Source organism: Platichthys flesus, chromosome 10 (assembly GCF_949316205.1).
Source record: "Platichthys flesus chromosome 10, fPlaFle2.1, whole genome shotgun sequence".
Lineage (NCBI taxonomy): Eukaryota > Metazoa > Chordata > Actinopteri > Pleuronectiformes > Pleuronectidae > Platichthys > Platichthys flesus.
The window spans coordinates 16209430-16331384 of NC_084954.1; the positions used below are offsets into that span (position 1 = coordinate 16209430).

Here is a 121955-nt window from a genome sequence, read left to right on the forward strand (position 1 = left end):
GTGTGGCATCTGAGGGCCTCTCCTGCAGCTCCTCGGCATGGGGATCCGTTACGAGATTAGTTGAGCCTGCAGGACCTCACAGGAGACGTAGTGATCAAATTAGCAAGAAGGACACAGTAACTTCTAGAGGGCTGTGACTGTGAGAACTCCCAAGACCACCAGTACAGAGGTTGTAAAAAGACAAACCCTCATCCCTGCAGTGCCGAGGTGTCCACACCCACTTGGAGATGTGTGTGTGTGTGTGTGTGTGTGTGTGTGTGTGTGTGTGTGTGTGTGTGTGTGTGTGTGTGTGTGTGTGTGTGTGTGTGTGTGTGTGTGTGTGTGTGTGTGTGTGTGTGTGTGTGTGTGTGTGTGTGTGTGTGTGTGTGTGTGTGTGTGTGTGTGTGTGTGTGTGTGTGTGGAGGTGTGTGGTGAAGGTACTGGGTACGGAGGAGAGCAGCGGTGTCACATTGATGGATTGGTCTGCTCATTGCATAGCTCCAGCGATTAGGTCAGCAGCCCAAGAGACACAAAGACGTCTGCTGCAAAATGCTGATGCTGGAGTTACTTATCCGATCATAAGTCGCTGCATCACTGCCGAGCAAAACCTGCACACGCTCACTAAGCGTCAGGGTTCGACCTTACAGAGAGGGGCTATGGTCTATAGAGAGAACCAGGGAGGTTTGGATCTCCATTTCCTTTGTTTGTCCCGCATCAATCATGGAAACACAATCATGCAATCTGGTTCCCACACGTAACACACCACACACGAGGGCAGTGACCACACGGAGCAGTGGGCAGCCAAATATTGGAAAACGCCCGGGGAGCAGTAAAATGCCTTGCTCATGGGCACTTAGACAGTGTGATTGGGAGAGAAGTTTCCATCTGTTGCTCCTCTTGGACATGAACAGATCCATTGCCTGGTCCATCCTCAGGTCCAGGTATCATGTTTGCCAGTCCGTGGTGTCGCACCAGCGGCCTTCCAGTCCGATGTTCCTCTTCTCTAGCCACTAGTTCACCGCCGCGCCCTAGATGGTCAGGTCAGGGGAAGGTGTGAATCTGCTGTGTTGAAAACAGAGAGGCGGTGGACTAGTGGCAGAAACTCGGACTATGGGCAGAAAAGGTCTCTGGTTCGTCTCCACGGAGAAACAAGAAAAAGACAAACCTTGATCTGTCCAAAAATCCAACAGGATTCTCCCTGTCCTGTCTAGTGCCCCTGAGCAAGGCACCTTACTCCCCCAACATCTGCTCCCCGGGCGCTGTACATGGTTGCTCACTGCTCTGTGTGTCCTGCACCAGATGGACCCTAACCCTATCTCCTTTCTTTTTCTCTCTCTGAAGCCATTTCCAGACATGAAACTCTGGAAAGATCTCTGATATTTGGGACATTTTCTCAAGTGTACCTTTTACATATGGTGAACACAGCATTAGATTGTCAGGATCAGATGCATGGAACAGTGTGATTGAGTGAAGGGTGGCGCATGAGAGGAGCATGCTTGTTCTGAACTATTTCACATTTTGAGGATCAAACCTGGGGTCTCTGACTGGGGACTGGCTACAGACTGAATACTTGTCAAGCTGATGATCACTCTGCTTGCACTGTTCTTAGATCAGGTGTGTCGTGCGCACATTATTATACCCATGTGTGCCATGGAAACTGCTCGCGCTTTAGAAAACTACCACGACAGTCTATTCTTCCTCAGTGTTGAGAGGCAGCAGCGGGTAAACGAGCAATTGACACTGATTTATCATCTCTGCTAGTTTGAGACAGAATATTGCTACACAAGTTGTTATTGTTACACACAGCTGAAGCACACACAGCTCTTTGGGAAAATGTCTGAAAACAGCTTCTGTGAGAAAATGAAGTGCGACGGTGAAGACACACAAACACATGAGCCTGTCACCCTCTTTCACAATGGTGCTATTCCCCTCTCCTCAGCAGCCCACTTTCATTTTTCCAGCAGTGAATTCTCTGGCTGTTAAACTGAACGATTGCTTGTTGCTTGTCAAGCTTTTATCTTTTGACCTGATTCATTTTCATTCCCAGCAGGAAAAGGAGGACGGAGGGGCATCCAGTGCCATTATTTTGTCCGAGACAAGCTAATCTCACTGCGGAATCCGAAGACATATCGTCTTGTGTGAGTCATCCCATTGTTTCTCAGAGACACGGCAACATTACTGTTCTAAGAGAGATGATTGCACTACAATTTTATGGACTGTTACAGTGAGAGCACTGGATCAGGTGACCCCATAGTAATGACATCCGTCCAGCCCGCACCACCTGTGTCTAACAATACATAAATGTGATTACAGTGGAAAACTGTTTATTTCTGTCTTATTACCGCACCAGAAATTACATTGTATTCTCTTCCGTAATAACCTCCTTTTCTATGAAATTGACATTTTCAAGTTAAGTAGCTCATCTCCTATAGTAACGGATGGTATGTTTTCAGAATGACCTTTTTGCTGTTTCCAGCATGTTCTTAATGAAAGAACCGCTATGATTTCTGGACATGTCTATTTACCTTATTAGATTCTTTGTCATCAGCGTATTATGAGGAGATCTAAGCTCTTCACCGCTCCCTCTGGTGCACAGGAACCCTCAAACCTTCACTATAATAACTTTCTCTATCCCCACTGCAAGAAAACGATCATGAATTGAACTATACTTCAGGTTTTATTATTCCGGACAATCGTGTGAAAGGTTTTGTGTTCCTGGATATTCAACCGTCCAACCAACTGCTCCCATATTGATGTCTCGATGCGTGGCGACTGCACCGACACAAGACATTAACTCTCCCTGACGGAAAACAAAGGGATGTGGATGCAGTAGCACCATCGCTGCAGAATCCCTAAAGATAAGAACATTGGTGGTTCTCCTGCTCTCCAATGTGCCACTGTGTTGGCTTTTGTCTGAGCACACACACACACACTCCTCTGGATGGATGCCTTTAATGGCTCATGTCACAGAGATATACACTTCTATTTCGCCTGATTGCTGTTGCCTGCTGGGCAGTTATCATGCTATTGTCACTGTTACATTGGTGGAACTAATGGGCCACGATAGTGTGTTTGCAGAGCCCCCCCCCCCCCATACATGTGAATACAATGCTGTTATGTATAGGTTTATGTAGCTTTGTTGTACAGCTGCATGTGTTAAATCTCATAAATAATTGATCACGTCCGAGGGGGTGAAGAAATGATTAACCAGTTTTCCCGAAAAATATGCTGACCAGGCATGTAGCATATTAACAGACGGCCAGTGCTGTGCAAATTAAGGAGGGTTTCGTTGCATTTAGAGAAAACCCACTGAGTGGCCTCCTCCATGTTGAAAAGAAGACTCGTCTGCCCTCTTCAGGCCTAGACGATGGTTTGAAAATTAAGAAAATGCAGGTGATCAGATCCAGCGCTGTGTTCTCCAAATGTGAGAAAATCCAATTAACCCAATGGGTGCAGCAAGCGGGTGTGTGTCACAGTAAGTGTACCCCCCCCCCCCCCCCCTCCCTGTCCTCCTTCAGAGATGCTGGAGGAGAATATCTAAGTGAACTCACTATTTAACTTATTTGCAATTAGATTTGTTTTATTTGCCCCATTTCCCCACCCCCCAACCAGCATCTGGAGCTGCTGAAGCCAATTACTCCCCCAGTAAGAAAATGCAAAGTGTGAGTGTGAGTGTGAGCGAGAGAGAGAGAGAGAGAGAGAGACAATTCCCATCCAGGCTCTGGGGAACACCTGGGAAATTACACCTTGCTCTCACATCATTCCATCTTCTCGGAGCCTGTTGAGCTGCCTACTCCCCTCCTCACCCCCCCCCCCCTCGCTGCAGCTGACACACTTACTTCGACTCTATCTGGCACCGAAATGTTAGAGCAGCCCCAGTTTTTTTGAAAAAAGCCATTTCATCTTTCACTCTTGTCATGGATGTGCAGTAATGGACTCCTCTCTCTCTGCGAGCTTCCATCAGGAAGTCACATCCCGAGCGATTCTCGCTGCCCCTCTGCGACCTCAGACAGCGGATGCAATTATGACAGGCCTGATGCCCTATACTGAACTGCATTGGCAAACTGCTTTTAGCCAGACTGACTGGCACACCCTTCTATAGTACTTTGACTTTTATTTGAATTATGGCAACATTGTAAAATAGGAAGTAAAAAAAAAATAGCAATAATGGTTGTCAAATCAGATATACAGCCTCATACATCCATGATTTATGCAAAATAGAAGCAAGTCCTGACTTCACCTTAGAGAGATTAGCGTTGGATGACTTCATTCATTTAGTATGGCCCTTGATAGGAAAAGGGTTCCCCACCTCTGGCCTCAGTACAGACACACAAAGCCTGGCATGGTTACCATAATGTTGTTTTTAACTTTAATGGAGATTTGAAATGTTTCCAATTAACCCAGATGTGATGGAACCAAAGGGTATTTCCTGCACAGTTCAGCTTCAAATGAGGAGATTATTGTTTTCACTGCTTTGGACAATGCATGGTAATTCCGTTGTTATGAAAAAGCAGGAAACGGAGGTTATGCATCACATTGTTGGAGCATAATTCTTCATCTCAAACAACAATAACAGTGGCGTTATAGTTTACATTGCTAATATAAGCTCATGTGTTTCTGTACAGGAAACAGCAACACACAGAGAAAGTCTACAGTGGTCCTTTGTTGGTTTTGTGTGTGGGTACTGGCCTGTAATCCTCCCTTCATGATGTGCCAGTGAAGCACTGAAATGACACCAGAAAGCAGCATGTGGTCGGGACACATCTTCCAGTAATAAAACCAATATTGCAAGATAATTATCATGGATTTTTACAATACACTAGCTGCATTTCTCCTGCAGGGGGAAACCGTCATGTGTTTGCAGATGAATTTAGCTTTTTATTAGCTCACAGTAAAACACTGCCTTGCTGTTTTAGAAGTAATGCAATGGCCTGGCTTTACAGTCAGGGCAACCTGCGATAAAAAATATATGCATCGGCGATTGCATACTAATGTTATGTGAAACTGAATGCACACTATGCAGTATAAAGAGCCGTGTTGTTCAATGTGAGATGTGTTATTTTATATTTGAGGTATAACTAATGTGAAAAGGGGCTCGCAGTTAATATGCTAGAACACAGAATTAAAAGATGCGCTTGATTTGTAAAGGATACCCTTGTTGATCCCGTATCAACAACTGAAATTTGCAGATAAATAGTGAAATTAAATTGTGATGTCATATTCTGTCAGTTTGCAAGTCATTAAAAATGTAATCCAATTCTATATTTTTTCATAAAGCTGATCAATATCCCTAAGACTGAAGAAATCAGCCCCCGTATGAACAAATAAGCCCTCTAAAGTATGTCACAGAGATTTTTTATATTGTGGTTTTGTTCCTGCACAAAAATAAGATATAAACCTGATATTCTTGTTTGCTTTATTGGAATGTGACTGGACAGTGGCAGGAATGATGTAAGCGAAGAGGGAATAGACATGTAAAGGTTCCTGAGCTGCATTAAAACCGAATTGCTGCCATGCATCACGGGCCAACTAAACAAAAACACTTGTTATCATGAGGAATGTCTCCAAAAACCACATGTGAAGCCAACCACAGGGCAGTTGTAGCTATTTATTTCAACTTTTATAGCAGATACAAATCCACTACCAGCTGTTTACAGCCAGCCACATGTTTCGCCTCAGTTGAATTTACTGCAGGAAAGGTTATTCTGCAGTTTTAGTACATTTTAGCCCAGTATTGTATAACAGTATCGCAGCAGTATACTCCCCTACATTCACAGATGCTACTCTCACCGCCCCCATGCAGCCTGTCATAATGAGCCATGGCAGAGCAGGTGGGATTGTCCCACCATGAAGATGTATGCATTAGGAAGCGGTAAATCCTCTGCCCCCCCCCCATCCATTTGTTTACGCCTCCTGTTTCCCGCCAAACAAACTACTAGATTTCCCACGAGAGTTCCCGGCCCCCAAGGAGCGTCCTCAGTGGACATGCTTTACAGGTGTCACAGCCAGATGGATACAGTTAAAGCATCGTTCTTAAAGAGGTGTGGCTGTGTGGACGGGGTCGAGCGCGACTTAGATTCAGCTAAGTTATGTGCACAAAAACGAGAATCGTGCTATAAATCAGGATGTCGATCCCGCCCGTCGTTCTTCTGAATGCGTGTGCTGATTCATTCAGCAGGCGAGCAATTATGCTCAAATTTGATTTTACTCCATCTCCCTGATCAAAAGCTGCAACACTGGGGGAGGTTAAGAAGAAGTGAGAGCCACTGTAGAAACCAGTTTCACAATACAGTCACAACATTAACATTGTGTAGAGTACAATAGTGTTTATCCAGTAGCTCTATATGTGGATTAGGGAGGTTTTCCACTTTTAGTTTTGCACCATGTTATTATATGTATTAAATGCATATTTTGCTTCTACAACAACAGACTATTTAGTCTGTTTAACTTTTGGATCATTTTACAGTTTTTTTTATTTTTTTCAAATTCAATCATTTCCTTGATGTTCAGCTGCTTGTGTACAGTATTCACATTCTGATCTGTCGGTCTCACTTAAATGAAAAATCCAAAATTAGGGCTTTCCCAGCTGGATTCTGTTAATTAGATGCAGCGACATTGTCAGCACAAGCTCCTCATTTCAACATGTTAAACTGATTGCAGATGGCTCCACTGGGGCTGATGTAGTAGAAACCTTGTGGAAATGTGCGCGAGTGTGCACCTAATATTTGAGTTTTATGTCTCTGTGCCAAGATGTTTTATTAACACGGTGCCTCGCAGACGAGTTGACATATTTCACTAGTGAAGGACATGACCCTGGTTGTTTATTTCCCATGATGAAATTGTCCAGAGGTTGATGACTCCGTAAATAAACAGTTCAGTAGCACTTGGCCTCTGGTTACCAAAGTAATTATTAGTGTGTGATCATCGGAGGGAAGAGGTGGCTGTGCAGGTCTGGGGCTTTTCTGTTGTAACAATTCATATAGGGCCGAGAAGACTGCGTACATCCATCAACAATAAACATTAACAAAAGGAGTGTCTGTCAGTTGCTGCCTATAATTTCCACTGGGGATGAGGAGGAGCGTTTCCCTTTCACATCTTATAATCCATAAGACTATAACAATTCATAACATGCTCCTCTTAATGTATCGTATAATAGATTTTGTAAAGTGAATGTGAAATCTAATTTAAAAATATGCTACAGTTGGAAAACCGTTAAATCGAAAGCAGCAATAAGAGAAAATACATTTGTGTTGACTATCTTTTACATTTTATATTTGTTTTATTTATTATTATTGTCATTATTATTATTATTTTAGACATTCATACAAGCATAGCAAAAAGACATACCGTTTTGGGGACAATATTTTCAATAATACATGTTTTCATTGCAAGGTTGATTTAACTCAATCTCAATAGACTTATAGCATTTTCATTCTAAAAGACCCTCAGATTCCATTGTCTCGTCATCTCCTGAAATTAAATCTCCGCCCTTGAGCCTGCTCCTGCAGTAAAATGCGCTGCTGCCGAGGCGTTCCCTGGTTCTCCTGCACACAATTAATCAGTTTAATATACGACCCTGACTCAACAAGCTACAGCGGACTCAACAGAGATGTCTTATCTCTTGCATCAAAAATGTACCTCTCACCACCAGAGGAGCGCCTCATCAGGGCCTCACAAATCCAGTTACACTCGACAAGCAGAGCTGCTCATGCACAATTTAATGTAATTTACTGGCAATTAATGGACCTTGTGTAGCTGGAGCGCTCTGTTCGGACGAGAACAGCTGAAACCCGGCGTGCAACAGAAACAGGATGTCTGGCATAGACAGCTTTCATTAGTGATTTTCTCCTTGTTCCTTCATAGATTTAGAAAATCAATTTTTACAATGACATCAACACGGCATTCTCATTATCTGCAAATGTGGTCATAATTACAAATCAAATGTGGGGTTCAAGAGTTCAGCATATACAGTTTTATAATTCCCACAGTGTAGATTTTGTGAAATCCCCTTCATCTTACAGTACCTCACTCACAATGCAATGTCTTAATTAAACCCTGTATGCTCCGTTAGTCGCCGTGAGATGTCATTTTCTACCTCAGCCACCTCACCATGCTGTGTCAGCACAATTTACTGCCTATAGATCCACACCATGGACGATCTATAAAGTCGGGTGTGCTCATGCTCACACAGCTGTTAGAAACTGTGTTGCACAGGGAGAAATTAAAGGGCCAAGCAAACAGGGATCCATAAACATATTATGTCCTGTTGTTAATGGAAATGTCATCAACAGAAGTCTCACAGCTCCATTGAGCGATGAGCCAATTTCCCCCGACCCTCTCTCTCTCCAAACCACTCGCATGTAAAACGGCAGGAAAGTACGCAACAGTGGCTCCGGTTTGCCACCAAAAACAAAACGACCAAATTTTCCAACCAATTAAATTTAAAAGCCTCTAATCCCATTTTTTAAAATGGACCAAAGTATAATGGCTTTGGAGAGTGGAAATGGAGAGCGTCTCCTGGAGGACGGACAGCGGCACATAAACATTTACTGTGTGTGGCCGGCCCCCGCTGATCACTGCCCCCTCTCTGCCCTTATAATCCACCGCTCCACATAAAGTGAGTGTTTGTCTCTGAAGCCTGATTCAGTGGCCGACTGGCCGTGACTCGGACCACAGCTCGTCCCGAGGCTGCAGCGCCGCTCAGTCACCGAGATCTCTGAGAGTCACTGAATGTGGGAACAAGGAACCTTTGATTTTGTGGTGATATGAGGTCATGCAGGAGGAACCGTAACATTTCATTGTGAACCATGACTTGTTATCAGAGTGTTCGACTCTCAGATCAACTGTATCGTCACCAGATTACCTGCATATTTTGAAGATTTGTTTCTCTAAAGACTTCTTGAGTCCTTGTCTCAGGAAAGATCGCATGATGACGAAGACAAAAGAGGTTTTGAATAGTTTTACAGCATCTTTACATAAAGATAAACAACATATCTGCACCCGACAAGTGAAGGCAAAGCATCTAAATCCCCCCCCCCCCGGTGGCTGCAGTACAGGTAATATGTCAACCCTGCCTATGTTAGTGGATGGGATGTCAAATAATTTCCAATTGGTGTCCGTCATTTCAGTTCTTATCACAGTGGTGTATGTTCAATTGTTAATTTGTCCAAATGACATCATCCGTAAGATGGCAGTGTTGGTATCTTTTGTATTTAGAAATAATGTCTGGATGTTGGGAAGAAATGGAGATGCCTTTTCCATATTTATAAACAATCAGTCAATTCAATCATATTTGTAAAGCCCATATTGACAAATCACAATTTGCCTGACAGAGCTAAGCAATCTGTGCAAGATGAGACAACTGCTGTCTTTAACCCTCAACAAGGGTGAAGAACATATGTTACAGAGCTCTGAGGCTGTGCTCAGAGCTAAATGAAGGACTAACGCAACATTCAAGTATTTTATGATAAAAATTAATGTATATGAATATCATGAATATGATATTCCTATTGCAACTGACTTAAAATAATATATATATATATATATATATATATATAATATACAAGCAATAAATCAAATTATTTGGGATTTGGTAGATATGCTTCAATATTCTCACACTGCACTTATTATAGCATGAGTGGATGTTATGAACAAAATCCTACTCCTCAGTCCTCATCTTAATGCGGTGTCCTGCCCTCTTGTAACTGAAGTGGTTATTTGTGGCTCAGTTCAGACTCCTAGTGGAGGAAACTGGAAACGCTTCATGTCTCTATTCACTCTCTCTGTTGTTTCCTCTCGCTTCAGATTTAAATTGAGTCAGTGAAGTGCTCTGAAGCTAAACCACTGTTTGTCCTCCGCTCATACTGGAGGAATCACTAGCAACCCTCTGAACGCAGGCGTCTTGATGGAGCGGCCCTCACCTGCACGTAGAGCACGCATGAGATGACGGGCGGCGAACACGGCCAGCGAGGCTCCTTTGTTGACAGGTGGCGTGCGGCCTGTTTTGAATCGCTCTCGGACATTAACCCACTGACCTATATTTCACAACGAGAATGACACTTGAATGGACTGACACCAGTTGGCATGGCAACCTCATGTGAGTTCATGCTGTGTGGACAAAACCTCTGTATCCAGAAAATGTAACTGAACATCAGATAAAAATTCCACAGCTTCTGTTTAGTAGACACACTTTTCGCTGGAGCTATTGCTTTAATGCATAATTATTCATAAGTTTGCATTCCACCATTTATTTGTTTTATTACCCACTTAATCTGGGATCCTTTTTCATATGATTTAATATGATTTTTTCTCATTGGTTTTCTCATTAGCTCCCCTCCCCCTGGAGAAATGGCAAACAAAATATGCCCGGGTGTTTGCTGGTGAAGATCCTGTGTTGTGTTCATGATATCCTGCGACTGTGAGCATCACGATGGGATATCACGATATTGGAACGAATAACCAGCGATGATTGTCCCTCTCCGCTATCTTAGGCTCTGCCATCATGGCTCATGAGGCTTGGGACAAAAGCAGGATTAGAGCGGAGAGGAAAAGGAAAAAAGGGCTTTTCAGACGGCACTTTTTTATCAGGGAGTATCAGAGAGTGTGTGGGAGTGGGTGACAATCTGAAATAGCCAGCAGTTACATGTGAGTGGCTTTCACAGGTGACTTACAGTTTATAATAATCAGGAGAATTCAACGGTTGGAGGTAAATTCAAGTTGTCGATTAACAAACTGCCCACGCAGAGAAAAAACAAAGCCGGACTCTGTTTTTCCCACAGTCGGCCCTGTGTTCTCAGAATGAGCGACAAAGGCTGCGAGTCACATGGACCTTCACCGATTTATAGCATTGATTATTTCTCTCAGGTGAGTTTTACCTGATTTACTCAGATTTATGAACCCTTTCAATTCAGGCTGATTCTTGACAGGTTGTTGAAAAACCAGTCAAGAATAAAGACGTAGTACTTCTGCCTTATATCAGCATGAATCACTCGAGTCGGAATAAAGGGATTGTTCTTTTTCTGAAACTTAGAGTTGATGCCTCTATTTTTAGTTACATAAAAATCCTATTTCACCACTAATGGCTCATTTGAATTATTTGGAAAAAGACATTTACAGTTAACATACACAAACTGCTGTGTTTAGTTTAACATTGGTTTATTACCTCCACCCAGGAAGTTATGTTTTCACCTCTGTCTTGTTTGTGAACAGAATTTCACAAAAACCTACAGGACGGATTCCCACGAAATTCGGTTGAGTATGTGGTTTTGGCCAAGAAAGTGTTTTGGTGGGAATCCAATTCATATCTTAAAGAACTGTTGGGCCTTAGTGGAAATATGCACTCTGAGTTGAAACAAGTGCCTGAGTGTTTCACTTCCATATATTGTCCATTAGGGGGTGCCAGAGTGGAGAAAAAGATAGCTCAACAGTATGTAAGACATTCTTCATAATCAACTATTCTTCATGAATAGATTTGAACTTTAAACAGCTGTGGCTCAACAGTGCTGAGTTTGTAGTGTTCACTCTATGTGACAATGAAACAGGGTTGATGTAATAAAGCCTCCACGCCTTTAATTCTGCAAAAGGATGGCTGATAAGTGAGTTTTTTGGGGGGGGTTCTGTTGTTCAATACTGAAGGACAGCATTTACTTCAGACTGGAATGGGATGGGAGCAGAAGTAAATCATAAAAGAGTGTGAGGTGATGTATAGATGTGTCCCGGTCTGAGCTGGGAGACTTGCATTGCTGTGTTTACCTGCACAGTGTTCAGTAAAAGTCAGTGGGTCAGATAATTGAGTAAAAAGAGACAGATGGCGGCAGCATTTACTGCTGATTACATGGAGGTCATAAAGTGCCTCTCAGTTGCTGGGGGTGTGAGGTCCAGGCTTATAAACCTGCCAGAGCCTGAATCTTCCGGGGATGCAGCTGCACCTGCCGGAGAGTGGATGGCGTTTTAACTGTCGGCCAAGACGCCCGCTTCAAACTTCCAGAATACACACACACACACACACAATATGGATGATTTAACAATGAGTTACGCTTTCATGTCTGTAACGGTGCATGTTGTGTTTTCCACAAACTTCTACATCAATAAATGTTGCTGCGGCCCTGCAGGCCAGGATCCCTCTGGTGCTTTAGAATACTTGATTTTCTCCTCACATCCTTGGAGCTAGCGTTCTGCAGCGAGGGACATATAGCCTCTGTCACTCACACGGAGTCAAATATTCCGTACCAGAGCCTCTAGGCTGCAGCAAAACGGCATTGAGTCGCTGTATGTGCACAATGCAGGAAACATAAATAGTATATGCTGATTTAGGGCCCTGCGCAGTGTCGTGAAATGACAGGAGGACACAGGAGAGGCAATGTTCCTCTGCAGAACTGCTGGACAGTGCAAAAATGCATTATTCTAACAAATGGCCCACTGAATCATCTAAGATCTATAACCTGTATCGTATAAGTCGAGGAGTGCAATGTGCAAATATCCACAGACTCTGAGGTGGAGATGTGGTGATTTCGGAATATTAAAAAAAAGGCCATGTTTTGATTTTAATCAGAAAATTTCAAGAGTCTTGAGGTTACTTAATTTGTTAGATGCAATTATTTCACATGGGTTTATTATGCAGCTCAATATGCAGAACACTGTTAATATGGATTACACAAAGCATTCACACTAATTGAATATATTGAGGTTTACTGCACTGCAACAAGCAGCTGGTGTTAGATTTATATCTGCGGGAGAGGCTGCTTCATTCTGCTTAGCATTCTGTTGCAGGAGCCGCTCGCCATTCATTTACATTAGTCTACTCTATTGGATTCCCTGGGAACGGCTGCAGTGGACACTGTTTACTGATCATTCTGATGTATTTGTCTACCGACTCCAGGTGACAGGCGATCAATATTCCAACTACAGGTAGATTTCCATTCTTGCCGTGTAGAACGGCGGACATCAGTCAGTATCTTTGTCAAAGTGACTCTCAGCACATTTACAAAAAAAGGTGCTGGGAGCAGGATGTGAGCAAAGGATTGACATCCGTGTGGTGCCAGCAAGTCAAATAAGTCAATCATCCAGGCTGTAAATGTTTATCAGGATGTTGGAAACCAGATGGGCGTTGGTAAAATGCAAATCTTCCCCACGACCGAACGCTTGTTCAGCCTGTGATATGTGCGGCTGCAGCCACATGTGAAATTCCCAGCAGACATTTTGACTACTACTTTTTAGAACATTAATGATGGCTCTGTTTTGTTCACGTGCCCCAGTTAATGATCACAGTGAGCTAGGATAAACAATCAGACAGGGCCCTGAAAGTGAAGCAGATACATGTTTTTTTTTTACAGACCTTCTGTATCATTTGTCATTTCTACAGATTCCTTCTGTATTATTTTTTTTTTTTTTACAGAGTCCGTCTGCATTTTTTTTACACACTCGTCTATTTCTTGTGTTCTTTAGACTCCCTCTGTCTGTCTGCCCCGTTACAATGCCCCAATTACTAACAATTCCTATTACAAGTTGGAGGTGAATGTCTCTAGTGGGTTCGATTCTGGCCTGTTGCCCTTTGACGCATGTCACCCCTGTTCTCTCTCTGTCCCCCTTTCACACTCTGTCCTGTCAAATAAACCCCTAAAAAAAAACCTTCACAGCAGCCAAGAGCAATAAGGCCTATTCATGTTACTTACTATCATAAGCAAACATGGCAAGCACAGTGATTATAAGATATTACATATTGTCAAACTGTCATCACATCAGATATCATAGTATGCCACACTATACGGTTAACACTTTCTTCAGCGTGAAACACATGCGGTCCTGCTCAAGTGGGTTTCCCTTTGCTGCGTGGCTGTTGTCAGATGTTGTTAACATGAAGACGACAACATAGAGTGTGTCTCCTCACAGCTGACGTGTGTCTGATCAGCCTGACTGGCCTGTAATGAGGAAACTGAGCCCAGTCTTTTTTACATTTCCCGATGATCGGCCTGCAGTGTCCCTTCACCGCCATCACATCAGAAGCTGTGTCTCTGCGTTCCGACGCTGTCCACGCCGCAGTGAGCACAATCACTTGTGGGTGACCCTGCTAGTGTGGATGGAGGCGCTAATGGGGCCTGCGTCAACATAATCAAGTCCCATGGCTGCTCTGGATGCTGTTAGTCCAGAACGAGCACCGTCCACAGCTCCCCGAGTCTGACCTGCCAGTGCCAGTTTAATACTCTGATCTCCTCCCCCCCCCCCCCCCCCCCCCCATCCACTGGCGTTCACAGCCATTAAAATCCCATTTTGCTTAGCTGGGTGCGACGGACAGTAATGGAGACTGACTCTGCCCGTTTGCTTTGTGTTCCCCCCACCGCCATTAATTTCCCCCCAGCCACCAAATGGAGCGAGGGTGGGGAGGGGTGCTGCTCTCAAAGTCGGGAGGCATTCGTGATCCTCTAGATCACCGGTGCCGGGGCCACATCTCTTCTCCTGGGCTCCCTCGCCCTCTCCCCGGGCACAGATCGGCCTCACATTAAGGTTGATTAGCAGAGTGTGAAGGGAAGTGAGCAAACATTCAGAGAGGGCACTCCTCGCGGATAAATATTTGTTGTCCTTGTTTGGATAGTGTATCGTAATGACCATGTGTATGCATCAGCTCACCAGTTTGCTTTGAAGGCAATTTATAAATGCCCGGTTCCTGTGTGGTGATGTAAAACATGCTAACGCAGCATCCCCCGCGGTTTGGACGCTGGTGCACACATCTCGTGCACTCCTCATTTATAAATCATGGGGCAGCAGGACTTGAAATGATTTCCTCACAGTCTGTAGATGCAGAGTACATGATGCAGAGCTCGGTGAAGGCACAGCAGCAAGGACATTTTGGCTAAACACTGGATGAAATTTGAATTTGACAGCAAATTGCAGTTATCTATAGAATACAGATCATGTGCACACTGTTTGCTCTTCATCATCAAAACAAACAATCCTTGCATTTTCCCTGTTTTAGGATTGGAGAGAGAAACAATGTGCTACACACACTCTGGCGGAGCTACTGTGTGTGAGCAAGGCAGGGATTGGTGCAGAGCTCTGCCACTCAAACAGCAAATACTCTCCGACTTCCTCTGTCCTCCTTTCCTGGTGCAGCCTGGGAGGAGGGAGGGGAATGGATCTTTGCTGTGTGAGTCGCTGGAGCTCCCTCAGCCGGCTCCTGACCACCTGTCCTTGACTTACTGTGCTCAGACGTGACTGAGAGAAAGCAGCTCACTGATCCTCCAGCAGCCTTTGTGTTGTCTGTGTCGATGCCTTTTTTTTTTCTCTCCACCTCTCACTTGGTGTGTGGCTGTGTCTTTCTACCTGTGGTGCCTTCAGTGGACTGGCGTAAAGAGCAGTGTTCATCCTCAGCCGCTGGAGCTCTGATGGGAGGCAGTGCTGGCTCCGGCTGGGACTGGGGATGCTGAACAGGGGGAGGGAGGGCCTGTTCGAGCTGGGACAGCAGCTCCAGCAGCAGGGGGAGTACCAGGCCGCCCTCCACTGCTTCCTCAGCTGCCTGCTGGGACTGAGCCATGTGCAGACCTTCACCTCTCTGCCCAACTGCCTTCACCAGGTGAGCCACATGAGGACTGGGTGCACAGACACACACACACACATACACACACAACCTGTATCTACCTCACTACCTTCCTTTGTCTTACACACACGTTCACTACAACCATCCATAAAACGTGCCGTCTCGTGTTTGTACAGCTGTGTACACACATCTGCATCACTTTTCCTTTGGGGAATCATAAACAGGATGCAGTCAACCTTTAGCTCCAACACCAATGTCAAATCTAACAGCACAGTGCATCATGTGTGCCAGTGTTGACACAGACGATAATATCCGCCTCAGTAGGACAGTGCATGCTGCTAAATGAGGTGTTTCATACTGTCTCTTCCAGTGTGTGTGTGTGGGGGGGGGGGCTATGTTTTGTTAATTCTGAGGTCTGGGACGTTAGTGTTTTGGCACCACAGGTTACACACAGAGCTACTTTACGAGGCTCACCCCACAAAGACAGGGCTACAATTTTCCTTATGTTTAGTGAAGCAACGTCTCTGATGTCAAAACCCGGCCTTTACTCCAGAGCTGTGGAATGCCTGGTATGATTGTCGACTACAGCGACGGTGCTGAGAGGACGGCTGAATTACTTGTTATGACAGCCCATCACATCCTCCATACACACACACACAAACACATAGATACAGGAATCTTGTTGGAAATGAATGATTTAATACTTATCCCTCCCTTGTTTTTCTGTGCTTCACAGATTGCAGAGCTCTTCATCACTGAAAAGAACTGTATCCTTTCTCCGCTCGCCGTCGCACATCCGACACTTTTGCTTTCACCGTCTGGTAAGCGTCAGCAAGCGGCTAACTATAAAACCAGCATTCTATTTCTGAGAGGTGAATGTGCAGAGGATGGTGATGGGAGGCGGCTGCTGTGAATTCCAGCACAATGGAGGATGTCGAGCCTTTATGGGAGGCTGTGTAAAGCGGGAGGGATGAGTGAATGTCTTTGGGCAAGTTCATAATAACACGTTTGTCCCAGAGTGCCGCACGTTTTGTGTGTCGCTCAGGCTGTGTCTGTCTCTTAAGAGGATTTGTAGGCTCTTATCTCCTCTCAACAGAGTGGGAGAGCACTAATTAACCTGTATCGGCACTGACTAGCCCGTGCATCGCCAATTCACTGCCTCTATAAACTAAAGCATAGAGGTAATAGAGAGGCGTTAGGTTTCAGGATAGATTACCTCCACGGCTCCTCTCCCCCGTCACTGAGACAGTCCAACACTTAACTTGCCAGCTCATGTTATCTACCTCGGCGAGGCACTTCCCTCCCTCCCCCCCTCACTGTCCATTTTCCAAAATAGGTCAATTTGCTGAGCTGAGCTCCACCAGTAGCCGTCAGAGTCCCAGAAGGATAGGGTGGCTACTTAAGATGGTCGTCTACCATGACGGGGTTAAATCTTTTGACATACAGTCCAATATTACATCACATCATCAATAGTAATGGTGTCATGTTGGGTCAACTGTGGCGTTTTTTTATGTATGATACAGTTACCAGGTTATGCTCTTTACTTGTAGTGTACTAGATTACAGCCATGAGATTGTAGCCACATCTTAAACTGCTGGATATTTCAGGAGCAAAAAGGAAATATTTATTTATATTTACTAGGATGGCCATCAATAGAGCGTGAAGCTCCGCCAAGGCTAACGCTCTGTCTCGATGTGTCAAAGAACACGAAAAATAATTCCGAGATCGGCCTGTTTTATGTCATTTTTAAGGAAATAAATTCAGTAGTTTTTGCGTAATACTGCTAACTAACAAACACGCAAATAACTACAGATGAATGGGCACTCAGAGATCGCATACCTCAGCTAAGGCTGATGGTCACTTTATCACCATAATGCATGTATATTTATTGCATCAGATACAAACACCATGAAGATAGTACTTTTATTCAAACTGCTAGGGTTAGGGTTACAAGACAAAACCCATGTTAATCACAGCCAACATAACTCTTTTCTAATATAGATGAGATAAATATTTGTAACTATTGAGTAACTGAATAAAGATCACTACTCTAAAAGTACTTAAATTACTTAAATCACATTTTTAGCATTATCAAGATCTGCACAAAATCTTTTCATAGATACCAGCACTCTACATCTGCATCTACTGTTTTTTTCCTATAAATATCTGTGCATTATTTCTTAAGAAATTCACCAAAAATTGGGAAAAGACCAAAATGTCCTCGTACTGTTAAAGAAAGGGAAAATTAATTAAACATCACCCCTGACCCATACCTCATCATCCAACAAGCTTCCTGGTAATCTGTCCAGTAGATTTTGTGCAGTCCTGCATCAAACACACACAAAGTTTGTAATAAATTTAAAAGCAATAAAGACATGAAAAATATGTAATCAGACAACAAACAAGATAATAATATATACAAATAAGATCCTTGCGGATTGATAGTATACATTGATACTGTTGTGTTGTGTTGAAAGATTTGGACCTTTCCCATAAAATGTTTCCTACATTTATTTTAGGAAGTCATGTTGTGATCTTTGAGATGGTCCCTCAGAGAGGAAGGTGAAAGGTTGTCATGCTCAAACTGGAAGCAGGATGTGGGAACTTTGCTGGTTCACAAGAATGTTTACAACAGCTCTCTCTGCAGTGTCTCCTCACATGTCGTCTCTCAGTCTAACCAACGCCACGACCAGTAAACAAAACTGAATCATCCTATTCAGAGAATCTGATTTCATTGTGTTCCACTGGCTTTGATCCAGACAAATAGTTGCAGCTGATAGTGGCCGTGCCCGCTCAAGGTTTGATGTGCTGTTATCAGAGCGGGCAGCTTGTGCACAAGTGACCTCTGTCCAAAGCCAAAATCTCTTTTGAGTGTTTACTGATAGACGTTTCATGGAACTTCAGACTCAAATAAATCAGAATATCCGATAATAGCCTTTACATTTACTACGTTTAAGTCGATATTCATCTAGGAAACTAGTAGAGTGTCAAAAGAACATATATATATATATATATATATATATATATATATATATATATATATATATATATATATATATATAGTTGTCTGACATTAAAGGTCCAGTGTGTAAGATTTAGGGGAAAGGAATCTATTGGCAGAAATGGAATATGAAATACTCCTAGTGATACTTTCACTAATGTGTTTCATCTAAACTGTACAATTTTTTGTTTTCTCTAAACTATAAGGGGCCCTTTATATTTACGTCATTACCTCCTCTCTACGGAGGTCGCTATGTTTTTTACAATCTTCCAAACTGGACAAACTAAATACCTTATGAGTTTTTTATGGCAACTGTATGATAACACAGGTTCTCATCTTTTCGAGGGGAGGTCGAGGTGAGGGGTATTTAGCTGCAGCTTCACCACTAAATATCACAAAATTCTACACACTGAACCTTTAATAATTGAAGACAGATCAAACTAGTAGAGTGCATACTTCCACTAAGGACCCATATTTGAAATTCGCTAGAGCTGGATTTTTATTTGGATCTGAAGCATTTGCACACACTCATAGATATAAGTCCCCTTGGGGTGTCTAAATTTCTCATCAAGATCCATGATCTTCTTGGAATGTGTCCCGTCCTTCCACCAACCATCATCCATTCAGTTATTTTTGTGTAATCCTGCTTCCAAACACAAAAATAACCAACAAACACATGAAAACATGCCCTCATGGTGGAGGTGATGAAATAGAGAAGAGACAGTGAACTCCATGAGATTATACAGCAGATCAGATGTGCATTCTGAAGGTGCCTGTGTGAGTCCCTGTGAAGTTTTGAAGTGCAGTCCGATTACAGTTCCCTGCTGGTTGATTATGTGTATATTTGTGTGTATGTGAGGGCAGCACGGTTCCTGGAGAAGGTTGTGTTAGGTTCCTGTTGTGGCATAGTTTTGATCCAGCCAGGCTAAGAATAGCCGGCAAAAGAAGTGCTCTGACCTTTGATGAAGACTGTTCCTAATCCTCGCTCCCATAGGCTCACACTTATACTCATCTTATTTCGGGGCCGGCAGGTGACTCCCAGGAGCTGCGACCCCAATCATCCTTTAATTTATCTCAGGATTCATTGAAAACATCAGTGCCAGATTTGGGCTATTGTGCGCAATAATGATGTAAATCCCAGGGAGGTTTGTGTTATTGAAAATGCCTGGTTTTCATGATGGGCTGCTCTGACATCTCTTAATGTACTGTACACTGAATTATTCACATGTACATCTACTTTCAACATCCATCCCTCAGCATCCACCTTCTTTTCCTGTGGCGACCCACCATTCACATTATTACCTCCGCCAAGGAGCTAATGGTTTTCCCCATGTCCATTGGTTTGTTGGTTTCATTGCAAGCAAGTAAACCCAATAACAATTTAAGATATTTCCATGAACCTTGGTGGAAGGATTAAGTAAGGGCAAGGGAAGAACTCTTTGAATTTGCTGCGGATCTGGACCAAGGACATATATTTATACTTTCTTTAACATTGTGTGGTTTTCAACATTGCCACCATGTTCCCGGGAATAATTCATTGCCCTCTATAAAAAAGAGGCACATTTAGGGAATTGATATAAATGGGATATTTGATGTAGCTTGATTAAATTAAAGGAGACGGTGAGGCTTTGGCAGAAGTATGTGCAATCTTCTGATTAAATGTTGTTCTATCTTAAATATTACTGTATGAAAAATGTATTTTTCTTTAGGGACCACGTTGTGTGTACAGCTTTAATTTGAGCAGTGTCTTGGTTTCCTTGGCAAGTGTCTGGTCTTCAGTAGTGTAGAGTGCTGACATTATTCTCCTGGTGACACAGTGAAGGAAACCAGCTGCTGTGTTTTTCATCTCCAAGGCCAACTGTTCTCTGAGAGTGGAAAACTACTATCCATCTTTACAACCTCAGTTTAATATTGTAAATATATTGAAGTGCAATTGGCAAGTATGGTCATCCAAAGTGAAGTTCCTCGAATGGAATGAATGTTGCTTTACAGATGAGAGCTCTGGTGCTAAGTAGGACATTTACTTCGGCAGGGCTGTGTTTATTTTAAGCATTCCCCCGTCCATTGGTCTTTTAAATTCACCTGACAAGCATCAAAGGTGTCATTTTACCGCGGCACGGACACAACGTGAGCGAAATGCTTTTGACATAGTGAACAGGCTCTATTTTTAGGTGGCTTTAAATAGTCTTTTAATGGAAACAAAAAAAGAACCTGGTAATGAGATAAATAAATAAATAAATAAATAATTATCCGAATAAGGCTGGACAGAACATGAATAACAAAAGACAGAACCAGGCATCAAAAAGACAGTGTGATATGAGATACCAAATGCAATCAGTAACAACTGTATTGTAAGTTTCAGCAAACAAAAAGTGACAAAAACAGCAGATAATGGCACAAAAACAATGGAGTTAGCCGCCGGATAGAATCTGTGTTTCCTAAATCCAAACCTCAACATCAACAATCTGGGTCACTGTGCTCGCTGCTCGCCCCCAAAGGGGTCCTCCTCCAGAGGGATGGAAACAAAAACAAAAAAACGGGCAGTGTTGGAGTTGGCCAACGAGGCTGTTTTTAACATCAACAACTGACTAATCCCATTGACAACTGAGACCCATCCTTCACCCATATAAACAGATGGGAAGGCCCTCCAGTTCATCCAGGCTGAGAAAATGTTCTATGAGGTGGCACTGATCGAGCTCACAGCTCTTCATGGGAGCACAGGCAAGTACTTCTGACATTATAATACTGATGAATATACTTTCGCGAATATTTGTGTGTAGGTATATTGTTCAGCTTCCGATTAATCATCTTCTTTGAGGGTGCATGTTTATTTACTTTAATTTGAAGAAATTATAGGAAATCATGAGGAAATTATTATAATAAATGGATTATTGATATTTTCGTATAATATTCCTTTGATGGGTTTGTAGCAAGGAAAATGTTCAGGATGATTTTTAAATATGTTGGATCTCACTTTATGTTGTATTTTGAGACTGTTAGTGAAGCTTCTCACACTCTGTTTATATTCGGCAGCTTCCCAGATTCACTTTTAACCTGCTACTACAAACTAACCAGCTAATAACGCACCCGCTGTTTTTCTGTGCCTCCTCCCAAATCTATTCTGATGAACTTATTAAGCGGATATGAAATGAAGTCCCATTTCATCCAGTTCCATCTTTGTGTACGATGAACCTGGTGGAGCTTTAAATGAGCATTCACCGCAAGGCCGCTCATTCATCACCTGCTACTGCCGCCGCTCCAGCCGTCTGCCTCTTCCTCTGTGTCTGCTGCTGAGGCAGCAGTGCAGCGTAGCGTGGGCACAGCGGAGGACGGGGACGGGTGTAGTAGAAGAAAAATGGCCACACTTTACACTATCTCATTAGGGGCCATGTGTCGCTATAGAATACTGAGGCCCCTAATTCAGCACTCACGCAGATTGAATGCTGGACTCCTCCAGGGGCAGAGCTGGCACTGACGCTGCACTTTACAAGCTTCCTTTCTCTCACCCAGTGTATTTTCAAATGCATCCTCCTCCTGTGTGTCCCCACTGACAGCTGTTGTGATTGTCATTCTGTGGTTCTTGTATTGCAAACAAAAGGCTTTGCCGTTTCCCATGATTTATTTGCATTCTCTCTTTGCACGAAGTACAATCCAAACTCATTTCCTCCGTCATTGTGCTTGGTGTGTCCAGTACAGACTGTATGTTTGTGGTGTGTCACCATGTGCATGCATGTGTGTGTCTCAGTGTTCCAGTGGGCGTGGCGAGTGTGTTGTTTGACTCACTTATCTGCTCTCTCCTGCCCTTATCTTTGCTCTCTCAGCTCCCGTCCTCAGTCGGCTCCACTCTGGTGCTCAGGCTTCAAGTCTCCAGGAGTGCACCGACAGGCTTTGCCACATACTCAGGCTTTATTTTTCAAACTCTGTGCAGCAGCAGAGAGGAAATAATAGTGAGGAGCCAAGGCTAGATAGGAAGACTTGAGTGGTTATTGACTGTGTTTCCATGCCCTGCGTGTGCATAACAGGGCCTCAGGAGGAAGCTACGCTGGGCTCTGCAGGATGGACGACCCCAGAGGAGCTGTCGGAGCAGGCCTCCCATGCTCAGCACCTCGAGCGGCTGGCTCAGCTCTGCATCATGAGCAAACAGTAGGTAAAACTGTGTCCTGCTGTAGCTTCTGCTGTACTGCTCAATGGGTTGTTCCATCTTCTGTAGGCTCATTATGAGCACATCTGATGTACATGTTGCCAATTTTACATACGTTTAAAATATAATATGCATACGTGTCTTAGTTACTTTTGACCCTTCGGCATTTCACAGAGCAGAAGTGAATACATTGCAAATTCAGGTGTAACTAAGCAAACAGTATATTGCCTGTTATCAGTTTTATTACGTAAGCAGCAGCTCATTGTGTAATGACAGATAATAAATGATTATATGATACTAAAAGTTAGCATATTAGACATTTATTTTAAAGAAATGTTTTAAAGAAAGACAATTCACCATACTTAAAATAACGAGACAGTTTAAAAAAGATTATGTATATATTTGCTTTTGTTAACTTTTCAAGAGTACAAGTCAACGATGCACTTCACCTGTCACAGATGGGACATTTTGGTTACAGGCTTGTACATCCACACATTTGTCTCTCTGGAGTGGAAATTTTCTGAACTAGATAAACTCCAGCTCCAAGTCTTTTTAGCCCGAGTTGAATTTCCCTGTGGATGTAGAGAAAAGAGACACCGCACTCTACGTGAGTGTTACAGGAGGAACACCTTAACAGGATCTGCTGTCTCCTGTTGCAGGGGTACTTTGTTAGGCTGTAGCATGCGCCCATTTTCTGTGCCTCTGTTGTCATTGTTGAGAATAGGTCATTTAACCTGATTGCCAGAGCGGGTGACAGGGGGCAGTTGGTTTGCTCTGCAGAGGGCTTCACTAATGCATGGAGCATGCAGTAATTAAATGTAGATGAGATGGTTTGAAATACGATTCTGCTCTTTGATTTCTTCGTGTAGATTTTCGAAATTTACCCAGTGAGGAAAGAAAATACAAACTAGGGTAATGGTCTTAAAGCCCTCACTCCCTCCGCCATAATCTTCAGCCATGGTTTTTATTTCCTGCCCACAGGATTCTGTAGGATACTTCCTGAAACTTTCAGCCATGTCGCAGGAAGTGGTTCGGGCTGGCAAAGGGCTTTTCTGTCTTTGCTGATCAGGTGTCCCCTGAGAAAGACCTAAAGCAGCGCAAACTGACACCTGGCCATTACTAATTGAAAGGGAAGTGTGGTTTTGGAACAGCGAAGCTGACATCTGTCCAACTAAACAAAGCTTGCTCTACATCGACAGGCACGTGTGAGGGTGTGAATGTCCTTGGCTGGCTCTCCGGGGCAGATATGAGCAGAACAGCTGGCAAACTCTCAATGAGCCACATCATGTTAACCTAGTTTAGCACTAAGTTGAGGAGTGCTGGAAGGGCACGAGTTGGTAAACCAACCTGTGAGCCCCATGCCTTCTGTTATTCACCCTGGACGGAACACAGGGGCAGCCGGCGCTGGCAGAAATAAACAGTTCAACTTCCTCCGTAAGGCGCCGGGGGCCTGGAGCCCTGCTGTCTGTGTCCATTCACAGCACACACATGTTGAGATTCCTCATGCTGCTGCATTCAAAACAATGCATTAATCGACTTTGAGTACTCAGTATTTATGTTTTCCAATGGAAGAAGAATGTGTTTAGATAGAATCCATCTGATAATCCAGAGTCATCCGTGTTTTAAAGACGGCACATGATTTTACTCCAGCTCCACAGAATAAGAAGCGGTAGTGCATTTGTTTAATGGTGCTATCTTCTATTGTTTTCCTTTCAGACCTCACCTCGCTCTGGAATACAGCGGTAAGGTGCGTACGCTTCATCACCCTCTTCGGACTTTAGAACAAATCAAAGGTTTTTTGCTGCTCAAATATAAACTGGAAATCCCCACGTCTTTCAGGCTACAAAGATCCACCAGAGGGCCTTCGGTAATGATCACCCAATCACAGCCAGGAGCCTGGAGCTTATGGCCACCGTCTATGCTGAGATTGGCAAGAATGAATATTCAGGTAAACACTCAGTGGGTACAGAGGGTGGAACAGCAAACACCACTATCATTCTGGAGTGATGTTTCGACAGGAGGGTGACGACCACAGCCAGACTAATAGACAGTGCAAAACAAACACGGGTGCATGACTCAGAAAATAATAGCAGAGGAGGCCTCTCCCGGCCATTTAACTCCGCTAACGCTCAGTGTGACACATGAAGGGGGGAGAGGGGCGCTTTCCTGTCTCGTGAGGCATGACAATACCAGTACAGTGATGTTAATGTCAAGACCATTAACGTGACCTGTTTCACACAAGTGGAGAACGTTTCTGCTTCAGCGAGCTCCCAGCAGAGTGGGCACGCAGGTTAGTTCCGTTCACCTCTAAACCATGTCCACCCATTACAGTGTTAAATTAATAAACACTGGCAGTTATTGGGGACACGAGTGGTTTTTTGTGCGGAGCAACAAAAAGAAGTGCGACAGTTTGAAGGCGCGGTGCAGTTGTACAGTGCGTGTGTTTGCTTGGCTTGCATTAAGAGAGGGCAACACTGACTCTGAACTTTCTCTGCATTTTTGTGAACACTGCTGTAAAATACAGAAAAAAATGAAAAACACAGCAGTGGGAAGAAACCGTTCTTGTTGTTGAGTCAGCGTTGTGAGTCGGTGGAGCTGAACACAACCTGCTGCGTAAAAAAGACAACTGCAGACACAGATTTACTGCTTCTCCTTGTTTTTCCACCTCACACTCTCCGAAACATGTGTGGGGGGGGGGGTTAGAGAGCGGTTATGGTTGTTGGCGCAGATCAGTCCACACGTGCACACTTCTCGTGACCTTTTACTCTGTATTGTACACAGAGGAATCCTCTTTGACCCACAGTGAGAGGCCTCGACTGAGACGTGTTTACAGCTGTTTTACCCAGATTCCTCTCACTGGGTCAGCCAGCCTCCGTCTGCTGCCAAACAATTTGTGTTTGAATTAGACTCAATCAGTTGCAGTTAGACTGTAATATTCAGAAACTAAGTACCTATTTTAACAGCTGAACATCATGGTTCACCTTTTTAGAAAAGGAAGTCCATTAAAATTTAATGTGGACGTTTAAAAATGTTAACACCATCATTGAAACACGCAGAGGCAACGGGGCAGCATTTAATCACAAAGTACAGGGGAAACCAGGCATTGCAGTCTTTGGTCTGTTCTCCCCACGTCCCTTCCCTGTGGGCCATCATCTCTGTGTGCATGACAGGGCGCCACACTTATTTTTGGGGGACTTGTTTACTGGCCAATCACAAGCAGCCTCTGCACAGGGCAACTGTTGGCATGTTGACAAACCTGCATGGATTAGGAAATAATGTTTCCCTCATAGGTTAACATTGCAATCGAATTATGTAACTGGTTGTTAACTTCAGTTATTGTTAGCCTGACCTTGACGCCATTTTCACACCCCCTCAGAGACAGGGAAGATGTGGTTGGAGGAAAGCAGGATGGCCTCAATACATGTTCAGATCTTGTCCTCTCATGCTGGACTTAGGGCGCCCTGAGCACTTCAGTGACTCACTACTCCCTTTTGATTTACAAACTGGTTTTACAAGACAAGTGCCGGCTAGCTGGTTAGAACACAAACTTCAGTTAATACTTGTGCAACACAATCCTTTGACATAACGTCAACAATTTTCTTCATACTTTCTTCAGACGTTATTTTTTGATTATTAAACTGAAATACTTACAGATTGCATTCATTAAAGTGGATAGTCAATTCCTAAATTCAAAATTTTGTGTACCATTTTAGACTTTCACGGAATCTGCCAAAGTCCTCGTAAGAAATTGAAGCAATAAACCACCAGGCACAAGGAGCAGCTCTATTCCAAAACTATAGACTACAATAAAATGTTAAAAAAGATTCTTACTCCATCAAAAAGATCAGACTTTCCTCCGTCAACAAAAAGAATAAATACATCACCCTCCATCATTTTTCTCCATCATCCCCTAATAATTTTCCTACGACAATTTAACTGTCTGATGTAATATAAACTTTTTATTGTTTGACCATCTGTAAAAGTGGCAGTGTGATTTAGTTGTCTTTTTCCATTTTGGTAAACTGTCACTCACACGAGTATGTTGTGCCTTTGAGTAGATGTTTGTGCTGCATATTTAGTTTCTTAATCATCTGTATCAAGTTTCCATATCATCCAAATCTTCTTAAAGGAACATGTTCATCTTACATGTAGAAGTTTATTCCAATAATGGCTTCCTGATTTATCATTAGACAGATTGTAAAGCAATTCTCAAGCCAAATTAAAAAAAGATGCTTGAACTGTTCAAGTCTTGTCTTTTAATCAACAATTCTCTCAGGCCACTGTGGTTGTAAATGATTCAAAACAGATCAACTGATTAAATCATTGATCATTCCGACAGATAACAACACATTCACATTCAGTTGGAGAGAGGAGAAACTTTTAGACAATAGAAATGAAGCAGGAACAGGGCGGAGTCTTTTTTCCTTTATTAATACTGGGTAGTGGTGTATTGTCAGATGTGTGATGAGATCAATACTATATGTAAATCTGCTGAATATCTACAGCTTTTAGTGCAAAGATACTGAGGATAAAAGAGTTGCTTTGACTGTCCTCGTATCAGCGTTTGTAACTTAAACCGAGTCCCACCTGGCGCCAGCGGAGTCAACACTGGTGTCTCCTCTCTGCGTCACATTTGCATGCTGAACTTTGAATATTTAACTTCGCCTCGGTGCTTGTAAACTCCAGTGTGAAGCAGCGCTAGATGACCGCTCATGTACCGTGTGGTCATGGTTCTTCTTCTAGACTCCCTGGGTCAGTGTGTGTCTGCGCTGTCCAAACGCTTCGCTGCTGCAGAGTCCATCAGAGACACCGTCAACTGTCTTCCTCACTCCCACCGGGAGAAACACTCAGAGGTCCGACACAGGAAGGACAGCCGCCACCACCCGGAGGACGCACCAAAACCTAAGGTAAAGAGTCTGCAGGCTTCTTTCTCTGTGTCTCTCAGCTGTGTGTTGCTGCCCCTTACCTGTGTCTCTGGAGCATGTGATGAGTATTTATTTTCCTGACCTTTATCTAATATAGATAGCCAATGGCAAAGTCCCCACCTCCATTCTAAAGAGGCCAAGCCCAAACTATGGGTCAGACGCGGAACTGAACCATCGGCGGAAAGGCGAGCGGAGGGTTCGATTCCGAGAGCCAGAGACCACAGTACACGGTGAGAACATTGAGTTGCAGTTTGCTCAGAGTCTGTCAGACGTGTTTGTACAGCCAGAGAAGTTACACTGCCCTCAGCAGCTGCAGCACTTCAGCCAAACTGGTCCAGTGACTGAATATCATGTACATACCGTTGTTTGCTGTCTGAATCCGGCGTGTGTTTTCTCAAGCTTCCTCCCACAGTCCAGAGACATGCCAAGTGGGGTTAGGTTAACTGGGAACTTAACATCGACCATAGGTGTGACTGGGACTGTGGATGGTTTGTGACTGTATGTTGTGATACTTGCGACCTGTTCAGGGTGAACCCCGCCTCTCACCCGATCTCAGCTGGGATTGGCTCCGGCTCCCCCTGCGCCCCTCTAATTAGAGGTATAGATGATGGATGGATTTTCTGCAGCTCTACATTTACAGGGACACGTAAAAGAGAATTCACTGACATGGCAACACTATGAAGGCAATTTTAATTAGTTCTCGATGAAAATTATTGCCATCCCATTTTATGTAGGGCCCTCAACCCACGTGTACCAGTGTTGTATATCCACTTAGCAGAGACGAGGCACAGAGAACTAAAAAGCATCAAAACATCCCTGCGTTGCATCGTAAACTCTTCCCCCCCCGGGGGATTCTGCACTATTTAAAAAATATTGTAAAGCCGAGAGACGTCGAAACATGAGCAAGTGATTTACTCTTCCCGATTAATTATGCATGCAAATGAGGCCCCATGAAGTCTGCTGCAGAGAGATAGTGGAGTGTGTGAGGGCCCAGCAGCTGGTCTGTAGCTGCTGTACCCCACAGAGGTCGCCTCTTGTTGACTGACTGGCCTGTTTTCTGTCGGCTCCGCAGACATCCCTTGCTGCGACTGTTTAGGTGGTAAGTGTATCTGCAAGTGTTCAGAGCCACTGTGTGCATTTGCATGAGGGAATTAAAGCAACAGTGCACTTTTTAATACCCGAGTTAATCAGGCAGCGAGGAAATTGATTTAGTTCAGTTGTGAGGTTCTAATTGTGGGTTAAATGTGCCTTCTGATTCACTTCTTCCACTGCCATGCCAACTGGAGGTTATCATAACCCACTTTATAATGTGTGTGGGACACAAAAAGCACAGTTGTTCTCCTCTACACTCTAAACCTGCAGTCCCATTAAATCACAAACCAGTCCTCATTGACAAATCATAACCGTGAAAATCTGTTTCTCCGTACGCAGCCTATGAGACGACGCGGTCCCGCCCCCACCTCGCCCTCTTCACCTGCCTCTTCCTCCTGATGTCATTCCTGGGTGTGGCCATGTACTGCACAGACCGCCGGCGCCCGCAGCGAGTGTGCGAGGAGCTGGAGGCCGCGCTGGCTGTCTACCTGCTGCATATGAAGCAGCTGGTGTGGGGCTGCTGGATATGGCTGACCATGCAGTGACTGAGACTGACCACAGGTGGAGACATGGAGCCTTCTTTCATTTTTTTCAGAGCCCACGTCGTTTCCTTTTTACCTTTGAAGAAAAACACCTCAGCCGGTTGGAACGGCTCCGTCTGCGGGGTCCAACCACGCTCACCGTGAAAAAGGGAAAAACCTATGACCCCAGAAATATGTAGCTTCCATGTCTTTATGTATATACGTATTATATCCTTATTTAAGTTGTAAGGACGTTCATCTGCAATGTTGATGCTCACATATAACACTAAATCACCAGACAAGAGATTCTTCAGCTCATGTCACATTGTTTGTGGGTGAATGTCTCCATGGAATGCAAAATATTTATTTTGTTACGTTACATGATTTGCGTGTATCAGATATGACACAGAAGTGAATGTGTATGTATGGCTCAGTGTACTAAGGACTATCACAGTATTCTGCCTTGTATTTGCACATAAATGAATGTTAGAGGTGTTTGGAAACAGCTTTAATTGGCCCGGCGCACATGAGGAGGAGGAGGAGAACGGAGGAGAACGGAGGCGCAGACTGTTCGACAATGATCCGTAGGCAAGACAACACAGGGCTGCATCACTTCACAGGTTGAATGACTAACAGGTGACAAACACCTCTTTCTTTACAGACTTTATATTGTCTGTGTGGGTGAACGCCGGCTGGTTCCTCCTTCCACTGAGGAAGCACAATATTATCTTATCATCCAAGAGAATATACTCTGACAGAATGAATGCTAATGCTTGTGACCAGACTTCTCTTTATAACTGCTTGAATCCAACAAAAAATTCCTTCACCCTAAATGTTATTTATTCTTCTATACTGTATATCTGCATCTACACAAATATCCAACGTTCGGTTATTTCGAATTTTTTTCTAACTTTATCTTTTTTTTACCTGTTAGATTTCTATTTAAAAAGAAAACAACAAAATTAAGGTTTCTATCATGATGTCAAATCCTCATCAAGCTTCGGACAAGTGGATGGATGGATGGATGTTGGTTTGATGAATACTTGTACAAGAAAAAATCAAGGATTCCCTCTTGAATCTAAATCCATGACTTTTTCAAACAGAAACATAATAGAATCTAATGGTGAAGTATTGTTGATGAAATCAAGTATTTTAAACAGCCAGATCACTACACGACTGGATTATAGGGCACATTGATGCACATCCCGAAAACCTCGCATTACGAGCAATAACACACGTCAAATAGTTTCCGGTATAACATTTTTCTTTATATATATATATATATATATATTATATACACATGTATATAACAGGTTTCAGGGAACTCAGAGGGAAAGTGTTGGATTTGTAAGAGCTCACATTTGAACGTCAGAGCAGCATGAGGCGATGAGAATAAAGAACTACTCTCAAGTCTGTACTGTCAAAACTAAATTGTCCTTAGCAATAAAAACAATACACAGTGAACTCATGTCCTGTATGTGCACATTAAGCTTAGAGGCTGCTTTTCACCACTGTCCAAACTTTCACGGTTACACTTTGAAAGAAGTGCCTTTTCTGGAGGGTTTTCTCAGTTCCCACTGTTTTTATGATTTCAATTGTTTTGAATAAAACTGTCATTGCCTATAAAAGTCAAGCAGGTGCTTTCTTCACTGTAACCTCTGAGGAAGATGAAGCCGCTCTCACGCACATGCACTGAAACCAGAGCCTATCCCCTGAAGGAGCTGAAGAGACTGTGTAACGTGTGTGACGCGTGATATGGAACAGGGGGACAGATGCATGCAGGTACAGTTGTGCATCTATTCACAGTAAAGCAGCATATTGGTATGTAGCCTTTAAAGTATAAGGGAGAAGCATGAGTTACAATTTGGCATAAGATTGGATCTCTTCTTTTTTTTTTATCTCACCTGACTTGCTTTAAGTATTTTTTAGGAACCTGCTGCCTGAGACACGACGGTCCTGAACTACAATTTGTCGTTTTTAATTATAAAGACCCTTATGTAACTCTAAAGCAAACATCATTGGACTTTGCTGCAGCATGCAAAGACTTCTCACATCATCCTACCATGGAACATGTGTATTTGGCGTATAAAACAAGAGGATATCTCTTCACATCTAAAAACCACCCTATAAAATCGCCATGCATTATGTCCATGCAGCAGTTTCTGAAGAACTTGATCGATCGGCCGATCCATTTGAAGTCAATAATACTCTGCTGCTAAATGGAAAGTCATGAGTTGAGAAAAAAAAAGGGTGCAATCTCCACCGGATTGGTTTTAATACTATCAAAGGCTCTATTTGTGTGTGAACACAGTGGTAGAATAAAGCAGGACACTGAGGATTAGCAAACACTGGTAGATTTCTGAGGGGGAATCATCTCTGCAGAACAAAGCTAAAACCAGCAGTTCCATTCAAACCACTGGTCAATGGAAGCACAAGCCAATAGATTTTGATTGTCTACATGGGGAAACATCGGTGTTTCTTGTGGCAGGTGGAGGACGATACATGGTTGGGTGTGAATGACAATGTGTGTGTCTGCACATCCCCTGGCTTTTTTTTTTTTTTTTTCTCTTCTAGATCATGCCGGTCTTGAGGACGGAGCTGTGACGCGCGGAGCGGCCGAGCAGCAAGTCCTTCTCGTGGATCAGGCTGTCCAGCAGGTCCTCTTGTCTGTAGTTGTGATAAACCTTGAGGAACGCCATCACTGCGATGGCCAGCCAGGTGAGCCAGGCAGCCCACAGGCCAAACTGAAAGAGAGAGAAGTCATAAATACCCCATGAGAGTTTCAGGCTTTTTTGCTGCATTGTCTGGATGATGCTTTATATTAAAAGGTAAACTACCTGAGCTATAGCAAACTGGTCATAAAAAGCAGAGTTGTTCAGGCCAAGTTCTAGATCCGTGTCCTGCAGGTCCTCGCAGCTAAAAGACAAGAGATGCACAATGAGAACCACAGCACAGTAGAAACCACAGGATTACGACACAATGCACAATACATGCAATACATACGCGATAACACAACAGCGATTCTGCCATAACCCATATAGTTCCAGACAATCGCCTAACAATACATCACAATATGTCAAACTGAAGAGAAATAGAAAATGTCCCTAAAGAGGTGAATTGCACGGATTTATGTGTTTGGTATCAGTTACACAGATTATCACTCATCTTAGTACTTTTTTAATCTTTAATAAACAAACTGTAGCTTTTTACAACGTGCCATCGTTCCAATGTTGAATAACCATACACTCACAAAAGTCTAACTATATATCTATAAATATAAAACTAAATAGCTATATTTGGCAGGAGAATATCAATTATCGTATAATGACGATATTTTGACATATAGATATTTCGTCCCACCCCTGGTGATGAAATGCAGTGTCGAGGTTGGAGTGCTGCTCTCTCACCTGCTGGGCATGGTCCCCCCCTCAGTGATGGAGTCGCACCACAGGTTGAAGCCCACGCTGACGATGGTGCTGGACAAGAAGACTGTGAACACCACCAGGGAGCTGATCAGCAGGTTGAGGAAGGCGTTGAAGAGGGAGCTGCGAGCAAAGGAGGGAAGCAAAACAGTCTCATTTCGGCTGCAGCACTGAAACCAACATTCTCTGTGACATCAAACCTGAAACACAGTCCGGACTATCACACAGCAGGATTTAGTGCTGAGGTCACCAAACACCACATAATGTGATTTAGATTTTGTCATGGCAGCACGTGATAGTCCTCCATCTTTACACATCAGGAGGACTATGACTGGTCATTTTTTTTAAAGGGTTTTCTCTCGGTTTCTTTCACAGCCTGTAATGCAGCACATGCACTGTATAATACTTAGAATAGTGCGCACACAGGTGCGTGGAGAGACGCACAGAAAAGGCACATTAGCATTGGACCTGTCATTACATGGAGCCCCGTGACGGAGCGGACTGAGAGGTGGGACTCACTCGTCGTGTCCTTTGCACAGGAAGAAGAGCAGCCTCCACGCCTGCACCGCGGACAGGATGAGGGACGCGATCCCGACGAAGGTGATGAAGCTGCACGAGGACTCGGGTCCCCACTCCTCCACGATGAAGCGCTGCTTGGACACCGTGATGTTCTCGTTCTGCCACATCCCCCGCGTGAACAGCAGGCACCTCCCGCCGAAGTCCTCCGTGTTCTCCGACAGAGGCACCACAGCGATGAAGCCGAACACGAAGGCTAGGAAATAGAGGATGCACTGGGCGAAGATGAGATTGTCGAGGGCCATTTTGACCCCTCCGTGTGTTCTCTGTGGATGGGCTCCCTGTGTCGCTGCGTCCTGGAGGAAGTGCGCCTGCGCAGTGGAGGCGGAGATGCGCGGAGGAGACTAATGAGCAGCATGAGGCCTTCAGGCTCCAGCTCATCCTCTGATAGACAAGTTCATTCATGCAGCACAGTTCAACAGCAAAGACGTTCAAAGTGCTGCACATGAATTATAAAAGAAGGCATCGTGCCAAGGAGTAAAAAGAGAATACAAAATATATAAGAAATAAAAGAGTAGAGTAGCAGTGCAGTGTGAGGAATATGGGATTTTCTTTTTTTATTTGATAAGTGGCAAACTGAAAATTCTTAGATTCATATGATCCATAAGACCTAGTTCCGAATATACAGCATAAAAACTGAACACTGAACACATATTTTTATATATAGCCCCAAAACTCATCATATAATTATTATCATTGAAATATTATTTAATTCAGTTTTATTCGCCGAATCACAACATACTCCAAGCCTGTTTACATTGTGAGGTCCAAAATATTCCCTCATTATCTACTCACCACTGGGTGAAGTGTTTGAGTCCACAAAACACTGCTGGAGCTTCAGGGATAAACAGCGTTGCAGCCAAGTAAATGGTGACCACCTATTCAAATGTAAAAAAAATACTGCTCCTGTGGTGACAAGAAATGGCAAATTATGCTTCTCTTTTTTTTACGTTTGAAGAATTGGTCACCAGTTACTTCAATTGTCTTGGATTTGGCTGCAACGCTTTCATTCACGGCATGTTTGAAAATTCACTGTTTCACTTTTCCTTTTTTGGCTCAGTGAACTGAAGATATCTACGGTTTTACAAACTTCATTTGGCAATAATTTACTTGTTCCAGTTATTGAGTTGTGTTTGTTTATTCGTAAAACATAGACCATCCCTGAGTCAGGTGCTGATGTCAGAGATGCTGTTATTTCTCTATATTCTCGGAAGAACGGATTTTTTTTTTTTTTTATTTAAAAGTACATCTTTTAGTGGCTCATTTTAAAATAGCTGCGTCACTGGGAGACGGAGAAATCTCAACTGCATCTTTGGAAACTCAATGGCCATTGAGCTTAAAATAAGGGTTTGCACTTGATCTAACTGAATGGTTATCTAATCTTATCATCTTTTCTAAGCATTTGTTTTCTTATGATAGAAAACACTTGTTCAATCAGTGGCTTCATTTGCCCTTGTTCACACACCAACACACACACACACACACCCCTTGAGCACACACAAGGCGGCGTGCTCACAGATGAGAGTAATGGTTTGTTTATAGATGGTGACAGAGCTTAAAGAAGGGCAGGTAGCTGTCACAGTCATTTGACATGCTTCAATGAGCCCATCTGGTGAGCTGGACAAGGTGTCTCACCTCTCCTCCCCCCCACCACAACCACCACCACGCACCACCACCACCCCCACTCTGTGCTGCTCACAGTGCCCTCCAGTGGGCAGCTGTCAACCATCACCGACAGATTACTGCATGGTCAGACCCCACCTCATATGATGCATGCTCATTGCCTTGATGTACAACCTATGAATGCAGGCTGCTGCAGAATGAGGGGTTTTCAAAATTGCTCTTATGTTCTCCTCAACAAAAAAAAACAGCCAGAAAATGCAGTCGTTATTTTAAAAGCCTCACCCTGAGCCTTTTTACCCTATAGATATAAATAATCCAGTTTACTGGGACTCACCCCAGCAACATAAAGACAAGTATTTATATGAATGCCTTCCAGACACTGGCCGGTTATTTGTATCCATCATGCAAGCGGCAGTATTTTGCATCCTCTCCCTGGCACATGATTTATGTGTCATTCTGCTACAGCACAGCACTCTGATTTCCATGATGTTATCAGCTCTCAGATTAGCTTGAGTTATTGTGTGAGCGTGTGCATGTGCTTGTGTGTGTGTGGTCTTGACCTGAGCCTTGATTTAAGTCCAACCTTCACTTTGCTTTTTAGCATCCTCAGGTATTGTTACTTATGTTTCATGGCCCGTGAGCATTTTTTCGCTGGGGCAGATCTTTATTCTTGGCCGTGTGATAAATTGTCCAGATTACAATTTCATGTGATAAATCACTTTGCGGTTAGTGTTATGATACATTATTGTAGTTCAGTATTGTGGTGCTTGCGAAACCGCAGTTTCTCCTTTTTCCCACAGAAAAAATGAAATCACAGAGCGGCGAATAGACAAAATAAAAAACAGCCAGGACCTGAGACATCATCTGGTATCAGAGGTGCTGCCACACCTGCAAGGTCGCAGGCAAAGGCCCAACAACTCCATAAGGCATTCCCTCTGCACAAACAGCAGATTACATGCACATCCACCCTCAGACAGAGCTCCAATCCCCACTTTTAAATAATACAGCATGTGCGGGCTCGTGAACTGGCCACCCAGGGGAGACCCCGAGCAGAAGTGTGTCAAGCTGAAATATGTGTTGAGGTATTCACCCCCAGAACAAGCCACGGAGGGGAGGGAGGAGAAGCAAGGAGGCAGGGCGGAGGATGCTAACCCAAATGCAGTCCCTGAGCTCTGAGCAAATACGGCGAGCGATGGGTGGCAGAAAGCACCGGGAGGTCATCTAATTTTCATGAGATGCAATGGCAGCAAAGCAAACATCCTCTTTTTTCAAGAGCAGGGAACCGGTGAAGAATATAAAGTGCCGAATAATTTCCAAGGACACAGCCGGGTGCATTTCAAATGTTGTGCGTTTAGGCTCTAAATGACCCGACGTGTTTCTAGCTTTGACCAAAACATCATAAAAAGCACATAATGCAACACGGAATTATAAGGTTTTTCTTGTATTTTTAAAGGGTTTTAATTAGGAAGAGGATTCAATAATTCAGATGTCATTAATAATTCCTGAGAGATTTATTAAAGAGTGAGTGTTTCGGACTAATGTGGTTTTTACAGGGGACGGGAAAAGGGTGTGGCAGGACGACATCTCTGGGCGCTGTCAGAAAACAATGTGAGCAGGTGATTGATGAGGAAGAAGATATGGAGCACATCGGAAAGAGAAAATATCCAAAGGCTCTAAAATAATCACTCAGGATGACTTCATCACTATATTATTTCTTTAGGCCGATTAATCAAAGTTAAAAGATTTGACATGGTGATACAAAAATATATTCTTTCAGCGACATGCACATCAGGCCCTCTTCACTCGTTTTCCCTTCCTCGATCTTGTTCTCCCACTCCTCATGGCACCTTGCGACGCCTTCCCCGAGCTCCAGCCTGCAGGCTCCTCTTTGTCCGCCTGTGACACAAAACAACAGCAAAACAGACACAATTACAGCCTCATATTCTGAGCAGTGATGTGCAGGGGCCTGATGAAATATCCTGTACCCATTAATCTTTCCCCAGGGGGCGCAGGAGACCGGGAGCACTGGGCCAGCCACTGATTAAATGCTCCTAATAGAGGCCATTCATCTCCTCCTGAATAGTGAACGTCCCAACATGCAACACCACCCGACACTTTAAACTGTCTCTGTGCAAATATTGGTATTTTCATAAAGGCAGCGGAGTCGATAATATTTCATTTTGTGATATCTTTTTAAGTGGGCATGATCTCTTTGTGTTCCTCCGCCGGTTGATCGATGGCTTTATTTCCAGCTCCCGGTTAATATCACATCTATAACTGCGCCACCATAATCATCATAAACAGTCGCACATGAGGACGTCTGGTACGAGATCAAAATTCATAGTTTGCACTAATAACTATGTTTAATATCCTGATTTTAATAGCATTCTGGAACTAAAGAGATGATAGTTTTATCAGCCATTAAGGGTTTGTCTTAAACTCATTTTCACGCGTTACCCGTTAATATCTCTCCATCTGCCAATTAAGCAAATCCTACGCGGTATCATTTCTGGCCTGGATGAACAATTAGATAACACTAACAGCCCTCTGTACAAAACAACTCACTGGAAGCTCACACACACACACACACACACCCTCTCTCTTTCTGCAAAGATAATGAGTGTAACACCATCACTGCAAACATTCACTGTACAACCAAACTAGATTGGCCGTGATAGACACACATACACACTGTTTGTACAGTATAAAAGACTCGGGGCCCATTGTATAATCATCATAAATTAACATGGCTTGATTATATTTCACCTGCCAACGTCCATATGGTCTCCAATTGTGGGCAAAATAATTAGGTGACTGCATCCAAATTAAACAATTATCCAATGAAACCTCAGTAAAACAATTACCTGCTCATATCCTGGCAGTGACGCCAACGCTTAGCCTTGTAATGTTCAGGTCAGTAAGCAAGTCATGCAACATAAACAGAGGACCACTTTGTGTTTTGGCAAATGGATAAAACACATATTTGACTGTGCGCCTTCAAATGCAACACAAGTGATTCCTAATCCCCCCGAAGCCCTGCTCTTGTGTTCGTGGAATGACATCATCGTAGGTGGGGATGTCGAAAGCCGTGATGTTTATGCTGGAGGAGGGGGGAACAAGGGATGAAGGGCAGTAAAGAGGGCACCTGCTGGGCTGTGATGAAGCAAACATCCTCAGGGACCAGGAATGAGATCATCCCGAGTTAGAAGCTGTCAAGTGACCTAACTGGAACAACAGTGACCCCTACTGACCAGCGATGAACACACCACAGCCTCAGTGTACAGTGTGTAACAGGGAAAAATACCTGTTTGCCTCCTCTTTTGTCTCCTTGTAGATTTGCAGTGAAGTCCATGAAGGTGAGCAGACTGTAGGAATAGGGCTGGTTTAACGCCCTTGATTTATCTGTAAACAAACAAAAACTAAATCTTAAGTGATAGTATTTTTTATCTAGTGCAGTTTCAAAATAAAGGTTGTCTGGGATCCGATACTCTTTTAATTGGATGCGACATTGCTCCGGTGCTATATGTCTTCAACCCCTTAGCCCGACGACAAGGTTGGGGCATCAGCGTGGGGCAATTGGCCGTGGATCCCAAAGGCCCAGAGGTGATCAGCACCACCCGGCAGATGGAGGCAGCAGGTCTGCCGTTGCAGTGGAGAGACAGCGCAGCACCCAGACAGTGCGGGAGAGGGATGGGGGGAGAGCAGGGCTGTTTAATGGATGAGTGACTGCAGCAGCAAGGTTAAGGGAACCAATCTCTGAGACTTCACTTCCTCAAGCGCTCCCCCCCCCCCCCCCCTCTCCGTTAGCAGCCGAGACCCCCCGCCTCTGCTACATGTGCATGCATCCTGCGCCCTGCAGTGGAGAGCAGCACCTCTGACATACTATTATGTCAAAACACTCACACACACAGACAAATGTGATTATTTATAATTGGACTATTGCTAGTAATGAGATAAGTGGGGTTTTCAGTTAATATATTGCTAATGATTATTACCTCTGCGGAGGGGGTTATGTTTTCATGTTTTCGTGTCTGTTTGTTGCTTTTTGTCTGTTTTTGATTGTTAGAAATATTACAAGGTCACAAGTGAATGGAAGAACTCATCAAGTTTTTCTGTCGATCTACATCAGGGAATTGTTTTTTATCACTTTCTTTAACATTGCAAAATAAAGCATTTTCCAAAATTAACACCCTTTTTCCCAGGGAAGAATTCATGGATCATAATTAGAAAATCAATCATATTTAGTTGACTGATATCCAGCATGTTTTATGATTTCTGCTCATCACAATTTGTGAAATTCATTCTAAGTTAACATATTGTAACATCAAGAATTCTTCACCTGGTGTGAAAGCAGCTCCTGGCTCTGCAGCAGAGACGAGGCCACTGGAGGCTCCGCGAGTCTCGGCGTCTTGTCTCCCCCGGCCCACTTTGCAGTGATCTGGCCCGGCTGAGGTGCTCCGGACACAGGGGTCATCCGTCTTCAATCGGGTTGTGTGTGGGCTCTTGTCTGAGGTTTCAGAGGGAGCAGAGCTGGTTGAGATAAGGCTGCAAACAGGAGAGAGGCGGGGGCTGTCCTGTACCCCCATCTTTACTAGATCTCCAGAGGCCCCAGTGGCTGTAGGCTGCTCTAACATAGGACCGTGATGGAGGTCAGTCCACAGGGAGCAGGAGGGATCCTGAGAGAAGCAGCCCAGTGCCTCCTCCTTCTGAGACAGTCAAATGTTTAATATGAACGTATACCATTAATCAATTCAGAGTTTGTGACGGCAAAGAAAGATATTTCCTACCTGATGTAAATCCTCTTCCACAAAACAGTCAGATATGGCTTCTTCACATAAACTGAAAATCTGAGAAGCGATGCAATCTGATTGGTCGTCTTGTGGCATCACGGTGCTCCACGGGTCAGTGATGCCTGAAAGATGTTGAACTGTTTATTTAATTTTTTTCTCTTTTCTCTGCAGATCAGAATTAATTCAGTGAAATGACAATTTATAAATAATTTAGTATATTGATCAATACAGATTAACAACTATAATCCAGCTAAAGGAAGCCATATGGGCAGCTGTGGCTCAGGAGGTAGAGCGGGTTGTCCCCTAACCAGTATTTCTTGATTCGATGTGGTCGATAACACATGAGAATATAAATATACAGTTCTTCATTTACATACCAAAGTCATGTGATAGGAAACTGTGACCCTCCAGCTTGGCCTCACAGAGGGATGGATGTGATTGGCTGATTCCGTTGCTACAATATTGAAACCAATATTGTTACTTGGCATAAATTGCAAATAAGGTTTTACAGGATTTAAGGTGACCTCTGACCTCTTATCTGGAGGAAGAGTTGCGTCCATGGTCAGTCCTGAAACGGTATCACCACCGGTAGAATCCTCACTTGAGAAAACACCCGTCTCTACATGTTCTCCCTCTAGGAAAGAGTCAAAGTTCGTCTTTGAGCTTTAGATTCTTATCGTGAAATGTGTGTAAATATAAACCACCACAAAGTTCACCCTCTGCTGAGAGCACCCGCTCCGCTGAAGCGCCTCTCTTCCAGTTGCTGTGGGATACGAGGTCTGTGGCACCATCTGGTGTCGGCAGCAGCTCAGGGCAATCTGGCAAGACATCAACAGACGACGGGGGTCTGCGCTCCTCTTCATCGTCTCCCACGCTCTTGTACTCACTGTCGGTGAGAAGAGACGAGATCCTCTGCAGAGTCAAGGTGCTCTCGTACACGTGAGGACAACCCCGTCTCAACAGAGGCAGGGAGGAGGACGCGGGGAAGGAGGAGACAGACTCACAGGTCAGCTCCTTGCAGGAAGACGAGTGCTTGTGTGTCTCGTGTTGCTGCTGGGACAAGCACACATAAAAATACCACTATTTCAAAAACATATGTTGAAAGACTCAGTTATGTTTCAGCATGGACACTGAAAATACATTATGGATTAGCTCCTCTCCGGATTCCTCTGTATGTGCTGTTTGCTCTTCTGTCAGGTCCATGGGGGATGAGCCGGGCGTGAGAAGACTCAGAGTCTGAGTAGACAGAAACATGTCTCTGCTGTTTGATTTTCTCTCAGCGTGCTCTGGCCACACCAGCTCACTGAAATAAAGAACATGAAGAAATGATCTGCTGGAGTTCTCTGGGTTCCTGAACGTGAGTCGGCCTCTTTCATCCACATCCACAACCTCAGCACCTTATCTGTGGACGGGGATTTCTCACTTCCATCGCAGCAAATCTGACCAGCTGGACAAGTTCCCCTGGAGACACTGTGCTCTGAGCCTGATACAGTTTGGCAGACAGTGGACAGGGTGGCCTTCCTGCTGAAAAGTCAGACTTAATTTGTGATGCATTTTATTCAGTCATGATGCTATTAATTCTCTGCCTCACCTTCCTTCATCCCTGTACTCTTAGTCCCATTGTCTCCTTCAGCCTGATAAAGATTTCCAACAAAATCAAATTTCATTAACATGGCATATCTTTGGCAAATCCGTTTTCCTATATATTAAGAGATTCACCCACATTGCATCCTGCAGGAATGCACTTCAAAGCCTCTGTGCACAGACCAAATCTGTTGCACACTTGCAGGAAGTACGTGGCCGCGTCATCGCTCTCTGTGTGGCCTCTCCTCAGCAGATCCCAGGCCGCTGAGACACAACTGGAGCCCACAGACATCGTCAGCATCACACAATATAGAAAATCAAACACATGACTGGCAAGCCACATATGCACCTGTTCTGAAGTAGTACATCTACAAACAGCTGGGCATCTTCAGCGCTCTCTATCGCAGGTCTGGCCCAGTGGAGGTACCTCAGTGCTGAAGACGGCTGCTTCCTTGTCAGGAGACAGTGGATGATGCAGCGGTGTTGCCACGGCAGCCAGGGCACAGCGGCCCTTGGGCTCAGCAGCAGCTCCATGGAGGCCTGGGGAGGGTGTGACATAGAGTCACAGTACTTCTATAGGATTGTTTGCTATTTTACAATGCTGTCAGCATGCATTTGGTAAATCTGGAGTGGTCAGTATTTATGCAGCAATGTTCTACTCACTTTAGAGTACAGTTTTGTTTTCCACACATTCACACAGTGCATCTTTGTGCAGCACTACCTCTATCATACTTCAGAGGAAATGTGGGGTTAAGTATCTCGCCCAAGGACTTCACCATGCAGAATGCGGGAGATGGGGATCGAACCGCCGGCCCTCATATTAGGGGCAGCTCTAGCTCAGACGGTATAGCAGGTTCCCCACAATAGATAAAATAACTGCAGCATATAGAAGCACTGTGTGAATGTATGGGTGAATGTGGCTTGTGGAGTAAAGAGCCTTATGGTTGATGAGACTAAAGAAGCACCACATGAATTCATTCAATTTACCGTATATTAGGAAATGTTAATAATGTGGGATGCAAGAAAACTCCTTAAAATCCTTTCATCGTGACAATAACTCCTATTTCCTGTGGTCCATTAAAGAATCTCCTCCACTGAGAGAAGAATCCGGAGTAGCTGAACCACTAATGAGTGGCACAGTGGAGTGTAACGACATTAATCATACGCACTATACTCAAGTGGACCATTAGTTTCACCTGCAGACCATTACAGCTGTTAGAACAAGGACACTAAAGTGATCAACAGGGTGGTTAACTGGACCTGGAAGCTGACACCCAGTCATCTTGTACTGGCTCATTATAATGGCTTCATCGAAATCAGAATCAATCATTCGGCTGATTAATTAAATCTCTTTTGCTTCTCGGGTTCTTACCTTGACGTGTCCATGGTCGAGCAGCCAGAAGGCCCGGATTTGTTGGGAAAAGCCGGCAGGGATTGTGAACGCGAGGCAGAAAGATCGGAGGAGGTCGTCTCTGCACTGCAGGAAACTCGCCATGTCCAGAATAAAGTACATGAGCTGCAACGTGCAGGTTAAGGACTACATCAAATAAATTGAATGTATATCTTGTGACCGAACAGAACAGAGCAAGAGAAAAAGGCGTGCTCTACAGAAAGGCTTTGTTGATGCTGTGTTGGAATGGATACGATTGCCTGCACTGACAGGTTGTCGATACGAGGCACCAGCACCAGCTTCAGCAGGGCCTGCAGATCTGGAGGAGGATAGCGCTGATCTCTGCAGTCCTCGGAGGCCCAAACGCACCAGTGCTTTTTGCTCAGCTCAGTCACCAGACCCTGTATGAAAGAGCGCCCTCTTCCTCCTCCCTCCTCCTCCTCCCATCTAGACAAATGTAGACAAACAGATAAGCAGGAAGGAAATAAATAGGAAAAACTAACTAGATATGACCTGAAACATCAAGTCAAATCCCCTGATTTACCCAAGTGTCTCCAGACAAGATTTCTGATGGTTGTGCTCCATTTCCTTCCACATCTGAGAGATCCGCTTCACCTCATGGGCCTCTGATGGTATGAGAAACAGACAGAAAGCATGTAAAAGTGTGATAACATTTCATCCTGGAGATAAAAACGCTGCGTGATGATATATGTACCAGGGAGCTTGGGCAGAAGCCCCATGATGCCGAACCACTGAACGAGCCGCCCCAGCCAGATATGCTGCTTCAGAGCCCTGTGCTCTCGACCCCAGCAACCTTGTCTGACGTCTGAGGAGCTCAGCGTGTCCCTGCAGATCCCACACGGGACCCCCACACCTGCACAAAGGGCAATACAGGTCAGGAGAACAGTTCCAAACCAGCCATGCTGCTGCAGCAGAGGTCTGAAGCATGTATACCGTGCCAGAGGTGGGCTGAGGCGAGCTGTCGTCTCGCCCACTCTGCCAGCGTGAGCAGGTTCCTCAGTCTCTGGAGCAGCATGTGAACTCGGGTGAAAGAGCTGCGGTCCAGGAACATCCAGAGACTCTGGCACCGACTGAAGCCTGCGGGAAACGGATGAGATGAAACAGACGCAGAGATCACACATTACATTATTTTAGCCACTGATAAGGAGACGTGTACTCACATAATGTTAACAACTCCTTTTTGGTAAACTCTGACGTCCGCTGCACCCAGCAGCTGAAGGTCGGTAGGATTTCCTCCTTGTCGACGTCACCTTATTGGAGATAAAACGTGAATCCAACAAGAAGAAACAGAACCATCGTCTCATCGTAGATGCTCCTGAAGTACCTTCAAGTGTCCGCAGCCAGCGTATGATGGCTCTGACGTTGTTGCTCGCCAACGCCTCAGACCACTGGCCTTCTGTATCCAACATGATGTCCGACCATCTGATATCATATCATCGGGCCGAGGTTCACCTGGAGAGATCCCGGTGCCATGACTGACAAATAGTGCTGACACCTGTGGTTGACAGTGGCAAAAGGAAAACAGATTATTTTACTTGACACACTTTTAACCAGAGGTTATTCAAGCAGAGCTTGTGTCACCTACTTATCTGCATTAGTGGTTGACTAACTTGTGCACTCAAGACTGAGAAACCTGAGAATGTTTCCATAAGCAGATAAATGGATGGTATAAACAGGTTAAAGTGTAAATGTGGTCGCAGTTTCTCCAGAATCTACTTTGAGAAAACAGTATAGTTAAGATTGTCAGTACTTACTTCCCTCTGGGTCTGAGCAGCAGCGTGTGTCTGCCCTGTGGATTTGCTGACTGGCGAGGCGGCTGCGTTCTCTTCTTACACAAGCTACTTTGGTACACGTTAATCCACTAATCTCACTCTCAGTTAACATTTCATTGGCTGATTTGCAGCGTGGTAGCGAGTGTTGTATTTAACAGTGTGTGTGTGTGTGTGTGTTGACCAGAGGCAGAGGCGACTCCTGGTACAGGCAACATAGGCGGATGCCTAGGGCGCAAAATGCCGAGAGGGCGGCACAACAGACTGATTTATCATGACGTGACACATGCAATGTAAAACAATACATTAACGTCACACCATCGTCCTCTAACCCCGGGACGCACCAGAGGTAGAAGCGCCCTGAAAGTGGTCCGCCTTCTTTCCTCGCCCATGCCGAGAGAGCATGGGCGAGCGTAGTGCCGGGAAGAACCTGGAAGCGCTGCGGCCACAAACACACACAAGCACATAATCTCCTGTGGGGGGGTGGCGGCTATGCGTAGGTCAGTCACCTGTGAAGACCAGCATCATTTACCCCTGAACCAGCGCGGAGAAATGCGCTCCCTGGGCCACAGGGATGAGCCAGCCCCACGCCACTACGCTGCCAGGACACCAGTGGACACAGGAGCTGGGTCTGAACTCAAGGGTGAGGATGAGGGGGATTTTGATTAGGGCGAACATTTCAAAAGAGAGATTCGCCATCTCACTGTATTCAGAGAATCTTTTCAAATGGAACCGCGCTGGTTGAATCATAGCAGTCTTATAAAGTAGTTCAGTTTACAGTTTATAAGAAATATATATATTTAAAAAAATATATATTTTTTATATAAAATTAAATATATTTTTTTAATTTAATTTAATTTAAATTAAATATGAAAAAAAAATTAAATTGGAGAAAAACAAAACTGGTGCGCACATCCTGCGCAAAAGCCCATTGCCACATTCTGCGCAGAAGACCACTGCGCACATCCTGCGCAGAAGCCCATCGCGCAGGAATTGCGCGCAGTCTTTTTTTTAAATTTTTTTTATTTAATTTAATTTTCTTTTATATTTAATAATTTTAATGTAATTTTGTTTTTATATTTATAATTTAAGATATATTGCAGGTTATAGGTCATTGAGTTCATGCCAATTTTAAGAATTCAGTATATTTCCGGTATGAAGAGAGGAAAGAGTGGGACTCAAACCCGCGACCCTCTTGTTGGAGGACGACCACTGTACCGACTAGGCCACACCGCCTGCTGGTTTGCATGATGAAATAAGCACATTAAGAAGATGAACAAATTATCGTGTGTGTGTCCGTGTCATTCTATGCTGCTTTGCCTTACTTAAAAGTTACATTTATATTTTAGATATTGGATGATTTAAAATGCTTTAGAAACCTATTGTTAGAGAATAAACCAGTAGTTCACAACCTTATCTTCTGACGCCTTTCAAGAATCACAGTCTGCTGCTGCTTTTGGTTTCCATGTGATGTCTTGAGGCTGCCCCCTGCTGGCTGCTGGGTTCCTCTGCACTCCAGCTGTTGTCCTGAATGAGCTTTGCTGATAAAATAATACTGCATAGTCACAGGCAGTATGCGTTGAGAGCACAGCATCCTGGTTTAAATGTGACCATCTCCTTTGGTACTCTGTGAGCAACAAGCATACTGTGTCAAGGTGAAAATTTCAATTAATTACACTGCATACAGTACAAGCGACACAAAAGTTTTGTACTAACTTCCTGCAAAGTTGTACACAACACAATATGGATGATGAGTACACAGTTGTAGCGATGGTAGATACTTGTGTATTCAAAACAAATGAGCTGTTAAAAGACCTACCTCTCAGTAACCGTCAAGTAGATAAACTACAGGTCTATTAGAAGAATTTAGATAAACCATTAATATTAGAAGAAGAGAATTTCCTTCTCTAACAGAGAAACTGTCTCTGTTTACACCTTAATACTAATGTAGCTTAATGACCCAAAACAAATAATTAAAGCATTTCAACATGCATCAGTACACATTCAATTATCTGAAATAGTTTTATTAAAACATGCACTTGTCAAAGTATACGTGTGCTATGTCTTGAAAAACCACTCCGGATTCGTATCACTTGTCTCTGCACATGTACTAACTTTTCAGTATGAAGTACGAAATGTGAGAATGGATTTAAAAAAAGAACTGAACTTGTGTAACAGTGTATTGTATATAGGTGCATCATTGTCAGCTGTAAAGCCAGTTACAGTTTATAAGTAGGGTCGCATCGAAAAGTAATTTCTCTTAAAAATTGAAAAAAAATTTATAAAATCAAAGTATTCACACAATGTGCTTCTGCGCCATATCAGCAAACAGATTTTGAGGTACGACCAGATACTCTGAAGGGACATCAAATGGAGGGATAGTCCAAAGGAAGCGGAGAAACAACACATCAAGGCATAGCATGAGAGATGGAAGAAGTTGATGTGCTAATAGTCCAATAAAAGGTGTGTCAGGTGTGTCCCTGACGTACACCCTGCGGTGATAGACTGCGGTTAGAGTCAAAGATGAATCAAGAAAAGATTAAATTATCAGGTGCACAATTCAGAAAGCACCGCTAAGTAGAGGAGGAGAAGAAAGAACAATATAGAGGTAAGAATCAGCCCGATTGTGGACATCGTTAATGTGTAATTTTGTCGACATGACATAATATGCTATCAGTACAGCTGATTTCAGATTCTTTTTATATTTTTTATTATATATTTTTATTGTTTTTTATAGCTTACAATTTTGTCTGCCTGTGTGTGCATCTGTATAGTCCAAACGTTCTTGGGGATGCATGACATTGATGCATGACACTGATGCATGACATTGGGGGTGAAATTTGTTTTAAGTGATTCAATCTTTCTGGTATTTTGCAGGTGCTTTTTTTTATATTTTGGCAAAGGGAAACAAGCTTACTCGTGCAGAATGGGCTGTTACCAAAAGCATCACATGCCTGGAAAGTAGAATTGCACAAATTAACTGGCCACTACATTGATGTTCCAATAATCATTAAAGTAATTTTCTGTGGAAACATTAAAAACATTTATTTTTAGATTATCAGATGTGAGGATCCGATGCTTGTCTTTCTTATACGTGATATCAGGGGTGGATCCAGGGTGGGGCCAAGGGGGAACCTGCCCCAGCTGAAAACTGTTTGACCCCTGAATTGACCCTGTCCTGTAGGTAGTCTATAAATAGGAAAACTTACTTATGATACTTATAATAAATATGTCCATTTCTGAATTTTCTAGCATTTTTGAAGAACACAATGTGCTACAATTTTTAAAACAGCTGCATTTTTTTCTTCTATTTTTATGAAATGTCTTCATCAAATAAAAATGTACATATTTAACTCTTTGTGCTTTCATAAAGCCTAGGGCATAACTACAGGGAAAACAGGGAGGTTGTAACTCCTGTATAATACATCATCTCCAGATAGATGTGTATTATTATTGTTTTTTTTACTTTCACATTTGACTCAAATGAAAACAAACAAACACACAGTTTGTTGTGGCCGTCAGCCATCTTCCGCCAGTGCAGAGACGGTCAGATTTGCGAAGGTGGCAGAAGGTGGGTCCAAATCCCTTGTGGGGCCCAGGGCTGATTAATGATTAAAGGGGATTAGCAGGAGGGTCAGGACCTGGCCAATCGTCTCACACTCTGATGCTCCTGTGGCTGCCTTCATACTAACTCCCTCACTATACGACCACGCCGCTCTCTCAGGACTAAATCTGAGGATGTCAGCAGGAAAAGAAAACGAGAGGAGAATGGTGTTACATTTTCAAGGTGAATGCTGACCAGGCTGAGGTAGGTGGATCCTTTTTGATTTATATTTTTCATTGTGTCAGCTTTTTCCTATATTTAATTACAGGGTACTTTTTCCTGAAACAAGGGAAAAGAATCAGTGGGTTAAAGGGGAGGATACTCTGTTTCTAAACCCTTTTAAATGTCCCTGATTGTTTCTCTGTTAGTCTCCCATGTCGATATAGATTTTTCATTTGCATACAACTGTTTATACATTGTTGTGTTGTTTATCCGAATAGTGTTTACCATTTCATTCAACTGTGCTGTTAATGAGAATTTGTATCTGTCACACACTCTCCACTGTCCACGCCGACAATAGAACAATAATGCAGCGTGCACATGATATCGATCATGACATCCAGGCTAAGCTGCTTATAGGAGGACCTTCAGAGAACTGTACAACCAACCCCCCTCCCACTGGTCCCCGGCACCCCCTGGAGGATAACCTGTTCCTCCACCCTGATCTACCTGTGTCCCACCCTTAATCCCCCGCCCTGGACTTAAAAGGAAAAACTGAGAGAGGATAAGAAACCATGGCGGTCTTGAGGGTGAAGTTCACCAAGACCAAGCGGGATAAGTTGGCCCAGGTGCTGTGGATCCTTAACTGGATCTCAGTGTTGACAGGGGCCATCCTGTTCAGTCTGGGGCTCTTCCTCAAGGTTGAGATCAACAAGCGAGCGGAGCTGATGGCCGAGAGGGACATCCAGTACATGCCCAACATGCTCATAGCAGTGGGCTTCATCGCTTGTGCCATCAACTTCCTGGGTGGGAAGATCTGCTACGACTGTGTGGACACCACCAAGTTCCTGCGCTGGAAGCTGATTATGCTGCCCTACATCATCTGCACCTTCTTCTTCACCTTCTGTGTGCTGGTGGGGGCGCTGATGTGTTACAGCATGCGTGGGGAGCTGGAGGAGTCTCTGAACCTGGGGCTGGCCGAGGCCATGAAGTTCTACAAGGACACAGACACGCCGGGACGATGTTTTCTGAAGCGCACTGTGGACATCCTGCAGATAGAGTTCCGCTGCTGTGGAAACAACGGCTACAAAGACTGGTTCGGAATCCAGTGGATCAGCAGCCGATACCTAGACATGTCTCAGAAAGAGGTGGTGGAGTAAGTACCAAAAAAAAAGGTGTAACAACATCCACTTAGTATGTGAATACACATTTCTATTACGTATGTTTCAGCTTTAACTACAATGGCACTCGGACCTCCACCAAGTCCCACCAGTCCCCTTAAATTCAATAAAATGCTGCAACAAGTTGCACAAGCTCATATATTTTTAAATACAAATCTGTCAAAATGTCAAAAAACACAATGCTAAATAAGTTTAAAAAATGTTTTCCCTGGGTCTACCCACGACACCGACATTTGATGGGTTCTTCCCCAACCCACACCCTTCCGCCAAGTTATGTGATCATCTTTCCAGTAGTTTTTGTGTAATCTTGTTTATTGACAAACAGCCAAGGTTATAGAGGTAATAACTATAAAAAGACTTTCTCGACCCTGAATCCCAAAGCAGTCAGCGTTGAAGTCAACATCCTTTTCAGGACTCTGGGTGGATCCTCTCTGAGGCTTCAGGTTCTGCCAGCTCCTCTCGTTGTCCCAGTGTTTGGAAGTCTCCCAGCAGACTGTCCTCTTTTGGCACCACTCAGCTCTTGGTCAGACGGGCAGCCTGGCGGGCTGATTAAAGAATCAACGCATTAATTACTGTAATTAACTCTCACCAGATGACCTAGAAGAGACTGACGAGTGCCAGACACCACGAAAACCTTCTGAAATGCTTCCTAGTGAAACTGTGGTCATTATTAATTTTAGAGAAACCGAACGAAAAAATGATCCATTACGTATGTGACAGGGTTGTTTGTAACATTTAAAAAGTAAATGTTTATGAACCACTGAGTATAACATTTGATCTTTTTTTTTTGTCCAACAAGGAATAGCTAATATATCAAATTCAGGGAGAAAAGTTAAATCATCGTCAAACTACCTATACTCACCAAGACATGCCGGTACATATTTCATCACAACGAATTTGTACACAGTCCAAAACAATCCCACAGATTGTAGAGATCTACCGTTTCACACACTGTAAATCCATCCACATCAACCTTTAACCGTTGCATCTTTTCCCTCCTGTCCAGCCGATTGAGGAGCAACGTGGAGGGGAGGTACCTGATGAATGGAGTCCCCTTCAGCTGCTGCAACGTCAACTCTCCGCGGCCCTGCATCCAGCAGCAGATCTCCAACAACTCTGCCCACTTCAACTACGAGCACCAGACGGAGGAGCTGAACCTGTGGCTGAAAGGGTGTCGCCAGGCGCTGCTGGAGCACTACAACTACATCATGCAGTCCATCGGCCTCGCGGTCCTCATCACCTGGCTGTTTGAGGTGAGGAGACACAAGCTTCTGCCAACAGAAGGTCGTAGCAGGAATGGAACTCCACACATTCCAACTTGTGTGAAAAAAAGTTTGAATGGGTGGTTCCAGAGAGAGCTGAACTACTGGTGGTCAAGTTGAATTGTGGGTAAGCCAGATGTTGGTTGACCAGTTTCAGTTTGATCCCGTAATAAAGGTCTGTCTGTGTCTTCTTTCAGCTGTCCGTGTTGACAGGAGTCCGGTACCTTCAGACCTCCCTGGAAAACGTGCTGAGGCAGGGGGATCCAAACTCCGAGTCGGACGGTTGGCTGCTGGAGAACAGCTTTATGGAAACCGCCCGCACCAACCTGAACATCATCAAAAGCCTGGGCAAGAGCAACCAGATCGACACGGCCGACAATGGAGACCCAAACATCAATGTCCCCTCCACCTCCAAAGCACACTACGGGCCGGACAACGTGCCGCCAAAGGAGATCCCTGAAACCAGTTGACCTCTCTCTTACAAAAAGGACCCAGTGAAGAGTATCACTGTGGGACTAAATACCCAGACTACTTAAAAAGAGTCGGATCAAGAATTACAGCTGAGAAACACCTGGACAAAGGTGTTTGCCAGTGTGGAAATGGAGATACAATCTTACATCACATAATATATGTTTCTTAAGTGGAATATTTTCTAAGACAATGCCTTCTTTTTGTGACTGTTTCCAACCATAAATTCATCATAAATATCCCAGCTGTCCTGATGCAGACACCATCACACGAATCTTCCCAAATGTTCACATTCATCCAACACATCCGTACACAACTGTACTGTAATCTGTTGTTTACAAATGTTTTATTGTTGCCTGCGTGGTATGGCTGCCTGTATATTTGCAAAACTGGAGTTAAAATGGACTTATAATCAAACATGATTGTTCAAAGAAATTAGTGAACCACCAATATTACATTATCACACACATTTTTTTCTCCTCACTTAAATGTGTCAGAAAATAGAGTCAAGAGTTTATAATGATTTTTTATCAGGAAGTTGTAGTGAAGAAGTTACATTTTCAGGAATAGGGTGATTCAGCTTCAAATGAAAAAGGCTTTGTAGGAGCTGGAAGAGCACAACGATTAATTTCTCTTTTGTTCTGGGTGTTTAGAACATTAGTATCATCTTCATCATCTTTTCTCTGCATTTCCATCAGCAAATGTTATTTAGGTCCATAGTACACAATAGGATGAATACAGTATGATCATGCTTTAAAAGTTAAACCCTTTTACCAACTGATAACAGAGTTTATAGAAGGTTCAAACCATCACTACACTGAAACTCATGTGCCTCAGAGATGCCACTGTGTTCCAATCGTCTACTGAAATCTCTTTTCATTGGGATGAGCTTTGAAAAGCTTGACAATAAACCTTTTCAGTCGGCTTTAGTGTCAATAGCTCCGCCAAGGAGGTCATGTCTTCATCTGCATTTATTTGTTTGTTTGTTAGCAGGAAGTAATGGATGGATTATAATGAAAATTGGTGGAAGGATGACATATCAGTCAAGGAAGAATCCATTGAATTTTGGTGCAGATTCAAGAATTATCACTTTATTTAATATTTAAAAATATATATATAATTCATGGATCTTGATGAAATATATCAGGCATGTTTTGGGGACGTGTATGAAATTTGGTGGAGATCCAAATAAAAATCCAGATTTAATGGATATAATGTGGTTTCTTAAGGGGACTGTTGGCCCTTGGTGGAGGTATGCGCTCTCTCGAGTGCCCTCCTAGTTCATACTAATGAGGAAACTAGAGTTTCACTACATATGGATCTATTTTGTGTTTCTATCTTGGCTGGTGTCAAGTTCTTCTCACCGGAAGTATGAGCTTGGTGGTCGCTAAAGTGTTTTTAATAAAGTTCTGTCACCGAAATGTTAACTTACTCTGTGTCAAATTGCTTGCGGCACGGCCTCTGTCTGACTTGGAGTTGGGATGGAGCATTATTTTAAAAAACAAAAAGCAAACATCCTGTGCTGGAGCTCGTCCTGTTAAACTGGTTTGCAAATGGGTAAATTTTTAGATGAAGTAAACAGTGTTGCACTCTGATTGATTCGGGGCACAAGGACAGTTCATGTGTAGACAGGCTTTAGTGTCTTTATTCTCCACAACCTTGAAGTCTCATGTAATACTGACTTACAACACAAAAAGGAAAAAAAGAAAATGATATATTCACACATTTTTTTCCCGAACATGATAACAAAAAAAAACAAAGGTGGAAATAATGAATGAAAAAAAAATATATCATATTAGATGTTTTCAATAAAATGTACTTTTTAATGTCTTAAATAGAATATTGCAATAGTTTCTTTACTTTAAATGTTTGTTGCATGTGAAATTATCTTTATTCAATAAGTTTGAACAATTATAAAGAGTAGATATCTCATATTTCTAATTAGATTGACCTAATACCTTGTAAAGGATTATCATTGTTTAGTATAGAATCATAGCACGTATTCTTATCAATAAATGTATCTATATCAGGAAGTTCTGGAAACAGGTGAGTGTATACTTCTAACAGTATTTAAACTGTTAGAAAAATATATCCTATAAATGTTTTATTAATAGAATAATGTCAAAATGTGAGCAAAGGTGACAGTAGCATAACCTGCACCATCTATGTAATCGAGGAGCAAAACCCAAATGAGCAGGAGGTCTGATTAAACCTACACAATTTCCAAATGGCCGTATCCTCCAGTAAAGTATAACTCAACATTATATCTTATGACAAAACATTTCTACACAAAAAATAGAGAGAATGCAAAGAATTCACAGAATGAATGAGGATTCAAATCAAATACATAAAAGTGGTAACAGAAACATGCTGGTGTGGATCTGATGTTTGTCTTTATTTGAATGAGCCTCGTTGCAAACAAGATGACTCGCGGAAAAACTCCTTCTCACAGCGGACAATCAAATTAAAACAAGGCGACTTGGGTTCGCAGGTTATCCTTCATCCTCCGCTACTCTTTTCGATTGTCCCACCTCTCTGGACTCCGACAGGGCTTTTTACAAGGGAGGGGCTGGCTGCTCCGGCCTCCTTTTATCGGAGCAGGGTTGTTTGCTTGTGTGTTTGATGTGATGTGTGTTTGTGTATATAAGTGTGTAGGTGCCTCAGGGGCACTGGAGCAGAGTGTGCTCGATGGCTGTGCTCTATTTCTCGGCCACCACAGCTGGAGCTATCATCACAACATCTGCCACTCAAAGGCATACATTACGTTGACCACCTCCAGGCTGCGGGCGATTTCCTCCAGGATGCAGTGCTGCTGCCACAGCTGGTTCAGCTTCCTGTAGCGCTCGGGGCACAGGTGCAGTGGATTGCCCCTTCTGGAAATGAAAATACAGAAAGAACTCAATGAATCATGATTTCTGAAAAAAGAACTTTACAAGTAACCAACAATACAAGTGTTAAATATTTAAATGTAAATGCTGTGGTGTAGAAGTACAACACGAAAATAATCAAGGTCTAATGTATACAAATGAAGCTCTCTTGGAGTGGAGGAAGTATGTTAATTACAGCAGCTAATATTTTTCACCTGTAGGAGGCAGTATTGACATGTCTACATTAGAGTGGGGCTACCCGACCCAAAAGGGACCTGATGAGTCGGGTCAGGTTCAGAGAAATGTTTCGAGAAGATATTCTGGTTTGGTACGATCATGTTGGATGAGCTATCTACTTGATTATATTTCTATACTGCATGTGGCTGTAAATCTGGGATAACATCAGGCATGCTAATTTACTCTCAGAATCAGTTGGGTTCGGACCCAAACAATTGAGACAGAGGCTGAACTGTACATCATTTGCATCTCTAAGCAGAAGTTGTAACAAAGCACCACCTGGAGAAGCAGCGATGATTCTTACCCAAGGTGAGGATCAGTCTCTCCATAATCGTCCAGGTAAGGAGCAGGGTATGTGCTTCCTCGAGTCTTACTGGCCATCAGGATAATTTCACACTCTCTAATCCTGTCAACATGAAACAAGAAAGTGTCAAATCCATAAAAGGACACATATATATATTTTAGAGAAGACAAAATAATAATTTAATCTAAACGTCCAGGACTGATGACCCACCTCAGGAACATCCCTACACCAGCGCCACAGGTCGCAGCGTGGGCGGTGCACGCTCCCACATCTTCCCCGTCAAGCTGACTGAGACAGCAGGAGCTCTGAGAGCACAGCATGGCCCCGCAGAACAGGCACAGTGTCGGGTGCTTCCTCTCATCATCCGTCGACTTGGGACACCTGAGGACAAAAGAAGATTTAACATCCACACTTTCCTCCGAGAGATGATGAATGAAATGACTTTGACTCCCCACTTACTGGAAATGGCTTGCTTGATTGAGGAGAGCACTATAATCCTCGGGAAGATCAATCAAACGATTCCTTCTCCTGGGATATCTGAAGAAAGAGTTTATGGATTCATTTTAACCGAGATGCTTTCAATAACAAAATGAAAGTGGAGCCTTCTTTAGTACAAAATACAACATCTACCTGACTGTCTGGGTTTTGCTTTTCAGGGCTTTGGTTATAGCTGGGCTCCCGCACCACCTGAGGAAGACAAAACATTGCCATAAAACTGTTCCCCTCTTCAGCCAGTTGATCAAATACATTGGCCTTGCCTCAGTGTTGATCACTTACCTCTGCAGCAGCGGATTAACGGTGTCTCTGTGCTCCTGGAAGAGCTGGAACACATTGGAGGGTAGTGCCAAATAACTGCATAGTGCCTCCATCTGTCCTTGGGAGGTAACTTCAACAGATAAAAACCGTCAGCATGAGTGAATACATCATCACACTCTATATTAAGATGATGAAATACTCAGAGTTTGACCTACCAGAAGTACTATAAACTTCCTCTGGAGGATTTACTCCAGTAAGGCAATTGAAAAAGAGAGCAGCACAGCGCAGGAAAGGTTCGATTCCTCTCTTCACTTTTTCTGCCACAGAGCTGCCGGACACATCTGGAACCAACCTGGTGGGCAGACCACAGAACAACAAGCTGAGGACACGCAAGCTGGTTCGATTACAGACAAACCTCAGTCCCATTCTCCCTTGTATATCAAACTGCCCTCAAATCCAGCGGTCACCTAGTTTTATGTCTGCATGATCAATTGTTCTCAAAAACTAAATATTTTCTTGATTGGAGAGAAACATAAAAATAATTATTCTGAGAAATATATATATATTTTGTCCGGCACTAAATCAGGAAGGGAGAGTCCACCTCTAACTTTCACAGTGGGCTTTACAAGCTCCAACATAAACATTAGTTTACCACTATCAAAATAAAAAATATATTTAATTAAATTCTACAAGCGACTCAACTAATTCATAGATTCTATCCAACGTGATTTTTAACCACATGAATTACTTAAAATTTCAAAATAAAGGTTGTGTTCAGTATTATATCAGATAAATGTTAGAATAATTTACCTTCCAGTGTGTTGTGACACGACACTGTACAGCTCTGCAGCTGCTCTCGCCTCCTCCGTCTCCTCTCCGCAAGCCACTGGAATAAAATCTTAACAAGAAATTACAGCATTATTCAAATCGTAATATACTATTTATTAGGTAGTTCAATTTGTTTAGTGCAGCTTGTATGGTTGAGGTTTGTACCAGTAGAGGACAGGAGGACCTGGACGATGTGTGCCATGGTGACCAGGTGTAAGATGTGCAGGTGGTTGTAGGCAGAGCTGACAGCAGACGGCTGTAAGTCTACAGCCTCTTCCTGGTACAGTGAGGGTATAGACAACACCAATCCCACCTACAAAAACCAGTACACAAACATTACATACACTATCATATGGTTCTCGCACAAAGACTCTGTCAAGTTAATACAAAGGCAAATATCACCTTTAGTTTCTATCATCATGGGAGTACAAACGCAAACATGTCATTGATATCAGTAAAATGTAAAACATATTTAAAAAAGAAGACGATACTGCAGACGTACCAGAAGATGGAAGAAATCCACCTCCAGAAGGGACGGCTGGGGTTTTCTGCTCAGAACTGGAAGTAAAGCTGTGAAGAGTGACAAGGACAAATATATAATTATGACAGACTGTTACATGAATAGGATGTATTAGGAATTCTCGGCTGAGCCACGTACCCCCCAGCATGTCTGTGAAGTGCCTTTGGATTACAGCCTGAGAGCTCTTAAGTCTCTGGGATGCTGAAAACTGAACTATTGCCTTTAGACCTGCAAGCTGAAAAATGGGGAGAGGAATATCACAAACACGACCATAATTTAATAATATAGGATAGGTGTTGACTTGTGAATATGTGGCATCAAACCTGTCTGTTTTGTAAGGATCCAAACAGTGATTTGTCCTCTGCCTGCAAAATGTTTTCTGTGGAGACACACATTTAAAGATTTAAAGTTTTGTAAAAAAGGATGAAGGCAGAGAGACATGCTTAGTTTGCAAAGTCCTACCTATGGCCTGAATAGTGAAGGCACATGTATTCCAGGCCATAAGGGGCACACGAGGACACAGCTCATTGGGCGCCGTCTGCAGTCCCACCCTGTGCACCGTGGTGGCGCACACCACCAGCATCTCCACTATGCTGTCTGAGAACTTTCTCCTAAGGAGCAACAGAGAACTCAGGTCAAATTGAAACAGGAAACACGGAACCTTGATTAGTATTGAAGCGGCAAACAGTTTCACTCACGGCTCTTGAACTCCATAGCTGAGAATGGATCTAAAGTCGGGCTGTCCCTGTCCACACAGTCCCGTCTCCGCCTCTGAGCTGTTTCCTTCTGTGCTGCTATCTGCAAGAGAGAGTATGAAAACCATTCACTATCTCATGTCACAGGAATTTTACTGTCATCAAAATGTCCTTATGCCACTGAACAAACAGGCATAACGACACACTGTCATATAACCAATGTCATATAATGAAATGCTTCGTTCTGTGCCTCAGCTGTTCCCAGAGATGCAGTTATTGTTTACTCCATGTTTTCTTACCGTTATCCTGAGTGACTGACTTGAGACCTTTAATCCTGGCAGAGAGGATCTGGATCCAGCGAGGCATGGTCAAGTGATGGCCAATTATCTCTGCATTCTCACTACACACAGGAAACAAACAATAATGTCTAAGTATTTGTTCAACCAAGAGCTCAGTGCAGATTGGCCTGATAAAGCCGGACGTGACTTACTAGTTAAATGTTAATGGTTCCAGTGGGATGAGAGGGACAACGGTATTGCACAGAGACTTGCACAGGGGACACAGGTACTCCCCGTTCTCCAGGTCGATGATCAGCTCAGCGTGGAGACGATTCCTGGTCGTATTCTGGACTGCCTCAAAATATCTGAAACATATTAAAAGAAAGGTAACAATCAATATTGCCTTTTAGCTGACTACACATGGTTGAAGAGAAGGATTGTCATGATAATATTTTATTCATTCAGTAAAAATGGCCAAATGTGTTCCGTGACCTACTTCTGCCAACATATGGCGTGCATGACATGGCCACAGCTGCCAGTGTGGGTCCCTACTGACAATTCTGGAGGCATCAACAGGGGATATGTTGTCCCTGACCCTTTTAGAGAGACAGACAAAGAAAATAAGTCAGATTTCACCCATAAAACTTCAGCTTCCACTTGATAAGTGAGACGGTTGTTGAGACTGACCTTCTCCTCTGTTGGTCACAATCCTTCCTCTGCACTGTGTCAGCACCGTGGACCTCTGGACACAGGCCGTCAGTACCATCGCCGGACGCTGAGCCACCACTTCCTGCTCCTCCTGACAAAGAATGCAGGTCAGCACCTCCCTGTCAGCTGGGGTCGACCCTCGCTCTGGGCCGACGGCTACACACAGCTCCTTCTGCTCCATGGCACAGCTGGAGGAGTAAACATAACCCACACCAGAATTATTGGAATCCATTCGATGCTCGTCTTCACCTCTACTCAAAAGAAATGCATGGAGTTCTGCAATGGCTGTGCTCACCTCTCAACAGCTGTAGGAGGCTCTCCCTGTATCCCGCTGTCAGGCATGTTGTCGTACAGCATCTTGTTGGACTCGATGAAGTTCTTCTGCATTGCCGACATTTGGGCCATTATCTTCTGACGGTGGAGTTTGGCTGCCTCCGCCTTCCTCTTCCGTTCGGCCTTCTCCTTGTCCTGAACACTCTGGACCAACCAACCAAAAACAAACGAGTGGGTGAGTCTTCCCGGTGTCAGTAAGTTTCTTAAGTGTTGAGAATATTGTTTAAACAAAGGCGGGTCTCATGTTTCAGGGCATTGTCGCATGATTAAGGTTATTTGTTGCTGATGCTGGAATTTGTCTCAACGTGAAAATATTCTTTTTTGTCAACAAGCAGAGACATAAACATTAATTTTACATGAAACTGCTGATGTTTCACAATCCTCATACAGTGTTTTTTGTTACCTCCTCTGGCCTGGTTGTCTCCACACTCATGGATGCTGATGGACTGGACTTCTCTCTAAGGCACTTGACAATTTCAAACATCTAGAAGAAAAAAATAAACATAAAATTAGAATGTAAGATAAATGTCAGACCATAAGCTGATAATGCAAATGTATGACTATATTGGAAATAACAGCATACCTGTAGAGCCCATTTGACCATGTCTTTCTGAGCTTCAAGCGAGGGAAGAGCCTTAATCTTGGTCAATAGCAGGAACACAGACTTGCCGTGTTCTGACCCAATTCCTAGAAGAAAATAAGAGACGCACAATTCAAGAGTCAAAAAAATCCCAAAACCTAACAAGTACATCATTTTTGATCTGTGATCTCTGGTTTTTACTCACTGCGAGCCTTAAGGCTGAAATCGAATGTCACTTCCTCCTCTGTGCTTTCCTCAAGCTGGCTTTTCTCTTCAAGCAACGCCTGACCAATCACATGGAGGGCCTGCATGGAAAAGGTTTGCATATTGTTAAAAGCCTTTCTGACAAACAGGACAGGGTAGAGGCTGTCGATGTGAATGTCCACATGTGTACCCTCTGGATCATGGCTTCTGTCCAGTGTGTCGCCCGGTCCTCTGCAGCTCTCTGAAGGACACGTCTCAGGATGTGGATGAAAACGTCACAGCAGAGCAGACGCAAGATGTTGGAGAAATCTGGGCAGAAGGCCGGGGGCACCGGGGGACGAAGAGCTGAGAACAAAAAACAGACAATGTCAGAGGAGTTGATTCATTATCGAGCGCAGTGGAGAAGATTTAGTGTCTACAGTGGAGAGAGGCCTGAGCAGAGGAAAGCTGGCGATCACCTTTATCATTGCCCTCCTGAGTCCTCCTCTTCTTCTGTGACTCTTCTGCCTACAACAAGCGCAAAATAAGAATGAATTGAACTCTTCAACAGATGATGTGGTATATTTTAACCCATTTAGAAATGTTGCTACCTATGCTACCTTTAGGAACGGGTGCGACATTTGTGTGCTTCTCTCTTTAGAGCTGGATGAAACGTGTGCACCTTTTATGTGACGTCATTCACATGTGACTGATGAAATGTGTGTGTGTGTAGAGGGGGGGGCGAAATGCATTATGGGAAATGTAATTTGTTTTTCAGTGCTGTTTAGTAGCTTCTCAGGGGGTTGTTTATAGAGAATGTTTATGTTTTAGAGTTTGTTTTTATTCAGCATCTTTGGTCTTAATGGGTTAAAACTGCTGATGAGACGTCCTGTTACCTTGCTGTGCTGGGACCTCGAGTAATGGTAGAAGAAAGGGTTGAATTCTACCAAACGCTCTTTTTTTACTCCATACAGTCCGTGTCCTGACACTCCTGGTTTTCTATAAACAGAAGCAGAGGAGACGGATTAAACCCACGCACCCCCATCCACACAGTCCGGATTAAAATCAAGAGCTGCTTCAGTCTTTACGTACTTGAAAGTGGCTACTTTAGAAATCACCGTCTCCAGGCCTGTTTCGTGGCTTTCCTACAAAGAAAACATTTTACACTTGTTCATAATGCTGAAAACTCATTCAGTGTAATGAATTTAGATCGGGCATGATGCAACTTACATTCTCTGGCAGGCCTTTGACCAGGCTACTATGAGCCATGGGCTCGATACACAACAGGTGGACGACCTCCCTCATCGTCACATCCTCTTTGGTCACTTGACTGATCCCAGGCACAAAGCGCTCACCTGCATAGAGAGCACGGGTCAGACGCTACATTGTCATTCATATCCAGCTGAGTAATCATATTTGATGAGTAGAATGGGACACTGCACCAACTATGACGATCAGCAGGTACAACATCTCTTCCGTCAATCGATTCCACTGTACCAGCTCGTCCTAGAAAATTGGTTGTTTTTTCATTTGTGCGAATTAAGCTTGGACGCACATCATTTATTTTTCCTGAATGAATACTAAAGTGTTACCTGGTCTTTGCTCGAACAACTTCCGTTAAAATAATCAAAGAGCTCGAAACGCAGCAGGATCAGCATGAGGAAGTGGTTGGGGTCCATCTTGGAAGCAGCAATCTGTAAACAATGTGTGAGGAGGATTGTATGTTAGTACATTGTATATTGAGCATGAGCAAAATGTTATGTCTGACTGCCACCCACCTGAAGCATGACAATATCCTTGTCGTACATCTCGTCCCTGCATTTCACATCCTGGTAGTAGTAGACCTGTTCGTATGAAACAACAACGGTTAATTTATTAAATAATAACAAGCAGCGGAATGATAATAACATCTCCAGCATCTAGAGAAAGCAGCATACCTGGCTGACCAATGAAAGCCCATTTCTCCGCCACATTTCTGCTGAGACCTGAGCAGCCAGCACCACACAGCGCAGAGGATGTTCCACCAGCTGGGTGAAGTCATAAATCTCCTGCAACAGAAAGAAACAATATTATATTACATATGTCTGATACATGTGGTGCAGATTAAAAGTATTCTTTCCATACTGTGAATGCAATGTCATTGTTTCCCCATTACTTACAGGATTATCCAGATGCTCAATTGCTCCTGTTTTGCACAGAAGTACATACAAGCCTGTGGATCAGATTATACAGAGTGGTAAGTTTACATTTTACAGGAAAACATTATTTTGAAGAGTCTCAATATGAGTTTTCCTACCAGCCAGTAGTCTGGAGATAGGCAGGTGTATGCTGACTGGCTCCTGAGACACTTTGTAAGGGCGAACATGGAGAATGTGTTTGCACATGTAGTAGTCAGTGGCCTCCCTACGGAAGGGCTGGTTATTGCGCTGCATGAGTTCTTTGTGGCACTCCTTAAATGCAAGCAGCAAGATCTCGTCCTGAAAGGGCAGACATAATTAATAACTGAATACAGCAGCAACATAATGCTTCCCTCTTTAACTGTGAGGTTTTATCGTTCAAAAATTATACAAAACTCACATCAGAGGAACACCAGTCCTGAAACATGGCAAGAATGTGGCGCAGCTGAATCTGAAGAGAAAATCCAGCTTCCCACTCTGGTTCTACTGCGATGTGTTGCCCAAACTGGCGCTTCACCTCCTCCATACCCTGAAAGCGAAGTGAAAAAAAGATCCATTATTCAAACTGGTTTGTCTAGTTGCCATAACTGGACAGTTATATTTTCACCCCGGTCCGTTTGCTTGTTTGATGGTTTGTTTGTAAGCTAAATTTCGCAAAAACTATAGGACAGATTACCACATAACTGGTGGAGGGATGGGGTTATACTCTAAGTCAGGGGAGAACCCATTAAAAAAAGATTCAGATCTGCAGCCGAGTTATAGCACTCTTTTAACATTGCGAGAAATCTTTTTCACAGATTTCTCAGGGAATCATTCATGGATCTTGATGAAAACAATCAGCTTATTTAGGGGCCTGATGGATGTGAGTATGTAAAATGTGTTGCCACAAGATTAAATTCAAGGCGTCTCTTGGGTCTTGGCGGAGGAATGCGCTCTACCGAGTGCCACTCTAGTTACCTGCATGCATTTGAGAAGCCCAAGAAAGACTTTGAACCCCTCGAAGAACTGTCTCCGCAGCGCGTCAGTCCATGTATAGGGTTTACTGATCAGAATATATCTGAGAAGAGAAAAGTCACATCTTTAACAAGGAATCGATAGAGTCAGGAGGAACTCATTTGCTATAACTGCTGCCTGCATAATCACCTGAGGTCGTGGAAGATGACCTGGATGCGTGAGAACTTGTCTGAGTTGTAGCCGAGGAAGAAGAAGCGATTGTTGTCGTCCAGGTGTTCACGCAGCAAATCCATAACGGTGTCGACTACCACCTTTATGACATTGCCCTCTTCAATCAGCTGTCTGGCCTAGAGAAGAGATTTGAAGTTAATACATGGCACTTAAACAATCTGTCTGCATGACAGAATAAATATTAATGATATGCCTTACCTACACTACGATATAATATCTAGAGAACATACCAGGGTGGGTACAGTGAAGATTTGAACAGACAGAGCAGTGATGGATATATTCCTCTCATGGTCATCATTGATGAAATCCTTCTGCAGCTGCTTATAGTACTGAAAAGATCAAGACAGGAAATATATTCAATTACATTATAATGATTTCTTAAAAGTTTTAGAACTATTATTTCAATGTTCTTTTACCTTTGTAAACTCAATTGCAAAATGCCTTTTGAACTCTGTCTCCATTAGCATGCTGCAGAAAATCAGCTCATGTACAATCTTGCGAGCTCCTTTAGAAAAACCAGAAAAAAATGTCTCGTTAGTGTCACAAAGAAATGAGTTGAGATAAACCTACAACTCTGTGTGAAAATCAAACTCCGATCTACTCGCCTTTGTACATCCTGGCGTCGTGCAGCATGAGTTTGCTGATGAAACACGGGAGGTCTCTATCCGTGTCTGGCTCAAGGGCCACCTGACAGAAAGCCTGTCTGAAGCCGGCTGCACAACAAACACAGGTTCACATGAATACACATGAATATTCAAATGAACGTGAAGCAGTGTGGTATGGTGTTGTTACAACGGCAGCAGTTACCTGAGTAACCGATGATCTTTTGAAACCAGGAGCCGAGACGCAGGGCAAAAGACTGATGAGCCATGATGGCAGCTTGAAGGATCTCCACGCGCAGAGGCTGCAGGGAAATGTGCTCCGAGTTCGACTGTAACATGCCAGTAACAAAGTAAAAAAAATGGAACAAAGATGAACTTTGACTGAAGACTAATTACAATGCGAAATTTCTAAATGAGCTTTAAATAGGTGTAGAGTCAGTAGCTGGTATTTACCCTGATAAGGTCTTTTGCTTGCTGACATGAGCGAAGGGTTCCTCTCTTTACTGCACGCCGACCCTGTGCAAGAGATGAGAGTGCAATTAAGAGAACTGATTCAGATCAACTTTCTTTTGACAGGAATGTAAACGAAAGGTCGAGAGCAGTTAAAATCATTATTATACCTCCTTGTCAATAAGTGCTGTGTGCGTCTGTGCTTCAGCCTGATCACAGTTGACAGAACGCTGCAGGGTGTAGATGACATGGTCGTACGAGTGGTGCTCGTCGTTGTATAGAACACAGTAGTATGCATTTTCTTTTTGTCTGCATGGATGAAGAAAGATAACATCAGGGTTGTGCTGTGTGCTAATACATATGCAATTATGAATTCTCAAGTAATCAGACATGTACCGGGGCTGGAGCTCCGCTGGCAGATCGAAGCTCTCCTCCCACACCAGGAAATCTGTGATGTATTGCAACAGAACCTGGAACAGCTTCTCAGCACGCCCATAGAGCTCAGGCTCCAGCACACACTCATCCTGCACAAAATCAGAGAATCGCACAGGAATCACTATGTAGAGCAGTCTCAGGAGGTGTCTTGCTCCAGAATCCAGAACCTTTCTCACATCCACGTGACACAGTTTTGAGTAACATTGATAGAAAACATGGAGTGATGTTTCTGCAAATTAAACATCTTTTTTAAACTGAAAAAATGCCCTTTGCAACCTTTACTAATTCGCCATTTCCTGTGTCACAACTGGTGACACAGTAAAATGACAGAGAATTAGTCTAAAAATGTTTCTTATGAAGAGCCAAACATGCAGCTGACCTGGTCAAAATAACATAAAATCCCCTGAGAGCAAACATTCCACATGGCAGCTAAGTATTTCATACAAATGTCTGACATTTAACACACTAACTAAACTGAACATACAGTGAGTCTGTGCATTTACACCAGTCACGACGTCACACCGCTGTGTGAGAATAAGCGCTTTGAAATCTACCACAATCCAAACAACAAGAGGTCTGACACAGAATGATGGGTTTTCGTGTTCAGCATGGAGAAGCAATTGTGGTCATGTGGTTCAGATCTGGTGTAGAAAACACAAGGCGGCCTGCCAGAGCGGGGCCAGCGATGTCTTTGTTAATGAAGGCACCTGCTGTTTATGACAGAGCCGCCAAGCTCTACGTCTGCTCAAAGCCCCTGAGTGTGATCTTATCAGAGGAAAGCCCAAATACTGTGACCAGCAAAGAAAGGGCAGACAAACAACCTGCTCAACAACCAATCATCACGCTGTGTTCCAGCAGCAGTTTGGTAGGAGAAAGTGTCGACTGAGCACATCCCTGCACTGTTCAGCCATGATGTAACACCAACTGTTTTCCACCAGCTTACTGTATGTGCTCTTTATCAGCCTCCCCATCGCTTAACCAACTTGTTCATTTTCTGTGTTCTTTTTTTCATTTCCGTAACGAAAGTCACACGCGAGAGAGCAGCACCCACAACTAAGATGAGAAAATAAGCATTCTGGGGTACACTGACACAGAATGGGACACGTACGCCCCTCCCACATCCCTCTTCCGCTCTGTTATTCAACTCACCGTTACCATGGCAGTGGCTGCCCCTGGGTCGTGTTTGGAGCAACAGGGGCCAATCTTCCAGGCCTCTACATCCCCGCAATCACAGAACCCCCCTCCTGATGACGCATGCATCTGGGAATATAAACACACATACTGTACTGTCACTGACAGCAGTTATCTTCAACAATAGCTGTAGCTGTGGGAATCCATGACTATGGTTGAACATAAAAGGCCTATAATGATTTAAAATTAAACAAACATTGATGTTTGTGGATCTACAAATATGTTGTATATTTTCCCCCAAAGTTTCAGGGGCATACTGGAGAATCTTCCAGTTGACATTTAGTGCACTGAATATTACAGAGACTAGAAAAGGGATAATTAAGGAGGCTTTATTATGTGATGTCAAATTCAAAATATATAAATATTTATAGTGATACCTACCTTGTAACGATGGCTTTTGTGTAGACTATTCTGGAAGCAATCCATGCACAGGACACAAGTGGGATCTATTGCACAATCCCTGTGGAGGAAGTAGATTTGTTATTGTCAAGAGAAATGTATCATCTGAGGTTGAAGATGTGAAACTACAGTCAGTGTTGTTCGCTGTAATCAAACTGAAATGCAAACTGACTTTGTTTTATGTGAACATCCGTGGTAGAAAATTTATCAGCATTATAGGAACTTTTGGGGGGTTTGTGTTGATACTGATATACTGTCCTTGGCTTTGTTATTGATTGAAGTATAATTTGCTTGGAAAAATAAAAAGAGAAATTGACAATAACTTAACAAATGTATACATGTATGGGAGTAATACAGCCCTTCATATTATAAAGGTTCACTCAGACTGCACCACACTAAAACCTGAGAGCTTTATGCTCATTAAATATGTATTTCTTAAATTTGGCCTGAAAACTATGGTATTATAACTTGAATATATTGAGATAATCACCAAAACAAGATTTTTTTCACCTACATGATCTCAACATGAGTATTTTATCAGTATTTGTTTTATTATTGAAGTTGCAGCTATTTTATAACAGAAGATCAGAAGGTCTGTTCATACCTGCAGGAGTAGACAGTCTCTCCCTCTTTGAAGACACGTCCACAGAGCTGTGACGAGGCGCTGTCATTCTTGAGCTTCTCCAAACCCTCCAGAGGATCTTCTCCAAAGAGGAAACACTCCAAAGGGAGGAAGAGTCGGCTCTGAATGATCTCCTCTTTCTCCTGAGGGCCGAAGTCTTTCTTCAGGCAGAAGATCTGAGGCACCTGCTCCTTCAGGTAGCGGAGCAGCTCCGCCCTGCTGTCTGCAGCCTCCAGCCATTCCTGAGGACAACAGAGAAGAGACAGACAAGGATTAGTCTATATTCTCATAGTAAAATGCTGATTCATATTTACCATGAGAAGGGTTGGGCAGTAATGGATTCTATTTGTTCAAAATTACATAATATTCCGAAAAAACAAGTAACTATAATCAACCCACATTACATTTGAAAAACATTTGTAATTGGATCATATTAACTATACTATGGATTACCTTATGTTTGGTTTTTTAAAGGATTAAAGTGCCATGATAATTATGCTGTTAACTATTGAAAATGCACATATGACGAACAAATACTAAATATGCAAAAAGCTAAATGTGATGAAAGAAAATTTGTGGAGAAAAAATGTGAAGCTCTGTCCATTTATTCAGAATAAGGGGCAATATATTCAATGTTTGATGTATAGGTAATTTTTTTTCAATAATCCAACAGGATTGTGTTAGTAATAATAACAAACGTGTCATCTATATTCAGTACCTAACTACATTTCAATGTAATACGATCAGACCCCACCCAGCTGAGGAGTAAACTAACACTTTCTCTTTGTTTGTCACTTGGCTGATGCCACAAGGAACAAAAATATGCAGGTGTTTCGGGTAACTTAAGCCATTGGTAAGGAGTTAGTCAAACTCTTTCCTCCTGTTCAGTTACAGAAGTTTTGACACTTCTTGTATGAGCTGGCAGCTGAATGAAAAACACAAAGTGCAGGCACAGGCTTGTTGAAGTGGTCTGATATCTGTGTGGCAAGAATTATAAATACAGTTATCATCTGCATAGCATGTTATCGAGTATAAAGTTACCACACAAGTGTTACAAAAATGATGCTTTGACTACCATTCAAAACTCACCTAGTTACTGACAGGTAACTAGATTTCTTTGGAAGTTCAATATTAATGACCACAGGAAAATGTTCAGAGGTGTGGCGCAATCTGATTTACATAAAGGTCGAACAAGTGGAGAATACTGTCATTGACGTAAGTGTCAGCTGCCAGTAGTAATAGTTTTATGGGGACCACAGCTATGAGGAAATAAACTTCAAAATGTGTCGCCACATCGTAGTTGATAAGAATCTGTCATGGCGAGCTAAACCAAACAGAAGCGAAAATACAAGAAGGAAATACACAAACACTCAAAAATACACCAGAGTATAAAACACAGTAGTCAAATAATAAATTCTAACTGTTTATATGAAATGGGCAAACATTGAAAATAAATAAAGTCTACATATGCAGATTCTGCATAATCTTTTTCAATGGCAAAAAAAACCCATAATCACTGTACTTTGTATGTACATATATATATATATATATATATATATATATATATATACATACACACATAATGTATTTCTACTGCATTTGGTTTGTTGTTGCAATAATGATGCGTTTGTTTCACAACATTAACAACATCAATGGCGGCAGTGACATCATGTCGGTAAATCTACAGCAAACTCGGTCAACCAGAGATTAAATCATTTTAATAGTTTACAGTGAGGGCCGGAGTTTAAACAGACTCCATCAACAACAACAACACCCTACGTGCCGGTGTCCCGCTTGCCGGACTTCCTCAGTGAACTCGACTCCACTGACACGACCCTGCGGGAGAGTGAGAAGCCGAGAAACGTCCTAAACTCATGGCTAACTCATGTTGAGGCGCTTTGGACAAAAGCGAGCGACCCAAAACACCAGCGTCTGGAGATAAACACAGCACAGACAGCGCTGACACATCCCCCCTGGCTTACTTATCTCATACCCGATAAGACCTGACTCCAAACCCACGGTCACGCACGGACTGTTTGTGTTGATGTGGAAAATCCTCCGCAGAGACGTTTTAATGGTAGGCAGCTAGCACGGGAGCTAGCCGCCTCTGCTAGCCCGGTACGCGTTATCCCCCCCAGTTCGCCGCCGGACCGTGTCGTCCAGGGGAACCGACACGTTTCACCCCGGTGTTGGGTCTCGGGGTCACGGGGGTCGCTGTCAGGTGTATTCGCTGTGGGGAAGTCCTACCTTGCTGGGGTCTTGCAGTCCGTCTGAGGATCTCTCACCGTCCGCCATGTTCCATTTGCCGTAAAAGAAGTGTCGCTAGGAGACTGTTCCCCTTGTAATCAAAACCTTTTGCGACGCTGCCAGACCAGAACCCCGATAAATACCAGAGACATATAATCAATCACTATTTAGTTTATTGATCACATTGGACATGTTTTTTTTTTTTTTAAACGAGCGTATTCACAATTGTAAACTGCCTCTTGGCAAAATACACATATTGTAAACAAGAAAAATTCGCCCTCTTGTGGTGGTTTATGGTTGTTTTCAATGCTGATATATCCCGGATTTGCTCTAACAATAGCTTAAAAACAACAGTGTGTGTAATCAGTGTGTTTGTGTTGATTACTTTTTCTGTTTAACAGTGTGTGTTATTACTGTGATAGAGTATAAATGTACTAGTCCGTCTATGGAAATTTGGAAAGAGGTGTAGCACCGAGCCGCTAGATGGCGCTGCTCGGGATCGCTCCCTTGATGAACACAGCGGCGCTGGAGGTCAGAGGTGAATGTTTGACAGAAAGCTGAAACATGGATTCCATATTTCATGAGAAAGTAAGTTGAGATGATGACTTTAAAACGTGTAACGCGTAGCTAACCGGTCGTGTTTACGCGGAAAACCAGCCGCAGCTCACGGCGGCCTTTAGTTTCCCGGTGATGAGAGATTTGTGCTGGTGCTTGTCAGTGTTGTGGTCCTGGCAGCTAGCATGCTAACTGCACCTGCTAGTCAGAGAATGGAAAGTTTTCTTTGCAGCGCATACAAAGCTTTGTTGTAGCTTCGAGGATGTGACCTGCGTGGAGCTGATGAACGACTCGGTTTGACTTATCTGTGCGCTGATTCGATTTGCGAGAAGATGTTTGTGTTGTTTACGTAAGCTGAGCTAACTTAGCTCCACTGGTGTGTGGCTGTTATCATGGGGACAGAAAAAAAAAACCATTCGATTTTAAGTCGAGTTTACTGATCCAGGCTGTTTCTCATGACTCAGTTATTTCCAAAATAAAAAGCAAAGACCAATCTATGACGAAACGAAAGCGCTGAAAATAACTAATTATTTTGAATTGATCATTTTTAGGTGAAAATCTAAAATATTCAAAGTAGTAAATGACGAACTGAAAATAAAATGGAATAAGACAAAAAATATAAAAGTACAAATGAACAATAATTAAATCTGTGTGTGTGAGGAAAGTGACAAACATTTGAGTATAGGGGTACTATTTATCCACACCCTAATTAACAGTTTGTTTATATGTTTTTAATGTGCTTTTAAAAGTAAAAACTGTTGAAAGCTCCACAGGCTAATTTAGTTTATTCTAGTTATTGTGAGGAGACCTTTACCTGATGACCTAAGGGGTCTAACATGTGTGTATTCAATGAGCATGCCATTAAGTTAAAAGGAAGCTATGCCTTTCATAGATTTAAAATAATAAGACATATTTCAAAATCAATCCTTTTGTTTTGCTGGGGCCAGTGTAGAGAAGGTACAATAGGGGTAATGTACTCAAATCATTTGGTTTTAGTTCAAACTCCGTCTGCCACATTCTAGATAAACTGCAGTTTGTTTAATACCCGCTTTGTCAATAAAGTGTATTACAGCAGTTGAGTAAATGTGAAATAGAAGCATGAACTAGCATCCCTAGTCTAGCTCAGACAGGGAGCATCTAAGTTTAGCTATACTTCTAAGACGTGTGCATCTTGAAATTCAACTCAGGGCATTAAATCACTCTCTTAACTAGTCTTTGGTCTGTGTACTGTCGTGCTATATGCGTATAATCACTCCTGTCTTTGTAGCAAGAGGGCTCTCTGTGCGCCCAGCACTGCCTCAACAACCTCCTGCAGGGTGAGTATTTCACTCCTGTGGACCTGTCCTCCATCGCTCACCAGCTCGATGAAGAGGAGAGGATGAGGATGGCCGAGGGAGGTATGGCCAGCGAGGAGTACAGGACGTTCTTACAGGTGAGGAGATACAGAAAGTGGATGTTGGTGGAGCATATTCAGTTACCATAAAGGGACTAAATTTATGTTTTTATATATGACGTGTTTTTAGCAACCATCTGGGAACATGGATGACAGTGGGTTCTTTTCAATACAAGTGAGTAAAGGACATTCGCATTTTATTGTAACAGAAAAATAACAATTATTTATTTATAAATAGGGAATGTCAATAACCCTATTTACTATCTAACCTCCTAGGTTATTAGCAATGCCCTGAGTGTGTGGGGCTTGGAGCTGATCCTCTTCAACAGCCGGGAGTACCAGAGCTTGTTGATAAATCCAATGTAAGGTTTCTCTTTCAGAACTTCATTTGTCAGATGGCTAAATATGTAATTCCGTAACTGCTTTACACTTTAAGCTGATGGTAACAGCTTTTTTCCTGTTTCAGAAACGAGAATGCCTTTATTTGCAACTACAAGGAGCACTGGTTTACTGTACGCAAACTAGGACAACAGGTATGAGTCTTTAATCTACATAAACAAGTTTAGTGCTTGTTTTATTTAAAGCACTGTTTTCTCTTTTTTGGCAGTGGTTTAACCTGAATTCATTGTTGACTGGACCAGAGCTGATATCAGACACCTATCTAGCCCTTTTCCTTGCACAGCTACAACAAGAAGGTTTCGTAATACTGACTTATTTAGAGCTTTATTAGATGATGCAAAGCGGAAAATAATAAAAAATTTGTGTTTGTGCAGGTTATTCCATATTTGTGATTCGAGGAAACCTCCCTGAGTGTGAGGCAGATCAGATCCTTCGGATCATGAGAGTGCAGCAGCAGCAGCGGCCCAGGCTCATTGGAGAGGACGAGGCCCAGACAAGTGCAGGGTGTGTACCGAATGTGATCGTTCAATGTAGAGGATGCGTATATTACTCAAAAAGGACTGTCTTAGTTTCATACTACTTTGGATACACTTTTGATTTACTTGTGGCAACTGATCAAACCTTGTTCTGTGAGCAGCAGGCCAGCAGCTGTGGGCCAGGCAGAGATGAACTTTGGTGTGGAGGATGAGGTTGTGGATGAAGATGACGAACTGAAGAGAGCCCTGGCACTTAGCAGACAGGACATAGATGTAGAAGATGAGGAGGCTGATCTTCGCAGGGCCATACAGCTCAGCATGCAAGGTAAACAATGATTCATTCAGCGGTTTTAAATTTAAATATATTTTCCCTATTTTCACAAATCTTATTCTAAGTTCACAGGTTGGAGTCATAACGTTTTGACTGTTGTTTCTATTTTGGTTTTGTTAGGAGCAGTGATGAGCAACACATCTCCAGAGTGTGAAGTGGGAGCTGTGAAATTAGGCAGTCAGGCAGCAGGGAGTTCTGCAGGAGGTCAAAGAGTAGGCCAAAGCGATGCTCTCACAGCCGAGGAACTGAGGAAGAGGAGACAAGCCTACTTTGATCGGTAGGTTCAGCTGCATGTCTGCACGGTGGACATCGAATTGTAAACAACTGCAATACTCGATATAGGCAGAAACAACGCCATTGTAAATTCAAGTACAATTTGAGGTTGTGTGTGTCCTGTGTGAATAGTTGTATTCATGATTTTGCATCCACCCCATTTAAGTGCATTGAAAATGTAAGAAACAGATTTGAAACAAATTCTCTGTGTTGACTGTTTAGGCAGCAGCAACAAGCTCAGCCGAACAATCCTCAACAACCAGACATAAACTCAGTAGGTGGCTCAGGTGAGTGCATCAGATTTATTTATCTACAGATTTATAAAAATGATTTATTTAATGTCCCTCCAGTAACATATGTAAGATACTATCTTGTGCTGTCCTTCCTCTTCTAGGATCTGTCAACACTGGCTCTGAGGAGGACCAACAACAAAAGCTCGGACAGTGATGGTGTGGATGATCTGCCTGTGTTGTTTACCAGCTGCCTGGATGGCCTCCCCATACAGGGGGTAGCTTTGCTCCTTCCTCTAACCTTTTGCACGTGCGAACGTAAGGACAGTTAGGAAGCTGACACGTTTCCCCCGATTAGTTCGCAACAGAGGCTTCAGAGAAGACAACAATGACAAAGAACAATGACAAAGTAAAGGCAGTAGTTAGTCTAATCTAACTCAGTAGGGCACTTGGGCTGGGAAAAGGGTGACCACAGAACTCATGATGCAGTTAATCCAAGTTTGCAATTGCCTTTGTACCATGGCGCCTTCTATTTCTATTGTGTGTTTTTTTATTCTTGTTTATTCTCTGGAAGAGAAGGAAAAGAATCTTCAGCATACAATACAAAGGGTGTGTTTACTTGCTTGGTGTGAATACATGCAGAGACAGATGCTCTGTGAAAGCCACAGGAGACCAGTGTAAAGCCCACACGTGAAAGCATGATTAGAGAATGACAGAGCCCACTTACCTTTGTATTGGACTTGGGTTTTTGGTCATAAGATGTGATTTCTAGTACTCACCCCAGAACATGTGTGGTTTTCAAATCCTTTTATTTTTTGCAATGTACTGAAAGTCTGTAACAACCTTTAGCCAGCGGCACTAATACGTGTGGGTCATTTATTCCTGACATCATCAATCATTTTACTTGAACGCTGACGAGTGAATTCCGAAGGTATTTAGACAACAACATATTTTTGACGTTGTGGCTTTCATTTTACCTTTAAGATCATAACCAGGTGTCATGAAATGAAATATTTCAAAGCCTATAAACAGGGTGTTTTGTCAAGTTTGGCTTGATAGTTGAAAATGATTCCATAGAGCTATTTGTCAAATCTAGGACACCTTTAACTGATGGATATTTTACATATCTTGTGTAGAATAAGTTGACATATAATCGGGATCAAAATCATCTATATCACACTGCAGCTGAAAGATAAATACATTATTAATTTTAACAGCACATTATAATCACATACAAATTCAAAATAGTCTGTTTTTGACTTCACATGTTGTTTCCCTTCATCAGTATTTTGTCACGAACTGTAAAGGGAATTCATTTTAAGAAAAGATTGTTCAAATTCCCTTAGACATCACAGTTTACTGTTACGTTCCCTGAAATACTTGTTGCACTTGTTTGAAATGTCCTGTATTGCCATAATACAGAGTAGTGTTGTTCATATGAGCTGTACAAAGATGCATTCATTTGCACTGAGGTTGTCAAGGGTTCACGCTATTGGCTGATTGATGAGCAGAATTAACAGTAAAATATCAAGGAAGAGGGTGGACTGTTATTTAACCTCATGATTTATATAATGTTAAATCCAAAGAACCAACCAAAACATCAAAAATGTGTCCATATACATACACTTAGAAGATTTCATTCATTTTTGTCTTCTAAATCAATTCTGAACATTACTTGTTTAAAATTGCTCATGTTTTCCTGAAAAACAGAATCAGGTTACAACGCACGATTGAAATGAATAAACCATATTATGGCATTAATACAATTACATTTGTTTACAGTTAGAGAGTCTTCTGGAACCGTTCAGCATGGATAGAGCTTAATGCCTCCACTAAAGAGCTGGATGTCATGTAAAGTTTGACTTTTGGTACTGGACGACTGATTCCATGATAGTTGTTTTGTTTGTTTGTTATTCTTTTTGATCTGTAAGGCTTTTTTTTATATTTAAAATACACTTGTGAAACAGTATAAAATGTTTTTAGTTAGGTTTTTATCATTACATTATTTTTCACTCACTGCATTCTATCAATAGTTCTAATTCATGATTTTTGTCATAGGTCACATGTTGCCACAGCACACTCTTTTGTTAAATGCATTAGTTGTTGTTCCAGGATTAAAGTGATATTCACTCCTCAAGCTTGCCTTGCGTCTAAGGAGATCATGTGTTCACCACTGTCAATTTCTTTGTGGTTGGTTTGTTTGTTTGTGAGCAAGATTAAAAAAAAAAACGATTGGCCCTGTCTGTTTGATAAACAGCTATGACTAAATCTGGATCAACACAACAGGCCACGGGTCGTGGTTAATGGATAACACTCAGAGCACACTTGCACTTTGTTTCCCCAAATAAGAGATGGAGCTTTCAGACGCAGTATTTCACAGCTGAATGGTACGTATGCCAGATGGTGCATTTTGGAGAAGTGTATTTCAGTGACGACTATCTGTTTCATTTTAGAATTTATTCTAAAAGTATTTGTGGTCATTTGCATGGGTCAAAGTTAGCAGCAGCGTTTCACTTGTGCTTTTTTAACCGTTTTTTGACGTCTACATGTCTGCGTGTTTCAGGTTGTTCCTTCAAACCTTCCTAGACTTGGCATTATGGCTTTAGACAAAATGAAGATGGGGTTGATTTGTATTCTATCCTACATGTGCTTCCTCATTCCTCTCCACCAAGCACAACTTCCAAGTGCCACCATCTCAGATCTTTCTTTCAAAAACATGGACTTTGCCATGAAGCTTTACAGAAAAATATCCAGTTACAACGACAAGAACATATTTTTCTCCCCCCTGAGCATCTCGACCAGTTTCAGCGCTCTCTTGATGGCTTCTGACGGCGTCACCCGCGAGGAGTTGCTCAAGGGTCTCAACCTGGAGCAGCTCGAGACGGCTAACCAGCCAGAACTCATCCCGAGACTTTTCCAGCTCCTTCACGAGAACATCACACAGAACGGATCGCTGAAACTGGAAGAAGGCCTGGCCCTCTTCGTTCACCAGCATTTTGAGGTGGCAAAGAATTTTGAAAACCAGATCAAGACGTTTTTTGATGCTGACATTAAAACTGTAGATTTCACAGACCAAGAGGCAAGTGTCAAGTTCATCAATGAATACGTCAAGAAAAAGACTGAGGGCAACGTGACAGAGATTATATCAAGCCTGGACGCACAGACCCAGCTCATGTTAATCAACACAATTTTCTTCCGGGGTAAGATCAATCACTTTGACTACTCTGTATTGATTATAGATTTTCTTTTCTTTAAGAAGTGTAACGTCTTTCACAGGAGCCTGGGAGTTGCCATTCGACCCCAGTGACACTCAAAGTTATTCCTTCTTCATCGATAACTATAACATTGTGCAAGTGCCCACGATGTTCCGATTGGATAAGTTCTATATGACAGACGACATCCCACTCGGAGCCAAAGTGCTGAAGCTGCCATACAAGAACGGTGTCTCCATGCTCATCCTGCTACCCAACAAAGGCGTCGACTACACTGTAATCGATGATCAGATCACTGCTCGCAGGTTCCTCAAGTGGGTCAGAAAACTGCAAAAAACGTAAGAGCGTTATATCTTTTATTAGCTTTAATGCTATTTTATCATTCACATTCTGTCCTGAAAATAAAGTTGTTGAGCCAACAGACAAAACAAATTTAAGTTATACGAACACATTTGCTAACTCAAATTTAAAAATGTTTTTATTCCCTTGTGTGTTACTGATTTAATACTTTTTTTAAGCTGTTGCTATTGTTTTAAATTTGACATGACAAACTGCGATGATAGCTTGCTCAGTTAAATTAAATCAATATAATGTTTTACATTAAATAAATTAATAAAGTTTATTCAGGTTTATTTATTTATTCCATACATTTTTTTAAGTAGGCGACAAATCTTTTTCCAGAGTGTTTAGCTGTTATGGCGACTAACTTGGTGACAACTTCTCTAAAAGGTGCTATGACAAGAATCTAGCAACAAGAGTGCCAATTAATTGAATAGACATCATACAAGCATCTACTCAACATGTCTACTGCGTTGTGTACTCAGCAAACTGGAGGTCAGCATGCCCAAATTCAAGATGGAGCAGTCGTATTCCCTGCACCACATCCTACCAGACATGGGCATGCCCAGTATCTTCAGTAATTCAGCTAATTTGACCAGGCTGAGTAAGGATGATCCCATCAAAGTGTCAGAGGTTGGTTTTCAATGTCAACAACATATTGACTAAATCCAGACGGCAGAAGATGACTTTTGCCTCTCCTGTTAATCCGCAGGTGCTGCACAAGGCTGTGATTGACGTGGATGAAACTGGGACCACGGCAGCAGCTGCCACAGCCACCGGCATTACCGGGCATTCCTTACCCCAGACATTCACTATCAACAGGCCATTTTTCTTCTTCATATATCATGAGGACACAAACACTCTGCTGTTCATGGGTCGGGTGATTGACCCCACCAAAAACTAGTATTTCTTTATGCAGGCTTCCTGAAAGCTTGATGGTTCTAAATACTTGTTTTGGTCTGTTTTTGTAAAAGAACAACATATATATGATCAATGTTAATAAAGACTTTACATTGACGTGTCTTTCTATGAGATTGAATCAGCACACACACATTCAAAATGTTTGTATTGCCCATACTAAATGAAGGGTACACGGTACATAAATGAGATCTCCACAGTATTTTACTAATAAATGACTTGTCATTTTTATAGCGGTTTTACGTTGCAACCAGGTATTTGTTACCACTTGAGCTAATGGGCTGTTGCATTGTATAAAAAATTATTTCATCTCACTGCTCCCATGTTTCCTTTTGTTCTTCTAGTCCCACGTGTTTACAGACATCTTTAAACTTTATATCGTTATATCATATGATTACATATTTTTGTGGGCAAAGAGAACTTCTTCGCAGGAGGTGCACATTTTCACCACTTTCAAATTTTCTGCAAATTTTGGTAAGAATCTGAGCATGTTAAAGCCCTCAAAAGCCAATTTATTTGCCTGAAAAAAATCTGATGTAAGCCCTGGTAAAATAGCAGGCTTCCTGATGTGTTTAAATTAAATTAATTTATTTTATCATGATAAATGTTGCATTATTATTGCTGCTTTATATTTTAAACTCATCTCTATGGCAGAGAATGACAAATACTTCATAAACAAGTCTGAGGTAGAACATTAAAACCTATTTAGTTTCACACCTCAATTTATCATAGCAATATATTAAAACACTTTCTATAATATACAATATTGATGTAAATTATATTTTGCATATACATATATGTTTGTTATGGCCCAGGCACACTGTTGATGCTGAGAAGCAACTTGAGCTGCTCTGTCCCTGTTGGTTCGACCAATAAAGTTTTTTCAAACCACGTGACCATCACTCTCATGGCTGCGCCCTCGTGTCGTGCGTGGTTGTAAACAGTTGTGATCGCATTCGGATGTTCTGAGGAGGCGCAGAGAGTCAAGGTACGTTTCAACTGGTAGTGTTGATAGTTGTCGTTTAGATTGTAACCTCTGATTTATGTTGTTCGTTTCTTTACGAGGGACATTTAGTAGATAAACCTCCTGGCACGTAGTGGCTCGGTAACTGCCAGCGGGAAGTGACTGGTAGGAGACACACGTGCGCCGCCTAGTTCCACATTTAACTTGTCTGTTTTATCTTTATTTGTAGAAAATGAAGTCGAATAAGATGAGGCCGAAAAGCAGGGGTGTGTCGTCCGGGCTGGCGAAGAAAAAGAAGCGGAGCATCCATGTGAAAGGCAGCTGGTCAGCTGTGCAGCTCGACCCCAGCATCTTCTCCGAGGAGGGCCTGGAGGGACTGGTGTGTTTCGAGGAGCTGGCTAGTTACAGTCTGGTGGACTCCGACAAGGCTGCGGCCACAGAAGCGAGAGAGCTGAGGAAGAAGGAGGAGAAGAAGATGAAGAGGAAGGCGAAGGCGAAGGCTAAAGCGAAGAAAAGAAAGGCCAGCGAGGGAGGGGAGCAGGGAGGAGGGGAAGGGGGTCCCGGTGTGGAGGGCATAGAGGGAGAGGAACCAACTGAACCACCCAAAAAGAAAGTGACAAATAAGAATAAGAATAAGAAACAAGCTGCAGAAGAATCAGTCCCTGAAGATGTCATTTCGACAGAGGAGACACAGAAGGATGGAGCTGCAAACGCGGAGGGAGGACCAGAAGAAGATACAGCTAAAGAAGACCCTCAACGAAATGTCCAAGCAAAGAAGAGCAAGAAAAAGAAGAATAAGATACAGAAACAGCCGATAGAAGAGGATGTAGAGAAACAGACCAATCTGGAGGCCCCTCCAGAACTTCAGGCCCCGGAAATAGAAAAACCCTCGCAAAAAAAAGTGACCAACCTGACTAAAAAGAAAAACAGAAACTGGACAAATATCGCCAATTCTGGCTCTGAGGACCAAAAGGCTGATGTGGGAGCGTGGAAGGATTTGTTTGTTCCTTCCCCCGTGCTGAAGGCGCTGAGCAGCCTTGGATTTGGCTCGCCCACGCCGATTCAAGCCCTGGCACTGCCCTCGGCCATCAGGGATCGTATGGATGTACTGGGGGCAGCGGAGACGGGTAAGATCACGTTTACGACCAAGCTTTTTGTTCCAAAATAATTCATTCCACACGTGAAGTTAATGTGAGCACTGTCATTGCAGGAAGTGGCAAGACGCTGGCTTTTGGTATTCCCATGATCCACGCCATCCTGGAGTGGCGAAAGGGCTCAGATGAACCTGCTGAGAGCACTAGTGAGCCAGCCCCACAGGTGGAGAGTTTGTATTTACCAAGCCTAAAGTCCGAAAATGATGCTGAGTCCGAAACAGAGGAGGACAACATGGAGGCTGAGGAAGAAGAGGACGAAGTTGTCTCAGATCAGGACCAAGGTGACTCAGATGACGGCGACTCAGATGACGGCGACTCAGATGACGGTGAGGTGGATGGCGGTGAGGAGGATGACGGTGATGAGGATGAGGATCAGACACTGGGATGTGTGAAAGTGATCGAAGATGCAGAGTTTGACTTGGACGAAGAAGCTGAAGAAAAACCTGCAGGGGGTCGGAATCAGCCTCTGCTTGGACTGGTGCTCACTCCCACCAGGGAGCTGGCTGTTCAGGTCAAACACCACATTGATGCGGTCGCTAAATTTACTGGTGAGTTACTTTACCTAGCAACATATCAGGGTCTTCATCCCCTTAAACAGTTATGTGAATCTAAACTCAATGTGTTACTGGATTGCAGATATCAAGACGGCGATAATTGTGGGTGGAATGGCACAACAGAAACAGAGGAGGATGTTAAAACGCCGGCCGGAGATTGTTATTGCGACTCCAGGACGTCTGTGGGACTTGATCAAAGAGAAACATCCACATCTGCTGAACCTCAGACAGCTCAAGTAAGTCCCAGTCACACCTTTGTTTCTTTTTCATTTATTAGCTGTGGACAGATGACTGGTGTTAGTAACACAGTGGCAAAGTGTCCAAGAAGGGTTGAATCAGGGGCAACTTGGTTTTAGAGAGATGATGGCTTGTTCAAGACGTTCCTTCATATTTGTATGGCACCAAATCACAACATGTAGAGATGTCAGATGCCGATGTCGGCATCAGACAGGCCTCAGATACCTCCAAAATGCCCGGGTTGGGGATCAGCAGATCTCTCTACAGATCTGATACCGGAGTTTAAAGTATATTTGTTTAACCCTCATAAAACAGTGAATTTCTTTAGCCGGAAATCACTTGGCAGTTTTTTTTAGCATCAAAGAAGAAGTGATTTCCGGTGGTGAAGCATTTGGGAGAGATGGCTAAAATGTGCAATTTGGAAATATTTCACTGTTGAAAGTCCCACAAGTAAAACAGGGATGTGAACTGAATTTCTATGTCATTAACATCTGTATGTTTAAGGGTTTAACCTGAGCCAGGCCATACAACAATGATGGTAATCATCACTTCCACATATGGATAGTAACATACAGCTACGGATTAAATAAGTTATCTTTTTTAATGCACTGGTATCAGATCGGTACTCGGTATCATCGGCTACACAAAGTCCAGGTACCGGTATCTGGAAGGGAAAATGGTATCGAATTATCTCCATTTTATATCAGGAGACTTTATATAATAAGGTTGCGAACTTAATGTATACTGAAACCTGACAGTTGCTACTATGAGCAAAAACGTTGCATCTGTTGAGAGATGAAACTTCCATTTAATAACGAGAACTGGACTCAGAGTAGGGATGATTGTTTTTGACAAAGCAGGTGAACTTTAATTTAAAAACGCTTATAAGAGGCCACATTTCTAAATACAGGTTACTTTGCAGGATGTCACTAAAGGATAACATTTTGTTATACACTTTGTTATATGTTGGGCCACAAGTTGGCTTAAAAGGAGCTGATCCTTTTCTAACATTCGCAGTGGTGGCACAAAATAGACCTGGTGTAGACTAGACTTCATGCACATTGCTATTTGCAGGACGGCTTCTGAAGCAATGATCTTCAAACTACAGACCAACAGCAGCAGTGAAATGTTTTCTGAAAGTTAAACAGAGACCACAGGCGGTGACTCAGTTTTTATTGAATTTCACTGTGTTCCAGAATTTAGCCTGGCCCAAGTAGGACCGTGGCAGCTCTGTATTTATTTGTTAAAAGCTATACTGCTGACCAGTCAGGTTTAATCGCATGTGCATCTGGTAGTGACCTTTACTGCATTCAAGAATACTTGTGACTAGATTAGACATAGGCAGTTTTATTCTGATCTCAGAAAAAAAAAATTGAAAGATGAGAGGAATGGCAAAAGTGCGGGTATTGATGTAACACATGTGGGGTTGTGTTATTCTGCAGGTGCCTGGTCATAGACGAAGCCGATCGTATGGTGGAAAGAGGCCACTTTGCAGAGCTGGAGAATCTGCTGGAGATGCTGAACACCGTGCACTTCAACCCCACGAGGCAAACCTTTGTGTTCTCTGCCACATTGACCATGGCTCACAGCCTGCCCACCCGCCTCCTGCAGAAGAAGAAGAGGAAGAATATGGACCAGAGGGGCAAGCTGGAAGTTCTCATGGAGAAAGTGGGGATCAAGTCCAAACCCAAAATCATCGACCTCACCAGGAAGGAGGCGACGGTGGAGACGCTGACCGAGACGCGGATCCACTGCCAGAAAGAGGAGAAGGACTTCTACCTGTATTACTTCTTGCTGCAGTTCCCTGGGCGCACCATGGTGTTCGCCAACAGCATAGACTGTATCAAGAGACTGAACTCCCTGCTGGTGATCTTAGAATTTGATCCACTGCCTCTTCACGCCAACATGCACCAGAAACAACGGCTGAAAAACCTGGAGCGGTTTGCCGAGAGGGAGAAGTAAGTGTCGCACACACCTGCACTAGCCGTCTGAACTTGTTTGCTTCGGGTTGACTTGATCCAGTAATTGTGCCCATGGTGAAATAGAGTAACTTGTTTACTGCAGAAAGACGCTTAAGAGTTTAAACTGCACCTGACTGATGAGTTGCATCATAATGCTTATTTATCTCCACCTTGGAATTGATGTTGTAAATGTTGTCCGTCTTACTGTCGGCAAGATTACTAAAAACCTACAAAACTGCTTTCCATGGAATTTTTGCGAGTAGGGGGGTATAAGCCAGGCAAAAAACATTTTGGAGCGGATCTGGTTAAACAGGCTGTTCCAGGAATCCCCCCCCCCCCCCCCCCCCCCCCCCCCGCAATGCTCAATCAACAGATTTTTAAACGCAGAACAGGCAGCTTCACACAGGGATTTTATTCACTCCTACAGATGGAGGGGGGAGGAACTACTAGAGCACACATTGACCGTCAATCATGTCTGAACATATGCTGTTGACAAAAAATACACATACCTTGTTAAAGTCGTATCGAAGCTAGTCACTTTCACTTAAACTCAATCTAGTTAAATTGTTTAATAATGTTTTATATAAATTGTACCTCCAATGTTTGTTCAATGCAGTAGCAGGGAGGGGTAGGAAATAAAAAAAAAATCTCCAAATAAGTGAGAAAACCAAAACCAACAAGAAAACAACACTGAGCTCCATAAATCTCCTGCTTTACTGAGCTGATGTGACTTGATTCACAGTTGCGTTCTGCTGACCACTGATGTAGCTGCAAGAGGACTGGATATCCCCAATGTTCAACATGTGATCCACTACCAGGTATGTTTTTCATTTCGATTGTCCAGAATTCCAGGTTCCTTGAATTTGACTCAGTCCTGTGAACATTCTCATTTTGTACAAATACTCACTAGGACTCAAGGATGACCTAAATAGATTTTTTTTTAAATAACATGTTTTTGCCCTTTTGAATTCTCGAGAGTGCTTGAGGTAATTTCTTCAACTTTTGATCACTCGGACTACAATTTTCAGATCAGGTGATAACATTTCTGTGGTCAAAAGTCACAGTGACATTAAATGGATCTGGAAAATAAATATGTAGGAAAATGTACATGGAAACTGCACTGGTTGCCAGGAGGCAACCAGCTGCAGTACAGTAATTCTAGTTCTGCTTTTAAGAATACTACTACTAATACCATAATTGGAATGCTCTCCCCTGTACTTCAGGTTCCCAGGACATCTGAGACTTATGTCCATCGGAGTGGCAGAACAGCGAGAGCGACTAAAGAGGGTCTCAGTTTGCTGGTAATCGGCCCAGACGACGTGTTGAACTTCAGAAAGATTTATAATACTCTAGGGAAGGACGAGGACCTTCCAATGTTCCCCATAGAGAGCAAATGCATGGAAGCAATCAAAGTGAGCTCCACTGGTATTAGGTCCTGTATATATGTCCCGTTAAAGCAATTCTTTCTGAATGTTAACTGTTGAGTGTGTCCCACCGCAGGAACGAGTAAACTTGGCCAGGAGCATAGAGAAGATTGAGTTCCACAACGGCAGAGAGAAGCAACACAACTCCTGGTTCACAAAAGCAGCAGAGGCCCTGGAGGTGGACCTGGATGATGATCTTTTACTCGGTAAGACCAGCATAACCATATCTGTGACAACCATTGGAAAGGTGTTCAAATACAAACAGCTGAAGGTGCCATGTTTGTTCACAGGCGGATCAAAGGACGAGGATGGTGACAGAGAGCAGCAGAAGATGGTCAAGAGCATGAAAAAGCATTTGAAGCATTTGAGATCCCAGCCTGTGTTCAAGAACCTGGTCAAGACCAGGTACCCGACTCAGATGGGAAAACTCGCCCTGCCCAACCTGCCTCGTGCCGGGTTGGAAAGCGCCCTGACCAAGGTGTCAATACAGCAGAAGGAAGACGACTTAAAAAAAGCTGGTCCACCACAGCAAGGGAAAAAGAAGCAGAGGAAAGAGCTGAGGAAAGAAAAGAGGAAGGAAAAGAGGCAGCAGCAGAGGCAGCAGCAACAGCAGGAGCAGCAGGAGCAGCAACAGCAGCAGGAGCAGCAGGAGCAGCAGTGATATGTAATAAAAAATTTGTATTTAAAAAAAAAAATGCCATCTTCGAAACACTTACAATGCTTAATAGATAAATGAAATTTTTAACATGCACAATGTGCAATAATTGTATTTCCAGATGTTGTTGATTCTCTGTACGCTGCAAGATTTTATAAAAATTCGTTTTCACAAGTGTCTTAAAGCGCTGCTGGGATGTATTCAACCAAAGTTCGAGTTCCTGAGCTGTGCAGGGTTGACGTATCGCTGGTCAGTGGTGAGGTCGCGGGTAGAGAATGTTGTAGTGCGATGTTTGGTAGAGGAGGTGCAGGGAGGGCTCAGCACCCTCTGGAATCATGTGGTGAGCCAACTGCTGCTCGTCACCGTCCACAGAGACGATATGTGTGCAAATGTCCAGAGCCTCAGAGAGAGCCAGAATGTCCACGTGATCGCACTCCATCCCCATCACCTCCACTTCCTGCATGAAGGGAACAAAGAAGTCAGCGGGCCTGCTCCAACGGCAACCCGTTTCTTCACCAGATTGCAGCAGCACTTTACTAACCTGACGACAGTATGCGTGTAGATTGGGCGCCTCCACAAAGTTGGAGAAGAACTGTGCGTTGCTCTGCAGGTGTGCCGAGGTGAGCAGCCTGAGATACTGCACCACGTGGTCAGAGGTGATCTGCTCATTGAAGAGCCTCAGCAAGGCGTAGTCCTGCTCGTCAGCCTGGCACTGCTCCACCACGTCCACCACCTTCAAGGGAACAGAACCAATCGGGTAATGAGTTTGGACAAAAGAGGATGTTCCCAGTACCACAAAAGGGGGATGGAACAACTGTTCTAATTACCTGCACCTTTTTAAGATCCAAGTCTAGAGGCATACTGTCAATACTATTTGCAGTAAGGTGCAATTCATGTTAGGGTTTATTCAGTTGATTAAAAACTGAAGCTTTCAAAATATGAATCCAATCTGTGCAGTGTCACTACTTGGCAGAGCCGCTTAAACAAGTCCCCCCCATTCTTTCCAATTTGTTGTCCTGAACCAGTTCACACAGACAAAGATTTTCCACTGCTTGGCCAGTTTTCATTAAATGGTGCTATGTTTGATTTGTGTATACATGGTTCATTCAAAAAGATTTGCAATGGCATTAAAAGATGTTGAAGTATAATATTAGTTTGACCATCTAAATATAGTGTCTGGAAACATTGTTCTTTGTAGCTGACAAAAACACTTGCCTAAACAATAACATGTGTTTACTTCACCTCAATGAACACACAACTATAAATGTGGTATTCTAGTCAAATTATAGTTATTGACTTTACTGCCTTTAGGGCCCCAAACTGGAATCATGAAGGTCTAAGGGCCACAAAGCGAAAAGCATCCGTCCCCGATGTTTTCTTTTTACCTCACTGTGTCCATTAACCTGACATACAATCATTTCTAATTTGAATAGTTAATCCACAACTGTACATTTGTTGTTTTGGACTGAGTATAATGATCACTTCTTTTCATAAAGACAGTCCAGTGTCTTATTAGAAATTGCAGCTCAACTACCAGATAACTACATTGTGTGATAGTAAGGAGTTCTTTACTGTGTCCAGGTGTTGTTTGAAGCGGCTCTCATCAAATCCTGCAGAGGACAACACTTCACCGCTTTGAATTATTTTGTCCTTGAATCTGAAATTAAAACCCATTATCACTCACACGTATACTGCAGCATTTCATCGACACCGGTTTGTTTATTGCAGATGTCAGTACTGATCATTACTGACCTCTGCAAAGCTCGGGCGTTATGCAGGACTGACTCCATGTGAGAGAAGCAGAAGGCCCGGTAGAAGCAGTTTCCATCACCACGTACTTTCCTCACAGAGGAGAACTGGCTGCTCAGATCCTGACAAAGCACAGCGCGTGGGGTTAATACAGAGCGATGTGTACATTTGGCCACTGCAGTACAACAGCCCACCTACTTTGTACTTGGCCCCGGGTATTTGATGTGGGAACATGGAGGAGATGTCCTCTCTGTGCGAGACGAGACTTCCAACCTCCATCTGCCGTTAAACAGACGCTGAGCTGACAGCCTGAAAGCAGCAGGGAGACACGGGCACCAGCCTCAGACCGTGGAGAAGAGGAACAGGCACGCACCTTCGCATTTCCACAACATGGAGACGGCGGCAGAAAATCGGGTTTGTCAAGTCTCCGCACGTCAAAGAATGTGTCAACACGTTGTTACATTTTTATTTCCATTTTCCTCAAAGACCGGATGTTTGCATGTACCACGTGCTGGTGTTAAAGCGACAGTACCGTATTTATTCAACGCCCTTCACACTCATAACGATGAAACATCTCGTTAATAACCTGAAACCTGACCTAAACATCGGTTTTATAATGCAGAAGGATGTAATCACGAAGAACATTGTGTGTATTATGTACAAACAAATGTGACCATGGACAAATTATGGAATTAGAGTTGTAAAACGTGGCTTACCTTGTTTTGGCAGTAGGTGGTGCTGTCACTATCACAACATACAGCCTAAAATATTGGCTGGTCAGGTCAGAGACATTTTCTTGTCTCTTGTCTTCAGATCGTATCAATCTTTCATCTTTGCAACAGTCTAAGACATCATAGGGATATATAATCACTGACCCTGGGACATTAGCCAACTGAAGGACCTCTTGGCTTAATGAATCCTTTGAAGTCTCAAACAAGTTTGATTCTTTCAGCCCTTTTCACTTTGAAACACAACATGGGTCAAATGTGACCTGGCTCAGTTTTTATTTTCTATATCTTCGCACTAAATGAATTTCATCATTCAGTATTTCAGGTATTCCCCAATTAATTCTTATTAAAAATGTTTGGAAAAAAAAAAATTGTGTATCTAATCCTACCCTTCTAATGCACAACATGGGTAAAAAAATGTCGTAATCATTTGTTTGTGTTATGTCATGCATGGGTGTTTTGTGCTATATCTTTGAAATAAATGTATTTTATCATTTAATATTCTACGTTTTCATAAGATATCTTGTTTTTAATGACCACAAATCATTATTTTCCTTTATCCTTTCTTACTTTATAAACAACCGTACATTTTGGGGAAATGTGTTGCTTATTGGACAATGCACAGTGGAGGTAAAAAATACTTCCTGTTTCATGACAAATCAGTAGATGGCACTTCCTGTTTGAATAAGCATATTGATCCAAGTGTTTTTTTGTTTATAATGAAATTACACATATCAGTACAGATTTTTGTACATGTCGGTCAATAGTGGTGCTAAGGCAGCTCTTATTCTAGGGTATCTCCTCCCTCTCCTCGCGCCCCATCTCTGTCGATGAAAATGAGAGGGAGATGAAGAGTAAAGTAACGTTAAGTAATAAGTAACGTTATGTAACCTTAACTAGATTGAGACATGCAGGTAACGGAACTACATCCATTTCAAAAATGCCTCGCCACATCTCTTGTTTGGCTGCATTCACAGGGATAACAGACTATTACAGTGCCTTTTCACAGCTCCATTTTCTTTGACTCAATTATGATTTTTTTCGGCCCATGTTCTTCCATCCCCGGCTCTCCATAATGTCTGGGCCTTTTAGTTAATGGTAGTGACAGTCAGAGCCCAGTATATCTGCCCTTGTCCATTTCGCAGGTCATTGTGGAAGCCCGATTGGTCTTTTATTTTACCGAAATCAAAAAGGCAGATAAGCATTAGAGGTGGGGAAAATAACTGCACTAGATATGTTCCCTTTTTCCTTTGTCTGCTATTGAATGATACCTGATTACTTAAGGTACTTTTCACTTTTCTCCTCAATGAGTGGATTTTGTGATGGCATGCATTAAGGCAGCCTATGAGAGGGGTCTTTACCTAAAACTAAAGATACTCCTTAAACAGACCCAACATGCTATTGACACAGGAGATACACACTAAGCAAAATCTTTTCTGGAATGTGGACCCAGAACCGGCAAACCCACATTACTACATAATCTTCAGGAATGCAAATTGCATGGAAAATAAACTTCTAATAAGTAATGTTTAACATGGTATGTTACTTTAAGTGTGTTGTCTAAAGGAGAAACAACATTGCAACATAGTTAATGATCACGGTCTGCACTACAAAGCTGTTACACGACTTGTATTTGCAGCAGTGTTTGACAACATGGAGCACACTATTATAACATCAGAATATTTCTGCTACACTACATTTGTCCTCTACTCAACAAATACAAATCTGAATATTACAAAGAATCCTTACTCTTCTTAGTTTAGAATGTCCCTTTTTAAATTCAAATTATTTTCTTATCCTTTGTTTGTCTGTTTCCTGAATTTTTCAAAATATTTTTGGGAGATTCAAAGGAAAGTTCTGTATCAACTGTTTCAATATGATTCAATCCAAAGTTTATTGAATAAAATCATTCTTGAGAACTTGTCTGTAAGAACTCTTTTTTTATTGACTAGTTGTCATCCTTTCATTGTGATTACTTTACTCTTGAGATGCAGCAGTAGTACAAATTTACAAAGTTATGATACATTTGATCACCTTCTTTTCAAAATATCAAGCGTTTCTAACATTTAACTTTTAGAGTCAATCTTCAAATCACTCCTAAATGTTGAAAAAATATATTCTTTATTTCCAGAACTTGTTTTCTTGGGTGATAATGTAACTATTTTTTGTCGGACGCTTGGTCAAAAACCTACTTTCACAGTCAGCAAATTTCTGTTGTCAAGATTCTGCATCAACATTCTGGCTCTTTCTACTGACTTTACTTGAACTTTTGATTTGTGTTCTACTGCCAAAGCTTTTCATTGAAGCCCTCTCTCTTTTGTCTGTCAAAGCCGCCCTGCTCGTCATCGCAGACCCAGACTCCATCAGTCTCCTCGCTCTCCTCTCCGTGTCCGCCTTGTCCAGAATGTACTCCTGAAAACAAAGTCTTTGTAACTCAAAGTCTGGTGAATAAACAGTGGTTGATCAAAATGTAAATCTGAGTACATTACCTTCACCATGTCCATCTTTGTCGGTTCATTCATGTTCTCCAGAGGTCCATATGTTGGTAGATAACATTGCTCTGCAAGGTTGTGGACGGCCATAAGTAAGCTTCCCACTTCCTCAACCTGAGAGATAATGAACATTTATCAATATATCCATCTGAAACTTCTGTAAGTAAATTACCTGAGGTTGATCTCAGCTCATAATCCTGAGGGGGTACCTTCTCTGTGGACAGGCCTTGCACCATCAGCAGGTTCACCTCTGCCTGCTCGTTCTTCTCTTTAAGCATTTCTAACTCAGTCTGGAGTTCAGACAGTTCCTTGTTGGCCATCTGCAACAGCCACGGAAATATTGCTCAGGCATCGTGAATCGAAGAAATGCTGCGCTGGAAAATCTTAATGTATTCTTCTGACCAGTTTCTTTATGCCGTGCTCCTGCTCCATGGTGTGCAGTCGTCGCTGGCCCTCCTCCACTTCCTCCTCCAGCCGCCCCAGATGGAGCATCAGCTGCTGGTTGGTGACCGACAGAGTCTCGTGTCGTCGAATAATGGGCATAACCAAAGATTCAGACCCATTATCGACGTAAGCTGGAAAAGATTGCGCATGACAGAGGTACTCTCACAATTTCATTTACTCATTGGGATTAATGGTACAAGTTCATGTAAGCATTCGACTTAGAATGTGCATAAAGATGGATGACAGGACAGCTCCCCAAAGCATCTGGATCATGTATAGGTCTTTCATCTAGCCTCCTCCATGTTAGTGGATGAGACATGGACCAACTAAAAAAGTCATTCAACGTCAAATAAAATGGCCTTTCTTCTAATCACATCGATGTATGTCCAAGAGCAATTCTTTCCTATATGCTTGTTTAAGTAAGTTATTTGAAGCCGTAAAAATGGGACAAATGTCATGATCCATCCCCCTACTGAACAGATTCTCACTCCATTCATATGTGGAATATTTGGCTTCATTTCTAAATGGTGGAAGGAAGTAGAGCGTAAGTAGAGCGTCCATGTTTATATAATTTGAATATTTATATTACAGACAAAGAGCAATCAAATTCAGTTTTGAACTTACTGCTGGGAAGATATTCTAGTGTTTTCATCAAGTAGTCCTCATAGATTTTGTATTTTGTTGTTCTCTCTTTTAAAACTTGCTGTCTGTGAATTGAGACATGATAAGAGGTTAAAAACCACAATGGACCTAATGAGAAATATCCCCGCATCGATGCTTGGTTTGAAGTTCTCACCTGGTGCGAAGTTGTTTCAGCTGCTTCGTTAGATCCTCTATTTCTCTCTGCTTCAAAATGTTCTGCTCCCGCGCAGCTTCATACTTCTTCAGCGATCTGCATCGCTTCACTTCATTTTCAGCCACAAACCTCTCAAACTTCATTGCCCTTTCTTTGGTCTGTGTGGAATTACAAATCCGAGAGGGCACCAGTATCAGATCAGTGTTGTTTTGTTGTCAGGTAGGATCAGGGAGTGATATTTCCTCTGAACCTCAAGTAGGTTGAGGAGCACACATTAAGGTTTCAGCTCACCTCCTGGAGTTTTATGTCCAGTTCAGACTTCCTCTGTGACAAAGCCTCCACGCTCGTCCTGAACTCTTGCCGTTTGAGTGCAAGCAGCGCGTTCACCTCGTCCAACTCAGCCTGTTTCTTCAGAACCACCGTCTTTTGCAAAGTGTTCACTCCTGCCTCAAGGACTCGGCCGGGAACCTACAAATAAAACACAACCATATTTTACACTGACACTCTTCCACTGTAGTAAAATGAGCATGAAAACCTAATTTAGGTTGGACTTTTTAAATAAAAATAAAAGGGGGGAAGTGGGAGAGAAGACAGAGATGATTATTAAATAAAAGCAGGATAAAGTGATAAATCACAAAAGAAACAAATATATGGAAAACATTTCCCCAATAATATGATAAAATGTAACTAAAAAAATAATATATATTAAGAAAATAAATATTATTAAACCTACTGGTTTTTGAGTTTTATCCTATATACTGCAAAACGTTAGTTTTTTATCCTGTCCAATTTTATCTTAACCTTCTATTTACATCAAATTGTGTTTTCCTGTTTTGTTTTATTGAAAAAACGACATTGCTATTTTGTAAAGCACTTTGTGTTTCATACTTTGTACGTATGAACTGGGCTGTATCAATAACGTTTTATTTTATGTTATTGTTATTATTATTATTGTATACTGTGAGCTAAATTGATCTTAAATTCATTAAACACGGCTTGATTTGCTGTATTTTGTGCAGGTTGACAATAATCGATTTTATCCTTATTACACCCGTCTTACCTGTGTTACAACAGGAATGGGGTTGACATCTTTCTCCTCCACATGTCTGGGGGGGACATCACTGTCAGTAACAATGTCAGCACATGTATGAATGGGTTTTACAGAGACAGACAAATGTTCAGCAGCAGAACAGCGGCCATACCTGGTGTCGTCCGTCTGTGTCACAAACACGTTTCGTATTCTGTTTTCCACCTTGAGTTTCAAACGAGGATCTCTGTTGTCTAAGAAAGGAAGTGAAGAGGCCTCCATGTTTTCTTTTGTTTAAGTGGATTTACTGTCCAGGGAATCCTGATGAGGACACAGGTCCTGCAGTTTGTCCACGTCCTCGAGGACCGACGTCTGTTTCCCGGATGTTATCCTGGATTTGTGTGGCGGTTGCCTGGTAACCAGCGCGGAGACAACGGAGAATGCGCCAGGATCGTTTTCTGCCGTCGTCATGGCAACTGCCGGGGTGGCGGTCCTGAGCTCAGAAGAATGAATGAGCGTCATGGAATTGAGATGCTGAGGAGGAAGAAGAGGAAGAGGAGGAGGAAGAGGAGGAAGAGGAGGAAGAGGAGGTCCCACTCCGTCCTGATCCCCGGGAACACAGCGAGAGTCCCCGAGGTCCGAGGGAAGACCTCAGTCCCATTATTCATTTCACTTTGAGGAAGTGGAGTTGAATATATAAAGAACCAATGATGTGGAGCATCCCAACTGATACAGACTGTGTTCAAACCACAATCTGAGGCTTCAGCAATGATACAGCGTTTTTTATTGAGTATAAGATGACAGCTTATCCACACCATACATATAAAGATAATAAAACTGAATTTGACCAAAACTGAATGAAATGTATGAATGTGCAAATGTTGCTCATTAATGATAGTTTAAAATTGGACACTGTTTTCAATGAAAGAGTGCGTGCTCTGGAAGTTTCAAGTTTGCACATCACACTTGTGTAAGTTCCATATTGAAGAATGATCGGTTTCCCCACTAGTTGTGAGGTCATAAGACCTTGCATGTGCATGCAAATCAGACATGATGTAACCAGAGAGAAGTTGGAGACTTTTTTCTGCAAATACATCAGTGTACATGGTGGCTGTTAAACAAGGAAGTCTGGCTTCCTTCCACAGTCCAAAGACACATGTGACAATAAACTTTGATTTGATTTGACATACAGATTGGGGTTAGGTTGAAATTGACCATAGGTGTGAATATATGTGTAAATACTTGTTTGGGTTAGGGTTAACCCCCGCAATCCGATTAAATGGAAGGGATAACGAAAGGATGAATTAATGAACTGATTTTCACTACAGATAATTTGGCATGACTTATCATGGTACAACAGGTTTTACTGCATAGCTTTTGTAGTTATAAGGCAGATATGATTGACAGGACTTACTAATGCAGTTCCATGGTACAGAGCCGACTTTAACAGTATTGGTTACAGCCATGTCATTCTTGCCATGAAAAATGCTTATCCCAGCACCTTGACAAGAGCTTGCTGACCTTTTAGCATTACTTGTGATAAAAGTGTGTGTCAAATGTGGGGAGTCCACAGAAGTGTGGAAACAGCCTCAGAGTATAGTTCCTCCACCTGTACGTAGAAATGCTGAAGGACCCGTTCTTAAATGGAGGAAGTATTTTTCACAAACATTTCCAAAGAAGTGATTGTGAAACATAAATCCGCTGTCTTTGTTTTGTCTCGCTTTAAAGCCCACTGTCCCACTTCTCCATGTCACAGTAAGACCTGATGTTGTCATAGAGGTGGATCAACAGCATCTGTAAAGAAGCATCTGTGGATGAGAAGCAGACACATCGTCACACGGTGAGTCTGAAGCTTTAAAGATACTTTTCGAGACAGCAGCATGAGTGTTCTCCAGGAATAACTAATGTCATGGAGACCTTAATCTCTATAGAGTCACATCAGGCTTCTTCATGGAGACAAAAATCAAGTCCACATAATATAAGCCATTAAAGGTTTAGGTTAAGGTTTTAGGTCAGGATTAGGCAATGTAATCAATGTGGTCTTCTGAAGTCAACCAGACACTGAGTATTTGTGTGTGTGTGTGTGTGTGTGTGTGTGTGTGTGTTTTTGTGTGTGTGTTTGTGTGTGTCCACATAACAAAATATAGTACATTTTGTTGTGCATAAACTTCAGTATCAAGGTTGAGCAAATAAAGTGTAACTGCAGCTGTGTTACTTTGAATTAAACTCACTGTAACACTACACACAACTTTACATCAGTGTTGCCTCTGGAGCAGCAGAATCAAGTTCAACCAAACACAGTTGAACATGCCCTTAAAAGGCATCTGTGCTCATGGTCGGAGCTGCTGCTCTCTGATGTTGGCTGGTGCAGGTTTTAACTCTTTCAAATTGGCTTGGTCTTGAACTCATACAGTATGACTCCAAAGCATGTGTGTATTATGCTGCTTATGTTGAATTTATTATCTTTTGTGCTAGGGATTTACACATCAAAACTGAACCTGTTTTTACAGTTGCAGCTATTGTCGTTCTAACTTTGTTTTTTTTATTCCTTTAACTTCTGGATCACCAGCCTCATCCCTGCACGGCAGCTCACCGTTGGATGTTGGGTTCCTCAGGCTGGACAGCAGATCTTCTCCTGTGATGATTGCACTCAGCAGATCCACGTCTCTGTACCAGAGACTAAACAATGATATGAAAGAAAGACTGACCGCAGCCAACACATCAGTCAACTTTCTCAGGTGAGGAAAAGTGAAAGTTCAAAAATATTTTATAAAGCTGTACTGGATCACATTATATTTTGTAAAAACAAATTTCCTTAAGAATTTGAATAACATTTTTGGATTTGTGTATTGATGTGAGGATTTAGACTAAACATATTAAAGGGGACATATTATGAAAATTCCAATTTTGTAGTGCTTCTACACGTTAATTTGGGTATCTGGCATGTCTAGCGTCCCAAAAGCTCTGGAAAAAAACAACTCCAGCGATTTGTTGTGGTTCCTCTATGTCAGAAACGATACGCTAGAGTGTATTGAATGGGATTACTACCAGAATTGACGTCACAGTCCCCCCCCCCCCCCCCCCCCCCCGGAGGCAGAGATCTGGCGGAGGAGGAGGAGGCCGGGGTAAATTACGAGCCACAGCCCCCTCCTCAGCTCGGGGTGGCGGGTGTTAGCTGGGAAGCTAGCCAAGGGGGGAAGCAAACCAGCCGGGGAGCGGGGAGAGAGGCGGAGGTCTGGCCGAGAAGCAGAGCCGGCGGTCGGGCTAAGTTACGAGCCACAGCCCCCTCCTCAGCTCGGGGCTGAGAAGCTGGGACGCTAACCAGCCGGGGAGCAGGGTGAGAGGCCCCCTCCTCAGCTCGGGCTCGCTGGGTAATGTCCTCGGGCTGCTGGCTCCATGTCAGCGGCTCGCGTCTGTTGGACGTGTCGGTGTTTTTGTTCAGGGGACATGTCGGTGTTTGTTTACGGGTAGCAGCAGCGAGCTAACGCTAGCTTCTGTGTGTGTGTGTGTCGCCCCGGTTGAAGCAGCAGGTATAAATAGAAAACAGCTATTTGTGGGGAGCTGCCGGACGGGCCAGTGAGGGGACCATGTCTCTGCCGCTGCAGCCAGTTAGATGGTTTACAGGTAGCAGCAGCGAGCTAACGCTAGCTTGGTGCTAGTTTCTGTTTAAAGTTGCAGCACTTTCTGGAATGGTTGCTTGTGCACGTATTTACAGCAGTATTGCAGGGATATTGGGCACCCCAACCGGGAAGCATCGGACTGGGAGGTGGGGGGAGAGATCCAATTTCAGGTCCGGTGTGGAGAAACAATGCTCTCGGAGGCTAGCCCGAGTCGTAGTTTCTGTGTGTGTGTGTCGCCCCGGTTGAAGCAGCAGGTAGGGGAGAGCGGGGTAATGTGGGACATTTTTTACATTTGCTCCCCTCTAGGCGAGCTAAACTGATATATCAGTAAAATTTACAAATTCCCCATTAATTCAGGATGTTTTCTAGCAATGGAAATGTTCAGAATGTCTACAGTACAAAGGGCAGTGGAAATATAATTGTTTTTAAAAAAGTGGTCTTGTGTCCCACTTTACCCCATATACGGGGTAAAGTGGTCCACTTACTTTTTCCACTTTAAAACTACCATAGTTAAAATCCCGACAGCTAGATTGACAACCACTAATATCGGACTAGTAACAGAATCATGGAGATTGGTCAATTAAGCACATTTATGATTATTATGATTCATGTGATCTCTTGCACACCCTAGCTTACCTGCACATTGTTTCTCTGTCCAATTGGCAGGGACAGGGATATTGTTTTTCTCTGTGTATTCAAATTCAGTTCACGGCACTTAACTGGAGCAAGGCCATGGAACTGGTCAGCTAGTTTTTTCAAGTGTTTGGCAAGGTCCTCCTCCATCTCATCTGTGAATATTCTCTTTACCTCAGCCACTGCACCCCAGGCTACTGATTTTATTTTCCCTTTCTCTTTTTTCTTTATAAATCTTTTGAGGGTTGTCTTGTCAATATTTCTATCCCTTCCAGCTTTTCTTAAGGACTTCTTTCCTTGCATAACCTCAGCGGCTGCACTCTCCATCTCTGCGAGGGGTGTTTCGCCCCAGGTTGTCTTCCTGGTGTAGTTTCTTGGCATGATGGCTTTTCTACAATGTTTATGACATTAAAAATAAAACATATATAATGTCATATAACACTACAATATGTTCAAGACTAAACTTATCTTTTGCTTCATGGTTGGGTAAAGTGAGACACTGTCCCACTTTACCCCACAGCATTTGTCTCACTTTACCCCGAAGCCACAATTTTAGAAAAACAACATCTCTTACCAATTCAGGCTAATCTTCAGCTAGCATCAATCACATGGTTTTATATGTTGGAAGTTCATCAACATGTATGATATAATTGTTTCTACCTGAATCAATTTGTTTTGACACAGCAATTTATTGAGTTCAAAGCAAGAAAATTTACTTTAACATGCAAAAAACACATTTTTGTGAAAAAACATACTTACCACACTACCTGCACCAACTTATCCTTCATTCCAAGGAGGGAATGGGAGGGGCTTTTAAACATAATAGTCACATGACCACAAATGTGTTTCGTTGCCTAGATATAGGGGTTGTTTCATATCACCCGATGTCCCACATTACCCCGCTCTCCCTTATAAATAGTCAAAACAACTCAAAGCAGGTCAATCTGAGGAGGGCTGTTTTAGACAGGGTAAAAAGGGTGCTGTTTTAAATGATCCTTGTGGTATTTTGACTAAAAAATGTTACAGACATTTCATTAAGACCCCAAGGAGCCATATCAACTGTAGTAAAATGGGCATAATATGTCCCCTTTAAGTTTCAAGTTTCAAGAGGTTACTGTCAAATGCACAACAATTACATTAAGCAGTCGCTGGTAATGTAATGATTTGGTCACAGGCTCTCTGATATATAAATGTATTAATTAATTGTTTGCACAAGGTTCTAAAATATCATGGGGAGGGATTAACATCGTTACTAGAGGTAAAATAAAATAAAATAAAATTCCATTGTTATTGTCTATTTAATGTCGACAAATGTGGGACGAGTTATGGTTGTGGTACGATTTCTCTAACTTTACAAATAATAAACACACAAAGAAAACAACCAATCCAAAAAAACACCCGTTGCCTGCAGTGGCTATTACTGTCTATTCCTGTACCATTGAAATGAATTCATGTACAAGACAGATTTGCTGCAGCTGCTTAAATTTCCGGTTTAAAAGCCACAGGTTGGCACTTAGTGTGTCAATCACAATCTGGAGGAGAATCTGCAGTTCACTGAATGTGATCTATACCGACAAACTGGCAGAGCGGCATGGATTGTTTGGCATCTAATAATGTTAGATAAATGAAGCTTTTGAGCTCTGCATGCCTGGAGGTCATGAACATAGATAATTGTGTCATTGAGCCCATGTGACTTCGCCGGCACTAACCAGTGTCTGGTGATCTGCTCCTGTGCCTTAAAGAGACAGGAATCTCTGTGTTCTTTCCGTTATGCCAGGCAGAACGCAGCCAAATCAGGTTTTATGTTGCAGTGAAATGCTGTGAAGGGTTTATTTTGAAAGCCCACGAAAGACATCAGTTGATCACATTGGGTTTTGGCTGTAGAAACTTAGTATTTAAAAATATTTTATCATCTCCACTCTTAACACACAAATCAGATGTTGCAGTGATAGCTGCAGCTCCCATTGAGGACAACTTTTACAAGGTCAGCAGTATATCAAATGTTCTTACTCTGTTTAATTTATCTATACATGAGGATGTGTGTCAGAGTTAAGGCTCATTAAGGCTCAATGTTAGATACGTACTGTTTATGGAAACAGACAGAGCCTTCCATCGATACGCTGAATAAGTTTCGTCCTTATTGATGCACGTTTTTCTGAAACAACCGAAACAGCGCAGTACCACTGAGAACTCTATCGGGACAACAGTTCAAGCGAGATGAAATTAAGACACTAGGACGATATTTCTTCATTGGCTGAAGTTTTTTAGGAGACTTAGTTGGAAAGAGACTAGAGGGGTAGTTACATGTTAAGCTACTTTGCGTAGGAACAGACATTTAAATTTGACACAAAGAAAAGCCAACATTTTATCAGTGAAAAATACATTTATCTTATTTTAACCACCTCAAGATATTTGCTTAGGGGAAAAAATTCCCCATAGGCTAATTGTTGAATGATGAAATTAAATCAAAGAAATTATTGATAGATCATTTTTTTTATTTTGATGGTCAGACAAAGATATCATGTGACGGTGGCAGTGAGGAAACTTAACCACAGTAGCCTGGATGGGCATAGCCAATATTTTACAAATATGTTATACACATATATAAGAACATTTTGAAAATGGGTGTTCAATAAGTTATACCAACATTTTTATTGGCTAATTAAAACATTTCTTAGAAGGGTGGGCAGTGGGGGAATTTAACCCCAGTACTTATTAAACCCTGGTTACGGCCCTGCTTACAGTTCTTGGAGCTAAGGGGTTTCTTGATTAAAAAAAAAGTCCCTGTGATGCGTTCAAGTGACCTAAAGCAGCCATTATAGCCCTTGCAATATGTTGTTCTCTCGCATTGTGTTTATTCGTCCAAATCCCCCAGTAGGATAACTGCGTTTTAATTCCTGGTTGTCTCTTTTGGAAACCAGTCAATTAAGGCTCCATACGACAAAGACAGACATCTCGGCTCAGCCCACACACTATCTCTCCAGGGCTGTTCGGCGCTGCTGGCCTTATCTCTGGAGGTCCGAGTCTCATGACATATAAGGATGCAGCCGTCACTGACAACAACAGTCCCAAAATAATCCGAGGGCGCACAGCTGAGCCCCGAGCAGCCCCGTGCCGCACGCTGCTCCGCTGGGCACCGCCGCGCTGTGCGGGAACCACCGACACCGTAATGACGAAATTCTGCTATTCTGAATACTTAAGTCAGTTCCGTAACGCTGGAGGGAAATGTAATAATGTGCGGCCGCGTGAGCGAGCAGACGGAGGGAGAGGAGACAGTCAGAGCCACGCGTCGCCAGAGCCGGAGTGAGTCTCTTCCTTTGTTGTGGGCTGCTGGTGCGTGCGTGTGCGTGTGTGTGTACGTGTGTATGTGTGTGTGTGTGTCTGTGTTGACGTGTTCCTGATTATTCTAATAATTACATCCTGCTCATTTTTGATTAAATAAAACCCAAAACATCAAGAAAAGCATCTCCATAGACACCATCCCTCACATTGTGTTTATGAAATACACTCAGTTGCATTGAACTGTTTTAATTTCCCCATCTCTTCTTTCAAGGGATGTTGACCCGGTGGTCTGTGCCATCAGGAGAGGGGACGTGGAGGTCGTTCAGGACCTGGCATCATCCGCCCCTCACTGCCTGCTGAGGGAGAACAAAGATGGCTGGATACCTATGCATGATGCTGCCTACTGTGGACAGGCTGGGTGTCTGAAGACCCTACTGAGGGGTAGGACACTGAAAGAATCATACCCCCCCCCCCCCCCCCCACTTACACAGTGGCATAATCTAGGAATTATTAAATCAGCAGCCATACATATTTTGAAGATTGCTCCTTGTTCAGCACAAATGTTTTTCTAAGGAGCTTAGAAAATCGAAATTTGAAACGTATTTTCAAATTTGTATTGTCAGTAAGTGACTAATTTATTATTAAAAAGACTACTGACAAGGCAGGGGCACTTCGGAGGCCAGTCAGATATCAGATGGGGCCAGTTCCCCCCTGGATCCACCCCCCTGATTTGCTCTTACTGTCACAATGTAGGAGGTTTGTTTGCACTTTCTCAAAATGCTACGTAAGTCACTTTCCTGCTTTGTCTAATATGTGCTGTATTTTGTTTTTGTTCCAGTTCATCCAGCCTCAGTAGACAAACGCACCTTACAAGAGCAGACGGCCCTGCTGCTCGCCGTGTCCTGTGAACATTTGTCATGTGTGCGGTGCCTTCTGGAGGCGGGCGCTGACCCCGACATCAGCAGCAAGAACAAAGAGACCCCTTTGTATAAAGGTACAGCTGTGAAACTAATTGTACACAACAGGAGTATTTAGAAAAAAAGTCTGCCATGATATTGGTAGAAACGACCCTGTGTCTTGTTTGCCTCTGTAGCCTGTGAGTTGGAGAGCGTGGACATGGTGAGCCTCATTCTGACTTACGGGGCCACTGTGAACCAGCGGTGTGGTCAGGGCTGGACCGCCCTCCACGAGGCCGTATCCAGGAACAACACAGAGATCTGTGAGATACTAATAAGAGCTGGGGCTGCAATCAATCCTCCCAACACCTACAGCATCACACCGCTCACTGTAGCAGCTCAGCAAGGACAGATGAGGGCACTGTGTTACCTAATTGGAAAAGGTTCTTCTTTTCCACTGAAATAATCCCACTTTTTTCACATCCCTGACCCCTGTTGAAAGGTTGTAAAAGGATGAATGCTTCTCTCTAGGTGCAGATGTGAACATGCAGACGTGTGATGGCGTCACAGCCCTGCACGAGGCCAGTAAAAACGGACACAAGGAAATCGTAGCAGTGCTCTTGACTAAAAACGCAGACGCCAACAAACCCACTAATTCTGGACTGCTGCCTCTGCATGTAGCTGCTCAGTATGGACACCCCGAGTAAGTTGAGTTAAAAGAAAAACACAAGTCAAAGAGTAACATTTGAATCGAAGCTACAAGGTTTGTGTTATGGTGTAGGCTACACTATTTTAAAAACTAGTTGTGGAAAATCCTTAAGTATTTAGGTGTTTTTATTAACATTCTCACTTTTGTGCTCAGGATTGTGTCCCTGCTGGTGTCAGTGACGAGTCGAGCCAGGCTGCGGCACAGTTGGATCAGTCCCCTCCACCTAGCCGCCGAGCACAACAGACATACTGTGGCAGCTGTGCTTCTGAAGACAGGTGCGGATGTAAACGCCACACTGGCCCCCAGTCACTCCACCCAGTATGCTGACGGACGTGCAACAGCCCTCTACTTCGCTATTGCCAACGGAGGTAGCAAGACAGCAGAGGCGCTGCTGAACGCCGGCGCCAGCGTGAGCCTTGACCCACTGAGTCCTCTGCTGATGGCCGTCCGTCAGGGCTGTGTCAGCACCGTGTCTTTGCTGCTGGACAGAGGGGCCGACCTCAACGCCAGGCTCCCATCTTATGCTACCACCTTCCCTGCTGTTATCGCACTCTGCATGAACAATCTGCCTCTGCTCAAATGCCTCTTGGACAATGGCTGCCAGGCCCTCCCTTGTTTTACCTGCACCTACGGCAGTGCCCCTCACCCGGCTACAGGAGAATCCCACCTAAGAACTGTTGGCAGCAACGGATATGTTTTACAGAATGACAATATGCCTCCGTTTAATTGTTGCGAGAGAACAGAAAGAGCAAGACAGGTGTGAAAAATAAGCAAATGGTGTCATGCAGCTCGCAATACTGAACCGTGTGTGTTCTGAAAGTGATTAATCAGTTGTTTTTCTCTTCTTCAGTTCTGTGAGTGGATCTCGACACCAGCTATGTGTAAATGGGCCGGACCCATCATAGATTTGCTGCTGGAGCATGTTGGTCAGGTTCAGCTGTGCAGCAGGCTCACTGACCTACTGGACAGCCGAGAGGAATGGCTGGCTGTGAAGAGGAAGTCATGTGAGTATCAGATCAGATCAATCTCTTCCTCTTTCTTTATGCAAACATCACAGCCTTCCTCTTACAGTTCATGTGGCGTTCAAATAGCAGGTGACATATTCGTCTTCATCCTTTTTTTTTTTTTCTGCAGTGTCTCCTCGTCCGCTGCTGCACCTCTGCAGATTAAAGATTCGGACCCAAATGGGGAGAGACAGGCTGAACTCTCTCACAAGTTTACCTCTGCCAGACAGAGTGATCCGATACCTGAGTCTTGCTGACTGACTTTAAAGGTGAATTTCAAGCAACATATGCATCAGAGACGTGGCTATATTTATGTTTGTGTGGTTCTTTTTTTAGTTGAGTCTGATGTCTTGAATCTGTACATGGTCCTGTCAAAGCAATTATCTATGTGTAAAATATCTATTTATAGCACATTTAATGTGACAATAAACCTTTTTAATCTCAAAGTTGTTGTTTTTTTCCAAGAAACCTTCAGTGAAAGGTAAAAATGATCTGATGCCCAAGGGGTTTCTTCAGGGGAAGTTGAATCATTTATTTAAAAATAAAAGTCACGGTTTCAAATGTGCCTATATCAGACACGACTTTGACAAACAAAAAAAGAAGTCTACGTCCCACGTTCTATTCTCAAAGTTGAAAGAGGAAACTAAAACAGGATGCGTTCATTCATTTGCATGGCTTCTTCCTACTTTAAAAAAGAACAGTCAGCGTCTGCAGAAACCTAAAAGTAGAAACCTTTCTTTAACTTACTGTCAAATTTAAGAGACTTGTGTGGTGTCACGAGAAAATGAAGCTGATTAACTCATTCTGCAGAGAAGTGCAATTTAGTCCTTTAGATTTAAGCAATAAAAATAAATGAAGAAATCCAATAAGTGCTTGAGAAAAGAGTCTTCTGATCAAATACTGAAAATGGAAGTGGCTGTGTGAAGCACACAGTAACAAGAAGTAGTCATATTTACATCTGTGTGTGGGTTCATTCGTAGAGGAATTAAATGAATCCAAACACACTGAAGATGGGAGACTGGACGGTGGGTTTGGTGGGAATGGGTTTGACCACGACATGTGTGTGAAGCTTCTGTCCATAAGGATGCTCTGGTGTCTCTGTCCCTGCTGCCTTGCTCCACAGTCCCAGGGGCGGGTGGGGGACAACGATGTGACTATGGAGGACCTGGTGTCCGTGGTACTGGAAGGGGCAGCAGCCGCACACGCTCACGCAGTGATGAGAGCTCAGGTCCAGTTTGAGCGGCTCTTTGTCCGCAGAGCTGCGCCGGCCGGACGCAGGCAGCGCGGCCTTATTTGCGTCCTCACCACAACTCCTCTTCCGCTTCTCGTGGTCCCCGCCCTCAGACGCACCTGCAGGGCCTCTTTTCAATGAGCGCTCCTTCTTAGCTGGGGTCAACTTGGGTTCCTCCCAAAACGAAGCCGGGAGCTGGCGCTTCCTCATGGGCACCTGCACCGCGCTCCCAGCATTCTCCACGTCCTGTGCATCCGACCTGACCTTGTCTGCGCCCTTTACGCTCTGCTGCGCAGTCCCCGCAGCCGGTCTGCCGAACGCGTATTCCGCAGGCCTGTGCGTGTGGCACCTTGGCACCCTGGAGTACCTCTGGGAGAAGCGCTTCAGCTGCTTCTGCAGATATTTCCTGTGGTCCACGGAGCGTCTGCACGGAGCTGACTTGTCAAGAGCTGCCTTGATGTCACTCGATGCCAAATTTACGAAATTCAGCAGCGTTTTCACCTCACTGTCTGCGTTTGCCATGTTGACTCAAAATCAGTCCATGTTAGAGCTTGTTGTTCACCATCAGCATCTAAAGAGAAAAATACATTTTAAAAAAGGATACAAGTTAAGAATTTAGTAAAACCTTAATTGAAGGTGATGCGAATCTTCTTTACGCACCACTGGTGGATGAATCTTTACGCACCACTTGTGGATGAATCCAGCCTCGAAGGCGCAGCCCGGGCGCAGACTGTTCTCCACACTGCAGTTGGAGCACTTCAACAAGTTGAATGAATATAAACTCCTTGTAGTTATGGTGCTTTCCTTGAACCAATCAGCGACCCCAGGCCCCTCACAATGCACCCCAATCAGCCTCCAAGCGCCCCGGTATCGAATTCTTCACCATTGCAAATTGTTGTCATGGAGATCTCTAAAAAAAGAAAAGAAAAAAGAAGCCGCCGCTGAGGGGATGCGATATTTCTCCTGGACGGTGATGTTCTGCGCGCTGAGCCAAGCATCTTACACCCGGGGTGCGCATGAATTAAAAATTACTAACTCTGCCGAAAAAAAATGCGTAAATTCCAACATCAACTCTCAAGCTCTTTTTAAGGTACACATTTGAACATAGATGGAGCAACACAGAGAGTGATGTCAGCTGGAGGACTTAGTGAGGGTGGGTCGGGGGGGGGGGGGGGGGGGGGGGTCTAAAGAGTGCATAACCATGGAAAGGGGGCTTGAACGCTCAAGAATCTTGTCTTTCTATTTGCCCCCTCAATCGAGCGACACAAAGGCTGAATTACTCATTCAAACCTCGCGGGACAAAGGGGAAGGAGCTGGATAGCACTCCTGCATTTGTAGTCAAACATTTAGAGACTTAAATCGAGTCGTCATGAAGGAGAAAGAGTCGGACAAAGCCCATAGAATTGCCATCAGCAAACATTTTCCTGTGTCATATTATGGGGGTCTCCATGGCTCCCTCTGGCCCGCGGACAATGGCACAAGTTTGCACACTTGAATACTGTCACCCTGCCAACGGCAACAAGGGCCCAAAACAGGACAATCCCCAAAGAGAAAGCATGGGCTCTGCAGGGAAGGTTGCAATGGAGGCGGAGGAAGAGGAAGAGGGGAGTTGTGAAATGCTAATTGAGCTTCATCCCCTTATTGAAGTGAGGGGATACAAAAAAATTGAGAGTACCTATCCTCCCATTGAAGCCCAGCAGCAGCAGTGGAATGAGACGTGGAGGAAGCTGTTTGTCTGGGGAGCAACACTTGTCCTCAAAGAATATAACGTGCACCGTGGATTCCCTCCTGCACCAGGACACTGAACTTTCTTAAAAAAAAAGAAAGAGTCTGCAGTCTATATGAAGGCTACAGGCCATTTACTTGTAGTGAAGTGCAGCCTCCATGATTGATTGCCTCATTCAGTCCGTTTGGGGTTGTCTGAGGAGAGCCCTGCAGGTCTATATGTGTGTGTGTGTGTGTGCTCTGGCCGCTCTATCTTTTAAGGCAGTGCATCACTCTTGTTCTGGAGAGGCGAAAGGGACCCCATTGTCCTGCGCTCTTCTTCTTCCCTTCACCTCTCTGTTCGGCTGAAAAGGCCAATTAACAATGGTGCTCTCCCTCCCCTGGCCTGTCACCCCTACTCCTGTTCTTTTGAAGTGAGGGAGAATGAGAGGAGGGAGAAAGAGGAAGCACATAAAGGCGCCCGTAAATCCCACAGTGCATCGCTGTCCTTTTGCCAGGACAGGTGGATGCATGGGACATTTGCATTTCAGCTATATGGTGGGTTGAGCTGAGCCATCTATAAATTGACCGATACACTTTAATCTAGCTTTTTTTTGGGTGGGGGGGGGGGAGCTCATGGGAGTCGTCCTACACGCTCAATCCACAGACATGTAGACAAACTGTACCAACAAACACATTATAGACTTACTGTAACTGTTGCACATGTGCACCAAAGATATACATTTAAAGTACCAGTGTGTAGGATTTAGTGGCATCTAGTGGCGATGTTGCAGATTGCAACCATCTGAATACTTCTGGTCAGAGATTGGAAAACCATCATCACCATCATCACCATCATTGTGGCACATCTCTCTTGGTCACCTGGCTGCTCTATAGGATCGTTATTGTCCAGGCTACTTTATGAGGTGGAGGACCATGACTTGAAATGGGGACTGTACCACTTTTATCAGGAACTTAAGGTTTTTCAAGCTCAGAAAATAACGTTGTTCTATAGCTGTAAACATCTACACATTTGATGCAACACTGTTTTTATATGCACGTGTATATGCATTTATATATATATTTATACATATGCATCTCCGCAGATTCAGGCAGACTCCACTTGAAAAAATGTTGCTGCCAGGAAGTGTTTGGGTGTCTGGTGATGTTACAAAGTACCAGACTATCATTCCTCCCTGTGTTTGGATACTGTAGACAAAATCTATTTAGCAGCGGCCCAGTGGGGCTCTGTGGTGTAACAGAAATCTGACTCTGTCTGGGCTGTCTTTCCAGCAGAAGCTCTCCATGACACATCCATTAGTGGAACTTTCTATTGTAAGTATGGGCACTTTTTTCTGTTCCCTGTATCAGTTCTTTGCTCCAAAATAGCCACAACAAGATAAGATATGAGTGTATTGATGCTCCGGGGCGGGGACAGTCAGTATTACAGCAGCACAAGAGACAGACCAGATGAGGATCCACGGAAGATAAACCAGAGCAAGGGAAATAAAAAATATGGAGAGCTATAACCATACATCAAATTAGATAAAGCCATATACAGTGCACCGATCCATGAAGATAACAGCTCTCTAGGGCAAAGTGAAAAGGAACAAAGAAATAAATGGGGTAATAACAGGGGGTGGTTTAAGATTTTATGTGTGTAGCATTACATATATCTACAGATTTGTAGGAAAAGGAGGGCGTTAGTTTGAAATCACACATCACAAACAAACCTCTACTCAACAGCAGTGTTGATGGAGATATTGAGGGCTCATTAGAGCTAATTAATCCCACGTCTTCTGGCTTTGGTAAAAAAAGATATGTATGGACCCAACTGTGGTAATAAATACACACTCAGTAGTCAGTTTATACACCTATAAAGTATATGGCAATTCAGCAGAGCAGCTCTGCCATTCATTTCCCTGTTTTTCTCCTCCCTGTTTAGATACATGAGGAGGCAGAACATTTGAAACACCTCTGAGTACAACACAGTCCAGGACATCACCATCTTCTACAACTACAACCTCGACGACAACCTCTAAAACTTGTGACCTCAGCAGACTTTATGGCAGAACGGTTGTGTTGGATTGTAATAGACTGTGTGGGTGTATCACATAAAGTGGCCGGATAGTGTAAAAGTGATGGAAAGTCCTCCGCAGAACTCTCCCAGTAATTAGGAGCAATGGATCATCTTCACTCCGAACACACTGTGTTATCTGGATCTGGAGGAATCGAAGGACAATATGGACACAAAGACATCAGAGGGAGAAATGTATCACTTATTTGGCTCCTGGATAATTTGTTGAGGTTTGGTAAAATATGAAATCATGTCAACATATCATAAGCTAAAAGCTGTACATATTTAAAAGAAGTAGGAAAATAGTACTGTGAGAATGCAGTGTGGAGATTTAATTTGATATCATTCTTATTCTTGTTCTTGTTCTTGTTCTTGTTCTTGTTCTTATTTTTATTCTTATTCTTGTTCTTGTTCTTGTTCTTGTTCTTGTTCTTGTTCTTGTTCTTGTTCTTGTTCTTGTTCTTGTTCTTATTCTTGTGTTGTATGTGACTTTGTGTAGCAAAAACAACTTCATCCAATACTGTCCGTGCTATTTTCAGTGTTTTTTATTTCATTTGATGTGTGAACACAAAATTGTGCTTATTCATTTATGTGCCATTAATCTGTGATACATTTACATGGAACCTCTTCATGTCATGTGTTGCCAGACTTTCCCACTAGATGGCAATCTACCTCCACAGTGATAAAAATCAACCGGCCTGTTCCAATAAAGGAGATGAACAGATGAAGATAGATGCAGCTCAGTTATTTTCTAAGAACATTAATACTCCATGCTTGACGTGAGCTTTTAAAATCTCATTCTGCTCGATGCCAGTAATTTGTTTGGCTCCTGTTGGCTTACAGAGACACTGTTGATTATTCTCGGCAAAAATAATCACACTGAAAGACCTCAGTAATTTAATTAAGAGCTTTTCTTATCTGACTTTAAAAGGGGCCGTGATGTATGTTGTGGCAGACTGCTGCTTGTTGGAATGAGTTGAGGCAGCAGGAAGTAACCTGGAGGATGTAGTGCTCTCCTCTTGTCAGATAATCAATACTGGGACTGACTGTAGGAGAGCGGATGGACGAGCTGAACCGCTGGGCCCACTATATATATATTTCATCCCAGGCTTGTTGTGTGCATCAGAAACTCAGGAATAAAAAACAACTCTGCATTCTACTGTATATGTGCAAATGCAGTTTAACAGCAGCTGTGGATTTTCCACTCTAAAAGTCATCCACGGCTCTTGTGTGCATGAGCTCACCCCATTACTGTCTGTGAAGAGCTTTTTGATAGGCAAGAGATGTGATAAACGCTCGGCAGCAAGGAAAAGGCTGTGGAGCTCGATGCTGAATCCATTGATCTTAATCCAAAGTTGTTTGACTAGTCAGCCGAGATGCTCTTTGTGTTACTTGGACTAAGCAGGCTGTGACACAATTGGCTCTCACCTCTCGAGCAAGATATGGAGCACATATGGTTGTGGGGTTTGTGAAACATGAATAAAGACGTACAAGCTGAGCAGAAAGGAGAGAGAAGAGGAGAAACTGTCCTGCAGAACTGACATCTGAGGTTTAAGGCTTGAAACCCCCTGTTCAAGTCCTTCAAACAAGATCGCCCAGTGACAGAGAGTGCTCCGGAACAAAGATGTCGACGATAAGGAAGGAGATAGGTTTCCAATTGTGTTTAGAATGCAGATTGATTATTATCCATTTGGACAATAAAATGGCAAAAAACTGTCCAAATGGATAATCACAAGTTTCCAAAGCTCACGACGATGTCTCTAATTGTCCTGTTTTGTCCAATAAACAACAAAAGACCCGATGACCATTACTGTGATTTAGTGAAAAGAAGCAGATCCTCACAATTGACAGGCTGGATGTTTCGACTCTTCTTTGGAAATTTTAGACTAGCAGTCGTGAATAGAAAAATCACTTAGCTGTTGCAGCTTTTAAGCGTTGATCTACCATTTGGGATGAAATCATTTTACTTCTTGAAAAATGAGGAGGAAAAATCCTGCAATATGTCTCTTGGGATTATACCACACTATAGTGAAATGTCAGAACTCCAGAGATCATAGTGCCGCTTAGCTTTGTTAACAGGGTGTAGGATAACCCAGCGCCACTGGAAGTCTGATACTTTATCCACTTTTAAGGACTGGATAGTGGTATTAAGTGCAATGGTAAGCTATGAGATGGACTCATAGTGGCTGGAAGAGAAGGTCTTTTTGATAGAGTTGGGGGCCCAGTCCTTGCCTGAACGATGAGAGATCGACGCCACTTGTTCTTGCAAAAGTTCTATTTGGATCAGGTATCCAATGTTACTCTGTAGAATTATAGGGGGTTGACGATGGTTTTGATTTGTTTTGTTCTGTTTTGTTGTTTCTTGTGTTTTGTCTTTTCATATTTGGTTTGGGTTGTCTGGCCAGACGTGGACCTTGTTGCTGGACTTCAGACTTTTTTCTGTTAATGTTGTTTGAAAACAACCTTTATCATAGACAAACATTGTCATTTACATAACTGTGGGATAAGGAATCTTTGGTTTTAATGTAAATGTTTGACTAAAAACTGTGCTACACCAAATCAGCACTATGACTATAGTAAGTGGGATATTTTTTTTATAAACGTGGTAACGCCAAATAACAGATACAGATTGCAAATTTTATAAAACATACAAATCTTCTTCTCGGTACTAATCATTGACACCAGAAGATGAGATCTGATTCCCTCTGACAGTGTTTAACTAAACCCCAGTAAACTGTGCCTGTCACGTTGGCTCTCTAGTACCATGGCTGTGAGCTGTGGGGTAATTTCATAACTGTGCCGAGTGAGGACCACCAACAACATTATGCAACTCTGCTCTTTAAAAAACTACCCGTCGCAGCCGCACTCTACCCTCTGGCCTACTCAGCATCTCCTCCCATGAACTCTATCAGCATGGTGATAAGCTACACAGCAAGTGGCGAAAATAAAGTGAAAGTTGAGTTAAACTAAATAAATGGCTCATGAATATCTTACAAATGTCTTTGTTGTTGAGCACTATATCAGCAGTGAGTGCCAGGTTACATCAGTGGTGTTTATTCCCTCGGCCTACTTGGGGACATTGGACCACAGAGTGTTCTAGCTGGGAAATCAAACATGGGCATGGCAATGTTTTGAGTCGGTAGGCGTCCAGCGCTCTTCCCTCTCTCTCTCTCTCTCTCTCTCTCTCTCTCTCTCTCTCTCTCTCTCTCTCTCTCTCTCTCTCTCTCTCTCTCTCCCCCCCTCTCACTCCACTTGACGCGTCATCCTTACGCACTCTCCTCCTCCACGCCTCATTGTGGGCTATACTATCCTGCCTGGACCACTGTGATAAAATTAAAATAAAAAAAACCACACACAACTATAAACAAGCAAAACAAAAAAATATAAAATAAAAGCCAACTGATACAAACGCCCTAATATTGACCACATCCCCCCCAATAACCCGCCCTCCTCCTCCCCTCTCTATCTATCTTCCTCTTTTTGGGAGGATGAAGGGAGCGGTGATGAGGATGAAGAGGATGAGGTGGTGGTGGTGGTGGGGGGGGGGAGTTACTTTTTAAGGAGGGTGCATTTGTAGGATGCCTGCGCGCCGCCAGGAAGAGCTGATGTGCGCGCAGCCTCCAGTGCGCGGCGGTGGTGATGCTGACGCTCCCGTGTGACACAGCCCGCTGCGTTTCTGGCACACCGCGCGGGAGGCATCAGTTTGTGAACCCGCGGCTCAGCCTCTGCGCTCCGGACGCGCCCGTGCACATCCACCGCTCAGCCCAGATAAGTTGAGGGGGAGAATCCTGCCGCACGATATTCCTGAGGATCTCTCTCTCTCTCTCTCTCTCTCTCTCTCTCTCTCTCTCTCTCTCTCTCTCTCTCCCTTGCTCGCTCGTTCGCTCTCTCTCTCTCTTGCTCGCTCTCTCTCTCTTTCCGTGTCCCCCCCCCCCTCTCTCTCCTTCAACTTCGATGGCTTGAGTGGCCCATTTGCACTCATGCTCGCAGCCGAGGAGGGATGTAAGGTACGGGCCATCCACCGCCCTCACATTGCGCGGACCACCGGCGTGATCCAGGTCGCCGTTTGAGTGCCAGAGAGAGAAAGAAAGACAGAAAGACAGAAAGACAGAAAGAAGGAAAGAAGGAAAGAAGGAAAGAAGGAAAGAAGGAAAGAAAGGAAGAAAGAAGGAAGGAAATAAAAAGGAAGAAAGAAAGAAAGAAAGAAAGAAGAAAGAACGAAGAAAGAAAGAAAGAAAGAAAGCAAAAACAGAAGAACTACTTTCGACATGTGAATGGTCGAACATTTGCTTCACTCACTCCACCGGCTCGCCTGTCCTATGCTACCGACAACGGGATTTCAAGAGGAAAATGATTGTGGCATCATAAACTACTTCTGGGGACGCCTGTCACAGATCTCTGCGCTGAAGTGGACAGGGTGGATGGTTATTTCCCACACACTTCCAGCCTATGTGTGCTGCATTCATCTGTTGGAAACGCTGCCGAGTATCTTCGACTACAGAGGAATGCTGGTCCAAGATCTAATGCCATTCACTTTAAGTTGTTGGCCTTTATTCTTCGGTCACTGCCTCCTCTCACTGTTTTTACTCTCATGCCAGGTAAGGTTCATGGCTCGGGGCGCGCCACTTGTCACTTTACGCATGAGGAGAGGTCGCACTAATGTAGCTGGAGTTTGATTTACTGATGGACTGTGGTTAAAACTGTGGTGCTGACTGTCTTTTTTTTAAAACTGGTATTCACACATTTAGCTGCAGTTATAATATAATCCTTTGCTTGTGTGCATTCACTATATGGAGGTGTCGCCAGTCCATGGCAAACATGTGAGTTTAAATACTCTGAGCCATGCATATGCTGAGTTTCCACTATGGCATGAGAATTACATCTAAGTGCACTCTCATCCACACGCAGACACTCATCTCTCTTTGTGGTGGGAACATGGAGTAGCCAACTGTGTTTTTATGATGACAATATTCAGTTATCCCACCAGGATCCCTGCAGCAGGCAGGCATATGCTAGTGATGAGTATTCTAACCTCTGCCCCGTGCTGCTGCTGCCTACAGATGGTGGTGAGCTGTTGTTCACACGCACACACTGTTGCCAGGGTTCATGTGTAATGTGATCAGCTTGAGTTTCCAAGTCCGCCCACGCACACTCCTCGGGGCAGCCTGCTGCCCACTCTGCTGGTGGGTGGTTTCTTCCAGGGAGCGGGCTGATGCAGCCATAGACGTGCTACTATTGTGCATGTACTACATACACCAGCAGCCCCAGTGACAACAAACACTGGAGCTGCGATATGGAGAGAATGCTGAGAGGATGTCCACGGTGCTGCCAAATGAGAGGCTGCTGAGCTGTTCAAGAGTCTCCATTCGTGCTGCACAGTGTTGTGCTGATGGCACTTCTGAGTAATGCACTGAAGGACAGGGCCTCAGCCATTTCAATGTCTCTCTCTCTTTCTCTTCCTCTCTCCCTCGCCATAAGGGAGAACTCCAGAGGTCATGCTCACGGACTGTGGCGGAGAAAGTTAGTGAACAGTGCCAGCTGGCATGCCACTGTAGAAGATACCCTCCCCTGCCTCCACCGCCACCTCCCCCGCCTCCCCCGCGGCTACTGGTCACCATAGGTAAGAAACCCAGGCTTTCACACCTGTCACCCGTCCGAGACTGTCTGCCTCACCCCTTCCACTCTCACCCCACAGTTGGATCTCACTCCTACAGCCACGTGTCAAGCAATAGTCTGAAGAAACTGTTTTTCCTTTTATGCAAAAGAGGAAACATTTCCCCTCCCCTGAGAGTTGATATGTGAGTGCCCATGCATGGGCCTTGGCTTTCTGTGTGTGATAGAGCCAGCAGGATTGTTGACAGCTGAACACAGGACTAATTTATACCGGGTCTGACCTTGAGGAGTACCCAGCTGCCTGTGAAATCCAAGCCTGCTGGGCTGCCAAGCTCAGTGTCTCAGTGGTAGGGTTTCCCCCGGAGGACCCCTGTTTAAAACACAGATGAGTTAATTAAATTAGCTCTAATTTGATAGAGATAAGGAGCTAATGAAGCAGCACAGTAGTTCCAGCTTCGTTTTTGAAGTTGAGCTGCCGGCAATAAGGGTGTGTTTGTGTGTGTACAAATCATGTACACTATATCTGTGGATCCAGTGGCCTGTTGTGGCAGTTTCTCCCCCTCCACTCTGAAACGCTAAATCCACTGACAGATAGGTGAACATATTTCACCGGGCCCCGCTCTGTGAAAGTTGAGATGATTTGTATGGCGTCTCAAGCACCTTAATGAACAGTGCGCTGAAATATGGGACAGGCGTTGCTGATGATGCAGCCATTCTGAGCTATTATTGTGACTCTTTAGAATCACTCAACCCTGAGCCCTTAGTGTTATGAATAGGGAGGAGCACTTCATCACCAAAGTCTCAACAGACAGCACTGTGAAGGTTTTAATCAATCAGGTCCAATGAATTTTCTTCTATTTGTCTCTGTCTGCTCAATTTAGATGGACCTCCTTTTTTCCCTCCCCTGACTCACCATGTGAGCTACCTATGAATCGAGAGTTATAGACCCATCTGTGATTGTTGTCAAGGTCACTGCATGAATGCTGCCAGGACCATCTGACTCTAAACCAAGGTGTGTTTGTGTGTGTGGAGGCGAGGGGGGGGGGGGTTGGATGCCCACTTACCGCCAATGCACAAGTGGAGCTCTGCATCCACAAGGATCTGGTGCCTCCACAACAAGCAGCGTGTCACGATAAGTATGATAAGCAGGCCAATTTCCATTCCTTTTTAACTTTACATAGGAAATGTCTGCAGATGCTGCAGACGCCATGAATAATTCACTTAAAAGGGATTTTTTTCCCCTCCCTTTTTCAATTTAATCTATACAGGCACATAATTATCTTGATACTCCTTCAGTAGCCTAATTTGCTGAGTGGTTAGAGCAGAAATTTTGCTTTAAACTGAAGTCTTTAAAAGGCAATGAATATGCATGGCAAAAAAACTGGGACAATGGCTGCGATCTTATCTATGTGCTAAAAGTCTTTGGGGAAATTGGCGCTGCAAGTAAGCGACCGTGTGCTTAAAAATGGTTTCCGAAGTCCTTGCAAAGGAGAGTGCTCCGTCACAATAGAGTCGATCCGTACCACTGACTGAATTAAATCCTACAGCCGTTGACAAAATGCAGGATTAAAATGGAAGTTTGGCTGAGAGGAGCTTTTAAATTCATAGTGACTTATGATGTGGTGTGCCTTACCGGGAAGAGCAGCGCCTTGTTATTTGCTCCGTTGAGAAATGTGCTGTGCTGGAAAATAGTCCACGGCATTACCGAGGAGTATTTGTTGCCATGGTGTAAACCCTTTCGTTCATTCATAACAGATAACACTGTACATGCGGGAGTTAGGAGTTCGCCTTTTTGCATATACAGAACGGTGTATTCGCTCAGGAGCATGGAGCTGGAAGAAATCGGCATTCCGATAGATTGATGTGCACATGACTAAACTGAGTTATAGATGTGGGGGGAGCATCACCCACTGCAGAAAGAGAGGAGGCAAGTTTCTGCATTACAGACTTTAAGTTGCTGATGCACATAATGTTATACAACGGTCCTGGTGAGTGGCCTCAGTCCACAGATCTAATGTGGGAAGAGCAGGAGGTTCCTGCAAGAAATTGGTGTTTACTGGTGTGCTGGTGTAGAGGAGGCTGACGGGACCTTAAATGATTCATGGTGTCAGGTTGTATATCTTTGAACGTTGAACCTAAGAGCCAAAGAGCGGCTACTTCCCATATCAGAGAATCCCTGTAATGCTGCCCTGTTGCTGTGTTGTATAATGCAATCACTCAGGATATAACGACACGGCTAAAGTTGGTGATGTGTGCATTGAAAGCAGAGTAATGTATTTTGTTTGAGATTCATTAAATTCATTCTCTGCGTTTTCTCTCTCCTACTTTCCCCTCTTCTCTCTCGTTCTAAGTGCCGGAGCCCATGGTGCCCTTGTTGAGGCCCTGGTGGATGGAGATGGACATTGCAGTGCTTGGAACGGTCGGCTGTGCCTCATTGGTGTTCCTCCTCTCAGCCATCATCATCTGCTACAAGGCCATCAAGAGGTTGGATGTCATTTCTCTCATATCTCATATTTCAGTTACTTACTCCTCAATATATCAGACGTTGCAAATTGAAATGGAAACTGTCACAGATTGGCTACTCAACATATCATGTGTAATGTGACCCATGGGAGACAGTAGTATTTCTCCTGGCCTCGTGTCAGAGCGGCGCAGGGGGCTACGTTGACCCCGTCCTCACCCTGCTGGGTCACACTCAGGTCAGAGGTTAGGTAATGGAATGGGTTGTAAACATCACTGAGAAAGATCCACTACAGTGAGTCCAGCAGAAACCTCCTATATCCTAAATAAATGTATTGAGGTGCATGACAACCTTAGGTAACATCACCAAGTTTACATTTATGTTTTTTTTTCATAATGCTTGGTAGAAATGATTCATGAACATGAAAGCAGGAGGCGAGCAGAGGAATCCCAAGACGCTGCCGTTGCAGCCGGGAACTGCTTTTCCCATTTGGCTTATTAGAGAAAAGGCTGCGTGAGGTTTTGCCTGCAGCACAAACCAGACCCAATTCTCTGTGTGACATTCAGGCAGCACCATGTTACACATGCACTCTGACATCCATGGTAATGTTCCCAGACATTTAACAAACACAAACACACAAACACACACACACACATACACACGTCCACATCGTGCAAAGCCCCGTGCATGCACGTGCACATGCACAGAGAAGCATGCAGAGGATACTTGTGTGCACCCATCCATATACACACAGCATCTTAACATACATACATACATCATCGTGGCATATTTACACACTCTATAAAACATGGTATAAACACAGACTTTCACACACTCATGTGAGAACGGCCACAGACATGTGTGCTTAATTAGGGAGCGACTTTTATGTTTTATTTATGCATGTTTAAATAGATTCTGTGTCCTACCATATTATATTTATGGGATTTATCAAGCCCCAATCCCAGATATGGCTTTCCTCAGCAGAACTCTATCTCTCCTTTCTGTAAACAACAAATAGGCAAAGTCAGGCAGTGGAAGTAATGGGTAGTTGGCTCAGGAATTCATTATGGCAATTCTCCAGCCCCCTGTGTAGCCAAGGGGCACCTTTTTTAATGCAGCAGTGGTAGGAAAGTGTTGTTGCAATACGGGCTCTAGCCCCAAACCCAAGTCATTATTTATGAATTAATTTGCGCAGTCATTCATTCACAGGCCACATCTTTTATACATGCAAGCGGGTCGTGTCCTGAAGCTCTGTGGGCTCTAGACTGCAGACTTTGTGCCACGCCAAGCTGCCCTCCTCTCTGAATGAGAGGGGAGAAATACACAGGTCCAGCCAGACTGGCCTTATTACACATTCATTAGTCACCAGCCAGGGAATCCAGGGAAAATGTGGTTCTTTTAAACATTTGTCAGGGAATCTGTAACCGTCCATTGTTCCTGAGAGGAAACAACACAGAGACAAGGGCGGATAAAATGATGTCTAGCAAAGCAAGCAATGGCAGTAATTGAGCATCTTGGTCAATAACAATGTGAGAGAGGGTTTGTCAGTGAGAAAAACAGCCAGTTATATATAGCACTTCCAGCCCCTCGGTGCTCCGGGCTTTCCCAATGAAAATCTGCTGGCCGAGGGCCAAGGCCTGAGCGGCACAGACAGCAGAGGAGCGAGCTCTGCAGGTCCCAGCCCTCCTGGCCTTTTGTTATTTTTTATAATCTCTGTCTGCCAGTCATCTGTCAGAAGCAAAGAGGGCTGGAGAGAAGAAAGAAACACTTCCATGCGATTCTATTCAGAGTCCACAGCACTCAGGGAGGCTGGTGTGTTCGAGCATAGAGAAGAGGATTCAGACACACGCTGGGTCTCAGTGTTGCTGTGCCATCCGAAGCAAGAGACATGATGCTGTGGTCCGGGCTTTCAGCCACGGAAGGAGCCAAAACAAACAAAACTCAAACCCAACTGACTAATGAAGCTCGTAGCTTTTCCCAACCACTTCCCGCTCTGGGAGGCTCGGCCAAAGACGGATAACACATCACAGCCGGTCCTGTCCAAGGGTGATACACCACATCCCAAACTCTCCAACCTCAGATACAATAAAAGGAACAAAATGCTTTAAAATCCAATGTTTACTGATACATCCATTAATAATCTCCTTGCATTTTCAAAAATGACTATACCAGCAGCACCAGAACTGCAGACAGCTTTTTACAGTCTGTTTTCTAATGCTTATTCTTTCAACCATGGCAATATCCAGATGGCTGGAGTAATCGTAAACAGCTCAACACATGTCCCAATTTCGACGGGATCCATTCCCTAAACTTCAAACAGGAGAGTGCGCTGTGATTGCACAGCTTTGATATGAAATATTCATCCCACCTGTGAAGTCCTGTGTTGCCACCTGCCATGTGTCAACAGCATGGCATCTATTATTGAACGTCTGGGTCGAGGTTGGTTTGAGGCCCCTGTGCTCTGCCCTGTATGGTGGCCCCCAGCGACATGGTCAGTCTGAGCGGAGATTACATCCTGGGAGAAATAAACAGGGCTGAAGCACCTTCAGGCTTTAAACCAACAGGATCAGACTGGATTTTACAGCATGACATGAAAAAACTGACCCCTCAAAAAAGTTATTAGTGCGCTGCAGGGACGTATTGTAACGTTAAATGAATATCGTCCGCAGTGACTCACTGTTCTGAGGGGAAGAATTCCCACACTGGCTATAAACAGTATCATCTGTCCCCTCGAGAAAACTTTGGTATATCCCAACTCGCAGAGCTGCAGCCGAATCATCCAATCATCGCCCCCACAGCAGAATGTGTTTCCACCCCGCGGCTGGACGGTTTCCTGTCCCAGGCTTTCCCCGGGTCCCACAGGGACACTGCAAGCTGCCTCCGTCCTACACGGCCAGCATGTGTCCCCGGTGTCCTGAGCCAAACGACCCCTCACAGCTGACTGTCCCCTAGGAAGTCTTAGTCACAGCCTCACAGTTTGTTTGCAACTTTTTCTGCAGTGCAGTGTCTTCTATTTTAGGAAGCAATTACTGGTCAACATCTTATTAAGGCATCTACACTCCAAGATATCAGGCATAAAATCATTACAATACAAGAAAGCTCAATGGACTTGATTTAGCTTCATTTAAAATTGAAGTGAGTTAATATTATTTTGTGCATGATAGCATGCTCACCATTGCTATCATGCTAAAGGTAGATTATTATGATATATTGAGCTTACTAGGCTAATAACATTAGCATGCAAACATGCTCACAATGAAAATCCCGACTAAGTTTGATGTCATAGACTGTGGTCTGCATAAAGATTGAAGACGTATCTCGAGCGCCACTATCTTGAACTTTATTTAGAGCAGTCCATAGATTGGTGATCGTTTGGTGTGGTCATGGTATTGTCAGTTCCAGCTGTCGATCAATATTTCACCCCATTTTATAGCATCAAATATAGAAAATAAATATTTGACCAAACATCAGTGTGATAATTACCTAAAATGAAAGACAATTTCATTCAATGTGCGCTTTGACTTTTTAGTTTGGTCCATGTCCCAATCACTAACATGGAGGAGGTGGGGTTTATGAGGTCTACTGCAAGCCAGCCACCAGAGGGCGATCACAGTGATTAAAGGTCTTTGCTGGGAACTTGTCCAGCCTCTGTCCTCATATAGACCAAACAAATCTGTTGTTTTTATTTACATATAACGTAAGATATTACAATTATGTTTTAGCATGCTGACATTTGTTGAGGAACAAACAAATCACAAAACCAATTGGTTTAACAGGAATTTAAAACGAAGTCTTCAGGCAAACTTAAATGTTGACTTGACACCAGCACTAATTGAAAAGTAAGGGAGTGACCACAGTTCATCCTGAGGGAGACATGAATGAAGAAAAACAAACACATTGAATTATGCAAATTACTAAATTGCACCAGAGGCAAAGAAAGTGGGGTATCAGTTCACCCGAGGGGATCATAAATGTCTGCACTAATCCATTAAATAATTGTAGAAACATTTCATTTAAATCCACAAATGTGAAATAACTGGTGTGGCTACAAGTCAGGAGACCAGCAGTGTCAGTAGGATTTGTTATCCAGGGACCATGAGTGTGTATAAAATGGAAATAAATGTCATAGTCGTAATAAAATAAATCTTAGTCTCACCCAAGTGGCGGCATTTAAAACCCTCCTTTCTAGAAACAGATCAAGATTGTTCATCATTCAGACTCCACTCTGATTTTTTTCCATCATGGTGAGACTGGTAAACATCCTGATTGGCCGAAACGACAGATGAGAGTTATTCTGCTGCTGAAAAAAAGGAAAAGTGGCTGGAGTGGAGCTGAGCAGGATTTCTGAGGAGCTCTGATGAGCAGAGGAGGTGGAGGCACGGAGGTGAAGCACAGCACGGACATGACAGCCGAAAAACAGCTGAGACAGGAGCAGCTTGAACACCTGACAGCAGAGAGATGGTTGTATAACAGGTGTGGCAGAATCAGATTGGCTGAAGAGCGCGGGATCACACGGGAAAAGAGACGGCTGACAAATTGAGATGACAGCTCAGGAATCGTGAATAAATAGAGTGTCCATGTGCATGAATAAATATTTAGTGGATTGACACCACCACCATGGAGAAAACTGATATTAATAGAAACAACATTAAGTTGTAACAGAGAGAATATAGTCTTAAAAGGTACAGCCCATAGATTTTATATAAATATGAATTGAATTGAGCAACATTGCATTTATGTTTATGTTATTCCTTCTTTAAAAATGTGCATGCTCCCTTTAAAAAGTCATTACAGCATCACATCTCTGACCCGGTCTCCACAGAAACTAAACAAACTTCACCCAGGTTTTTTATTGCAGTGCCGTTGTATTGGGTTACATGATGTCTGTGAAATGTGCTCATTTGGCCCTATAAGGATTCCCTCTCTGCACCGTGTCCGAGAAAGGAAAGCGATTTGCGCTGGACTGGACTGAGAATGACTGTTCGTCAAAGTTGGACCGGCCAGCCGCGGCTTTCAGCGGCTAGGAGAGGAGACACTGAGCTAAGATGTCGCTCAAGGGTCCGCTGTGCCAGTGAAGGCACTGTACAGTGTTGAGCGGGACAATGACTGTATTAACTGTATTCAGATCTGTCTCCGAGTTACATAAGCCCGAGCAGGGGAGAGCAGCTGAGGGGGTCGGTGCAGAAGCCACAGTACACTGGACAAATATAATAACCACAAAGGCACAGAGGAGTGCATGAAAAGGGCGGCATTGAGTGATACTGCTCTTCACAGGCCAGCAGCAGCACAGGGATCATGTGTCGCCGCTTCATTTTGCACCAGAACGTACTCTCAAAAAGCAGCCGAGTACAAAAGCACAGCCAGCGCTGAGAGGGAATTTCACCAGGCGGGTTATGTATCGATGTTATTCCCAAGTTGTTTTAAGAGCAGCAGCACACATACTCATTACTTAGCAGGGAGATTGCATCTACCAGTCATAGTAGGTAATTGCCTTATCCCCTGTGTTGCAAAGCATCCTTCCCTCCCGTCTCCTTGCAAAAGTGACCTTTGGACATTGAGCTTATTAGAAAGGATCGCCGAGACCAGCTTATCCATCCAGAGCAGCCGGAGGAATCAAATCAGCCCAAAGGTTAACAGTCTAGAAAGTCCGTTTTAATGACGTGGCCTTTAGCCGCGGGCGAATGTAGTGTCACTTCTGTCTTTAAAGGAACTCACTCTGTGAAAATGTGTATTTGCAGGAAACCACTACGGAAAGAGGAGAACGGGACGAGTCGCGGGGAATACGCCATGAGCATCCGCAAGAAGAAGGCCATGGGTACGAACAACACTGTGGTATAGACTGGTGTGGACGCAGGAAGTGACATCACCGTGTACGTCTCTCAACCCCCCCCCCCCCCCCCCCCCCCGAATACAGCGATCCCTTCTCACCCAGAATGCAACAGGGGTTTTATTTCCAACCCGAGGTATTCAAATACCGTCCCTATTTGCTTGGCATGTCGCCCGGACTAAAGACACCATTCAGCTCAGGAGGAGCTGCAGAAGACGGAAGGAGGACAAAAAAAAAGTGAAGGCAGAAAGGACTGGGAGAAATGTCCACAAGCCCCCATGGTGTCCAAAGTGGCACAGCAGGCTGGACATTATGCTCTTAGTAGCAGCAAGTGTTGTTGACAGGCTGGTTGGCTGCTGGCTGGAGAGGGACTGTCTGCCAGTCTGCCGCAGATCCAGACCTCACACACTTTTGACATCTGCAACGGAGCAACAGACAATACAGCCCCCCCGCGCTCCCATGGGCGGCTCGACAGGACGCCCCCTTACACCCCCCCCCCCTTCCCCCACCCCCTCAAACACACACACACACACACATCTACGATACATAACGTGCATGCAGTTTTTACAGAGAATGCAACATTTTTTTATAATCCAATCCTCACACTGTTCATCTTCGGTTCTCCATTTCTGAGACAGATGCTTTGTGAGAGGCATGATGTTCCTGCTGGTCCTGGCTCTGAGATGTGGATTCATCTGACTATGCAATTTAAAGAAATCCATATTAAAGAACAAAAAAACATACACACACAAAAAAAAAGAAAAGAGGAGCAGCAACATCAACATGGTTGTATTACCATGCCAAAAATGCCACTGAAGACTTAGGCTCAAATGTAATATACTTCAGTCATTCATCTATTTATTTGCTCTATTTATTTACTTATCTACCTTTGAATTTATTTTTCTACTCAAACGAAGAAAAAAAAAGGAACTCTCTTGTACGTTACTCGCATCTCGAGAAATCTTGAACCTCTCGATGAATCCATTTTTATTTCTTGATAGCTCTGTTTTTTTTAAGTGAATAATTTATAAAAGCGTATAATTCATTTGTGATGCTCCGATGCTTCGAGCCCTGCTGTCGCTTTGTCGAGACGCTGATGCAGAAAACGCGCTTGCTCTGCAAAGAGTTCTGGTGATCGGTGGTTTTGTCTCTGGGTGTTTGACGACGCTCTTCTCTGTTTCCCTGAGACTTCGGCTGGACGGCGAGGGGGCTCTGCGATGTGCTCTGTGAATGTGTGCTCTCAAAACATTATTTCTGTGCCACATCGTACGCCAGTACCCGTTTTTTTCATCTGTCACGTCAAGGCAAGCCCCCCCACCACCACCAACACCACCACCACCACCACCACCGAGAAGTTAATGTGCTATCACCGGTCATCTGTTAATTCTTGTTGTTTTAGAGTCTTGGGGTCAGCGAGATGCCTTCAGCTGTGTTTTGTGGATTTGATTGGACAATCTTAGTTGCTGTGGGGGTCTTTTTTTCTATCCGTCAAGAGGGGCTTAGTCCATCACTGTAGAAACAGGGGACATGAGCCCAGGGCTGACCTTGTGACTGGTGAGAGACAGGAGACTTAGCCAATAGCCAGAGATCAGGTTGCACAGAGGATGGCCTCGGCAGGGATGTGTGTGTGTGTGTGTTTGACTCAGTGCTGTCACAGGCATCCTCCACATCCCCGCTGGAAAGAAACACAACTGAGCCGAACTGGAGCATCACTCTACGCTGCTGTGCTTTTTTACATTAAACCTGCGTGTGTCTGGGCATGCATGCATGTTTGTGTGTGTGTGTGTGTATGTGTGTGAGAGAGAGCGATAGAGTGCGTGTCTCTGTCTGTCTTTCCGTCGGTGTGTGTATGAGTGTGCATGCAGATGAGTGTGCTCTGAGAGTGGGCTGCACTCTGTGGCTGTCGGTTAAGTAGTCATTGGCTAAACTGTGGAAAATTGGGAAAACACGCTT

At 43.4% G+C, this 121955-nt stretch overlaps 13 protein-coding genes across 24 annotated transcripts; 7 read left to right on the plus strand and 6 right to left on the minus strand.

The window, feature by feature from the left end:
* The first annotated feature begins 15123 nt into the window (after positions 1-15123).
* On the plus strand, positions 15124-30821 carry c10h14orf180 (chromosome 10 C14orf180 homolog). 2 transcript variants are annotated; one of them, XM_062397341.1, is made up of 10 exons: positions 15124-15544; positions 16245-16275; positions 21144-21230; positions 22532-22652; positions 24367-24397; positions 24490-24598; positions 27394-27557; positions 27673-27805; positions 28648-28674; positions 29007-30821. In XM_062397341.1, the coding sequence occupies exons 1-10, from the start codon at positions 15392-15394 to the stop codon at positions 29210-29212; spliced, it is 1062 nt and encodes a 353-aa protein (XP_062253325.1). In that variant the 5' UTR covers positions 15124-15391; the 3' UTR covers positions 29213-30821. The 2 variants fall into 2 exon arrangements, with proteins under 2 accessions (XP_062253325.1, XP_062253326.1); XM_062397342.1 differs by lacking the exon at positions 28648-28674 and having other exon boundaries at positions 15126-15544.
* Positions 30822-31108: 287 nt separating this feature from the next.
* On the minus strand, positions 31109-33630 carry LOC133961934 (transmembrane protein 179). The gene is made up of 4 exons (XM_062397343.1): positions 33130-33630; positions 32596-32733; positions 32026-32104; positions 31109-31932 (listed from the first exon to the last, which is right to left on the minus strand). The coding sequence occupies exons 1-4, from the start codon at positions 33429-33431 to the stop codon at positions 31759-31761; spliced, it is 693 nt and encodes a 230-aa protein (XP_062253327.1). The 5' UTR covers positions 33432-33630; the 3' UTR covers positions 31109-31758.
* Positions 33631-36301: 2671 nt separating this feature from the next.
* On the minus strand, positions 36302-44502 carry LOC133961426 (uncharacterized). 6 transcript variants are annotated; one of them, XM_062396525.1, is made up of 20 exons: positions 44349-44420; positions 43919-44089; positions 43755-43844; positions 43528-43671; positions 43289-43447; positions 43118-43199; positions 42828-43020; positions 42556-42699; positions 41533-41723; positions 41323-41458; positions 41191-41233; positions 40997-41123; positions 40740-40902; positions 40316-40652; positions 40131-40233; positions 39977-40041; positions 39597-39721; positions 39149-39515; positions 38114-38211; positions 36302-36705 (listed from the first exon to the last, which is right to left on the minus strand). In XM_062396525.1, the coding sequence occupies exons 2-20, from the start codon at positions 44001-44003 to the stop codon at positions 36598-36600; spliced, it is 2760 nt and encodes a 919-aa protein (XP_062252509.1). In that variant the 5' UTR covers positions 44004-44089; positions 44349-44420; the 3' UTR covers positions 36302-36597. The 6 variants fall into 6 exon arrangements, with proteins under 6 accessions (XP_062252509.1, XP_062252508.1, XP_062252506.1 ...); XM_062396524.1 differs by having other exon boundaries at positions 39149-39512; positions 39977-40053; XM_062396522.1 differs by having other exon boundaries at positions 39977-40053; positions 40997-41120; positions 44349-44419.
* A 3517-nt stretch (positions 44503-48019) lies between these two features.
* On the plus strand, positions 48020-52464 carry LOC133961520 (photoreceptor outer segment membrane glycoprotein 2-like). 2 transcript variants are annotated; one of them, XM_062396646.1, is made up of 4 exons: positions 48020-48171; positions 48488-49282; positions 50314-50560; positions 50767-52464. In XM_062396646.1, the coding sequence occupies exons 2-4, from the start codon at positions 48702-48704 to the stop codon at positions 51037-51039; spliced, it is 1101 nt and encodes a 366-aa protein (XP_062252630.1). In that variant the 5' UTR covers positions 48020-48171; positions 48488-48701; the 3' UTR covers positions 51040-52464. The 2 variants fall into 2 exon arrangements, with proteins under 2 accessions (XP_062252630.1, XP_062252631.1); XM_062396647.1 differs by having other exon boundaries at positions 48531-49282.
* A 202-nt stretch (positions 52465-52666) lies between these two features.
* Positions 52667-68777, minus strand: ubr1 (ubiquitin protein ligase E3 component n-recognin 1). Its single transcript, XM_062396645.1, has 47 exons — positions 68635-68777; positions 66370-66629; positions 65748-65826; positions 65325-65435; positions 64137-64264; positions 63911-64049; positions 63744-63806; positions 63496-63619; positions 63294-63401; positions 63105-63193; positions 62919-63017; positions 62647-62804; positions 62461-62560; positions 61904-62032; positions 61623-61803; positions 61486-61538; positions 61264-61374; positions 61105-61170; positions 60919-61020; positions 60769-60832; positions 60557-60681; positions 60419-60471; positions 60223-60325; positions 59806-59854; positions 59538-59692; positions 59349-59448; positions 59147-59250; positions 58967-59047; positions 58526-58707; positions 58210-58418; positions 58019-58118; positions 57735-57887; positions 57544-57644; positions 57248-57347; positions 57012-57160; positions 56873-56928; positions 56688-56784; positions 56532-56599; positions 56195-56342; positions 56012-56099; positions 55417-55553; positions 55223-55331; positions 55076-55132; positions 54905-54982; positions 54656-54826; positions 54446-54547; positions 52667-53910 (listed from the first exon to the last, which is right to left on the minus strand). The coding sequence occupies exons 1-47, from the start codon at positions 68680-68682 to the stop codon at positions 53769-53771; spliced, it is 5229 nt and encodes a 1742-aa protein (XP_062252629.1). The 5' UTR covers positions 68683-68777; the 3' UTR covers positions 52667-53768.
* Positions 68778-69105: 328 nt separating this feature from the next.
* atxn3 (ataxin 3) lies at positions 69106-74534 on the plus strand. Its single transcript, XM_062397362.1, has 11 exons — positions 69106-69222; positions 70457-70621; positions 70713-70757; positions 70859-70944; positions 71049-71115; positions 71190-71277; positions 71356-71485; positions 71619-71782; positions 71909-72065; positions 72284-72348; positions 72456-74534. Exons 1-11 carry the CDS (start codon positions 69199-69201, stop codon positions 72506-72508), a joined length of 1044 nt encoding a protein of 347 aa, XP_062253346.1. The 5' UTR covers positions 69106-69198; the 3' UTR covers positions 72509-74534.
* Positions 74535-74582: 48 nt separating this feature from the next.
* On the plus strand, positions 74583-76859 carry serpina10b (serpin peptidase inhibitor, clade A (alpha-1 antiproteinase, antitrypsin), member 10b). Of its 2 annotated transcripts, XM_062397360.1 has the most exons (5): positions 74583-74678; positions 74855-75491; positions 75568-75841; positions 76328-76475; positions 76555-76859. In XM_062397360.1, the coding sequence occupies exons 1-5, from the start codon at positions 74676-74678 to the stop codon at positions 76744-76746; spliced, it is 1254 nt and encodes a 417-aa protein (XP_062253344.1). In that variant the 5' UTR covers positions 74583-74675; the 3' UTR covers positions 76747-76859. The 2 variants fall into 2 exon arrangements, with proteins under 2 accessions (XP_062253344.1, XP_062253345.1); XM_062397361.1 differs by lacking the exon at positions 74583-74678 and having other exon boundaries at positions 74690-75491.
* Positions 76860-76985: 126 nt separating this feature from the next.
* Positions 76986-83886, plus strand: ddx24 (DEAD (Asp-Glu-Ala-Asp) box helicase 24). Of its 2 annotated transcripts, XM_062397359.1 has the most exons (9): positions 76986-77748; positions 77954-78851; positions 78935-79426; positions 79515-79668; positions 81112-81627; positions 82373-82448; positions 82854-83042; positions 83131-83260; positions 83345-83886. In XM_062397359.1, the coding sequence occupies exons 2-9, from the start codon at positions 77957-77959 to the stop codon at positions 83713-83715; spliced, it is 2823 nt and encodes a 940-aa protein (XP_062253343.1). In that variant the 5' UTR covers positions 76986-77748; positions 77954-77956; the 3' UTR covers positions 83716-83886. The 2 variants fall into 2 exon arrangements, with proteins under 2 accessions (XP_062253343.1, XP_062253342.1); XM_062397358.1 differs by having other exon boundaries at positions 83131-83886.
* Positions 83806-85959, minus strand: LOC133961948 (ubiquitin thioesterase OTUB2-like). Its single transcript, XM_062397363.1, has 5 exons — positions 85657-85959; positions 85462-85580; positions 85282-85366; positions 84251-84442; positions 83806-84166 (listed from the first exon to the last, which is right to left on the minus strand). The coding sequence occupies exons 1-5, from the start codon at positions 85735-85737 to the stop codon at positions 83960-83962; spliced, it is 684 nt and encodes a 227-aa protein (XP_062253347.1). The 5' UTR covers positions 85738-85959; the 3' UTR covers positions 83806-83959.
* A 2184-nt stretch (positions 85960-88143) lies between these two features.
* Positions 88144-91403, minus strand: si:ch1073-416d2.4 (coiled-coil domain-containing protein 42 homolog). Its single transcript, XM_062397767.1, has 9 exons — positions 91121-91403; positions 90979-91024; positions 90210-90386; positions 89919-90076; positions 89747-89829; positions 89081-89253; positions 88888-88998; positions 88676-88792; positions 88144-88598 (listed from the first exon to the last, which is right to left on the minus strand). The coding sequence occupies exons 1-9, from the start codon at positions 91225-91227 to the stop codon at positions 88404-88406; spliced, it is 1167 nt and encodes a 388-aa protein (XP_062253751.1). The 5' UTR covers positions 91228-91403; the 3' UTR covers positions 88144-88403.
* Positions 91404-93535: 2132 nt separating this feature from the next.
* Positions 93536-101535, plus strand: LOC133962395 (ankyrin repeat and SOCS box protein 2-like). Of its 2 annotated transcripts, none has more exons than XM_062397993.1 (8): positions 93536-93683; positions 98752-98921; positions 99319-99474; positions 99574-99819; positions 99908-100079; positions 100239-100842; positions 100936-101089; positions 101220-101535. In XM_062397993.1, exons 1-8 carry the CDS (start codon positions 93586-93588, stop codon positions 101348-101350), a joined length of 1731 nt encoding a protein of 576 aa, XP_062253977.1. In that variant the 5' UTR covers positions 93536-93585; the 3' UTR covers positions 101351-101535. The 2 variants fall into 2 exon arrangements, with proteins under 2 accessions (XP_062253977.1, XP_062253976.1); XM_062397992.1 differs by lacking the exon at positions 93536-93683 and adding an exon at positions 97054-98501.
* A 105-nt stretch (positions 101536-101640) lies between these two features.
* Positions 101641-103108, minus strand: LOC133962247 (protein FAM181A-like). Of its 2 annotated transcripts, none has more exons than XM_062397774.1 (2): positions 102981-103108; positions 101641-102891 (listed from the first exon to the last, which is right to left on the minus strand). In XM_062397774.1, the coding sequence occupies exon 2, from the start codon at positions 102840-102842 to the stop codon at positions 102075-102077; it is 768 nt and encodes a 255-aa protein (XP_062253758.1). In that variant the 5' UTR covers positions 102843-102891; positions 102981-103108; the 3' UTR covers positions 101641-102074. The 2 variants fall into 2 exon arrangements, with proteins under 2 accessions (XP_062253758.1, XP_062253759.1); XM_062397775.1 differs by having other exon boundaries at positions 103006-103074.
* A 6607-nt stretch (positions 103109-109715) lies between these two features.
* Positions 109716-120067, plus strand: prima1 (proline rich membrane anchor 1). Its single transcript, XM_062397994.1, has 4 exons — positions 109716-110699; positions 111580-111721; positions 114066-114198; positions 119914-120067. Exons 1-4 carry the CDS (start codon positions 110376-110378, stop codon positions 120011-120013), a joined length of 699 nt encoding a protein of 232 aa, XP_062253978.1. The 5' UTR covers positions 109716-110375; the 3' UTR covers positions 120014-120067.
* The last annotated feature ends 1888 nt before the right edge of the window (positions 120068-121955 follow it).

Excerpts from the sequence above, each read along its gene's own strand:
- c10h14orf180 (XM_062397341.1), top strand. The coding sequence starts at position 15,392 with ATGCTGAACAGGGGGAGGGAGGGCCTGTTCGAGCTGGGACAGCAGCTC. Across the intron at positions 16,276-21,143 it reads CTTCATCACTGAAAAGAACT|ATGGGAAGGCCCTCCAGTTC; the intron begins GTATCCTTTCTC and ends CCATATAAACAG. Across the intron at positions 24,398-24,489 it reads CTCTGGAATACAGCGGTAAG|GCTACAAAGATCCACCAGAG; the intron begins GTGCGTACGCTT and ends CACGTCTTTCAG.
- atxn3 (XM_062397362.1), top strand. The coding sequence starts at position 69,199 with ATGGATTCCATATTTCATGAGAAA. Across the intron at positions 69,223-70,456 it reads ATTCCATATTTCATGAGAAA|CAAGAGGGCTCTCTGTGCGC; the intron begins GTAAGTTGAGAT and ends CTGTCTTTGTAG. Across the intron at positions 72,066-72,283 it reads AGACAAGCCTACTTTGATCG|GCAGCAGCAACAAGCTCAGC; the intron begins GTAGGTTCAGCT and ends TTGACTGTTTAG.
- prima1 (XM_062397994.1), top strand. The coding sequence starts at position 110,376 with ATGGTCGAACATTTGCTTCACTCACTCCACCGGCTCGCCTGTCCTATG. Across the intron at positions 110,700-111,579 it reads TGTTTTTACTCTCATGCCAG|GGAGAACTCCAGAGGTCATG; the intron begins GTAAGGTTCATG and ends CCTCGCCATAAG. Across the intron at positions 114,199-119,913 it reads TGCTACAAGGCCATCAAGAG|GAAACCACTACGGAAAGAGG; the intron begins GTTGGATGTCAT and ends GTGTATTTGCAG.
- LOC133961934 (XM_062397343.1), bottom strand. The coding sequence starts at position 33,431 with ATGGCCCTCGACAATCTCATCTTCGCCCAGTGCATCCTCTATTTCCTA. Across the intron at positions 32,734-33,129 it reads CTGTGCAAAGGACACGACGA|CTCCCTCTTCAACGCCTTCC; the intron begins GTGAGTCCCACC and ends CTTTGCTCGCAG. Across the intron at positions 32,105-32,595 it reads GGGGGGACCATGCCCAGCAG|CTGCGAGGACCTGCAGGACA; the intron begins GTGAGAGAGCAG and ends CTTGTCTTTTAG.
- LOC133961948 (XM_062397363.1), bottom strand. The coding sequence starts at position 85,737 with ATGGAGGTTGGAAGTCTCGTCTCGCACAGAGAGGACATCTCCTCCATG. Across the intron at positions 85,581-85,656 it reads TACCCGGGGCCAAGTACAAA|GATCTGAGCAGCCAGTTCTC; the intron begins GTAGGTGGGCTG and ends GTGCTTTGTCAG. Across the intron at positions 84,443-85,281 it reads TCAAACAACACCTGGACACA|GTGGTGGACGTGGTGGAGCA; the intron begins GTAAAGAACTCC and ends GTTCCCTTGAAG.
- ddx24 (XM_062397358.1), top strand. The coding sequence starts at position 77,957 with ATGAAGTCGAATAAGATGAGGCCGAAAAGCAGGGGTGTGTCGTCCGGG. Across the intron at positions 78,852-78,934 it reads ACTGGGGGCAGCGGAGACGG|GAAGTGGCAAGACGCTGGCT; the intron begins GTAAGATCACGT and ends CTGTCATTGCAG. Across the intron at positions 79,427-79,514 it reads TGCGGTCGCTAAATTTACTG|ATATCAAGACGGCGATAATT; the intron begins GTGAGTTACTTT and ends ACTGGATTGCAG.
- LOC133961426 (XM_062396521.1), bottom strand. The coding sequence starts at position 44,003 with ATGTTGGATACAGAAGGCCAGTGGTCTGAGGCGTTGGCGAGCAACAAC. Across the intron at positions 42,700-42,827 it reads ACCTGTCAGTGCAGGCAATC|CTCATGTACTTTATTCTGGA; the intron begins GTATCCATTCCA and ends TGCACGTTGCAG. Across the intron at positions 40,653-40,739 it reads GAGAGGAGCTAATCCATAAT|CAGCAACACGAGACACACAA; the intron begins GTATTTTCAGTG and ends TGCTTGTCCCAG.
- LOC133961520 (XM_062396646.1), top strand. The coding sequence starts at position 48,702 with ATGGCGGTCTTGAGGGTGAAGTTCACCAAGACCAAGCGGGATAAGTTG. Across the intron at positions 49,283-50,313 it reads TCTCAGAAAGAGGTGGTGGA|CCGATTGAGGAGCAACGTGG; the intron begins GTAAGTACCAAA and ends CCTCCTGTCCAG. Across the intron at positions 50,561-50,766 it reads TCATCACCTGGCTGTTTGAG|CTGTCCGTGTTGACAGGAGT; the intron begins GTGAGGAGACAC and ends GTCTTCTTTCAG.
- LOC133962247 (XM_062397774.1), bottom strand. The coding sequence starts at position 102,842 with ATGGCAAACGCAGACAGTGAGGTGAAAACGCTGCTGAATTTCGTAAAT.
- si:ch1073-416d2.4 (XM_062397767.1), bottom strand. The coding sequence starts at position 91,227 with ATGGAGGCCTCTTCACTTCCTTTCTTAGACAACAGAGATCCTCGTTTG. Across the intron at positions 90,077-90,209 it reads TGGACATAAAACTCCAGGAG|ACCAAAGAAAGGGCAATGAA; the intron begins GTGAGCTGAAAC and ends AATTCCACACAG. Across the intron at positions 88,793-88,887 it reads AAGGCCTGTCCACAGAGAAG|GTTGAGGAAGTGGGAAGCTT; the intron begins GTACCCCCTCAG and ends ATTATCTCTCAG.
- ubr1 (XM_062396645.1), bottom strand. The coding sequence starts at position 68,682 with ATGGCGGACGGTGAGAGATCCTCAGACGGACTGCAAGACCCCAGCAAG. Across the intron at positions 56,600-56,687 it reads CTTCACAGACATGCTGGGGG|CTTTACTTCCAGTTCTGAGC; the intron begins GTACGTGGCTCA and ends CACTCTTCACAG. Across the intron at positions 56,343-56,531 it reads TGGATTTCTTCCATCTTCTG|GTGGGATTGGTGTTGTCTAT; the intron begins GTACGTCTGCAG and ends TGGTTTTTGTAG.
- serpina10b (XM_062397360.1), top strand. Across the intron at positions 75,492-75,567 it reads CAACACAATTTTCTTCCGGG|GAGCCTGGGAGTTGCCATTC; the intron begins GTAAGATCAATC and ends CGTCTTTCACAG. Across the intron at positions 75,842-76,327 it reads GTCAGAAAACTGCAAAAAAC|CAAACTGGAGGTCAGCATGC; the intron begins GTAAGAGCGTTA and ends TTGTGTACTCAG.
- LOC133962395 (XM_062397992.1), top strand. The coding sequence starts at position 98,227 with ATGACATATAAGGATGCAGCCGTCACTGACAACAACAGTCCCAAAATA. Across the intron at positions 98,502-98,751 it reads CACGCGTCGCCAGAGCCGGA|GGATGTTGACCCGGTGGTCT; the intron begins GTGAGTCTCTTC and ends TCTTCTTTCAAG. Across the intron at positions 99,820-99,907 it reads GTGTTACCTAATTGGAAAAG|GTGCAGATGTGAACATGCAG; the intron begins GTTCTTCTTTTC and ends GCTTCTCTCTAG.